The sequence below is a fragment of the Passer domesticus genome, chromosome 1, assembly GCF_036417665.1.
Source record: "Passer domesticus isolate bPasDom1 chromosome 1, bPasDom1.hap1, whole genome shotgun sequence".
Lineage (NCBI taxonomy): Eukaryota > Metazoa > Chordata > Aves > Passeriformes > Passeridae > Passer > Passer domesticus.
In genome coordinates, this window is record NC_087474.1 from 107075177 (window position 1) to 107219355 (window position 144179).

Below are 144179 nucleotides of genomic sequence, written 5' to 3' on the forward strand. Positions count from 1 at the left end.
GTATTTAACATTTTCCATAAATATCATCACAAGAGCAATTTTTTGCTGTGGCCCTTAAACTATGTCTATAGTATAAGTAACACCACAAGAAATCTTGTAACATCCCTATCTTTTATTTTAATCTAGATGGAAGAGAAGAAAATATCTTAACATACAATAAAAGAAACCTGCGATCTTTGTAAAGACTTTCCCAGATATCGCTTTATGATACAAATTTAGAGGCCATAGACTATTTCCATTTTTAGCCAATCTTGGCTTTTTTACTTGAATATGAGATACCTTTGAATTCTAAAGATTTTGGATACTTTCCAATAGATCATATTAATAGAATAATGCCTTTAAAGAAATAAAACCAAATTAAAAAAATTATAAATAGCACTCCAAAATTCATGAAAGCTAAATTAGGAAATTTTTCACCTCATTTGGGAAAGCACCTTATAGAAATTTTAACTAACCAAAGTTCATATGACAGAATATTTCAGCAGCCTTTAGATTTTCCAATTCAATTTTCTAGCAGACAATAAAAAAAAATTAACCTATATTGGACACAAATCTGCTATTTTGTCAAAAAAATATTGAGTATTATATCCGCATATAATATTATGGGTAAAATGCACATATTTTGTATTACATGTAATGCAAGATTGGAAAATTATTATAAGATTTGTTTGTACCATAATTATAGAATTAATGGTGCAGAATGGTGCTGTGTCATGTAATGGCAAATAGGATAAAATGTTTTTCAGTTACCAGCATTTGGAATGCATTAGTAACACATAAGTAAAAATAATTATCATTATTTTCTTCAAGAGGCTACTGCCTACTAGTGATAGCTATAAGTTTATTCTTCCCTCTTTCTTATATTATTTATTGTGTATATTGGTTCATTTTTCTGCCAATTTGACAATTTATAAAAAATCCAAAAGAAAAAAGGTCTAACATGAAAAATCTGTATGTCCAGCTCTTGTTTATTGTTTTAAATTTCATCTTTTCACTGCACCATCAGAAACAGAGAAAAATTTAAAGAAAAGCAAATAAACTAAAATAAATCCTTGATATCAAACAGTAGCATTTTAGAGTAATGTTTGCAAAATGTTTGGATTATTGAAACCATTGCTTCTTCTGTTATTGAAGTGCATTTTCCTATCAATGTTAAACACTCTCTGTCTGAATGCTGAACACATTTGTTTGAAAGTACTATGTTTGACTATGTTTAAGTTTTCTGGGAAAGAAATCAATATCACATTACAGCAAAGACAAGCCTGAAGTAAAAATTGGTTTTGCCTGGCCATAGGCTAGACAGCTCACTGGTGAACATTTAAAAACATAAAATACCTTTTAAAAGTATAATTCTGTGAAAAACTTATCAAGTCATAATAATGATTTTCTGAAACCATCTAAATTCCGACATTTAGAAGGAATAGTCATTTCTTCAAAAGATCCACCTTTTTACCTTTTTTTTTTTGTGAGCATAATTTAAAATATTTTTTGACATTATAGCTTAAAACTAATACAAAGACACTAAAATATCCAAGACTGTTTCCCAATGTAAATATCTACTATTTCCTTAATATCTAGTACAGTAAATCAAAAGGAATAAAAATTATCAGAGACATCAGCACTGAGAATACTTTAAAACCTAAAATAGAAGAAAGAATCTCAAGCAACCTTTAAAGGGAAATGGTCTCATACAAATAAAACCATAAATTTCTTCTTAAGGGGTGTAAAAGAATGCTTTGTCACTTTCAAACTTTCTAATTTTTCACTGCGTTTTAATCAAGGCAATATCTTTCTGGGAATTATTTCAGTTTTGAAAATTCATTTACTGTCAGAAACATTTCAGTAAAAAAATTCCAATCAATCATCTCCTAGGCTGTCTTCTAAATGCTAGCATCTAATTTCCCCATAATATGGTGTCCATCAAAAATGTAAATGTCATTTCTCTCCTTAAATAGAGAGCGCTTTTTTTTTCCTAATAAAACTTTCAAGATTAGATGAAGAATCCCTGAAAAAAGATGGTTTGCTCATTTTTCATGGAAGACTCCATCCAAGATTTGAATTGCTGTTTTCCTTGTGGCAAGATCCCTATGAAATTTCTTGGTAAAATAAATACTGCTTTCCTTGATCCTGCCTCTTGACATAATTTCTGGATGTATGGCGGCTTGATTTTCTTTCTGATGGTTTATGGGGTACTTATAGTAGCACTTTGTTTTCCTAGTCCCTGAGGCAGAAGTCCAGAAGTTCCCTCTTCAGAAAAACCTGATGACTTTATCCCGTCTCTCCTTCCTGTACAAGAAAGAGGGAAAAGAGAGCAAAAAGTGCAAGTCTTTGCAAGTCTTAGTTCTGTAATGATCTGAGTGACAGCTGATCTTTTTCTGAAACTGAATTCAGTGGAGATATTTCTATTTTCCTTAAAGCAGATGAAGAAGAAGGATCATAACTAGTGTGTAGCCTGGCTCCAACTGTCAGAGGAAGAAAAAAGAGATTTGTGAAAAGATGGGCAGCTTCTCTCTACCAGAAGTATTTTGCATACTCATGGAAGTATTAAATGCTTCTCCTCCTTTCCTCTTCACTCTTGAAAACATTCTGAGTAACTGTTAGGATTTTTTTACAACTTTTGCACTAGAGGAAAAGCACCACTGTCAAGGAAAGAGAAAAAAGAAAATATTTGTCAATAATATTTAGGAAGTAATTTGAATTTTGGGAATTGATCAGACCAGAACATTAAGGAAATGGACTGAGAACTACAAAATCATCAGTCTGAGTTCCTTTACTTATAGAATTCCAAAATCTGGATAGAAAATTGCCCATTTTTTAAGAAACAATTTCAAAAATACTTCTGAAAAGGACATTGGAGATTGACGTCTAAAAAAAGTGTAATTTTGAAAAATGTTGTCATAAAATTATATAGATTTATAAAATTTATATAAATAAATCTCTAGGGGGCTTGACTGTTTTTTGGTTTTTTCCTCATTGTTGTGCTGAGAGATACAGTTTATCTGGCCAATATTCTTTAGACTGCTTAGACATTATTTCAAGAAATGCATTATTCATTTTTTTCATGTTCTGCAAAAAGCAGAAGAAAATACATGTTGCCAAACACTTTTTTGTAATTAACAAAGTAGGTAATGTTAAGTCTTAAAGTGATGTTTTTGAAAACCAGCACCAAAATCAGCCTCCCATGGGCAAGATTCATGTTTATTGAATATGAGCCACCTACAGTATTAAGTGCAACTAATCCTTTAGTTACCTTTGAACATGCACCTTATTGCATTCATAACAATATTTTAGGTATTGCTTTAATATAAGTTTTATTTTTATGTATAAATATATATAATATAAATTTTTATGAGTGCATAAAGGAAAAGATTGCTGAATACTGCTGATTCTATGACAACTAATCTTTCTCTTAATTAAACTGTTTGTATTGTTAAATGTTAAATGTTAAAATGTTTTAAAAATACTCTTCGCAGAAAGAATATGAGAGACATGGATGGCATTTCTGCAGAGATACCATGTATAAAGGAATTTTACAAATGTAAAGGAGTATATAGGAACTTATTTTAAAGTCTCTTCTCTATTTCTCATAATTGGAATGAAAGTATTTGGCAATATTATGCTAACTAGTAGGTAATGAGCCACTATGAGATGCCTCTATGATATAATCTGTAGTTCATATTTTATAGCTTATCTTTCTATGAATATTCCCCGCAGTAAAACCATATGATTCTATTCATCATACAGTAAAATATTAATTTAAAAATACTTCTATTCTGCTGGTATCCCTCAGTGTAAAATACATTTCTTTTGATTGATTGCTACTGCAAGCCTAGAATTCAGGTTTTGTTGTCTCTGTCTGTGCTGATCTCCTTCCTTTTATACACAGGTGAAGTTCCAGCTATTAGCATGACACTGACAAAGATGCTGACATGAGGTTTTTAAAACAAAAGTTTTTGAATTATTAATGAAACTACAAGGACAAAATCAGATGATTCAGTGGAAGCTAAGATCTTAAAAAGACCAATAATGGGTACTAAATTTTAATGGAGTTCCTAAGAAACACTGAAATGCACCATTTCATTTGCCGTTAACCTTTTTGATATGCTGCTCTTTGGACTTTAAGATCTTTTATACAGGGTGTCTCTTAGTGATAAGGACAGGTGACTGTTCCATTTAAGTGAACATGCTTAACTCGGACATGGCAGAGGAATTAAAATCAGTGTGGGCTAAATATGAAGGGATATAGCAGCTTTAGAAGATACCACCAGAGACACAAAGAGGAAGAAGAAGCTGTGCAAAAATAGATAGGACTTGCTATATAAAAAGAAAAAAAAATTAAAAAATCATTCAGAAACAGAAGAAATGTAACTTTAGAGATAATATAGAGATCTGTATGTCTTCTCTGAAGAGATGCTAAGAGGATCATTCTTAGAGCTCATCATGCACAAATAGGTATAATCGTAGTGGAGGAAGAGACCACACAATCTAATGTCACTTGAAGCCTTGAGGAAGAGCACTTATCTTATGCTGCGATGCAGGACTTGGGTCTACAGAATCACTAAATCACAGAACATGCTGAGTTGCAAGGAACCTAAAAAATTTCCATGAGTCCAACCCCTGGCTCTGCACAGCACCACCTTCAAGAGTCACACCATGTCCCCAAGAATGTTGTCCAAACAACGCTTGAACTGTGCCAGGCTGATGCTGGGACCATTTCCATGGGGAGCCTGTTCCAGTGTCCAACCACCCTATGTGTGGAAAACCTTTTCTTGATATCCAACACAAACCTCCCCCGACATAGCATCAGGCCACTCCCTCCTGTCCTGTCACTGGCCACCACAGAGAAGAGATCAGTGTCTGCCCTTCCTCTTCCCCTCATGAGGAAGCTGTAGACTGCACTGAGGTCTCCCTTCAGTCTTTACTTCTTCCAGCTTAACAGAATAAGTGACCTCAACTGCTCCTCAAAAGGCTTCCCCTCCAGACCCTTCACCATCCTCTTGGGTCTCCTTTGGATATTCCCTAATAGTTTTATGTTCCTCTTGTATTTCAGGGCCAAAAACTGCGCACAATATTCAAGGCAAGGCTGCACTTGTGCAGAGCAGAAGTGAGACAATGCCTTCCTTATTGCTGAACTTCTCTCTTAATGTCTGAATCCAACTTGGTTAAGTTTTTAAAGCAAAACTGTAGGGATTTTAATGAATTTTTTTAAGTTAAATAATTTTATACATCAAATGATAGAGTATATTTCAACAATTGGCAGAAAAATGAAGAGTCTTCACTGCCTGACATTTTCCTGAACAAAAAAAAAATCTAAAGTTTCTTCTGCTCCCAAAGAGGCTGTTTTACAGTTCTCTGATTTCTACTGGGAAATTTATGGTCTGTGATTTTGGGAACTTTTGGGATGTTACATTTCTTTATGAGAAAGGCAAGAACTGAGTGATGAGAGACCACTAGGAGGAACTTTACCTGATACTAACCTTTAGCCTTCAAAAATGTACCCACTGCAGGAGTGTTGTTTCTGTTCTTTCAAACCATAAGCACATAACTGCAACCAGCAGTCACAGAAGCAGCTTATTTTCACTTCTAAATCACAGGCTTCAAAAATACTCCCTCATCATGTTGGGTTATCACGTTGTTCAAAGAATATTTTGTATTCATTCATTTTATATTTGGGTCACTAACTCCAAAATCTTTTTGTCTGTGGTCTTTGGGGAAAGCTTTTGAAACTTTTTTAAATCCATATTTTTTAACTCCCCTAAATCAGTTTATAAGAGTATGGTGTTAATAATGTCAAGGTTGTTGGTTCAATACATGTATGTGTTTCTCACTTAAGAGCTGGGCTCAGTGACCCTTGTAGGTCCCTTCCAAGTCAGAATATTCTGTGATTCTGTGTCCAGACAACAGTTACCTTTATTCACCGGGTGATTTTATAATGTTTTTTGTTGTTTTAGGTTTTTTTGGGAGTTTTTTTGAGTTTGTTTTTTTTTTTTTGGTTGGTGGTTTTGGGATTTTGTATGTGCCTGTGTACACATGTGTATATTCAATTTTTCCCTTTCCTTCATTTTGAAATACTTTAATGATACAGAAGAAAGCTAAATTGGAGTACTCTCTGACTCACATGTTAAAAAATTCTGTTCAATTTTTATTTTCGCTATTTCATTCAATAATTTCAGCCTTTCTGCCTTTGGAGAATCATAAACTCTTGACCTATATTGTTTATATACTTCATAGTCTTGTTGAATGGTTTGAAAAATGTGGTTACTCAAAAGAGGCAAATAAAATTAAATTTTCTACAGCGGATGTGATTAAGAAGAATCTCAGTTTTGACAAGTGTAAAATTTCTTACTCAATATGAATGAGGAGAAATAAAAAAACCAGGAAGAGATTCTCTGTAGCAGCTGTGTGGGGTGATTGAAAGAAAAATGACTATGGGATGCATTTGGAAACAGGAGTGATCAAAGTGTCTATTTTTTGAGGTCTCCTCTCCTCTGTGATTCCTTTTTTAACTGTAGATAGCATAGAGCACCTGGAGATGGGAAGCTCTCTGCTTTGTATTAGTATATGCATGGATTAGTTAAAATGTATAAAATCAAGTATGCATTTAACAATGAAATTATTTTTAAGCATTTTTTTATCTTTTTAGTAATAGTGAATTGAAGAGTTTAAAATTTATGACTAGACCTGTGCAACTGATACCAGAAAGGAATATGTTAAAAAGGGAGAGGTTATGAGTTCAGAGATTGAGTAGAGGAGGGATCCCATCAAAAATATAAACTTATCTTGGCTTAAAACCACTACCCACCCTATTCAAGATGTCTCTTGAAAATGCTTTTGTTTTTAAAAAATAATTCTGAACAGTTGTTAATTAGGAGATATTTGTTAGAAAATCTGTAAAACTTTCTGCTCCAGACCTACCACTGTTAATACTTAAGATAGGTGTTTTTAGCCAGTACTCATTTACATAAATATTCCTTGATGGAATTTTAATACATTTTAAAAAGCAATGCTAAACTGTGATTTTTAGGTTGGTCCCCAAAGAAGTAAGTAATGTTCTTTCAGTATCTCTAGAGCTTCTAAAGACATGCATTCAAGAGAGATTTGATTGCTTAGCAAAGATAATGATAGAAAGGACTTGAAAAACTTGCAGAAACATAAAGATCAAGGTATGAAAGAGGAAATTTGGTGCAAAACATATCTGCTGCATTTTCTTCCTAGTTACAGCACCTTCAAAAGTATGAAGTTTCTATATATGATGTGAAAAGAAATGAACAAAAAAAAATCAATAGCTTGTTAAGAAAATTGTTGGGATGACAGTTAGCTCACAAAAGGATATTTTTTGTGAAGGATTTTGTGAATGACAGCTGTTCCTCTCACCAGTAACTGATGAAATGGAGGTGACTGCTCACAGAATATGAGGGGCAAAGGAAGAAATGTGACAAAATGTCCAAGTAATATAATATTTGTCAATAATGATAAGAAAAGGGTGGTAAATATACTAATTTTTGTTCAGATTTCATATTCTTATGTTATTTTATTAGCAAAATAAAGCAAGGTATCGGATTAAATACCAAGTAGAATTCCATTGACTCATTTAAAACTTGAGATAAAAATAAATTTGAAATTATGAAGGGTCATGAGGATTTTAGAATTAATTCACTACTGCACAGAGGCCTGTTCTCATCAAGTGTAATTCATAGAAACACAGATAACTTTAGGTTCAAACAAAACTCTGAAGCTCACTGAGCCAAGCTTTTTACTGAAAGCAGGGTTAAATTCAAATTGAGATCAAATTGCTTATAGTCTTGTCCACCTGAATTTTGAATAGCTATCAATAATGATAGCTGAGGCACTGGGAGATTCCAAACCTATAAACATGAATTTCAACAGCTTGAGCTAAAAAGCCAATCTTTTGGCAAGTCTTATGTACTTATCTATATTCATATTTTTTTCTGAATTGAGGAAGGTTGAGTGCTTAGCCCATATTCACCAGTCTGCTATACCGTAAATCATCTTTAAAAGAGATTAGGTTAGCTCCAGCCTGTACTGTGAAATAAAAAGTCTTGTGCCATACAAGTTGGGCTTGTAATGCTGAGAGTTATGCTGACGAGGGCAACTTTAAGTGTGTCTGTACCTGACACAGTATACAAAAGAAATAAAAGCCCTGCAGCATACCAGATGATTGGAGGAAATGCTCTGACTCAGAAGGAAGTTTCAGAAATAAATTAAAGGAATCAAAGGAGAGCAGAAAGTAGTTTACATTTTAAAAGTGAGGAAGACTTGATGAGGCAGCAAATATCCACTAGAGAAAATTCATTGCTCAAACATCTCAAAAAAAGCAAGACTTAGAGGATAAGCTATTGCTAAGGAATGTTCCACATTCTGATTCCAACACAGGCATAACTTTAACATTAACAGCAGCTGGGGAAGATATTGTCTATAGAAAGAAAAAAAATCTATTATTATTATTATTGAAAGTATTATTAAAAATAAAAGGCTCAATATTCTAAAATGCTCCATGCATTTTGCCCCATTGTTCCCTAGGGCAATTCTTAACATTTCTTAGGTGAAAATCACTCGTCCCTGTTCTGCAGACTAATATACCTTTCTTACTTCTCCCATGCTTACCATTTTTTTTCTGCTTGAGAGAAATCAAGTCCAAATACCCTAAAATCAATAAACAGTAACAAAAGTTAAATTCAGGGTGCATTTTGATGTCAGTCTTTCCACATTTGTTAGTTCTCAAGGATTGTCATTATCACAGATCATTTGACTCATCGATGGCCTACAAGCATTTATTGTTACAGCTGAGGCCCCCAAAACTTGCATAAGGAACCATTCAGAAGAAAAAGCCAGGGATATAAGCTAGGGGAAGATGTATGAATGTTGGCAGCCACTACCAGCCTGGCTGTAGTTTGAATTCAGATGCAAAGAAGTGGTGTCAGATTCAAAAGTTTAGTTTGCACAAATACACTATTTTTTCTAGATAAGAATATTACTTGTTGCTATAGCCGTCTCTCAATTTTATCCACTAAGTGTTTTTTGTTCAAAAAGTGCTGGCTTCTCATCATATATTTTAATTTCAGGATAAATATTTCAATTTTCAGTTGCTAAAATCCTATCTGGGAAACAGAAGAAGTCAACAGTGGTTTCTGAAAGCAAGATTTTTTTTTTGTTTTTTGTTTTGTTTTTTTTTTTTTTTGTTTTGTTTTGTTTTGTTTTTTGCTTGTATTCTTGTAGTGAAATAAAAGTATATTTGCTATCAAAACTTCATTAAATATACCTTCCCAGAAAACTTCTGTTTTTCCACATGTGACTTTTCTAGAAGTGGGGATGGCCAGGCTGAGATGATCAGAAGCAGAGTTGTTGTTGTGTTGTCCTCAGAGCCCTGCCTTGGGCTCCAACAAGAGAGGTGCCCAATGCCAGGGGCTGGTGCTGCCCCAGTGCTCTCCTGGGTGCCTTCTCCTGGCTGGGGTGGTGGGTGGGCACTGGCTGACAGGCTCTGCTGTTTTATGACCCCAGCTGCCACAGAGCCCCATCGCCCTCCTGCCAAATAATCAAGAATGAAACTGCAGATCTTTTTCAACGTGTTCAGCCTGTGTATGAACTTAATATGGTAGTGTTATTAAAAAAACAAACAAACAAACAAAACACTGAATAGGAAGGAGAAAATGAAAGGGTCTTAATTATTTTCAGTTCATTTAAATTGCGGACATTTTAAGCAGCAATTTAGATTCCTTTTCTCTGGATGACATTGTGACTTCTGCTAGTTTTTTTTTCTTGCTTTGGGTTCCCTCAGAGCTCTGTAAAAAAGAAGAGCTTTAACAGGTGAAAAGTTTAAAATCCGTTTTGGTCAAGTGACTACATGGAGACAGGATAGCATTTGAAAGCTTAGCAGTTTATTTCAAGGAGGGAAAAGGGATGAAAGGAGGCAGCTCATCAGAAGTAGACTGAAGTCCACCTTGCCAGTTTTATGCATTTGTGTTATATATAGCCACTGCTGCCACACACACATCATGCACTATACAAAAACAACCTTTGGAACCATTTGGACTAATAAAAAGAGAGAGGTTTTTCTGACATAAAAATGGGGTTGGTTGTTTTTTCTTCACTTTGGCTGGTGCTCCTGTTGTTAAAATAGGACAAACATTTTAAGGTAAATCTTATTAAACAAGATGGAAGGAGAGCAGCAGCCCAAACTGACAATAAAAAGCATGTGGAGTTTTAGATACCATAATCCATTTATAAGTATAGTCATTTTTCAGATGAATATTTCTTAAGATGCCACTTGCAAACACTTGCAAAACTCCCTGCAGTTGTCAGCTAGATTTGTCCCTCGTACTTTCCAATCCTTCACTGTGTAAATGCTGACACCTTGCTCTTTTCTTAAATCCACAAGCCATTAATTACTGACAACTTGCCTTCTGCTTCTGAGGTACCTTAGCAGCTATAAGATCTATTCCAAGTTCAAAGTTAACCATTTTATGCTATGTCAGGGGTTTGCTGCTGCTGTGGTTGTTTGCAGATAAATAATTGAAGTGTTCCACCTATCTCATATGAATCAATGTCTCTGTCTTATTCTACCTTTGCAGCTCCACACCACCAACAGACTTCTTGGTGCCAGCGTTTCCAGCATTATAGCCTACATAGTCATTTTTTATGCACATTAGCCATGATCGAAAACTTTGATAATCTGCTTGTTTCCTGTCAAGACATACTGCCAAAAAAAATCATTCTGCAGCCTTCATGGTCAAAAATCATTAAATGATCAGTGATGTATTCAGTGAAAATGGGAATGAGTCAGATTGATTTTCCAGAAAGGCAGAATTTTTATGTATTATGAATAAATAATTAAAAATTCCTCAAACTTAATCCTTCATTTTCACAATTGAAATATGCTTCCACCAAATGTCCATATTTATGGAAAATGGTTACATATTGTACTTAGATAAAGGTGCAGCTGGATCTTTATGAGGTCCCAGTTTTCTATAAATAAAAAAATTTAGCATTTATCACTGTTGTGCAGCAGTAATAAGCTCAGCTGGGGAATGCTGCTGCAGTTGTTTCTTTGGCTTGAAATTTCAGGCTTACAGGTTCTCTCTAGTTTTCATCTGCTTTTCTATTCTACATGGAATAAAACAGCTTCAGCATATCAGACTTAAACCTGTGCCTGGTCTGTATGTCTGCTTGTCAATGGCATCTTCCAAGGCAGTGAAAATGGAGTTAGTATGGCTGGATCAAGTGGCAGACATCACTCAGAACTGAATCACTGATATGTCTAAGGAAAAGATGAAACTGAAACAACAGCACTTGACTCTCTCTCCACCCTCCTCCATTGTAAATTTCTTAGTTGTTAAAATAAAAAACTGGAATTGCCTCTTAACACTTTCATGTTTTTTCCTACCTTTGTCTCTTTCCTTTCCTCCTTCCCTATTTTTTATTGAGTAATCAAAGACTGGCTGTGTTTAAACTAATGACCAGTATGGAAGAATGCTACTTATGCAATGATAGCTAAACTGAACTAATATTCAGGAAGCCCTAAATATTTTGAAATTGTCTAGACACATAGGCATCTTGTTGCTAACATTCTAAACTGTCACTTGCTAATTAAATGTGAGACTTTCATGTACAGACTTCATTTATAGCTTGTGGAGCTTGAACTACCCGACTTGGTAGAAATTGCAGTTGTTTCTTGTTTTTTTTTTTTAAGAGAATAGGCATATAATTGAGGAATTTTTTTTTTCACTTACTCTCACTTTGTATTCCTGGAACCAATATGGTTATAAAATAAACTGTTTACTTCTAATATAAGAGGGTCAGGCAGCCCATTTTTGAGTGCATCCTTCATGACCTGATACAATTATTCTTACTGTAGAATTTACATTGTCTGTGCATCTGTCTTTGGAAACAAGACATCCCCAAAAGCTGATTAAAACACTGTCTTTTGTTGCCCCTTTGCACTGGCTTTCCAATCTGGCTGGCAATGCAGAGGACAACTGCATTTCAAACTGTGAAAACCATTGTAGATGTATTTAATTCCTCATCCTCTTCTGGTTTTGAAACCCAGAAGTAACTACTACTTCTTGAATCTGTGCCTTTGATACAGTTTTAATTTTTTGCAAATTACATTGATAGAGGAATTGTGTAACAGCCAAGTCAAACTATCCACTGAACCTTTACTGAATTCCATAGGATTTTCAAGAATTCAAGGTCTATGAAGCACAAAAAGACAGAGCAAATTGTGTACTCTTGACAGAAGGTATTTGTTCAATTTCTGTTAAAGGAGTAATTTTTGAAACTTGTTAAAGCAATCTAAAACTCTTGAGCTTCCCCATGGGAAACAGACACCCTCCTGAAGTGAGTACCAAACCAGAGCGGCCTCCAAGGAGGTTCCCCTCTCCCAAGGCAGAACCATGCAAGGAATGTTTTAGACACACAGGAAATTCTACAATAAACACAAATCCAGAGTTGGCTTAGGGCCGTTTACCTTAGATTTACTTAGTTCACATTTACCCCCATGCTCACATACTCATTTGCACCAAGACTTTTGTAGTTTTGCATCCTCTTCAGTGTGCAATGACCAAGGTTCACAAGATTCATGTACAATAGTAGTTGGCCCCAGGAAAATACAGGTTCCAAAGAACAACAAATCATCATGTCCTCAGTTTTTCTTAGGTGTGTGACTTACTTGCCCATTTTTCATGTTAGACTCCAGAGATTAATCTCTCCATCTTGTTCAACCTTTACAGTGCTTCAGAATTTACTTAATTTTTTGTCTATTGAATCAGATGTTTTGAAAATCAATGCTGCATGCTATCAGCACATGCTATTCTTATAGGCTTAGTGTTCTGCTTTTTCTTCCATTGCTTCTACAGCAGAAAAATCTTGTTAATTCTTCATTCACACCAATATTAATGATTTTAATGCAGTTGCATAGAAATGAAAGTTGCAGAACCAATTTCCTCCCAACTAATCACATCAACCAATGGATTAAAGTCATCTCTCAAAATGCAATAGCCTGGTTTTTGCACAGTTTGTAAGCAAACTGTGCCAACAAGTAAGCCTGGTCAGATGTGGCAGTTGAGGAATATGCATGAAGTCATAATGGTCCTTGGTTCTCTGATGAGTGAACTTATGATTACCAAAGAATATCATGTCTCTGAAGCTAAATATGTTTATACAGCAATGGTTTGTTTGTTTGGAGTAAAACAAAGTATGAATGGGATAAAAGTCAGGAAGCACATATATACTTAGAGATGTGAAAGCACTCTCCATTCTCATCTTTCAGCTGGGTAATACAGGGTAGGACATACCATCTGCCTTACGTCCTGGAAAAACAATTTCCATCTCAAGCCTAGGAAAGTTTTTTGAGAACACTTCAGCCTATCCTCTCCTTGCTAGGTTTCTTATAAACCAATTTTTCACTTTTGATTACAGGGCCTTTAGTCTGAACTAGAGCCATTCTTAACATATTTGTGCAACACTGTCTTATCTATGTCTTAAAATACCTCTCCAGATTTTCAAGGTTTCCTTTCATCTTGTTATCCAAAATGCTGATGTAGTACTAGAAATTATTCACATAAATATGTTGTCATTTCTCAAAATTATAGCAGAACCTGGATATTTCATATTTGCTGCAGTTCCATCTAAACTGCAGTTATTACCACATATGAGTAAGACTGTGTGAGAGGGAAGGAGAACATAAATGATGGATGATTACTCTCCATTATACAGCCAGTTACATCCTTCTTTGCTGTAGACTTCTACTTTCAATCTCTGAATAAAAATCCTAGTATGAATGAGAAACACAGAGTTGATAACATCTTGTAAAAGATTTTGTGGGACCATATGCAATAACGAGCACACAAACCCTCCTGAAATTGTAAACCTGCAGTCCTTCACCATAAACCTTCCTTTGAGTATGTGACAAATTGATTGGTGTTGCAGCAAGATGTACTCAGATTATAAAAGATTAACAGATCTTTGAATTAGATGTTGTTTAATCATTCCATGCTTTGTTAGATATTTTGGTCTCCTAGCACTCTGAGTAAAGTACTGACAGGTACATCACAGCACCACAAAATAATACAGAAGGAGTTTAGTTTCCTAAATATGTGTATAGGTTTTAAATAGGACTTCTGCAGAGATGAGTAAGTAGCATTTTATACAGGTATCCCACAAAAATGTCATTTTAAATGGATTTGAATGCATTGGTAATCTACTGGAAAATTTTATACAGATTGAATATTTTAACTCCTCTCTGAATTCATAATTAAAAATGCTTAATGCTTTTGCAAACACTACGAAAAAAGGTGAGCACTCATGAAAATGAATATGTTACTTCTTATTCTATATTTTCTCACTTAAATGTTGATCATAAGGAAAGAGTCCTCTTCCCTGTCTCATCCCTCTTTCTTGGTCTGATTCCACACTGCCTTAGGTAATCACAATCTTGTGTGCAAAGTGTGGGTATGATCAGAATAGTAGCATTTTACATGCAAACTGAAAAGCTATAAGAAATTACAGAGGCTTCAGGCAGTAAAAAATTTGGATTCCCTGCCTATGTTGGATTGTGCACTGCTGGCTAGTATCCAGTTTTGCAAAGGTAAAAGATGCACAGAAGATTTATAGACAGCTGTTCTGTCAGGCAGTGAAACTTTAAACCCATACTTCCTCTTGCTCCTTTTGGTTTCTTACCAACTTATTTTTGTTCTTGTTTTTACTAATATACAGAACCACAGATCACCCTACAGAAAGCATATATAGTTTGTCAGAACACTGAAATTATTTTCCTGGCAAAATTTTGCTAGTAATAATTAAAAAAGCCTATGTCAAGAAAAAAAAATCATCTAAAAATAACCAACTGCTGGTGTTAGAAAAGTTATGGTTCTGAATGTCTTTGTGCACTATTCATCCCTTGAAAGTTACACCTGCTTTGGGGAATTACTGTTCAGAAAGGCACATTGTGTTACCTCGGAAACAGCTGCGACTGCATGTGTATATTTAGATAGAAGGTATTTCACTTCCTTCACATTTCTGTCTGATATGCCATTTACTTTGCATTTAAGCTGTTAATGCAGTCAGTCCTTTGCTATCACATCTGCTTTCTTTTAGTCTTAAATCTACCCAGCTGTAAAATATGGTCTTGTAAGTATGTACCTCTGCTGACACTTCCACATTTCTGTTATTTCCAAAATTTCTACAGGAGAGTAGAAGAATGTTATTAACATATTTAGGACCAGAAAGATAAATTCTATGCACCATCTTTAGAGGATTCAATATTTCATTGAGACAGGTCATCTAATAAAATTACAGAAGGTGACTTAATTTCCTTTCATTTCACTCCACAATTGAGAACAAGAGTACTTGTCTGTAAGACAGACGCTTGGCAGGAATGAAGTATAGCTAGGTACAAAGGAGACAAGAATTATGGAATCTTATTTTTGTAACTGGAATTGAATTGTTGTGTGGCCTTGGGTAAGTCATTTAAATTGTCTGTGCCCTAACTCTTAACTTCCCATGTCAACAGAGTTTTAATAGTTGGCTAAATGCTACTGAGTGTCAAAAATACTTTGAATTCTTCACACACAGCATATAATATATATCGGAAATATTTTTGCGATCATTATTATTTTTATTCTACACTGACCTTTCCCTAATTAGGAGAAACAGATGCATTACTGATTTAAATGCAGCGTGATTCTGCTGTGAGTGAATCTAACACTTTAAGTCATATTGCTTTCTGTATATGAATGATATTTACTTCAAAAATATGTATTTCATAAAGCTGATATGTAAAAACTAGTGCTTTAAAACAGATAACAAATAAACTGAGAAAATACCTGCAGCAATTTCCTGCTACTGTCTTGTCATGATAGAAAATAAAAAGTAGTGAAGAGGAAAAATATTAAGAAAAAATTAATGTCATCATACAAGTCTGTTTCCAAACTGGTCTGCATTTATTTTTGCATATAAATATAGCAAAACTGTTGATTGAAATTATGTTTATTCTTTCAGTATTAAACATATGATTTTCTCCTTCCTTAATCTCAATTTACCTTTTTATTTTTATCCAACAAAACCTGTTTTTCTTTTTTCCTCATTTCTTTGTTAGAGTCCTGTAATGAAAAATGCTGCACATGTCTTCTGGATTTCTTGCTCTTTTTTGTTCAGTGATATACATGTAGAGCAACATCAGTCATGAAAACTTAGTGCTGAATACTCCTGTGTGCAAATATCATGAGGCTATTTCTGCCAGCCTGAGCTGTCTTTTCCCAATTAACTCCTGGGAAAGCAATCTTGAATGACATACAGTAGAGGAATGATAACAGGTAGTTTCAGATATTCAGCCAGAAATGAGATAAACTGGAAAAGGTGAGATAATTTTCAGTAAAGAGAAAGAAAAAAAAAAAAAAAAAAAAAAGAAAGAAAGAAAATTCAGGGCAGCTTAACTAAAACCAGTGATTTTAGAGATATATACATTTGCAGTGTTTAAGGCACTCTAGCCTCTAGAATTTTGTTCCTTGCAGTGTCAAAACTGTAAATTTCAGCATGTTGCTTTAAGACTCCAACAAACAAGGGTTACAAAAAAATGGGGTATTACTTCTGTAATCATGTAGGAAAAAAAGTCAATAACACAGCTTAAATGCATAAATAAATGCAAATGAATAAGGAAAGAGAGCTTGCAGGGCGAAAAAAACAGTTCTATAGCAATAGAGGTCAGTGCTCACCAGTTGTAGATTGAATGACATCTTCTTGGACAGGCACTGGGAAACCTAAACTTAAAAGTCATAATAGTGTTTTCTTTCAACTAACTGAAGATTTCAGTATTTTAACATCAGATCAAAAGCTACAAAAATGCACAGAAAAAAAAAGCTGAGAATGTCAAGGACATTGACACTGTCCTAGATTACAGGAAGAATATGAGCATTTGTCAGATGAAACTATCTAGGTAGGAAGACTAAAAACAAATTGAAACAAATTTCCAGTGTTTTCTGACAGCCAGTCTTTGATTACTTCCTGATTATTCCTCTAATGATATATGATGATCACCTCAGTATCTAAGTATGAAATACCATGTAGACACTTGAAAAATACTCAGTAATGCTAGAACTGCTTTAGAACCTGTACTGCAGTCAGTGATCAGTCTCTAAATGCATTTTTAGAAGAAGAATGAAAGATGGAGCAACAAAACAAGAGCAAACTTATTTGTCTAGGATGCAGTCTTGGTGCCATATAAATTGGGTGTAGTACCAAGAAGCAGCGTTGGCATTTTTGATCAATGAAGCCCTTATGTTTATTTTAACAACCTTTGAAAATTTAATTGAGTTGAATCTTTCATCATGAGAATTAGGATTTTTATGTAATCCTTCTTCCTCTAATCTTTTCAACTTCAGTGTTGGAGCCAAAATCATTAGAAATGCTATCCCAGGAACTTACTAAGAAACACCTTTCTGATTGCGATGACATTATTCATGACCACCTCATATCCCTCTGCTCGTGCATAGGCATTGTCTTCTAAGGCAGATAATTCTTGTCCTTCTTACATCTTTACACTTATAAAGAAGGTATTCTTCACTTCACATGTGGTTCACTATGTCTTCTATCATGAATTTGTAGGGATTTTTCCATTTTCACAGTCATCCTTACCATCTTTTTCTGTATCATATTCAGGTAAATTTTGTGCTTATCAGCTGAGTAATTTTGTTTACAATATTTTGAGTAAGATCATGACAATATGTTCCAAAATGGTAGTACTATTTTCCTATCTGTAATGAGAATTCATTGTTTGATGCACTCCGGGATATTATTATTATTTTCACAACCATGTCACAGTCATCCTGTTACTCACCAGTGTATTCAAGTTTTTCCTTTCCTTTCTTGCATACAATGAATGTAGTTTACATTTATAGGGTCAAATTATCATTAACCATAAAGCATTTGCCTTTAGAATCTGTATTATTTAATATAATTGCCATTGCTTTAGTTCCCAAGTCCATCCAAATCTTCCACTTACTGATCAGATCTGGATAGCACTTTTGCTTTCTGACACTTCCACATTTCAGAGTGCCCACTTAATTCCTGCATAAAAGTCTCGAATGAAAATGTTAAACATATCTACCACAGGAAGAATGACTGAGGGAAATCATTGTCTAACTTTTTCCTGGTCTGATCTGTTCAACTCAACTTTTGCCACATTCCTGTTCCCTGGCTGTTCATAATTTCTAATGATACAAGTCCAGTCCTCTGTAGGGAACTGTATGAAGTGCTTTGTAACTCTAGACAGATTGGGATTACTTGACTATGATGATCTAATAAGCTGTCAGAAAAATATGCAGATGTGTGTATTTCCAAACGATATATACAGAGTGTATCTACTGTGCTTTTATAACTTACTCAAGGGTCCACAGAGGTACATGGATTTGTCAATTGTTTCTCAAAAATAAGTTCTAGGCCATTATGTAGCACCGAGGCCTGCTATGTGCATATTTCTGATGTGTTTACAGTGCTGTGTTTCCTGCTCTTCATTCAGAGACCATTTCCATCATTCATTCATAGTACTGGACTATCAATTTCAAATGATGATTCTTTAAAAGACTGTATTCTTCAAGACACACACTAAGGAACTATGCTAATTTTTTTTTTTTATAATTTGAAATCTAAGTTTTTATTCCCTTTCAGATATCCTTACTTTTGCCACTTAATTCTTTTTTGTTGTTGTTTCTTTGGCATGGGGTTTTTAATTATAATTGGTTACTGGTTTGGTTTTTTTCTGTATAGCAGTTACATTGAAAAAAGAAAGTCTGAGGCAAAATTATTCCATTGGAAATTGGAATAGATTAACATTAATCTTTTCTCCTTTCTGAGCATGCATTAGTATCACTTTTCTTCTGTTTCCTTTTCCTGCTGACCCTTTTCTATTTTTATCTTTGTCAGTGACATGTAATTTTCTTAAAATACTCAGCTTAACTGTATTTTGACTATTTTTTTTTCTGTGTACTTCCTTACAATTTTGTCATAGGAAAATTTATTGGAGTATCTTTTTTCATAGTTTGTCATTGTTTTCTTAATAATTGTTTGGACATATGTTATGTTGTTTTGCATTGGTTTTCTGTTTATTCAGTAAGGCTTGCACTTCTTCCATACCAGTGCCCTCCTGCTTTGAATGAAAGTTCATGCTCAAATTTGCCTTTTTTACAGAAAATATTTCTTTGCTCATTCCATTCCAATATTTGTGTTCATCATTCAAGCCAATCAACATCATTAATTAGAAATAAAAAAGTCAGAGACTAATCATTCAAGCCAATCAACATCAACAATTAGAAATAAAAAAGTCAGAGACTAATTTTTGTCCTACATTTCAATATGTCAGATTACTTTCTGTGGCTGTTATAAATATGCTTTTTAATCTAAAAGAATTTATTCCTCTGCTTCATTTCAGCACTTGGTAGTGATATCTGCCCTCTCCATGTGCAAGAATATTTTGTCCCTAAAGTTATTATGATATCTATTTTTAAATATCTGGCTAGAAAATTAAAGTGTGTCAGACATGTTTTACTCGCTACTTCCTGAAGTTTACTGAGCTTATTGAATAGTGAGCTTTTGCAATTTCTTATATGTGAAAGAGAAAAAAAAAGTGAGGAAAAACTGAGATTTTGGAACTTTATCAAAACCTGGGTTTAAAATCTATCTAAACACATATCTCATTAAATTATTACTGTTTACATGATTTGGACAAAATTGATAGATGTGTTAAAAGTTGAGCATGGTAGGATATTAAATATCAGAAAGGTTTTATGACTGACATTAACTTGAATTATCTTTGCTTAATCAACAATCTTCTTTTGTTTCCAATGCTAAAAGAAAAATGCTGAATTATCAGTTCATTAACATCTAAAGCTTTGTTATTTTTGCCTTGTGATGGCTAATACAGCTGGTGTGACTTAAAAAAATGGCCTGAAGCAAACATTTGGTAATCAGATGGACAGAGAGAGGGTATTTTACTCAGTGTGTTGTTTTAGTTCTTTTTGTGTTTATTGAGATTGCTGAAAATGTTGTTAAATTAATTGTCAATTAATTAATTAATTGTTAATTAATTATGTGAGGACTTATACTCTATGACCTAGTTTCAAAACAAAAGTTATTTGACATAGGCTCCCTGATTGTCACATGAGTGTAATATAATATCTTTCAAATATTATTGACTAGCAACTCCTTCCTACTCAAAACTAAGTTCATACAGGTATGAGGTTTTCCTTCCTAACTCACTATTAGCTTCTTGAGGCACAGAGTTCACTGTCTTACTCCATCCTTATGCTATACAGTGTCACAGCTTCTTGAGAAGCTTTTCTTTTAGGATTCATAGAATATGAAAATATTATATTCATATATATGTATATTCATAGAATACACATGCAGAGGAAGAAAACATAAGGCAGTGTATTGGTTTTATGTCTTCTGCCTGCCTTTGTAAACAGAGGAAAATTCTGACCATACGTAAATAGTGGTAGAGAAATTTGTTGAAGGTCGATCTAGAAGGCAGCACTACCAGAAACACTGATTACAAAACCCATGCCTGAAATCTAATTTTGCAGCTCAAACAGTGAGAGTGCCTGGTATATCATATCCTTTTAGAGAGTGAGAGGTTGTATAACAAAACAGATTTCTTAAAGGAGAAAAGAAGTGAAGCAGAATAAGGAGACAAGAAATGACAGAAAAAAGTGGAGTATGGTTTTAAAAGAAGTTTGTAAAATCATGTGAAAAGTTATTTATTTTCAAGATCCCTACACGGCTAACCTCCATAAAACTGGTGTACTATCGCTGCTAATTAAACTTTAAATTGTATGCTAATATTGTATTTTATGTATATTTTGGAAATAAGAGAAGGTTAAATTTATTTTCTTGCAGACTATAATTTATATATTTATCTTCCATGTTCAATTACATTTTCTGAAGTGCTCTAAATTTAATAATTCATACTTAACAGCTCTCTGATGAATACACTCAGTTGTAAACAAGATGTGCTCTTTCTAAGCTGGTTAAAGTTGCATCCTTTTAACCTAACATCATGTCATCTTGTACACACCTAGTCTTCTGCCTGTTAGGTGTAAATAACACTTCTCTATGTCCTTGGACAATATCTATAAAACCCATTACGTTTGCTAGCTGTCTTGTAATGCAAAAGTCAGTAGGATCTCACTTAGAGAAAAAAAACATTTAAAAATAAAAATAACAAGTTGTTTCAGGAGCTATGACATTTTTATCCTAAGCCCAGGTGGTTTGCTAATCTTCTAAACACAAGATACTCTCATTCTTGCTTCTGTTCATATTAGTTTAATGCTGTCAGGATGCCAGGTGCCCACCAAAGCTGCTCTACCACTCACCTCCAAAATTGAACAGTGAAAATAACGGAAAAGGTCCATGAGTTAAGGACTGGGATTCACTCACTAGTAACAGTCATGGATGAAGCAGAATCAGCTTGGGGATATTAATGGAATTTTTTGCCTGCAAAATCCAAGCAGGATAATGACTACTAAAAAAAATCCTAAAAACACCTTTCCCCACCCGTCCCTCCTTCCCAGCTCTGCTTTCTCCCACCCGGCAGTGCAAGGAAACAAGCAATGGAGGTTATGGTCACACGTTGTTTCTGTTGATACTTGGGGAGAGGAATCTTTCTCCATAAACTTCCCCAGTGTAAGTCCTTCTCACAGGCTCTGGTTCCTCATGAACTGATCAAGTCTCCACAGTGTGCAGTCCTTCAGGCACACCCTTCTCCAGCATGGATTCCTCACAGATCACAAGTCCTACCAGGAAATCTCCTATTCTGTGGACTGCAGGGAGATAGGTGCTTCGCTATGGTCTTCACCACAGGCTGCAGGGGAAGCTCAGCTTCAGCACCTGGTGCAGCCTCTGTCCTTCCTTCTCCAGTGATCTTTGATGTCTACACCATTATTCCTCTCACATATTTTCGCCCCGCTCCTCTCTGGCCACAACTATATCTGCACAATAACTTTTTTCCCCTCTAAATATGTTATTGCAGAGGAGACATCACTGTTTCTGATTGGCTTGACCTTAGCCAGTGGCACATCCATCTTGGAGCCAGCTGGCATTGGCTTTGATAGACTTGGAGGAACCTTCTGTCAGCTTCTCACAGAAGCCAGCCCTGTAGGTGCCCTGCTACTAAAACCTGGCCAAGCAAACCCAATACATGGAGAAAGAAGGTATAGATAACTAGAACATTTAAAATATTTCCCTTTTAAATGCCAGAGATTCCGAAGAATAATTAAGGAGACTTTTTAAAGAATTTAGCTTAGAGAGTCCTAGTGTGAATTGTGATGATAAAGGTTAATGCAGTGCTTTGGTTATTTGTAGATAAAAGACTGGTAAGATCACTTTCAACACAATAAGAAAACTTCCCAAGATAAAGGACTTTTTTCTCCTATGACTAGATTTCCTAAGGTAGAGACTTTTGTTGCATTCTGCTGTCTAAAAAATACTGCACTCAGATGTCTGGTCTCTGAGGAATTTGGAAGATAAGGGTTCAGTTGTGATCATGGCCTTTAAGAGGTCTTTAGCTGCCCCACTGTTATTGGTCATGTGACTAAATACCTCTAAAATTCTGAGGTTGAATACCATATTGTTCTCTAGGTCAGTTCACTGCTGATCCAGTAGCAAGTATACCACCAAATAATTGCCAATATATTGGACAAAATCTGAGCTACCAGAAGGCAAATAAAACAACTACAATAGTTACAAAAAAATCCTCTTTGAGAACTTTGAACTCATGTCTTATGCTTCTCTGGGTATTGTTTTTGTTGGTTTTGTTTTTTTTTTCTTAAACATCTTGAAAGCAAACAGTAGAACACATGTTCTGTGAGATCCCATTTACTTCAGGAAATAATTTTGCTGTCAGAATATTGGCATCTTTTTTGATTCACTCAGAAAAAAACATAAGCAGTCCAGATTTATTGGCCTGAATCTTGATTAAATATTTCACACATTATTTTTGGACAACATGGTCACCTTTAAATCTAAGAACGTGTTAATTTCTTCTGTATCAATTGGCTTATATGATTTCCATTCACCAAAAAATTACAGAAGTAAAGTGATTGACCAAAACCTGTTTTTCTACTGAAGTTGATAAGAGATTACCTGAAATGCCTCTACTTTGGTTTTCTAACAGAGAATGATTTTGCTTTCCTAACCTAATGATTCCTTAGGCACATGGCAGGTTAATCCTACAGATACAATTTGGTGAGATATTCTGTTCAAGGCCATTAGTTTTTCTCACATATTGCTTTGCCAATAAAACTTGCTAGTGAGGGAGCCTTTAATTTGTTTAATTTCTGATTTCCAAAGAGAGGACTTATTTTCAAATGTACAAAGCCATTGGGTTTTCTTATGATTAAATGGCAAGCAAGATGGAATAATTATACCTCCTAGATCAGCTTCTATTTCAATAAAGTTTTTTTTATTTTTTAGTCTCATATTAGTTAAACCATAAGGTTTTAAAGATAGATGTTTTACTTTAGGATTGGGTATTAACAAGCTTCAGCTGTTGAAATAAGTTAGCTGAGGAGAAAATACATTCTCAAAACCCTTCTTGTTACTTGCAAATATGTCTTCTTTCATATTAAAACATCAATGAAGGATTTGCCTTTACCTCCTCGAATACTCAACAGAAGGCTACGTAGCTTCCTTTTACATCAATACAAAGTATACTACTCCTCCAAAATATTTGTATGCTTCTGTTTCATCACAGATTTGAGAGAATGCTTTCTTCAATGCCAGAATGACTAAGCAAATTAGTTTAATGTCTCTTTCTTTGAAACTCTGTGAATCATAAAATGTATGAAATTAAAGTATTGGAAGCCATTATGTGTGGGGTTTTTTTGTTTTTTTTGGTTTGGTTTTTTTTTTTTTTTTTTCCCTTACAGCATTCATTCCACTGGTATGACTATCACATTGCATTTGTATGGCATCTTAATGCCAAATAATTTTCAGGACTGCTTGTTGTTTTCTGAAGCTTCCTTGCCATCCTATATACAGCATTGAAATTACATTGCTGCTGACATTGGCTAGGGAATAGTTTACTCCAGACTTATGCCAGGAATGAAATAAACTGTTAAAAAAACGCCAAACAGTTACATGAATGTTGCCATATTATATTCATTCTCTAAATATTGAAAGTGCTCTGTTCCTCTTCAGGTCTTTTTGTCAACAAGTGACAAAGATGGATCAACCCGTGCCACAGATCAGATCACTGACAAAGATGGGCAGATATAACTAATACCTTATAATAATCTGATATTCTGATTCCAAGATTAACAATGTCTCTTTTTGACAGCGTCATTGTTATTAGTAGTAAGAGTAAAATCAGTATTGCTGTTCTGTTTTTATGGCTTAATCAACATCTGTGGTATGAAACATCATGCCTAGGAAATTCACAAAATTACAACTTTCCTCTAGGAAATACCAGCTAGAGAAAGAGATGAGCAGTGGAAGGATGAAGAGTGAGGCAGCAAGACATTGTCATTCACTGTAGGGAAAAGACTGAGGCAAAAATTACAGAAAACCAGGAAATTATAACAGTACGGAAAGAATAGGGGGGAAATGCAGTTGCCTTTCCTTGGATGGAATGTGGTCAACATGCCTGACTTCCCACACACAATATATGAGAAGGGAGGGATGAAGCTGACAGTGGAGCAGAGTGAGAAACAATGACTAAGCTCAGCTGAAATCCTTGCAGAATGAACTCAGTGATGTTTTTTAGCTGATAAGCCATATATTAGATGTTACCAAGGGAGATAAAAAGAGATCTCTTGCCATTGAGCCAGAAACCAGGGTGAAATCACCTTTGTCATGTGTAATACTGATGTCCATCTCCATCCCAAGGTTACCTCAGATATAATACTGATCCTCACCTCCATCCCAAAGTCACCTGTCTTCAGGGTATGAGCACCCGTCTCTGAGCATGATGCATGCCTAGAGTCTCTAAATCTTCACTTAGACACCAGGAAATATTGAAAATGTAAGTTAATAACTGGGAGAAGTTAAGGAAGACTCCATAACTGCCAGGATCAGGTGAAAAGCTGAACATGTCTTCTCTCCCATGGGGATGTGTATTGGGTAAGAATCATACTCTATTCACACTGAATAATTATCTCTAGCTAACATTTTTAGGGATTAGAGCTTATTCATATGTGGCTTTGAATAAGTTTTTGCAATCAAATATTATCACCAGCAAGCACTGGACCTTAACCTGGCAGAATTTTCTATTATACTAATAATATTGTTTTGTAAATTGTTCATGTGAGTCCTTCAAGGGTGCTGGCAGTCACTGGCAGTGGGCAACATTCTCGACTGCAGGGACTTGGGATGGGGTCTTTCTTACGCTGTTGGTGTGTGTCCTTGAACAAGTGGAGAGCCCCCATAATGGGATACTGAAAAACTGTTTGACACAAGGGTCTTGGCTCTCCTGACAAATAAATCAAGAACAAGGGGTTTGAAGAAAACTTTCCTTTCATTCAGCATGGCCTCCCCATACCATCAGTCTTATCTATATTGTAGGTGAGGCCAGACTTCCAGACTGCCAGTCAGCCACAGCTTTGCTCTGTATTTGCTTTATCTCTTGATAATTGACCAGAAGACAACATAAATCTTTTCAGTTTCTGAAGTTGTGTTTTTTGTAGTACACAAAGCCTAAACTAAAGTAGGACAACTCTTAATACAGATGACCCTAATTGGCTAAATTAGATTGATTAGAATAATTGCCATTGACAGATGTCTCCTGGGTTTCTATTTTGCTTTCAGTTACACTCAATTGGATTTTCATCTGTATTCACTAGAGGTGTTAAATTTGAAGAGCTTACCCTTTCTGACTTCTCTGCATATATCTACCTATTCCCAGAAAGACAAGGAGTATGGATTGTTAGTTACCTCTCTTTATTTCCAAGGAACAGCGGCTTCTGAATATTTAAATAACTCCACATTTTATAGTAGCTATTTGAATTAAAATCCCATTGTGGGGGTGTTTGTGGATGAGGCAAGTTGGTCGACATTAATCTCTGAGTCCCAATAAAGTATATTGACCTGTGCTAAGCTACAGTAAAAAAAAAAAAAAGTCATGCATAATATATTAACCTATTTTTCATTATCAGCTACTACTAAATATCTTTTTTTCATAATGTTTTATTTTGTTATCGCATACTAACTTCCACTGAAAGATAAATCAAGTCACAAACTACTAGAAATAGAATGGGGAAAATCATTAACAAATATCCAGACAGAATCAATAGCAGCATCAACAGATTGTATGTCCTATGAGAGCTTTATTTATGTGTTCCTGTCCTGGGTTGATAATGAAGTGAGTTTTTCAGGAATTTGTAGCCAAACCAATCAGTGGTCAGATAGGAAGATTAGCACTTAGTGTGGCTACTGAAGACATGGATACACCTCTGAGAACACAGGGGGTTAAAAGCAGAGAACTCCCAGGGAAACTTTCTCTTTGTTCTGGTCAGTGAAGATTTCAGACCTCCCAGTGCCAACCCATGACAGTTCCTCACAACTAGAACAGGAACTTAATGTCTTGACCAATTGAAAATTTTTGATTAGGCTTGTCACTTATGTTTTTAATCTTAAACTTAAGATTAAAAATAACTTTAATAACTTAATAACTCTTTTTTTTTTTTTTAATATTTGAATAAGAAGATGAGGCCAGGCCAGGCCAAGCACTGCAGACTGTTGGAAAACAGTGTTCCACAAGATGAAAATATTATTACCTGAAAGGAAATTGTATTCCAGTAGCACCTGGTAAAACATTATTTTTCACATCATTAGATCATCTATGAAACATTACAAACACCAGAAAAAGCTTGATACTTTTAACCTCTCTGACACTTTTTTCTTTTGCTACATCGCTTTTCTATGATTTAACAAAATCTGAAGTATCAGCAAAAAAAATATTTCCAAACAAGATTATGGTTAATTTGGATTGTTCCTGCAGTCACTGAAGTCAGTAAGGCTGCAGATGGTCACACAGTCTGAGGAAAATATGATAACTTAATTTTGATAGCCTGAAATTTTAGTGTGTAATTTATTTTAATGAGAAACTATTGCTTGTGTTTTGCTTTGGTTTGGTTTTGTTCTCCAGGCAGTATTTTACTATTGGTACATCATCAAATTTAAACCTTTCCTAACATTGTCTGTATTTAGCATGTGCACAGAAATGATCTTTATGAGCAAGGGTACTATTAAGTGCATGAAAGTTATGTGTACTATGCTGATAGTAAGCAGCTTATGCCATAAAAACATCCTATTAAGCTTCTTGTATTACCATTCTGAGATTGTGTCTTCCAAGATGGGAAGGTTAGTAGAAGAGTTTGTGTAAAAAGAAAAGGTATCCAACTCAAAGCAACAATCTTCCATCCTGATGACGTAAGTGATCATTTATCTGCCTCCTCTAACAATGGGCAAATTTTGACACCTCATGAAAGCCATAGGGAGATCTGCCAAGTACTTCAACGTGATCCAGATTTTGCCTAGCATTTCGTAAGTGAATCAGTAAACACTTTTTTCTCTATAAAATTTCAACAGTCTGATGACAATAATAAAGATTCTGATCATTAAGGAAATAGAAGAACATTAAAATTCAGACTGAATATTCGTATCAAACTCAAATGGTCTAATGTGGCTTGAATATCTAGCTCGATATCACACTGTCTTAATTTATTAGTAGTTAGTCTCAAAGAGAGGAAATGCTGTCAGTGTATGAGGAATACTAAGGCACAGCAGTAATTAAAACACTGCTTTAAATGTCAGTGCACATAGGGGTATTTTGTATTTGGGCTGTTTTACTTTGCAATTTTTCTTTCTTTTTCTGTGCATCAAGATCATGATATAAATATATATGATGAAACTGAGTTACAGGTAACAAACCTTGAACAATTCTAAAATATTATTTCATTAAATGTGTAAAAATTGCTGATAGCAGTGCCAGAATATTTTAAGGTTTTAAGATTAGGTCAATGTCATTATTTGAATGATGTTAATGGCAGCTTAACTATGGAATCTGTGAGTTTGTGTTTCAAGAAAATGACAGATTAGTTTCATTGCAGCCTGTTGATCCTCTGTTTATCTTTTTCTTCATAGCTTCTTGACGTCAAAGAGAGGGAACACCTCAAGACCTTTTTTGCTATTAACAGTACGGAAAAAGGTGGGTTTGAAGTCAAAATAGAAGAAATGTCAAGATATACACGGCCAGTATGATTTTGACCAAAGAAAAACAAACCCAAAAAACTCAATCAAAAAAGTCAGCTCATTCAATCATAAGCATTTCAGAAAGAATACCAATTTTAACATTAACAAAAACATAAACAGACAAACCTCACCGCCCCCAAAACCCCCAAACCACAACAACTTCACAGGTTTCAGGTAGAATGACCTAGGCAGTCAAGACATAATCAGAAAAAAATATGTGAATAGAATGATAGAATAAATAGAATAAATGTATCTTAGCCTTTGTGAGGAAGAGACAACATCTAATTACCTACTGTGTTCTAGATTTAACATGATTTTGCTTTGGTGGACACTGAAATTGTGACTTTGACCAGGATACTGGCGAATAGAAGAAGAAAATAAAATCTTTGATTTTTTCCCTAGTAGTGGTTCAGCATCCATCACAACAGGTTTCTGACTTTAGTTAATCATCCAAATATTAAACTCCATTTAAACTTACATTATTTCTAGGAACAGGAATTTCAATCTAATACCATCTTTAAAAAAAAATCACAGAAATCACAGTCCTTGCAACACTTCTAACAGCTTTTAAACTATTTTGGGTCAAAATATGACACCACTTTGCTTTCATTGTGTGGACATTATTAAAAGTTTTGCCTGAGTCTAAGCAATATTTTTCTACCTCATTCATTGATAGGGATAAACAAAGTTTTTGAGAGGAATATTACATTTTTCTAGATACTCTCTAATTGATAAAAATATTTTAAAATGAAGTATTTGGGAATTAAATGTTTAAACATACAAGTAATTTTAGAAAATATATGTTCACCTATGAGGAGTGTTTGCAACACACCACTGTAGTTTCAAATGAAAATTTCTTCTGATTTCCAGAAGATTCTTATGTTGATTTCTTCTTTCATTGTGTTTGATCAGATATATAAGGCTTCACATAAAGATTCCATTACAATCTCATTTCATATAAGGATGAGGAAAATCAAGTTTTTTCAAATAATGTATTTCTGTAAGCAATTGTATGGCATAAGGTTTCACAGATTTTATGTGAGGGAAAGATTTTTTTCTGTCTTTTCTGAGAAAAGGTAAATTATAGTAACAAATTAGAGCCTATGTTATGTAGATTTTTTTTTAATTCCCTTCATGTAGAAAATAGATTTTATTGCATACTGAGATTCCCCTAGTTCAAAGAACAAAAGTTAAGGAAGAAATGTATTTTAAAAATCAGTGAACAATAAAATACATTTTTAGCTGCAATAAAAATGAACTGAAGAAATATTTTTGGTGTGGAAGGAATCATTCTGGGGTGAAAATATATCTTAGGATGTATCTGAAAAATTTAAATGTAGATCTGTCAGACTTAAGGATGGCATAGTTAAGAAAGCAAATTTTAGAGCTCTTGTAGACTTTCCCGTTTATATCAAATAAATAAAGTGACATTTCTATCTTTAACAACTCAATTTTAGAGTCACAAACCAGTAAAAATATACTTGACCCCTTCTATCACTAATGAAGTGAAGACAACAATGACTCAAAGCAGTATTACTCTACAGATTCTAAAATAGACCAAAAAATCTATATTTAAAAAATTTAAATCAGTCACATAATGGACTGCAACCAATAATTTAATACTAGATTTGGTATAGGTAATTGTGTTCACTTTTCAACTCTTTAAGGATCTTAAAAACTGATATAATTGTATGTTTTATTTATATTTATTTACTTTTCAGAATGAGAAACTACAACTTTTCTTCATATCATACAAGAGTATTTGTCCATAAAAATTAAATGCTGCAATTTTATATTTCATAACATGCTTTCATACAAAACTTCTAAAAGAAAAAATGATAGGATTTTTTTTATTAATTATTGCTAACACCTGAAGTGTAAACAGGAAAAAAAAATAATTAGAAAATACCTTAACTGAAATGGGACATTGTGATGAATCCTCCCTCTCCCTTTCAAAACAACAAATAATCGATTAAAAAGGAACTTTTTTGTTTTTTTTATTTCTCCCTTAATTCTTTGAGAGTAGGAGAAATTTCAGTTGGTAACATCAAAGTTCATGTGTCCTACACTGATTATACTAAGCAGCCCTCAGGACTAGGAGGCTTAGGGAGGCCTGTGCTATTTCTTAGTGGGAATGTAACCTAGAGTAAATACATTAAGTTTATTCTTTTGAATAGGGAATATTAATCAGAATGTCCATTGTTTGACTCTGTTGAATCCAGTGGATTTCACATTGGTCAAAACAGAGTAAGAAGGCTTTAGTTTAAGTCTTCTTCAAACAGCTTAATTTTATGTAGAGGTATTTTAGTAGCACTCTTAAAACTGCACTTTTTAGCATTCCTGAAAATCTCAATTTAAAGTAAGCCTATTCCATTAGCATATGGCATAAAGAAAGACATGTTATTCCACTGTAAGATGGGAGTGATTGCAATGTTTGACCTGTTTTTACCTAGGATTTATGGCCCTCTAGTTAGGTACTGAAGCTCTTCAGAAAATTAAATAAATAAGTATGATTGGAAGTCTTTTTAAAGGTTTCTTCTAATTAATTTGCCCATATAATTTCATTACCTATCCAGGACAGAGAAAATATTTTTGTCGTTTTATACTATTTAGTCAGTAGAATATACTTTATGCCATGCAGCTATGCAACATAAATAAGACTCAACAAAAGAATTTGAATCAGATTACAAACTGTAAAAACCGATAGTTGTGGTAATTTTTAGTGAACATTATATAGTATGCATATTACACACACCCTTATGTGTATGCTATAGTATTATCTGTCACAAAACATGGGGATTTCCACCTTCCTTTCTTACTGCAACAATACAATCAGCAGGTAAGCATGTAGAATGTATCAGCAAACTTAATTAAATTAGAACTGTGCAACAGAAAACATGCATGTGCAAAAGATTTTTATAGTATCAGAATGAAGCTTTTTTTTGGGGGGGGGTGGCTTGTGTGTTTTGTTTTTTTGGGGTTTTTTTTGTTTGTTTGGTTTGGTTTGGGGTTTTTTTGGGGTTTTTTTTGGGGTTTTGTTTTTGGTTTTTTTTGTTGTAGAAAGCACATCAAAAAAACCCCACACTAACATAGTTACCTAATAGTGGAGGTTTTGAGGGGTTTTACAGATGCAGAAGGTAGAAAACCAAAGAAATTGGGCTGTTTACTCTAAACCACATTTAAATCTCCTGTGAATGTTATGTGCTAAAATCAGCATTTTTGACATCTTAATCCACATGCATGAATTATCTTCCCACAAAGAACAAGAAGATTAACAAAAAACTGTTCTTTCAGAACCTTTCTGATTTAATACCTGCTTATATTCTGCAGCATATCTTGCTCTCATTAAACTGTATACACATGGTTATTTTTTTCCTATTTTTTAATATTTTTATTGAAAATCTTACATGTATGACTAAAAGTCATGGACGATATCTTTCAGTTCCATTACAAAATCTGTCATATATATATATATATATATATGCCTATATATATATATTTCATACAACTAGAAGCAAATCTACTGAATTATGAAACAATGATTGTCTATTAACATGTAACTCAAATTAAGTATGTTGTAGATGATTAAAATTCTTTTTCTTTTCTGTTGGAGCTGAAGGCCACTTTCACATAATTAACTGATAATGCTGGGCTGCAAAAATTACAGAGCCTTAATGATAATTTCCCATCCCCCAGCCTCCCATCACTCATATATCAGGATTTCAGTACAAGGATCATTCTCTCAGAAAGAAGTACTTTTAGAGTGAGCATCATCCTCTGTGGGGCACCTTCTATTCACAAACACAGTTTTGTAAACAATTCAGTGTACCTCTCAATAATTGCAGGCAGATCAAGTAATTTCAAGTTAGGTACAAGCAAAAAATTTGCAGGAACAGACTCTAATTTAGGAACTCATCTACATTTTATCTAAAACAAAAAAAAAATCTGAAATAATACCTAAACCCACTATTTTACTTGAATATATGTCTTATTATCTAGTAATAAATCATGAAAGATGAAGTATAAATATTGTCAGAACCATTAAAAAAGTTGTCTTATTCTAAGAAAACCTACTTCAAAATCATACAGCATATTAGCCAACAATAGTTGTCCTTCCATTTTGGCACTCCTGAACCAGCATAGAAATTACTTGTAGTGAGTTAACACCTTGGGGAAATAATACTTATGTGCAGCAGGATCTAAAGATGACCTCTGAAGTTAATAGTATTACATTGCTTAACATAAGAAAGAAATAGAAAAATCTTTTACTGTGATTCATCAGCAGCAAAAGAGAAGGGAAGGAGAAGATCGAGGTGTTTACAGTCTTTGAAGCATATAGCATGTTTAACCTTGAAAATTAAATCTTGCATTAAAGACACTCCCAGCTACCTCTGTAGTCTCCTTTCAAAAAATTCAATGTACAAATATCTTCTTTAAATGTCTCAGACTTTGTAATGGCTCAGAAGAACAACTGCACATCCTTGGAGCTGCTCCCCTTTCTGTGAGATGAATGGTGGGTAGCCTTGTTTACTGTAATTTCTCCACTTCCATGCTTCATTTCCTACATTTATCTGAGACTGGAGAAAAATCAGCATGTTCTGAGAAGTCTAAAACCATGAGGCAGTAAAATGGACCTGAATTTAGTGGAGATTGGAGTTCCAAAATAAATATAACACTTTATGTCAAACAATAATAAAAAAGGATAAATTCTCCTGTACAAATCAGAAGAGAGAATAAAAAAATAGCAAATAGATAGCAACACCTTTTCTATACCTACATGGGCATCACAAAACTTCCCATCCATAAGACTACACCTCCATATTTATCATTTTATGTGGATTTTAATCTACTTTGTAAGTTGATGACATACTGTGGAATTTCTTAGTACAAACAATAATTTCTCAAATACTACCCAGACAATTACAGAGATTTCTAATTAAGTAGCTCAGAAGAAACTGATGAGAAACACAAAAAACATTTCCTGGACTTTTGTTTGTTTTCATCAGTCTTTCTGGTTTGGTTCTAGAAAGCTGTATGCACATAGTAAAGAAAATTTACTAAAAAAACCCTTGCTTGTGTAAATACAATGTAGTGTAATATTGTATTGAGTTATATAGTTGAAAATTTATTTCTTCTTAAAACACAGACTCTGTATTCCCAATACAGTAATATTATGAAGGCATCTACAGAGTATCACCAGCTCACTGAGGTGACTGCATAACATACTCTTGAAAGTGAGTTGCCTCTGCAGGTACTTGAGGGTTGCTATCTATTTGAACGTGGCTGAGCATTTCATTTTATCAAAAATGCCACCAAATGCTCATATTCTGTGTGGTCAGTGCAGTCCCTAGGACAAGTCCAATGAAGATATGTTCCACCAAGGCAGAAAAAAAAAACCAAACCAACAACCTAAAATTTTAAAAATGGGAAAATATTTACAACTTTCCTCAGTCTGTTAGGTTAAGTTTTCTGTTTTAATATTCTTCAGTGCATTTTCAGAGAGAGGTTCCAAGGCTAGGAATATAAGCATTCTGGTCCGGTCCCATACATATCTGCAAGCCTTTTAAAACGAGGGCCCCAGTCACTGAGGTAATCGTAGTTCTGGTCAGAGTTTGAGCTGATGGAATCTAAAGAACTGAGCGACTCCGCCACCGAGCCGTTCCCCTCAAATGCGTACGTCTGCAGGGAGTCGTAGGGCGGCGCACAGGGGTCCACGTCAGCTTCTTTTAGTCTTTCCCAAATAAATTCCCTAAAAATGACATTATCTGGGATACTTTTAAAGGTCGGTCTGCTCAAGAACTGAATCTCAGGTGTCACGTCCCTTCTGGTCTTGGTGTCTCGCATGATGTTGAGGTTCCTCAAGGCAGCCATATCAAAAGCCTCCGTGTCTTCTTCTCCCCCACCCTCATCATCGTACCTGACAATGTTTTCTCTGATATCTCTCTCTTCATCAAAAATGAGGGGCTCTTTTTTCCGTCGCCTCATGGTGACAATCAGCAAGACAAGAACTGGAACAAAGAAAAGCTAGAGTTTTAGCAGTGCTGAAGTTTTCTTGTATTTTTTCTAAAGTTGGAATTATCCATTAATTTATATGGCAAAAACCCAAGGAATTTATGCAGATAGATGCAAGAAATTTATGCAGTTAGACGTGAAACCCAGCAGATTATGAAATAACTTTTAAACCATAAGCTTTTTAGACCCTAAAGAATCTATTTCCCAAATCATTCAGGATTAGCATCTTCATCTCTAATTCTAATATCCTATATTGTCTGCTAAATATAATTTCAATACTGGTTCAGTCTGACTATGAAAATCTCACAGCCAAGAAATTATAATATTTTTTTTAAAAACCAAAAAACTTTTCCTGAACTCTTAAATGCCCAAGTGATAAAAGCACATCCATAAATTGATGGAATAGAATTTAAAAACCATGCTTTGGAAAGTGACAGCATTAAAGTGTATGATCAATATCTGGTGAATAAAAAGAAAGTTTAAAAATTTTATATTGGAGAACATCGATTAGACTTACTTCATGGAATAAAACCACTTCTATATAAGATCTCACTTTCCTGAAAAGCGCAAAGTACTGCACTTGAGACTTATGCCTTATATCTAATGAGAACTGCTATGGCTGGAGTTTACTGGATAAACCAGTACTAGAAATGTAATTGGTTATTTAATTTTAACTCTAAAGTTTCTTTCAGCTTGAAAGCTAATACTAAACTGCAGTGGCAGCCAAAAGCACTGAAAGAAACTAGCTCAAGGCTCCTCTAGTTCTAATACAGTTTTGGTAGAGAAACATTACTGATGGCACACAAAATATGGAACCAATACTGTGACTGTTGCATCCATCTGTGAGACATGATGGAGCGTGAATCATCCTCCTAGAAAATAATTAATACTATATTGTAGCATCTGGATAACATTTGCTGAGTTAATGACACTCCTAGGATATCACAGGCATCACTATGATTGAAAAAATAACTACGTTGAAAAGTGTCATTCCACATTTAATTTATCTCTTCTGATTTTATGACTATATTTAATGTTAAGATTATGTGATTACATGAATTGATAACATTTTCAATCTTTACTTACAATGCAAATTAAATGCTGTAGAAACATATGGAAAAGCAAAAGCTAAAAGGTGATAGAGATAAAATTAAGCTTAAGGTTCCCTAGGTAGTCTCAAAAATGGCCTCCACAAATTGCATGATATGGGACTACCATTCTTGAAAGCATTTTCATGGAGTGATCTTAAAATCAGTATCAATCTAATCATTGTAAGGAATGACTTAATATTTGTATCACATGGCTAAAATAAACCAGTAAAGTGTAAAATTGTATATGCAAGAAAGTGGTATATGTCTACAGATGTTATGGTACTATTTGGAACTGGCTAAAGCCAGAGATGCCTTTTTGCACTATTTATATTTTCCTTTGGAACCACACATGTCTAAAAATAAAGCTGCAACTACTTTTTTTTTCTCCTAAAATTTTTGACAAATATATTAGGCAACGATTCATTCCTCTTTTCTCAGTAGCTACCAAGCACATATCCAATAGTCCATCTGCTAATAGGAGTCTCATGACTATATTACGACGTAATCAACATCATCCTTTCACATTTTTTTGCCCCTGGCATCTACCTGATTCATCCTTTATGTATTGAATTCAGAAGCCAGTAGTTTGGGGCATTTTGCTTTAAACAATATTTACATAAGCAGTTTAATAATATGAAATATTGACCTTTAAAGTGACATTTGTGAAATTTCAAAACATTCTGATATTTGTATAATAAGCTGTAAATTATACGGCAGAGAACATAAAATTGTCATCAGATACAACTGCACTCCACTCTTAATGTTTTTTCTTATTATAAAAGATATTTTAAGGTGAAATTACCTTGCTGACAGTACAAATAGATATTTCAAACAAAATTTCTATTGGCATAACTTCTTAATTATTGTTTTTAGCATTTACTGCCACATTTTTATTGCCACATAAGTAAGCTAATTATTTACTTTACTCAATAAATGCATTTTTACTCGACTGTCCCTCTTAACATACTTCATGTTGAAAGTTAAAGACATGCTAATAAGTGTAAAATAAGAAACTTAGTAGGAAGGTCTGCCTAAAGGTACAATAAAAATCAAGATACAATGAACGTTTTATGTAGTGTTCCTTCTACCTCTCACACTTGCTTGAAGCCAAGAAAAATATGGAGTCTTTCTAAAGGTTAAATATTTTAGCATTTAGATAACTTTATAAGATTATTAATTTCTAGCCTTTCCAGCAGCCATGAACAATAAAGTTTAACCTCTAAATGAACAAAGCTTTAGCTGCATTGGAGGAGCTGCAGAAAAGAATACAAGCCTAAACAATTTTCACTGCTATTTAAATCAAATGCAAATGGTTTTAAAGTTTTTTTCATTTCTCATTAAGTAATGGTGGGCTTTTATTTCCTACATTTATGACAAAAGCAGACATTAAGTCAGTAATTAGGGACTGTCTGAACTTCTAAAAACCTAATTTCATGGTTCTTACAAAAGAAATAATACAGTGGAAAACCTTTAGGCACAAATGTATTGCATATTGAGGGCACTAGATTGGCTTCATACAGATGCACCCAACTCATATTAAGGAGATGAAATGACTATACAGGTTTCGTATGTGATGTAACAAATAAACAACTCAATTGATGTTTTAAGCTGCTAATTATAAAATTTTAATAACCAGAATTAAGAAAGACTGATTTAAACTAACCTTTTAATTCTTCTGATTTACCTAAATTTTTACAAATATTGATGTCCAGTATTAGGTACTGTAACCAAGCAAAAAAAATTGTCTTTATATTAGCTGTGGTAATACACAGTTTTATCCGTGTGCCTAGTATACATTTAATGTTTTTAGTTTCAGTACACCCATATCAGTCTATAAAAAAACACCTTCAAATGCAAGAGTGGATTTTTGCTTTGCCACTTTTCAGTGTGCTTTCTGGAATTACCATGAAATTTCCATTTTGGTATGATCTGGTAATAAGTCAGGCTTAGTTCACCCGAACATATTTTTCTGATTTAGTGTTAATTTTTCCTTTTGTACTCAAGGCAACTGCAACATAATTGTAAGGAAGCCATAAAGTCGTGAGACTCCCTGAGAGAGAAGACTACATGCAGAGCTATACAGAAAGGCACAGAGCTAAATCACAAGCATTACCATGATTTGTATACACTACACCCCTAAGCCAGGAATTTACTATAGCAATAAGCCACATCAGCTGCGAGCAGAACTGCACACTGGTTTATGCCTTAGGTGTGTCATGATTCATAAAGCTGATGATTGGAGATCCCCAGCCATCTAAGCAGCGTACTAATAACCTATTTAAGTTATACCTTGCAGTTGCCAGCACAGTCAGATAACGTTTGGGGATAACAGAGGCCAAGACTCAGGAAACTTGAATTTAATTCCCACTTAACAAACTGCACCTATACCTGTTGTTTAATAACTTTGGACTGATATTTGCAAAGTGACTGTGACCTTTAAATGCCCACACTGAGTGACCCTAATCAACTCCCTAACCTTCAGAAAACAGCTGCTGCATTTCATATTCAACCACTTTCTGGAAGTGTTGCTTTGGGTACCCCTAGTTAAATGTTTTCTCACAGTTACACATTTATAACTTTTAAAACTGCAAGGCTGAACCCTACACATATTACATAGCCACAATCTGTACAAATTATACCTATTTAGAAAATAGGGTTCTTACAGCTAGAACTGTTTCTTCTTGTTTACAAATCATGGTTACGTTCTCTGATTTAATTTCGGTTTGCAGGTATTTTGATAATGATAAAAAATTTGATGTCTTGCGACTGAAAAAAAAAAGATTCAAAGCTGTATTTTCAAGTTTATTAATGTATTATTCCTGTAAACTCTAATGCCACACCAATAGGAAGCTTTCTTCAGTCTTCCTAAGAAAATAGGTGACACTAATAGGTTACCTTTAGAAGTATGAAAGACAACAATTATGGAAAAGTATTGTGCCAATATAGCTTTTGGTACAAAGAAAATAGTTAACCTCTCAAAAGTGATTAGGTTATCTACAGGTGAATATTCTGTTTGTGTGATTTTATGTAAACATTTCATGCTAAACAGTTGTTACAAAAGCAATTACTGTTTCTGGAAGATGCTAACTGAAAAACAAATTGCCTTGAATTAAATTACCATATAATTTTCAGAAAAGTTAAAAAAATTCTACTTGCTTTCCTCAAATTTATGTGTAGTCCAAAATTAATCAATCTACCTTTTAATATGCTTTTTATGATGTTTTATATTTTTTCTTTCTGTAAAACTTAGCCTTACTGCATAATTTGAAAGCTGTTTTGAGTAATTAAAAAAGTACTGGAATTTTCTTGTAAAATAAAATTTACAATTTAAACCCCATCAGTCAATATGAAGATAGATATTTTGTTTTTAAATCTTGTTAACTTTTAAAAATTATTTTAGTTCGAAAAAATAGTCTGTAACAGGTTATATGCAATTATCAAAAGAAGATAATTTAATAACATTTTTCTTTCTTAGAGTTAGTGAAAACATTGTGCTTATCTAAAATTGGTTGGTTGCTTAAATAAAAGTAGTAACACTAAGAAATCCCACTGAGACAATCCCGGTCTTGATAAAGACAGATGGTTATATATTAGCTACAGGGATATATGGGGCAAGATCAAAAAGTATATCATACTAACTTCAAGTAAGACCTGGTTGAGAATTCAATACCCTCGTGCCAGAATGCATGTATTCATTCCATCTATGCAAATTTCATGCTTTCTCTACTTTACAACTGGCACCCACATTAAGATGACATTGATTAATGTGACTGGATTTGCACTGTGTGTTAATGTTGGGTTAGGAAAAGATATTGATCCAGTAGACTGTATCCTTGTTTCACTGATAAAGTCTTACACAAAAATGTTGATCCCTTGTTCCAGTCCTGGAACGATTTGCCAGCAGCTGAAGCCGGTTTTTTATGCTGTACTAGTAGATCTTCAACATTTTTCTTAGGAATTTTGCAAAGGGCAAAAGGACAAAAGGAAATTCCTAGCAATTCCTAGCAATTCCACCATACAGCTGGTCCCAGAAAACATATGTTAGGAGCAAATGAGAGAAGAAGAAACTCTCTGGGACCGGACAAACAGCTGGGTTTCATTGGGCATCAGGGATACTTAGGCACCTCTTCCTTGTGGACGCTGGCGTGTGGCTGAGACTAAAATGGGATACAATATCAAAATGCAGTACTCAAAGCCAGGGTTATCATACAAATACAGCCTAACCTTTTCCTGCAGCTTTGAACTGTACTCACAAGGAACAGTTTAGACTGGAAGTGAAGGCATCAACATTGTTTATCCAAAAACACAAAGGTGTGTTTTTGGATAAACAATGTTGATGCCTTCAGACAGATGACTTTGTAAAACCGAAGTCTTTGACAAATGAAATCACTGGTGAGGTGGTAATATGCAAGATTTTTTTACCAAACCCTTGTTCAGAATACTTTAAAAATAACTGGAATAAGAGCTCCTTTTTTGGTTGTATTTGACTCCCAGTGTACCTAGTAGAATAACCAAGTTATTTGGTGCCAACATGCTTTGTTTCCAGTCAATGGTCTTCTTGAAATCCTACTGCTTCTATTTAAGAAAGGTTTATTAACAGACCAAGTTGCACGGTACCTACAGTTTCCTATGTAATCTTCAGAAACTAGTTTTTCATGTATAACAAAAATTGTGAGATTTCCTTTTTGGATCAAATGAATTGCTATGGTTACAGGACTTTTATTCCTAAGTATATAAACTTAAAGTTTAAAGTGGCTGTTTTTTCACTGATACTAATGCCAGTTGATATAAGAGAATATTTTTATATCTTTTTGAACTCTAACATTTAGCTTCGTGTCCCAATAAAGTTCATTTGTGTATATAAATTGGCTAGAAATGCTACTAGAAAAATGATATTTAAAAATGTTCATTAAAACTTTTGGCAATAATTTCCTTCCATTTCTTAAACCTAGGCCTAACCATGTGTTGAGTGAGAATAAAGTCTTATGGTGTTAGATTTTTTCATGTTACAGAGATGGAAAACTTTAGAAATGCCATCTCATATAGATATATATATATATATATATACATGTAAGTTGGTTGCAGAGGTAGTGGTTTTTATTACTTTGTAAAAAAAGTATGCAACAGATTTTTTGTTTTGGAGTCCTTTAGAAATATTTTAGCAGAAGGAGCATCTCCTTCCAGTGGTTTCCAGTGACATGAATCAGAGTGTAAAGAAGACATATCTGTACATGCTGGAAATACTTCCATGGACATAAGTCTCTTGATTTGACGTATGGAAATTACTTTGATAACAGTGGCAGATAAAAGACTACTGGGATTATACCAACGTAAGAAGACTGTGATCTTCTCCCTTTCCTTAGACTGGTATGTACAGACAGGAAATAGAAAAATCTCTTAATTGATAGCAACAATGATGAAAATTCTTGTGTATTGAATCAGGTACCCTGGTAACATAAAAAATTTTAGGCAAAACCCAAAACTTCACTTTTGTTCACCTTAGCCTTCATCTTTATTTCTTGATTTGACCCTTTATTCTCCCTTTTACTTTTTAATGACTAGGTATTACATGAGAAATGCTAGGCAAACTAGGATGTTGACACTATTCTGCTCTTTTCCACTGCCTTTTGTCTAGCTGCAGTTTCACTGCTCAACATAAATTCCAGCTGTGCTAGCATTTGCAGAAGTAACAAAAGATCACTCTGCAAATGATGTCAATTAATTATGATTCTCATGAGTAAATTGCATCTGTTGTATTTTCTGAATATCTTTTGTTCTATGCAGATCAGTAAATGTTTAAAAACAGTTATGCCTGTGGGAAAGGTATACTAGCTATATGGTGAGGATGCTAAACCAAATGCTTCCATATTTAGCATGCTTCCATATATGCTAAACCAATGCATTGTCTAGCTCTTAAATATTGGATTTGATGCAAGTCAAACTTTTTTTTTTTTTACTGTAATTTCTGATATCTGTCTGAAGGCAGCTTGATATAGAAACAAAGAATCTAAACTGATAACCACAATCTAAAGTTTTTTTTGTGTTAATGTTACAAAATGCTGTTCTTTCTTGAGTACTATCTGTGCCTGTTCACAGAAATGAGGGCTGAGAAGAATGTTGAAGCTTATATTCATGTATATTTTGCCACAATGCATTGAATGGAAAATAAGGGTAACAGAAAGAAGACATACCTAGCAGTGTCAAGACACAAGCCAATATTGCTATCAGGGCTCCAGTGCTAAGTCCTGCAGGCAAGATATATGCTTCTGCATTGCATGTCTGAGCAATACCATCTGCATCGCAATCACAGACCCTGATGGTGAGAGTATTAGTGCTACTAAGTGAAGGTGATCCACTGTCCACTATGAATATTGGCAAGTAGAAAACAGACTGTTCCTGTCTTCGAAACCCATTTCTTTTGGTTAATACTGTTGCAGTATTATCTAGATAAAGGAATAAAAAGACAAATTATAACATCTGTGACTTTTCTGAAACACAAGCCTATAAATACTATAGCCTTCTACTTAAAGATTTTATAAAAACATTAGTATTATTTCAACAAGTTTACCTTTCCCAGTCATACACTTTTGAAACTGCAGAGGTAAGATAATTGAAAATCACACACAACTAAACAAGAAGATTTTTACTTTACAGAAAAGAATATTTCAAAAATGCAGAGATCCATTTGTTTTTAGCTAAGCTCACATTTTCACAGCCTGGATAGATAGCTGAAGATGAGATCATTGTAAAAATTATCTTCAGTGATCAGATTAGGTATCTCAGTACATGTTTCCAGTTAATTTACAAGCATCTATTTCAACTATTTACAGCTATAGATATCATATTAATGGAAGCAATGACCATACTAATAGGAGAATAGTTTCTAAAGATCAATGAAATATTTTTGAATGCAAAACAATTCCCATCCATGCACAAACAAAGTAATTGTGCATGCAGCAAAGAAATACTGTTGTTTCCAAACTCTTATGAGATTCAAGATGGCTATTATAATCAGTCTAAAATGTATAGATTTACAGTGGTCTGAGTTATGTGATTAAGCCTGTGTGTTCAAGAAGATATGTGCAAAACTCACTGTACAACACAGATTGAGAGCTCCTGAGAGGCAGGGAATTACATCCCCCAGCATGTATGTAAATATTCATTCAGTTGATCTATCTACCTAACCATTTTCCTCTCTATCCATAGACAGACATATTGGTAGTCAGTAAAGTTATCTTACTGTGTCATCTATTATGATATATCTGGCAAAATATGCAAACACCTTGACATAACATCAAACGAGACATGCATAAAATTAACTAATGTTGAATGAGGCAGCTGCTGCTGGGTCTTTTACCTCCACTGATTTTACAGGCATTACAAAAGTCTAGTATCACTTTTATTAAATTATAAATTCTCTGGAAGAGGGTCTCTTTTCATAACTTACAATTTTCATGATGTCAGATTTCTGAACAGACCTATTCTAATGCACTTTTATTATTTTGATCATTGTTACTATTAGAGTCTTCGGTTTTAAACTGCAAGCTGCTCATATAAAGAAAATTAAGCATTTCATTAAGTACATGTAAGGTAAGGCAAGGAAGACCTGCATGAAAGAACTTTATTAGGTCACACATTATACTTACAGAATATTATTCAAAGCCTGCCTCTAAAAACAGCGTCCTTAAGCGTCCATATGTTTGTTTTTCTTGTTTTACTAATAGGATGACTTTGTATCTCTGGCTAAGTACTGATCCATAAAAGATGACTTTGTATCTCTGGCTAAGTACTGATCCATAAAAGAGCAGTGGAAGAGCAATACCCTGTCTATTTAGTTCTGTTTGCTACAGCTAATAGCTAAACTGCCTGACACGTGCCCAGCTGCTGTACTGTGCAGTGCAACTAATGAGGGCAGTAATTAGAGTGTGTTCTCAGATATTTTAACTAACAGAAATGGGATGTCAGTGGGAGTCTTTGAGGAAACAGTCATAAGAAGTCTGTGCAAATATTACAGGCAGCTTTCATTATCAAAAGCATTCTTCAAAAAGGGATGTACTTAGTTACTGAAAAGATGTGTTTTTCTAAAAATCAAACAAAAACCCCACAAATCACAAAACATCGCCATCAGTCATGTACTCATTTTTATGCCCTGAGTTATATTAATAAGACATGAATTCCTGCACTTTTTTCAGTCACTGCTCCAAGGTAAAATATAATTTACATAGAAACCTATAAATACATGCAAAAAAATGTGAAGAATGACTGATGGAAAAAAAAAAAGTAAATATTTCAAGATTTGATGCTGCTCTGTTTGGCTCAAAGCTTTAAATGATTCAAGCAACAGCTTAATTCCTTTGACAAATAGACGAAAATATTTGTCAGGCTCATTGTAGTTTATGTCCCTACCAGAACAGAAGTTTATGTAAGTCATAATAAGCATGCTGCATTGAAAATGGAAGATGCTATTGGTGAATATTTACCAAATCAAAATTTTCTTACCTTTGTTGTCCTGCAGTGTAAAATTTTGGTTATTTGCTGCTTCTGCTGTTAAACTGAAGTAGAACTGATGGCCATTTGGTGGGTCATCCTTATCAATTGCACTAATTTTTTGGATCACCTGTTTTGAAATACATCAGGGTTGAAGATATGTACATGTACATTACATAACCCCTCTATTTTGGTTGATTCCTACCAAAATATCAACCCTCCCTCGAGTTCTAGTAATCTTGAATTTTAGTTTGCTAATCTCCTAAGCATGTAGAGACTGTTAATGTGTGACTCAGCTCTTCACCTGTACCAAATTTATTGGCCAAAGCAGTGATCTCCAGGCTCTGGGAGAAAGTTAGCTCCTGTCATTTGCCAGAGCTTGGAGTAATAAACTACATAGCAGTGGAAGAAGTGTGCCTTCTGGATGGTTCTTAGTGTAGTTATTAGTGGCTGCAATCAATGTTGGAAACCTTCACAAGGAAACTGTGATGTTTTTGAGCATTCAAATTAATGTACTTTTTTTTTTTTAATATAATGGAAAACAGAAAGGCATATTATATTATTATTGTTTTCTCTAATTTCATTACTACTTTTATTTCATTTTCTAAAATTCTGTCAAAATCTACCTCTAAAGAAATTGTCACCACTACTTAAAATCCACAAAAATTGGAAATTCCAATTCTCTGGTCCAGTTCTGATCAGAGTGCAGGGAAAACAGAAAGGTACAACAATAAGAGCATGCATGGTGTTTCTCATTAATACAAGCTAATAGTCATAGTGGTTTTTTTGTCAGAATTTAAATTATGAGGTGATTTTGAAATGTGCAATAAACATCTACCACAGGAAGGACAATACACTGGGAGAAGACACAAAAGCACAAAGTCTTCCAGGAAATATGCGGGATCTATGCAGGTGCAACATCTACAAGTTTTCTAAGAAAATAAATGTATTTTGTGAGGTCTTCCAAAGCAGAGGAAAAGGCCAAATATGAGGGACATCAAGGACAAACCACAAGTGATAGATTTAGTTAGTTCTAGGATTACTTGGAAGTTATTTGTGTAGTTGAAAATATGAGAATAAAAAATAAGAATACATTCCCAATGTGAAACTGTTTCCTTAAGGTCCATATTCCTAGGGGGATTAAAAGTGTGTACTCATTTTCAGAATGGTGGACTTTTAGTTTCAGAATGACCTTTGTGTTACTACTTCCCACTTCCCACAAAAATTAGAAGAAAGTATGCGTTCTCAGTATTATTCAAAATTAGGTGAGTTAAGTAAAATGTATCAGTTATACAAGAAAGAAAGCCAGAGATTTTAACATGACTTTCAACCAATATTTTTTATACCTGGATCCTTCCTACTGCTTTATGTTCATCAAAGCCTCATTCTTAATGTCATAAGAGGATTTTTCTTAAAGCTGGAAGCTTTCATAAGGAATGGCTGATTATCTAGTAAAAATAAACATAAAACCTATCAAGAAATACCTGACCAGGCTGAGCATTTTCACAGACAGTTGTCTCATACTCCATGGCAAACTCAGGGGCATTATCATTGATGTCAAGGATTGTGATGGCTACATAGCCTCTCCCAATCTGTGCTGGATTCTCTACAGGAAAAAGAGTCCAATAAAACAATTTAGAGGAGATCCTTGCAAGTTATTTTGAAGGTCATTATCTTTTTTATTTGCATTCTTCTTTGGGATATGCATGTCAAATCAATTATAATCCCTCCCTCAAATACAAAGGAAGCTCCTGTCTTGATCTTCTGGACCAACATTTGTGTGTTCCAGCTGCTTCAATTAATCTAAGATTTTATTCTCAGGATAAACTGGAAATCTTACTCAGTAATCACAGCATTGAATCAAATCACATGGAAGGATAAAAGCAAGATGATGTAAAATCATCACCAAGCTAGCCAGAACATCACTATTCGTACTGAGAATAGCATGATTACTATAGGTTAAACTTTTTTTTTTTTTTTTGGGTGAACTTTAGCTGGATCAGTATATTGAGAAGTCAAAACCGGAATTTTATCAGCTATGTATAAGAGAAAAGAAGAGAAGGCTGCATTCTGAAGCAAATCACAAAGTATTTAAAGTGCACACACAACTAAGTATTTCAATACTGTCATTAACATGTTGAACACCTTAAATATGAATCACATCCTAAACTGGTACACATCTCTAGCTAAACTATGAATATGTTTATTGTCCAATGTCATACTTTACCCATAAATGATAATTATATTTTGAACCAAGCATAGGGACATCAGTGAGTGCAATACTTATTTTGTTTCTCTTTCAGAGCAGGGGAAATAGTTGTTATAATTCTTTTTTACCAAAAATAATGATATAAATATTACATCAGGACAAAGTAAAAAACTTTACAAAACTTCAAACATGTATTTCTCTTTTTAGAGTGTATTGAAGCCATGTTTTAATAAATATTTTAAGCATCCAAATGTTAATTCACAAGGAGGGGTTTTTTTGGCTGTTTTTTGTATCACATGTGAAATGCCAGACAAGCAAGCCTTTTTGACACCAAATTTGTCCTCTGCTGAACTAAGGTTATTGAAAACCAATCAGACATAAATATAAATTAAAGCAGTACAAGTTTTTGCTTGTGCTCCTAGACTCTTATTTGTGTCAGGTATGCCCCTTGTCTACCTCATCAGTTTTGCTACCACCCAGGAAAATTTTTGTTTTCTATTTTGTGGTTTTAGACCAAAATTCTACTAGTGATAATAGAAGATAGATTCATAGAGACACTAAATGATAAATCTTAACTATCAGGTTGAATGTCAAATTAAGCTCACTGAAATTAAGAAGTGATGATTTTTACAATAGCAAGCAGAGAACTGATAACTTTTTATTGTCACAGCCCAACAGAGTAGTAATAAAGATGAAATTTGAAGATATAAATTCTTCAAATATAAAAGCACTTCACAAAATGTATTCAAAGCAGAACAAGTTTATGTTTGAACCTGCATTAGAAGAATTCTTGTATCGATTTGAAGCATTGCATTTTTTAGCACTTTTTATCTTACACTAGAAAAAGATACCAAATACAAAAAACTTCTATAGTGGTACCTTAGAGCCAGGAAAATGAAACTGCGTTAGCATTCACATTCCTTTTGCTTTATACCTTCTAAGAATGCTGTGGTTGACCAACAGCAATCAACTCTGAGTGCCCTCACTGAGGTGGGGTAACCACTCTCCCCTATCTTCCGTATCACCTTTCCTGTAATGACACTTAGTGTGAGACTGCTGACTTAACATATTTCATCTTCCTTTGTATTTGTTATTCAGAAAATAAAAGCATACATAAGGTGTGAAACAAATGAAGGAGCAAACACCTATACTGTTGTATTTTTATATTTTTATAATATAGATTTCTATTGCATTAAGCAATATGTTATTTTTATCTGTCACAGTTTGCCACTGCCAGAACTTCTCTAAGTGAAGCTCATCAAAACCAAGCCTGAAGCTTTACACACAAACTGTTGGTAAAAATCTTTCTATGGATACTTACGACTTTCCATGGCCAAAACTGTGATATTATGAACAGCATTAGTTTCCCTGTCCAAAGATTTGGCAGTTGTAATGACTCCACTGTTGGCATCAATATTGAAATACCGCTCCAGATCTGTGTTTCGATCTATTGAATATCTAGATAAAGGATGAAAGAAACTTTTAATTTATGCTCATTTACAGCTTGTAACAATATTTCACTGATTTCTTATTAGAGGGAAAGCACTTCCACTCTTTCCTCAGTTTGAGCATTGCTCAGTCCAGTTTTCCTGGGGCATCGAGAAAAGCAAAGGCACTTACAAAGGTGAGAGAATTACACAGTGACTTGTGCTGCCAGTGGCAGGCTACACTCCCACAGTGCCATCTTAAGCGAGGTATTCCTCTGTCTTTTCTTTCTTCCTCTGTGCTGTAAAACAAACTCAGGAATTAATCAAATAGCATCCTCCTGAGAGCCAGCTAAGGAGAAGGTGAGTTGGAATTTGCTACAAGTCTGTACCAGCCAGGCACTGATCCCATGGGGCTGGCAGTCTGAGCGCAGAACTTTCTATTATCTCCACAAGAGACCCTGAGTCACCCAGAGCTGCAGGGGAAGGGGGAAAAAGGAAAGATGATGCAGCCTAGGGTCAAGGGATTGCATGTCATCACTGTCAGCTCTCAGCACTTCACTGTCATTAAACAAACACAGGCTCATGCCCTGAAATCTTTGGCTTAACTCCTCCTTACCTCCCAATTTGTTTTAGGAAGGGGAACTCCTTAGGAGCTCCTTAGCAAACTGAAAATAGCATAAGAGAAAAGGTCAAAACAACTGTGGGTGATTTTCTTATATCCCTTTTTAGAGTAATGGACAGCTCATTAGGCAGATTTAGATTTAGAACTGGAGTATTTTTGACATTAGATTTATAACTGGGTCAAATTCTTGCACTCTCATTTAGGTCAAGTAGGTACTCCAGAGCACTTCCCTACACTCAGAATGAATTAAAATGTCTGAACCAGATCAAGTGTGATTGTTGCAATTACTGACACACATGATATATTAGATTATTGATATAACATAAACCAAATTCTTAGAACAACATGGAAAGAAAGAACAATGCAAGACAATTAAAAAATGCGACTTCCTAGACACAATGATCTTAAGAACCCATTTTTTGTGCTATGTTGTAATATACATCTTCTTTACTGTATTACTGTGTTTTTATCTTTACCTCCTACCTGTATAATCTAAGTGCAGAGCCTTGTTACATAATTATAATTGTTTACCTGTATTATGTCTCAGCGAGAGAGAGAATAACGAATTATAACAACAGTAAGAGCAGTTTTTGTGGATAACTGCTTTCCCTCTTTTTCTTTTCTTCTTTCATTTTGTCTTAACTGTAGGCCATTTTTCATTTTATTTCTTGCCAGCACTGTTGTTTATTTGGTCAGCCGTGTTCTACAGCTGCTTTGAGGCTGGCAAGTTTCCCCATGAGACCATACCTGTCACCTCTGCTATATAGTCAATCTTGGCAGGCCTCACAGCTGAGATTCAATCTCCTGCCAGATTTCCCTTAGAAATCCTTAGATTTCCCAGTTATTAAGACTATCATTATGCAACTTGAAGAGTCAGAGGAGAAGGAGGAGAAAGAGAAGGAGAAAAGCAGGAGATGATGGAGAGGTGAGAAGTACAAAAAGGAAGAAAGCAGTAAAGGAGAGAGACAAGGAGGGAGAGAGGGAAGGAGGGCAGAAAAGCAAACAAGTTATATAAATTAGATGATCTCCTTATGAAACAAGAAGAAAAATAATTCTATGCATAGGAAGCAAGCTTTATTTATAAGCATTGTATACATACTCAAATTCTAAAAAAAGTATTTCAAATATATTTAATCCTTTAATTCCTCACAGCCATAGTACTTGAAAATCTTTGAGCTGCAAGAGTTTTAATTCTTTATTTAAGCTAGTTCAAACATCAGTGGTCCTCTGGTCCTTATGAGGTGACCTCTTATTTTCAAAACATTTATTATTTTCCTTAGTCCTTGGTATTGTCAAGGTTCTGTGTCTGATCTTGTAATTTCAACATTTTCTGAATTGTAACAAATCTATATTTTAATCAGTATCAATATAATCCAATGTTTGGAAGTTGGAATACTTATTTATAGATTAATAGTTTACTTAAACAGATCATGAAAAGTTTTACGCATTAATCCTTCTTAGCACATTCCAATTTTAGGGGAATCTGTCTCTGATGTATCAGAGCATATGTAGAACAGCTTTAAATTATATTATCTTTCAGTAACTTTGACCATGTACATAGCAGGTTCACAAGCACATAAAAAAGTCCTCCTCACTACTTTTCGTTTTTCTTCTCCCTCAAATTCCAAGAAACTTTCAAGCAGAAGGAATCTCCAAGATGTTGGCAGGTGATAAAATTATTTTTTTATGCTGGAATTGTAAAAATTAACCAGATCAAGACAAATAAACTCATCTTTATGTTTACAAAGGAGTCAAAAGCATTCTGAGCATGGCCTGCATTAATAGAACTGTGTTTAAGCTTATTCTGAATGATTCTGGTAACCAGATATTATACACCAGATGCTAACATTAGTGCCAGAAAATACTGCCACAGCAAAGAAAAATTTCACAAGTAAATCCATGCCAAACATTCACCTAGGACTTGTTTATTCATTATAGGAATCAGCTACTTTGAATAAGTTGAAAATATATAACAAAAGAGATAGAACACTTGCATCACCTCTAGGAGTGAAACATGTTCTTTGCTTTTGCAAAAGATCTCTCCTTTAGAAATTTCACTTGATCCTCAAGTTCATTTTCAGTGCATGAGAGGAAAGACTTAACATTACCAAAACAAATACCCACAAAGATCTTTCCTATGTATGCCCTAAGTGAGCAATAAAACCAAATGTAACTAAGCACTAACTTTTAATTGCGTATGAGTTCCTCCCCCTGCAGGTGTTTAAATTCACAGAGTTCCTAAGTTATAACCATTACTCTCTAGATCCTTTGCACATTCCTTTGAGAATTAATATTACTACTCTGCAAAAGAAAATAACAAGTAGCTCATTACTGGCATAGCTAAGGTGGCGAGTCTTTGCCCTTGAGCTCTGACCTTAGATACAGGCAAACAGAAGATTGAGAATTTGTGTTCTTCTATGGTTTCTTAATGATCTTGGACATTATATTGTGGAAGGTTTGAAAGTTTTTCAGACACTGAAGACAAAGGAAGAGGGCCTTGACAGTTTATGAATCTCTAGTGATCACACCTCTTCCCATTCAAATATAAGACGTTTGGCTGCAGCAAAATTTACAAAACCAAAAGCATTTAACCATCCTGACTAGAACAGGATGCATCTCATCCTGTCCACTTATTTCATGTGAAGAGTTTTTATGAATGTTTCCTGCTGTGGGACCTCAGCTCCAGTTTCCATGTGGGAATTTATGTCCTATTACATTCTGATTCCTAGTGCACACAGACTATGAATCACTATTCAAGCATACATGTATATCATAGATACAATTTTTGATCCTGGTTGATTTAAGAGAACATAACTTGCTATAGATAATAATAGACTCTTCCTAAGCTTACAGAGTAATAAGTATGAGCAATATTTTTAGGTGATTTCTTTCATTTGAGATTCTGAAATCTTGAGAAGACATCTTCTGATATCTTCTCTTTGTTTCACAGAGATTTCAACTTTTTTTTTTTCAGAGATTCTGTAGTTCAGGTTATAAAAGTTAAACCATGCAAACTCATAGAACATCTGAATCTCCTTCTGCAAGGGAATAAAGCTTATTAATGACTACCACTGTTACCAAAGCCCCTCCCACCACAAGATGAACAAATTCAATGCAAAAGCTGAATAAATAATCAAGAACTCTTGGAATTACCTGACAGGACTATTTGAGGCATCAGGATCATGGGCTGCTACAGTTCCAATGATAGTGCCAACCTTTGCTGCTTCAGACACCACCATGGAGTACAGACGTGAGGTAAACACAGGTGGTTCATCAACGTCCTCTACAATTATCTTCACTGTTGTCATGTCACTGAAGGGCCCCAGACTCAGGAAACGAGGGTCAACATGCATATTGGCTGCTTCTATCCTCAAGGTATAGCTTGTCTTAGCTTCAAAATCCAGCTCCTATACAGGCAAAATTATTTGGAAATTTTATTATTCAGTGATGTTGATGTAAAACTGTTTTGATTAAAACTTTCAGTAAGTATAAAATGAAAATAATTTTTCCATTTGTATACAACTATCACTTTTGACTGACAAACCATAGTTAAGGATTAATTTTTTAGCTTTCTAAAATCACTATTTGCAGTGTCTCACTAGTGAATATTCTGCAACGACTTAAGCAATAAAGATAGTTCTACCTTATGAGTGAAACAAATTTATAAGATAATTGCAAAACTTTCTGTAACTTCTGGAGGACCAGATTCTCACTGATTATTTCACCATTGTGAATTAATACTTTTTTTTGTCTTATTAATATTTTATCTAAGCTCATGGCAAATACCCTGTGACATACTACCCAGATTAAAAACCCAATATAATCTTTACAAGTTACTTACATGTAAAAACATCTCATTCAGAAAATTGTGGGTGGGATTATTTTCTGTCTTGAATTTATTTTGAATTTATTGGGGTTTGTATAGTATTTGGATTGAATAAACAATCTTTTCTCCAAGGTCTTAATTTTCATATATAAATTTGTGTAGAAAATGAGACAATGATCTAAATTACACTGTTTATATCACAATATTTTGTACTGAGATGAAGTCTGGAGATTGTTTTGGCTTGTATTGTTTATTAAGCAAAATATATGTGGTTTTAATACCTTCTTTCAGCTTTAATTTCCTTCAATGGAAGTACAGTTTATTTTCAAATAAATACTGCATTAGAGTAAAAAACTATTTCCCACAACAATTGAGACATCTGTGATCTGAGGATATTCAGATTCTTCAGAAAGAAGAAAATTTTATTTGAGAAAAGAGTAATTTTAGCACAGAGGCCGTTACTGAAAGAAAACATGAAACAATTAAAACCTTTTACCCTGTATCTGTAGTCTTAGTTTGTCAGCTTGCACCAAACATCTGACTAACTATTCCTTTGTAATTCCAAGTTTAAACATTGAAAAACAATAGCAAAATACTGAAGCACTTCTTAAGCTGCAGTCTGGTTATTCAACTATGCCTTCAAACTATAATTCCAAGTGGATAAAACAGATTAAAAATGTTTTTCTGCAGTTCTGCTACTGAATACATCACAGGGATCTGAGATATGCTTGTAAATTAATCCTCCAACATCTTCAAAACATTGCAGTATTCACTTAACGGAGCAGCAGAGGTGAAACACACATCTGTTGACCTACAATGGCCTAAGTTCTCCATCTAGTTACAGTCGGATAAATCCCAAATGAGCATCTTAAAGTCAGCGATTATGTTGATGCGATAATACAGCTGCAAAGAGTCTAGATTTAAACATGAAAAATGAATTGCAGCACAACACACTCAGAAAGGCACTGAACTTTTATAAACTCTGTGTGGCAGCAAAAGGCTTCTCCAAATGGGAATACTTGTGATTCTCATATTGTGCAAGCACTTATTTGCATTGAATCAAAGCTGCAATATCCACAGCTCTTGGAAAACAGATATGCTGAAATAGAAAGTTTGTCTGGGTACTGCTCCCTGTATTGGATACAACTGGTCAGTATTCACCAGTAAAGCATGTTTAATAGGTTTTTTTATTTTCACTTTGGTTTTATATTTAAAGGACAGTACATGTGTTATGAAACAACCTCATAGCCATAATGCAAATGAGATGTGATGTTGGAATGATGAAAAATGCTCAGAAACTTCATTCTGTGGTGATAACAATTAGGCAAGTGATATAACCAGATGAGCAGCAAGGTTAGAGTGGACAAAGTCTTAAGACATCTTAAGACATTACAATATCTAATAAAAGCAAACTATTAATTTAAAAATTATAACCTAAAGAAACAGCGTAATAAATAATGAAATGATAACCTGAAAAATGTGACAGGCAAAAGGATAACATTTTTTGAACTAAATAACAAATATGAAAACAAAAACAAGCAAACAAAAAAACCCCACTAAAACCAAAACTCCCCCTCAATAAACAAAAACACTGACCCTTTTGCAAACAGTATGTTTTCAGCCAGAATGTACAAAAGTATGTAGTGGAGAAAGGAAAGTTAATTTATCGTCATGGTATCTGTTGAAATTGGGTGATTGAGATTACAGTGATACCTAATTAAACACATGGAAATTTATCATGAGACTGCAGAAGAGATAGCTTCTTCTGATACACTAATGTTAACAGCACAGTCCTTCCAAGTAAAAACAATTATGAAATTTCTGATTTAATACATAAAATTTATACCATATATGTAATTGAAAAAATTATATAAATTTAAATTTTGTTTTAACAGACTAGCACTACAAAAAAGAAATACTATTTAAATTAATTTTAAGACACTCCCATGTCTATATATTAATTAAAGAAGACTACTTTAGATCTTTATTAACTGAAATCATAATGAAGTGTTTTTTCATATGAATGTGTATCCTGAAGGAGTGTTACACTAATAGGGGATTCACCAAAAATACACATTCATGAGTAAAGTATTTCCTCACAGAAAAGGATGAAAAACTAACAGTGGTGTAGATATGTATTCTAAACAGTCTTACTTACTAAGTGCATGTTCAACCTTCTCTAACAGAGCTATATACATCTGACAAAGCCACCATATGGTCCTTAGTGTGATTGTAGCAAAATTCTTCCAGGAAAGCTATCAGCTGGTGAATGCCTGTTTTTCACCAGTCACTAGTAAGGGAATTTCAGTAACTGAAAGAAGTAAACATCTGCTCTTAGCAACATGAATCCTTCTGTAGGATTCCCTCAGATATATTCTGGTACTCAATGCTGCTGGCAGCATTCAAAATAGATAAGGATCCTTGTTAATGAAAAATAAATAAATAAATTTTAAAAACTGAATCTATATCCATATACAGTAGAGACGGTGTTTAGAAGAGGGTAATTATGGATGGACAAATGGATTTTACAATATCAAGTGATTTTACTGCTGTGGCAAAATGTTATTTTCAGTTCTTTCTAACAGACCCTGTCTTCTGTGGCGTGTGGCAATGTCTACAATAGCTACAGTCATCACCTTCAATCTGTTGCTCTGAGATATACAACCTCAGAGCCAGTGGGGAATACAGAGGTATCAATCAGAGTTTGAGGCAGAATATAATCTGGGAAAAGCAAACAAAATATCTAAGATATTATTAATGTGCAAGAGCTCTTGACTTGGCATAAATATTTCAACATTTCTTAGATAATATAATGAAGAAATGTCATGCTACACACACTAATGAAAGACAGAGAAAGTGACCTGAAAAGATTTTCTTTTTTTTTGTTTCTTCTTATTTAATTATCTTTGGTGTCTGTTCTACAGAGAGTATTATTTAAATGGCTTTTAGATCATGCCTTCATTATTTCCTGCTATAACAAAAGCACAGGATTTCAATGATGGAACACCAAGTTTATAGACTGCAAATCACTACATCAATGGTGAAGATTAAATGGACAACATATACTTCAGTCCTTTAGTACAATGAATAGAGCTTATCAGCTTCATTAATATCTGTGTATTAGAATTATCTGATTAGATCATGTGCAGGATCCATATCTTTCCTTTTGTGAGGTTTGTCTCTTTTTTTCTTTTTCTTTTAAGGGGTAAGAATTTTATCCTCTCTGAAGGAAATTGCAAAACAAGTCTTCTATTTTAGAGAAGCTGGATATAAAGTTATAACTCACTGAAAGTCCATTTTTATAATGTTCATTTTTATTGCATGGTAACTTTGTAATAATGTACTTTTCAGAGGTGAAAATCCCATTTTTAAGCCCAGTTGAGGTTTTATATTGAAAACTGCAGTACATCAAACAAATGCACATAATCTCTCAAAGGAACCAGGGAAGCTTCAAGTTCTTACATTGTAAACTCTGTTATAGAATTGAAAGGAAAATTTCTAGCTAAAAAAAAAAATGTTAACAATAATGGAAAGATAGCTATTCACTCAAAAGCTTATGCATAAACCCATTCCTTCCCATACCCCCATTTTATAATTGCCAATATTGCTTTTAGAATGAACTCAGGTTTTAAAATAATCTCTTAGCAGTCAATTTCTATGAGAAAGTACTTTAGAACATTATTTTTCCCTTTAACATGCATACCAGTTAGTGATATTGTGGTGGGGCTGTGTATTAAGAGTAAAAATGAAGGCAAAGTTAGCAAGAACTCTGCCATGGGAAATCTTAATGCTTGTCACTTTCTGCAGTAAGACTTTGCAACCCTCACTCTACAGAGTATTTAGGGGTCTTTGGTCTTTTTTTCTCCCTCCCTTTAATCCACTAAAATCTCTCCATAGACTTCCAAATGGCTTGAATCACATCTCACAACATTTCAAAAAGTCACATATGATACATAAAATAAAAATATACCTTACAGCCTTTTTTATTATTAAATTACCATAACTACTTTAAGTACCAAATATTTGATAAAAGTGTAGGTGGATACAGAGCATCATATTTTTATCTTTAGATATTTTGCTACTAAGCTATTAATATTACTGAAGTCTAACTTTAGCCTGCAACTTTGTGGATGAAGATCTGTACTTAAATGATGCTTTTTTTAGCACACTATTTCTAGGAATAGTGGCTTGGAAACCACAAGAAATAAGGGTTTGTGTATATACTTTGTTTGGAAAGCAAAGCCAAAACTCCATTCATATGTATTACAATTTGATTCTGTCAAAAATCAACATGAGTTCACTTCAAAATTGTACATAGCTTTGCATGGACACTTCAGAATCTGTTCTATTAAGTGACTGAATCATCATTTGCTTCCATAAATGTTTCTTCAATTCTAAGATTTCTACTGCAGAGGAAAATCTGACACATTTTTTAAAACTCCAATATATGCAGAAAAATTACGCTTTTTCTCCAAACACCCTCACCACTGTGAAATTGAGTTATGCAAATGATCTGAGTCCTTACTAACGGAGCATTGGTAGAAGTATGGAAATTACAAATGAAACCACAGGAAGGAATTGATCCTACTCTACAGATGGAGTACTGAGTCACAGTGTGAACGAAGAAAAAAATTTGAGATACTTCTAAGAAATATAAATGCCTCATTACTTTTCATAAACTCTACAACTCTTTTTTTTCTGAAAAGATCATATAAGAGGGATGTTTTCCTAAATCCCCCTTAAAGTCAACTTATACATCTAGTTTAGTTTTACTTTGGAATTGGCAACCCATGGCTTTGACCTGTGCACTCTTCACTGAGTTAAAAACTGGCCAGGCGCAGAAAGTTGGTAGTGAATGGAGTTACATTCAGTTGCCATCCAATCACCAATGTTCAGTCCAGTCCTGATTAATATGTATAAATAATTTAGATAGGGGGATTGAGTGCACTCAGTAAGTTTGCAGACAACACTAATTTGGGTGGGAACATTGATCTGCTGCAGGGCAGGAACGCTCTGCAGAGGCATTTGGACAGGCTGGATCAATGGGCTGAGGTCAGTTCAACAACAAAAGTGCAGGGTTCTGCACCTGAGTGACAACAACCCTGCAATGCTACAGGCTGGGGGCAGAGTGGCTGGAAAACTGCCCATCAGGAAAGAACCTGGGAATGCTGATCATGAGCCAGCATGTGCCCAAGGTGCCTCAGAAGGCCAACAGCTGCTATCAAAACCAGCATGTCTGGGGGACAAGGGCAGCAACTGATCCCCTCTACTTGGTACAGGTGAGACCACACCTTGAGTCTTGTGTCCAGTTTTAGGCCCCCATTCAGGAGGTGTTGGAGTGTAGGGAGAAGGGCAATGGAGTTGATGAGGGGTCTAGACAATAAATTGTGTAAGGAGTGGCTGAAGGAACTGGGGTTGTTTAGCCCTGAGAAAAGGAGGCTCAGAGGGAACATTATTTTCTACAATTGCCTAGAAAGAGATTGTCTTGAGATGGGGGTCAGCCTCTTCTCTCAGGTAACTAGGGATAGTACAAGACAACACAGCTACAAGATGTGACAGGTAAAGGTTCAGGCTGGACATCACAAAGACTGTTTTTCACTGAAAGGGTACTTAAGCATAGAAACAGACTGCCCAGGGGATCATCATCCCTGGAAGCATTCAAGAAATGACTGGATGTGCCACTATAGTCCAACTGACATGATGGTGTTTGATCAAAGCCTGGACTTGATGAATTTGGAGATCTCTTCCAACCTTAATGATGCTATCTTATGATTCTATTCTCTTCTATTCTGCTCTGTTTTTTGAATTACCACAGAGACTGTGCTACAGTGTAGAGATTAGCCAAACTCACATTATTTGCAACATCAGAATTGTTGCATAAACTGCTCCAAACAGGATAAAAATAAGAAAGATTTCTTTTGTTTCATTTGACAAGTGAGAATTTTTCATTTATTTTTTAGTATTATATAATAAAAGAGAAAGCAAGTAAATAAAGTAGGAAGATTTCCACAGAGACTTGAAACTGCTAGGCAGCAAATTGTATGAATATAGTAGGTTACAGCAAAAGACCCTAATTAGCTTTCCTACCACTTTCCCACCCTTTGTTTAAGCTGAGAATATTACTTATGGGTCTCATTCACTTGTTATTTATAACAACTTCTGAAGAAAGAGGAAAGACAAAGAAAAAGAAAGTCAAAGTTTGTCTTCTAGAATTTTTGATATCCTATTTCAGGTAATGAAATAGCTGAAAATAGCCTAAAATTGATTTACACATTTTCATATACTATTGCAGATACATCCTGGATACATGTTTTGCATATGAAATCAGTTAATGCATTGCAGAAGAGAGTAGATTATTTTCTTAGTGCCAATAACCAAGTAAATGGTTCAACACTGTTTTACTAGCTTCTGTCATTAGATGAAATTTTAGCTTCTCCAGTCTTACCAGAACCAATTCTACCCGAACATAACCTGCTGTCACTATGTAAGCCATAAATTAATGAAAAAAAATCAGTCCTTGTCCCAAATATTTTAAAAATGTTGTGTGTGAGGTTTTTTTGTTTATTTGTTTTTGTTTGATTAGTTTATTTGGGTTCAGATTTTATTTAGTAGAGGATTTTTGTTTCAAAGGAACTTAAGCAACTTCCTGAAATAAGTGAACTACTTGTCTCATTCATTTAATTTTGATTCAAGTATCCTAACTGGAATAAAATAAAATAAGGTGTGACAAATATGTGAAAATCCATACGGCTGCAAAAACACAACAGTGATAGAAGCAGACATACTTCTTAGTTGTGCTGCAAAAGTTGTAGTACTATCCTACTCTTTACTCTTGGAAAACACAAAGACCAAGTGGATAGAGACACAGAGAAAGCATTCTTCCCTTGTCTGCTTCCATATGATCAAGGGAGTAATTACAGGAGAGCCAGACTATTGCCAAAATGCTATTTTGAGCTGAAGTTTAGTCTAGTAGTTAATCTACACTCACATTAGGCACTAGGCAGGAACAGTACTAGCATGTTCAGGAACATGTAATCCCTAGTCCTGCCATGGCTGTAAGAACTATGAGCAGAACTACCACTACTATTCTGAAAAAAACACTGTTCTCAAAGAGTTAGGAGAAAAATCCAGCCTGAATAAACTGTGCAAGCCAGATATCTGGGTTTATGGCAAGGCAGAAGAATTATAAAGGAAGGAATAAAAGAATGCACTTCATATATTTCAAAGAAAATCACTATTAATAGTAAAAACACTTCCCCTCCCCTACACACACTGACTCGTGATGTTATGAAGTCTCTTTTTTGCAGGGTTCCACAGAGAAGAAATGTGTTCAAACAGGCATGGAAAACAATCCAAAACAAAAAATTAAACACACCCAAATCTGTTCACTAGTAATCTTGAAATGCACTTAACCATGTAACACTTTTCTCATTCTAATATCATGGTACTTGGTGTCTCTGTTTCAAACAAGATCATTTTCCTGCAATTTTTGCTCATCCCTGGGCATTTTTCTTTAATATTCCATAAAATGAATGTTGTGGAATAAAAATAAAAAGGAACATAAAAATCTATCTTTACATGGTGAATTCTTGAATCTCACTTTTCTTCCTGCAGTTTTCTTTTCTTTCTTACAAAAACTCTCTTTTTTTAAATTTAATGCTACTTATGTGTTAGAAAAAGTGTTAGTTTTGAGGAAGTCAACTTTCAAAGTTGTCTTGAAGTGGTTAGCCTTCTAAAAACAGAATGCAAAATCCTCAGCTTGTGTGCGGAACTCGGATAACCAGGTGCCAAACTTTCTCCAGCAACACCCAGCACAAAAATGAATGGAGAAGTGCCTTCAGCTGCTCAGTTACTGCTGGTGATTTTCATGCCCAGCCTGCTGAGCTTTATGTACAATTGCAGCAGAAGTACGCAAAACTAAAGCACCCATTTGCATTTAGAACCAAAGAGTGCCTTTTCATAAGTCTTTGCCTTGGCATTTTACTGCCTGATGTGTACACAAACATGATATCTGAGCATATCAATAATCAGAAGTTGAAAAGGATAAGCATGCATTTTGAGGCTGAGCTTTTTCTCAGTACCTCAGCTGATTTTAGGGCATGAAAAGGAGAAAGGCAATTGCACTCAGAGGAGTACAGAACATCATGTGCTGGACAGTAAGATTTTTAGGCAGATTTCAGGCTACAAACTTAATTTCTTCCCTGACTTCTTACTAACAAGCATACATTATCATGCAGGGATAACCTGACTCCAGTGATCTGGCAGGTAAGGTTTAGTAATTGAAACATACTTAACCTGTATATGCAGTTATTAATAATGCATATTATTAATGGTCTTTAATTCAATTTATTGTCCAGAAAACAGTGCAGCTGCCTGATAGGCTTTAGTTCCTCAATTCTGTCCTAGACAGTGCTCTCTAGAAGGCTGGCAGGGGTGGTCTTTCAGCACTGGGCAAAGCACAAGGCTCCCTGGAGTCAAAATGAAAAGTAAGGACATCCTGAGATTCAGGAGGTGGCCCTCAGTGTGGGAAATCACCTTTGGGTATGTCAGGGTTTAGGTGAAGGGCGGCCAATTTTCCCCACAGCAGAACAGCACTGTGCTTTGCATTGGTAGTTGAAAAGGTATTGACGACATGCCAGTTTTTGGCTACTGCCAAGCACTGCTGGCACAGCATCAGCGCTTCTCTCCAACATTTCCCACACAGATGGGCAAGATCTTGGGAGGAAGCACAGCCAGAACAATGGACCCAAATGGACCAAAGAGATACTCCATGCTGTAGGGCATCTGCTCAGACATAAAACCTAAGAGAAAGGCAGGGCTTAGAGTGGGGGAGTGGGCATTTCCTATTTACAACCTTTGCCTTCTGAAGCAACTGCTACTTGAACTGAAGGCCTGCTTCCCAGGAAGCAGCCAGACATTTCCATAAGGAATAAGATCTGGTTTTTTGCATTGCTTGGCATGCATGTGACCTTCAGTTTTACTTTCATAAACTGCTCTTATCTTGAACCACAAGGGTTTGTCCATCTTATTTTATCACACTGTCCTGCTGAAGAGGGGGTGATAGACTGGCTTGGTGGGCACCTTGCACTAGCCAAGGACTACCTACCACACAGAGGAAAAGTGAAAAATAGTAGGAAAATTAGAGAAAAGGTCTAACGCTGCAAAGAAAGAAGTCTGAATTCTTGTGTCAAAATATAGAAGCATGTAGGTATAAGAATTATTGGCAGATTAGACCATTTGATCGGGTCAAAAATTTATACCCTTTTGATGTAGTCTAACAGCTATTTCTTAGAGCATTTCTCTGGACAAATATTCAGTAGTGAAAAGTCCAGTTCAGCTCCCTAGCTAAAATGATTATAGAAATAAAAAATGTCAATTATTTGGCCCACTGTATAGCACTGAAATCAGGATACTCCAGGAACAAATACCATGACTACAAAACCATACTAAAAAAAAAGAAAATTAACTCACCAGTTCTCATATTAGATCACTGAAGATCCTGACTGATTCAGTGTTGCTCATTGTGGCACTGGTAAATGTTCTCCCTCTAGGATAGGCACATTTCTCCCAAATCCTTGCCCAAAAACTTTAAATGAGCAAACTGAAGAAGCCACACTGAATTTGGCTGTTGAACAAAAACACTACTAACTTTTCATCACTTGTATTTCAAATGTGCTAAGCAGAAGTACATTTTGTAAGAAGCCTAAGATGGATGTTTTTTCCTTGAAAAAAGATTCACATTACACATATTATGATCTTTCAAGGGTGAACATACTTCATTTGTTGTGACATCTATGGATGATTACTAGTCTCAACAAGTGTTAAGGGCATCAGAGAGTTAGCCCATTGCTCTGCAACACCTTGCACTCTTAATTCTTTCAAAGAGAAATATAACTGAAGATTCATATTGCTAGAAGAAGAAAGTGATACACCAGAGAAGGGAAAAAAACCCCAACACAACAAAACAAAAAAGCACCCCAGCCGATAGTGAAGTTTACAAAGATTAAAGACTACATAGAAAAATCTGTTATGGAATAATACTAAGTACAAACATAGGTCCTTGTTTGGAAACACAGGTACATGTATTCCAAAATGCCAAGTCATTCCTACACTTTAAGGATATTAAATTGTTGAGGAATCTATTCAGTGTAGGTAGCTGGGTAAGCAGCTGCAGTGGGAGCTGCAGGCTAAGCTCTGGGTGGGAAGACCAGGCCACCCTTTGCATAACAAAGGTCAGAGGGACCTTGCCAAGCAATCACACATTAAGAGTAGGAAATTAAAGGAGAGGTTCTTCTAAGGTGTTGTATTTCTTTTACTGTTCAAAAAATTTTAATTTTCTTGAAAAATATTTCAGCACATTTTTACTTTTTAAAAGGGTAGTCTAAAATGTGTTGCAGTAATGTGAGAAGCTTAGTTTTAATAATTTTATATCAACATGACTTTTCAATTTCATAGTGCTTTCTAACTGCACATGTAGAAAGCTATGAAGAAAAAATAGGTATTTAAATTTTTCAGGGTTTTTTAAAATAATAATTTTAATAATACATGATCTTGTAAACCTACTACATTTACTGTTATATAACTTTAAATTAAAAATGTGTGCTTTCTGAATAGTACCACCTCAACTAAAGACATCTAGATAATTATTTTTAAAGTTAATTTCAAGATCCATTTTTTATTTGGAGCTTCCATTTTTGCTGCAAGATATATTTTCACTCTTTCTACTATTTCATACAAAGACAAATGAGACTTAACGTTTTGATTTCCATTCAAATGTAGTGCTTTAAAACATACACCTCACAAAAATACAGGTCTTGTCAAAGAAAATTCAGAATATTTTTCAGCATAAGTAATTAAAAACCTCAAAATCACAGAGTCAAGTGAAGATGAAATACACCGATGGAAACATTTACAGTAAACAAGGCTCTTGGGAGCAAAAGCTCATACTCTCATTACCTGCCTCCATCTTGAAGAGTTCCAAACAGAATCAGTGGGTAAAATCTGACTCACCTTCTGAATAGTTATGACTCCCTCCTGGGTGTCTTTGTCAACAGAAACTTTGAACACTCCCAAACCATCGCCATCCACAATCTTGTACTCCATTTCAGCATTAGGTCCAACATCTGCATCTGCAGCTTTTATTCTGGCCACCACAGAAGCCACTGGCAACGACTCTGGAACATTATACTGATATGATCCTGCAAAATTTAAAAATTTAATGAATTCAGAGTCTTCTGTGACTGAAAGTCAAAAAAAATAATCTAACTTTCTTAAATCTATATTCCTTAAAATCATGTGCCTGAACATTTACTCAAGCTACAAGAAAAAATTCTTCAGTTTTGAAACCGAATTGCCCTTTTTTGCTAGGTTTTCTTTGTGATTGACTCTAAGTACAACAGGCATAACTTCTTCATATGACAAGAGAAGTACAAAGCAAAGATGCAAAAATAAAATTCAAAACTTAAATACAAATCATTATGTGAGTCCCTGATAATGCAGTTTTCCTTTCTTTACCAGAAAAGAGGAAAGAAATGCAAGTAAGTAAAATAATATCAATATTAAAAAACTTATTATTCTATAGTTTATATCTTGATTAGGCAGTTCACAATCTGAATATCACTAGAAACTAATATATATTAATTTCTTTAATGGTAAGTGCACCATCTTGAGAATTCTATCTTTTTTTATTTGAGCACAAAATGATATATATGCTGTCAAAAGGCTATCAGAGTGCATTCCATAGCCAATAACACCTTCACCTTCAAAAACAACTTCAGTTATTCTATTATTATTTCAAGCAGTTGGTGGCTTGAAATAACAGGAAATCTATTATGTACAGATCTATTTTTTCCATCGTTGGAGGTGAGGCTGGAGATGACATGAATATATCCTTCATATTACTTTCTATGTTACCACATTTTTTTGGGTTTTTTTATTAATAAAAAAAGCACCCCAGACAGAACATTATGAATAAACTGAGCTCTTGTGGTTTGAGCACACTATGAATAAACTGAGCTCTTCTGGTTTGAGCATACAGCTGTGTGCACGATTCTTTAGGTTAGGATGATAGGCACCTTGTTCAAAGAAATCAAATGGAGGGAAGGTGACTTCTCAGCTCTTTGGTATTTAACTCTTTAGGAAACACTGTAAGCACGTGACAATGCCAAAGGAGTACGAAGGATTAAAGAATTCTGAAGCTGAGGTAGAAAGACCTAAATATCTGTTAGGATCTATTTTTTTTTGTTTATTTATTCACATTATTACATTAATAAATGTCCCTGCTGCTGTACACCATTTTAACTGATCTGGTATGCATGAGACAAAGAAAAACAATGCTTGCTTAATACAATAATATTAATAATAGTAATAATAGTAATATAGTCTTGCAGTCAGTGTTTAACAAAGAACATGGAAAATAAGCACTTTTTGTTTAGAAATAGCTCTGTGTGTAAAGAAAGTAGCAGTGTTTAGGAATAATATTATGAGTCACATATTTACAAAGTAACTTACTGCGTGGGAAGCGGGGCGGGTTGTCGTTAACATCAGTCAGGGTGACAGTTACAGATGTAGTCCCTGACAATCCCCCATTCTGCCCAACCATGTCCTTTGCTTGGATAACTAACAGGTACTGGTCCTTGGCTTCTCTGTCCATATTCGGAAGGGCAGTCTTGATAACACCTGCAGAAAGACAAGATGTCAAGGATCACACAAGCAAAAAAATGCTACTTTAAAAGCTGAGTTTGCCTTTAAAAGGAACAGTGGATCAGTGATTGCAGCAAGAGTGGAATGAATTAATTCCAATACTAATACAACAGGGTATGACTAGGAGTGCACTGACGTACCATAAGCTTATTTTAAATAGTCACCAAACCTACCAATTTTTATTTACTGAGTAATACCATGCATGATTGTGCTTTTCAAGTATCTTCTCCCTGAACTAGTCTTCAAAACGTCTTGAGTAACACTTCCTTCCCTGGAAGATATAAACTTCTGTATTTGATTTCCCACTCTTTTAGAGCTAGGAAGAACAGAATATTCTGCATTCATTTTTTAAAGTCTAAGATCAAGATTCATTTCACTATCTTATGGATGACCATTCAAGACATTAACTTTTGCCAATACCCATAACATGCCACACTTTGTGGATATATGAAATTATCTTATTTTGCCCTACATTAGGTTTACCAATATCCACTTCTAAATCATTGGCATAATTAAGAGATTTTTTTATTTAGTAATGAAACACTTAAATATGTGAAATAGCTTTTGTTATATCCATTTGAGGATCTGCATAATTGATTAATTTGTAATTAATTGATATTAAATGAAAACTAGAAGAAAATTCCATGTTTCATTCTTTCAGCTCTGTTGATATGCATCAAAAAAATAAATATGCCTTCTCAAAATAGGATGATTTAATGAATATTTCAAGCCCAGTACATAATACAGCTGCTAACCCTGATTTCCAGAGAGGCAGCCGTTTGCTCCTCCAGCACTTAGTGTCAGCAATAAAAGAAATATAAACAAACTAAATAAAGAAGAGGCACATTGGGACACATATCTTTTCATATGCTATTTGTTGAATGTTTGCTTAGAGTTTTATTTCTTTTTTCCCTTATGAATGTTCGACTTGCCATTAATCACCTTTGGGTTGAAACATTTATTTCACCAACAGACTGCCTGGTACTATTTCACCCATTTTACAAGATGTGTAAAAATACAATTAATATACAATTTAATAGTGTTACTGTTTCTACCTTGCTTTTCCTGGCACGCTTGTTTTTCTGTCATAGTTAAATTACCAGGCAAAGTTACCCAATCATTTGGAAGCAAACTGTCATGCACACAGGAAATTTGAGTATTACATCAAAGTGATGAAAATGTGTGCAAACATTTCAGTCTGAATTCTTCAAGATTTTTATTTAGCAACAACTACCACATTATTGTTCAAGGGCTGCCTGCAGCCATCATGACAGCATACGTGGTGTGTAAGCACACATGGAGAGGGAGAAAGAGAAATAGAGAGAAAACCACTATGAATCATACTCATTGGGAGGAAAAGGACAGTGCTATATATCCCTGCTGAGCATGGATTTGTTGCAATATGGAGATCATTATATTAGTTATTTCTGAAAATGTAGATGTTGCTAAATAGAGTGTGACTTTTTGGTCACAATATTGGGACTCAGGTCTGATTCATATCACAGATTTTTCATTATTAAAATGGTGATATTTTTTCTATTTGGCTCAGCTTGGTTATATCCAGAATGAAGATTATAACTCTTTTCCTCGTAGGAGTAAGTGAAGGCTCAAGCTCTAAACTGAAATGAGCAGACCAAAAACCTATTTTCCTGCATTATGAAATGATCCAGCAGAATGTGCAATATTTATTAAAATAACAGAGGATTAAAAGTTGCATTTGGTTGTGGCTTTAAAATATTCACAAAATTTCAAGAAAATTGTAAAAACAAAGTTTCACCAGCAATATGCTTTGAAAGTGGCAGCAAAATATTGAAAAGTAGAATGGAGAGTAATTGAGCCTTAAATCTATTCTTATGGAACCTGGCTACGTGACATTTAGATATTTCTGAAATGTGAAAAAAATGTTCAATGAATTTTGAAATTTTCATTGATAAGAGAGATGAAAATGGGCAGCAGACCAAGTAGGTCGTAGATTAAAAAGACAATAAATTCTATTCCTGCAAAGTCTGTTTATTACATAGCTCAGACATGTGGCTTTACTAATCTATCCTTAACAATAAGAGTTTAAAATATCAACAAAACCTGAATGTATTCAATTAACAAAGAGGTCATATTAAGTTCCTATCAAGTCTTAATGCATATTTTTCTCTTTTTCTCAGAATTACTGCAACGGGTTTATGCAAATTTACCTGTTTTGGGCTCCACAGAGAAGTAAGGCTGTCCTTGCAATATGCTGTAAACAACTCGAGCACTGTTGCCATAAGTGGGATCATCTGCATCCGTGGCTGTCACTTGAACCACAGAGGTACCTGTAAAATGTTTGAAGGACTGTTGCACATGAAAGATAGAAAAATCTGAACTACACATACTCTATATGCTGTGCCAGTATATATCTGGAACAGGGTGAGGTGGCTTTTTCACAACTGTTCATCATTTCCATGCTGACTCTGTTTAGTGTATCTGGTTCTATTTGATAGTATCAGCTACTACAGAATTCCATCTTCCCAAATAGTCACAAGCACTGACTCACAGCAGTACAAACCGTCTCACTCATTAGCTCCTGCTCTCTATCTCTGCCTTTGCCTGGTGGAGGATATGTCAGCAAAATGTCAGTAATGATGGTGAAGCCTGAAGTCTGTTTGAGTATGAAATACAGTATTAGTGGTTTTCCTTTTAAGAGACATCTGCTTGCTGAAATTGTAATAACTCATTAGAAATTCAAACATATATACATATGTTGTTGCAAATTTTGATAAATGTACACTAAATTATTGTTAGCCTATAAAATTATTTACTGCTTCATAAAGAGATGGTTGAAGATTTTTTTTTCTCATCTCAGAGAAAACCTGGTGAAAGTGGTCTCAAAATTCCTTTAAAAAGCAGTAATTTCCCTCAATAATCTGCAATACTATTTTCCTTCAATATATCTGCAATATCAATTGCAGTAATCTATTGTATAAAGATTACTCGAGCAAAAAATGTCTCTTTTTGAACAGGAATAAGAAAGAAAAATTTATAACTGGCCAATAAAAATGTTATGTTTTGTGAGGACCTCATTCTGCATCCAGCTCCTCTTCATTATGTTCCCCATGTCAGTTCCCATTTGTTTTGTTCTAGACAGCAGCTTTCATGGTGTATGCTGAGATCAGAATAAAATAACACTTGGGATCCAAGGCCTTGGCCATGGTCACCACCCTTTGATAGACAGAAAAGATTATTTTTTCTCACTGGCAGATTGTTTGTAACTGTTCAACTTCCATCGAACAGCCCAGGGACCCATTTGGAGGTGAGATTGCAAATTAATATTGTAGTATTTTGGCAGATGCCCAGTAAAGGTCTTCAAGAGAGGATCAGATTGCTTCATAGACTTTAATTAGACACACAATTAGAGAAAAACATTTGCTAAACACAATGTTCATGTTCTGAAAGGACATGTTTTTGACATGTGAAAATGAGACCAGCAAGCCTTGAAATCACTTTTTAAGAACAAACTGCAATAGCAAGTGTCCAGGGTGAAGTTAAAGTAAATAGCATACTGGTCAGTTTTACTTGGAATTTTCAGGAAATGGGAGAAAGCTCTGAAGTTCTTTTTATCTTATATAGGACATCACCCATCCATTTTCCTCATATTTTCTATTTTCAGTTAAGTAGAACATCATAAATGGAGCCTGGGACTAGGCTGAAAGTTTGCAGAAAGGATTAAGTATGGCCCTCCATAAAATGGAACAGACTGCAAAGGATGGGTCCTGCTTGACAGAATTCTGACCAGAAATGATCATTTGTAAAATGAATTTATTGTGGTTATGGCCTAGTTTGCCCACATTCCTGATCTCTGTTCCTGAAGTATCCATGACAAAGTAGTATGGCTGCAATTCTATTTAAATGTATTTTTTCTGTCTTGTGACTGGTCTAATATTTTTGGACAGGGAAGAGGTTCTTCCCAACCTGAAATTTCACATGCAACTATTAAGTAGATGGGAAGTTTAAAAAGAAAATTGCTAGTTTATCCATCAAGTCATGTATCAGTTTTATGATTTAAAATACATCCATTTTCTGTACACCAGTAGCTAAGAGCTTTGATTACATATGTCAAACTGATTTTACAGATTGCTCTATAATGTAATTTCATACAGGGACCTATTTTAAACTTGCCAAAGTCTATCCAGCTTTTGAGAACAAGGGTATCTTAATGACTGTTTGACATCCCGTGTTCTTTGTGAAAGCCAGGCTTACCACATTTACAAAGTCACTAAGCCCTGCCAATGAAGCTTACAATGTCTGCAAATATTGGCAAAAGTGCTTATAAATCTCTCACACAGTTATGTCTTTTCCCCTGCTCTTGCTGCCTTCAAGGGCCCCAGACCAATACAAGATCAAAGAAATTACAAGCTCTGCAATCTCAGCAAAGACATTTTCAAAATGCTGCAAGTTTAGAAATGCTTGTTTGCTGTAAAAATCTATTGATGTAGCAAACAAACCCTCTACATTTCAGGAGATGAATAAAGTTGTTATCTGAGTTTGATTGTCTCTCTCCTAAAACATATGAATCCTTCAGAAAAGGTTGTTTTTTAAGCAGAAATTCTAACATCAAATCTTTCTGCGATAATTCCATTTAAATGTAATCAGTAACTAAAAAATAATTATACTTTTACAGTCCTTCTGTGATAATCAACTTCTTCAAAACATCACTAGGAGAAAGATCTAAAACTCATGATATTGTCATTATTTCTTTATTAATTGCACACACACACACAAAAAGAGCTTTTGACACCCCATGCTGAGAGGGAGATTTCTGCACAATATTTTTTTCAAGAATATGCAAGATAACAGAAGGTATTCTAATTATGTGAAAAGTCCTATGTGTAGGAAATCTGTTCCAAGGAAACAAAATGCACAGAAAGATCTGTATTTGAGGATTTCCAGAGATTTCTTCCAGAAGAAGCAGATTGCTTTTGAAGAACTGGAATTCCTTCAGAGTAGGATACTTGCCATGTACTGCTGTCCTAATCTTTCTGCAATGGATTGAGGTTAAATTACTTACTTCCCTTTTAAAAAGACCACAAATCATAAAGTTGTGTGGATACTTATGGATAGTAAATAAATCTAAAAGTGTGAGGAAAAATGGGTAGTTGCATTGTAGTTCCAAGTACATCACCTTAGAAGAGTTTGTGTTCCTGCACTGAAATTGTCATTCTTGTATCCGTGAACGCTTTGCCTTACCCTCTAGCAGAGACAGTCAGCTGCCATGTCTGCATTCAAGGTTAGGATTTACAGGCAACAGGGACAGTCAACAAATGATACCACACCTTTACTCCATCCAACAAAATGACTGTTCCAATAAATCTTGTTTAGTTGCCATTGTTCAGAGCCCTGGAGTGCAAGTGTAGACAGGACAGTGACCCTACCCCAAACTTTCATTAGTGTCTTAATATAAACTGCAGCTTTGCAACCGTAACTTAAAATATTACTTACAGTTTGTGTATTTTGTATGGGTTGAAAAAAGAAACATGCGTTATTTATTTTAATAATAGCTTTGTCATTTAAGTATGGATTCCTCTAAAATTATTTTTCTCTACAGTTGTGTCTTTTTAACAAAACTTGGATATCAGTTCATTAAAAGGAATTCTACATGTAGCAACAACGTAAACTTTTTCAGCAATTGTAGCAAGGACTGAGAAAAAATCTGTGCTGCTTATCAAAATGTTCCACATTATTTTTTTTTTGCTAGTAGTTTGTTACAGACTTAATTATGTGTGACTGGTACAGATTCCTGGTTTTATTTTGCAGAAATTTTAAAATAATTTGTAACATAATACCTATGAGATTTAATAGAAATTACTAAATTACAGTAATCTCAGCATTTGACCTATTAACTCTGATATTAAGGTAAAAGGATGGGAGGATATTTGCAGAGAGGACCTTGTATTTAGAATGCAATTTGTACTTAAATTTAGCCAAGTCAAGGCTCAACAATATTCCTGACACACCACAGAGATTAAACTTTTCCATTATAGGAAAAGAAAAAGGTAAACCGCTTGGTGAAAATTGAGATCCTTCAAAGGGATCCAATTTGAATCTCTAAGTGCATTATTTTAGAAGCCTCTACAGAGCTTTTTAGAAAGCTTGCTAGTAACTTGCATTGTATTTTATGCAAATTTTGAAATAATGTTTTATAAGAAATGATTCTGTGATTTCTGTTTTAATATTGGTGAGATCATTCAAAATAAAACTGGTTTCTAAAACTAGAATAATTTAACAAATGCATAATTTTTAAACTTCACATACTCTTATCAATTGAATTTTAGCCACATTAACAAATTAAAAATAGAACTTTAAGGCAGTCAGTTATTAAATTATTAATTTATATCAATTAACGATGTGTACTACGTCTAACACACAAAACCATTCCATGATGGCATCTTATCTTTACATGGTATTAGCTCCTACTAAAAACATTAAATACCTTTACTATCAAGTCATCCAGAATTCCTGCATGATCTTTATGTACAACAATCCAGACTGGTTCTGCTCAGTACCTGCTGGTATTTCTATGCTTCCACCACCAGGTCTCACCCACAGCTGATGCCACAAGGCTTCCACAGCCTTTCCCTTCCAGGAGTGGGAAAGGGGAGAGTCAGAACCCTCTTCAGCTCCTCCCTCCCCTGCCACAGCCTCATTATGTTGCCTTCACTTGGGGAAAAAACTCAAGAATGGTCCCAGCTAAGCAGCAAGGTCAGACAAAGGCAAGCAGAGGTGGCTTGTGCTTGGAGTGAGACACTTCATGCAGACTCTCAAAGCCCACTACACACTGTATCAAAGATGTAAGCCTGATACAGTGCTTTTGCTTTCTTTACATTGTTATATAATTCAGATATTTCTATCCATCTCAGTCAGGGGTAATAAATGGCAAGGGAGATATTTGTTGTGCTGGGTAACCAGCAAGGCTGTTGATATGGCTGGAGAGAAGAGAAGATTAAACAAACCAAAACTATGTTGGGCATTGGAATTCTTCTCCCTACTTCCCCTGGTTATAACTCAAACAGACCAGTATCCTTTTGTTTGAAATATAATGCTGCTCAGATTTAAGTACCAGACACACTTTAAAAAATAGGACAAAAACAAACCCTTATGTTTTTCAGATAAGCCATATCTTTGGGGGTTTGCCATGAATAGATTTATAAGCCATCAAGATATTTACTCAGTTCAGGATAATCAATATAATTGGGCCTGACCCAAATATAATTTAAACCTGACCTCAAGTCATTTCAAATAAAAGAAGAGATTGACTTCAATTAGCCTTAGATCAAGTCCAAAAATATTTGTCAAACAAAATACAGAACCATTATACTTGCATAACCAGTCTGTAGGTTAAAGGTTATAGTTTTCCTAGTTTCATAGTTAATTTGGGTTTATAATCCTGTGATCTCTTTCATTTCCTTTAATATCCAATTAAAAATCCTTGTCATGGATACAATTTTAAACAAAATAGGAGAGAGATACTTTGTATCTCCTTAATATTTCATGGATGCTCTAGGTGATTAATTAAAAATTATGTTATGTGAATAAAGTATGAATTGCTGTAACTATGTAAGACAAAATGTGACAAAGTGCGACAAAGTGTGACAAAGGAATTTCCTGTTAATCCTTAACTGTGTAACAGTGCAGTATTTGCTAGGTGTGTGATACTAACTGTGAAAATGTTTAAAATGTGCAGTTTCAGGAAGTTCATGAATCCGAAACCACCTTTAGTTGACACAAATTTCAGAGAGTGCACTAGTCTCAGTTAATCATTTTGCACAATACTTACCTGAATCAAAAATACATTTGGTGTTGCATAGTCCGTGTGGGAGAAAATATCTTTTACTCCTTTATAATGTAAAGATTCAACAAAATATGCAAAGAAGCTCATTTTGAAAAATAGCCCTTATATTCTCCACTGCACACAGTGCACTCCTCACAGATTGATTTCCAATATAGTTTTGGAACAAATGGAGCATAGGTAGGAGTAGGGCATGGGTTTGTACATGTAGGTAAACCTCATATATCTGTAATAGTTCTCTGTACATCAATATGCCAGTGCAAGAAAAGACAGAGGTGATAAATGCAAAAGTAAAATATGGAGATAATTTCTTTTCAGGTCATAAGACAAAAGTGGAAAAAAAACTAATAGTTTTTGCATGCTACATCTTACTTAAATAATCTTATTCTAAAGTAAAGGGGTAACTTAATTAAGAAAAAAAGCAGATGTATTTTAGCACAACATATTTTTGAAGTGTATTATTTAGGTTTTACAGTCTTAGATTATCTGTTGTCTTGATTTTTTCAAAATTCAGAAGTAAAAAGTTCCCAACAAAATATCAGAACTTCATCTCCTCCCTGTAACTCTGCAAAAGCTGTGGTGTGTCTTTCTTCCAAGCCAATATTGGCTCTTCAACCATCCACATAGTGCCCGAGTGACAACAAATGCCAAGTATAAATGAGAAATAGTGTCTATGTTCACTGCTTAGTAAAATAAATGTATAGAAAACTCATTAGCAATGTTTTACTTCTTTTCTATTGACTTCTAAGCTGATTTTCAAATATATAAGCAATGTTTGCTACTGATTGCTGCAGGGCACTTAGGTAGGGAAGATTCTTTTTCTCTCTAGCTCCAATTTAGATGCATTGTTTAACATTCAAAAACACAGGAGATCATACTGAGGAAACTATAGAAAATTTTATGCTCAGCCTTACTCTAAGAGTACCACATTTTAATATGGTTTAAAACCAGTTAAGCAAAGAAAATATTTCAGTAACCACAGAACTCGCTCAGGTTGAAGTGGGCCTTCCCATATACACATTTGTAGTAAAATAAGTTTTTATATTTTGTTTTGTTAGATTTTTTCCTTCTTGTTGTTGGTTGGTTGGTTGGGTTTTTTTGTGTTTGCATTTATAACTTCATCTTAAAGTAACATTTACCAAAAAAACTCTGGGCCAAGCCTTTATCTGGTCTGAGTCAGCTTTCAAAGGAACAGTGGCAACTGACAATGGATGAGCATTTGGTCACCTTATAACGAAGAGATAATGGATTTGATTTTTAAATTCTTCCCTAATTCAAATTCAGGAAAAATCAGAATTTTTTAGCTTCCAACAAAGGGTTTGAAGCATCTAAGACCCATTCTTCTCTGATTTCAGTAGAACTTCGAACTATCTCAAGTTGTACCCCAGTTACTGCTGCTTGCCTATATTCCCCAGATAATGGGATTTCAGTGTAAGAAAAAAATATCCAATAAACTATTACTAAAATGTGCAAAACTTACAAAAAAGATTATGCTATTCACCAGCAGGAACTTGAAGAGTTTGTTATGAACAGACCCTATCTAAATGAAATTATAAATTATAACCTTTGAGTACCATAACATAGGTGTGAAACTTATCACTGTTAATAGGGATTATAAAACAAAGCCTCTGGGCCCTGGAATGAGAAATGCACCATAAAATGGCTGAATCCTTGCATAGCTGTTTGAGTTTCACAACATTTTTGAAAGGGTAAATACTTAATGCAGCATGTTATTTCCAGTTTAATCTTGAAATATCTAACTGTTGCAGGTGCCTCATAGATAATTAAGTAGCTTATTGTGAAACAGTAAAAAATAATGAAACTTTTAAAAAGGCAATAGGAACAAATTTCCCACAACACCGACAGTATATTTTGCACTTACCCACAGGAGACATCTCAGGAACTCCAGCAGTGTAGGGACCATCCAGAAATTTTGGCTCATTGTCATTGATGTCCTGAATCTTAATGACGAACTCAGACTCTGGCTCCACAGGTTTATTAGTCAGCCTATCTAGAGCTTGTGCTCGGAGCGTGTAGTAGGCCTGCTCTTCTCGATCCAGCCTTTTTGTAGCATGAATATCCCCCGTGTTCTCATCAATAATGAAAATGGAACTTGCCCCTTCGCCTGACAAGATGTATTTGATGGAACCATCTCCTTTATCAACATCAGAGTGAAGCTGGTGAAAAATTGATGAGAGATGAGATTAACTTACAAGAGAGTCAGTGGCATGGAGATATGTAAAAAAAATAATTCCTGTGTTGAGCACTAGTACATGAAATTTTATTGTTCCTGGAAATATAAGCTCAATGTTCATCACACACAGCATGTATGTGACCATTAGAATCTGTAAAACTGCTCCTTTAAGCACAAAAACTTCATTCTTTCCTGCAAAAAATATCACTCCTCTCATGCCAGATTTTTACATAGGCAAACACATGCACACCTATGATCATAACCATGACATTATTCCTATCGGAATTTAATCACATTGCTCACTTCAGCCTAAAATCCTTCTGAAGGATGAGACTTCAAACAAATGGTAATATAAACTTCACGTCAGTGTGTGTTTGCTCTTGTGTGTATTTATGTATTTTCTCAGTGTTTACTGTGGAGACCAGTAAAATGTGTTAAATGTTCCTCATGAGGGAAAGCAGCAGGGAAGGTATTGATCTCTTCACTCTTGTGACCAGTGACAGAATTCAAGAGAATTTCATGAAGCTAAGTCAGGGGAGGTTTAGGTTGGATAGCAGGAAAGTTTTTCAACAAGAGGGTGGTTGGGCACTGCAGCAGGCTCCCCAGAGAAGTGGTCACAGCACCAAGCCTGGCAGAGTTCAAGAAGCATTTGGACAATGCTCTCAGGCACTTGGTGCGATTCTTGTGGTTTCCTGTTCAAAGCCGTGGGTTGGACTTCATTATCTTAATGGGTCCCTTCCAGCTCCACAAATTCTATGATCCTATAAAAGGAAGTAGAATGTACTGGTTGATCAGCTGCTCACTACTATCTGATGGGCCTGTAACTTCAATTCTTCACTTCTATATCTTCCTTTTCATTATCTAATTACAGAAAAATGCGGACTCAGAAAGACCAAGGTGTCCTGGCACTTTTGGAAGCACACAGCATTGAAGGCCAGGTGCAGTTCCCCTGAGACTAGTTGTGGCAGGCACACAAGAAATACACTGCAGTAGGCCAAAACGTATCTTCTACTAGAAATGCAAGATAGATTTACAGAAAGAAATTTTTTTCCTCATCACTCAAGGTATTTTAACTTACTGAGCAAGATTCCAAGGTTTTCTAGCTCTTTTATGTTCACCAAGTTTCATCTTCCTGTTACAGAACACAGACTCAAACACCTCTTACATACTTCTCAAACTTGCATCAAGACTGTAATTGATCTGGATATCATATTATAGTAACACACACATATGATATATTTAATACTGTACAAGTGAAAATAATATCAGTAAAATTTAAAGTATTTTCTTGCTTGTTGAAAGTGCATTAATTTGTAAAGCCCTGAAGACAGTGTTAAATACGCTTGGGTTTTTCTATCTCATATATTCTTTGTACCCATCCTAATTCTATGTTATCTTGAGTTTGGAGGTACGTTCACTGTCATCATCATCATCATCACAATTTCCATCCCTAATTTTTTTCTCTCTGTTAGGAGTATCACTGTGACAGTATTTGCTTCCCAAATACATGCAGAAAATTGTTATCTTGGGCATGACTTAGCACAGCTGCAAAATCTTTTCCTATTTCAGCAGGGAAGTATTCATGCTTAGTTTTGAATTTTTCAGCTGGATAAAAAGCTGCCTATTTCTTTCACATTATTTCACTTACACTGTTTGGATATCTCATACTTATGCAATTACAGTGCACTTCTCTCTTTTAAGACAGAAATGGAATCTGGAGCTTTGGACTGGATTAGAAAAACCGAATTATGGTATCTAAATCAGATTAGCTACATTATTCTGAAATATGGTTCATCCTTATTCTGCTGCTACCTAAATCCAGAGACACCTAAACAAGCCTAAGATTTCTTTGGTGGAGTTCCCCAAACAATTAAAGCCCTACTTCTCTGCACACTCAGGAATAAACAATGCTGACACTGTGAGCAGGCAGGTAAAATGTGTCTCACATTCAGGCTCTTTCGAGATCCACAGCACTGAGTATTCCTCAGTCCCAATGACTGGGGTTTATTGAACAAACCATACCTCTGTTCAATGCACACATCTGACAGCTGGGGCTTTCAATGCTTTTTCAAACTTGAGTGGAAGAAGTATCCATCTTCCCTACAGAGGAGCACTGGCCTGTGCAAGTAAGAATCTGTCTAACTTGTCTTTAATTTTATTTGACCTTTTTTTCCTTCCTCTTTTCTTTCTCTAATACCTGCTTCAGGGTGCATGTCTCCTGTGTGCTACAGAGGAACTGTGTGTGTTTCCCTTCACAGCCAGAATCCTACAGTCTAGACTGACATGCTGAACATCACATCACACAAGAACTGAGGTTATGGGATACAAGGATTTCATGCCTTTGTCTTTCTTAAGGGATACTGTTTTCTCCATACCCCATATTATAGCTGGTCTTTCTGTGGTGGCTGAGACTCTCACATTCTCCCTGTAAAGGCTGTTCCACCTTTTCTGGCATACTTTAGGATGGATACTGGATGAGAGAAAAGCAGAGGACACCAACATACCCAGCATTTCATCAGCAGAGCAGTTTTTGGAATGTTAGAGATGTACAAGCAAATCTCTTCAAGCAGAGAAAGGAAAGTTTCCACATCTCAGTTGCTGAGAGCAGCACAGCACTGTCCCCTGGGCATGGAGCTGAGCCCATCAGCACACTACAATGGTCTCAAACTGCAGGGCTGCACAGCCTACCTTTTACCTTGTATCTGCACCCAGCCCTATCCCAAATGACTAATCACCACTGCTTTGAAAAAAAATTAAAAAAAGACCTTCAGGGGAGAGGCCAGTAAATCCTTGAAGATGCACTGAGCAAGGCTTTCACATCCCAGGGAAAGGAGAAATTCTGTAGCTTCAGCATTTCCCATTTGCTCACTCAGTGGCTTACTGATTAACAACACATTGTTCTTTAAGGAGTTCCACTTTGAGGTCCATAAATCTCCTCATGGATTGCACTACAGTGGCTGGTGACCTGGAGTGAAATGCTGAGCAGAAGCCACTTTTTGGAACGATGCCTTGGTAAGAAAACTGCTACCACATGGATTAGTAAAGTGATTAGTGAGTACCTTTGTTATTCCAAGGTTAAGGCTCTGGAACTGCAGACTTCTTTGCATCTTTTATTAAAACTTTGTTCTACTAAGCATTTAAAAACTGTGCTGGCCCATGCTCAGATTAATAATGTACCATTCTCTACCTACTTAACCCCAGGAAGGTGATATAGCTCAAGATTTAGTTTATCTTTGGCACTATGGAACAATCAATTCAGTGTAAAGCACTCTAAAGAGATTTTTTTCAACACTTTTATATGCTTTTTAGAGGAGATCTGAGAAAGCTTAAAAGTACAGTACAAGAGAAGAATGAAAAAAAAAGAAAAAGAAGTGCTTTGCTGAAAATATTGAAAATTTTGATGCAGTTTTCATGTCACTTATATTCCAGTTTCATACAATGTAATTTTTCCATACAGTGATCTTCAAAGTCATTAATGCAGAGGCATTGAGGCTTTGCACCTATGAACAAAATTTTTTAATTTGAATGTCCCGTATCATATTCACAGCTCTGCTACTACCAAACATGACTGCAAACTACCTGTTTTTCCAGCTATTTAATTCCTACATTGTAGGAATTGAGAAGTACAATTTTCCGTATAATATTGGCTTTAGAAAATACTTTTTATATTTTTTGTTGTCAGGTTTTCTTGTTTGTTTTTGTTGTTGTTTTGGAGTATTCTTTGTCCCTTTTTAATGGAAGAAATATATTAAGTAATAAGACCTGGGATTTTCATTAGTTCTTGTTATTAATTTGGCAACAATATATAGAATGATATTAGTTCTCAGCACAGTAGTACTTTACAGGAAGGTTCCAGAAAGCATCTATGGCCATGCCATCTGCTAGCTTGTCTTTCAAACCTCCCACTTTCTACAGGGCCATTCTTGTAGGAGACAGAACTGCAGCTCAATCTGCAGCTGCACATGGGGACTATGACTTCAGAAGCAGAGAGGCTCAAGACAAAGTCACTTTCAAATTCTTGTTTCAAGAGACATGGAGGATTCACAGATTTACTGGGTAAACCTCATCTGGTTCCATTCTGGGTCATTCCAGACAATTCCTCTTTCAGAATCAGTTTACCATAGATATTGTAAATAAAACACCACATTTTCAGAAAGAGGAATGATAGAGACAGTTGTATGCTTCCAATTAATTTCATCCATTGCCACCTCCACACAATATCTATGACAGTGACTCTCCAGTTTGCCTTGCCTTTCAACTTGGCTTATTTTCAGCATAAGTTTCATGATCCAATTCTTGTGTGCTGATCCTGTAGCTTTTTCATTACATACTGCATACATTTAATATGAAGATTCTAAGAGTTATGGATTTGGGTGATCCATGCATATACAAGAGTACATGAGAACAGGAAAGGGAAGAAACAATCCTCTAGAGAGAGATTACATATTTTTTTTTTACCAGGAGGATAACTTTTGATGTGCTAGGAAAGTTAGCAGAGAGCAAACAGATCTAATAATAAAAGCCACATAAGCCTTATTGAGGCAGAGGGACAATGCACATAAAAAGTGAACTTTTGTCTTGTTCTTTAGAAGATAATTTATTGTTGACTCTGAACTCAAGCTAAAAAAGCACTTAATCTCTTTAGCCTCTCAGTTTTAGAAAATATTTGCTGGATATGTGTGAGAGAAGGAAGCAGTCAGCTTCACTAAAGAGCAAAGGTGTTATTACCTTAACTTTTGATAAACCCATTTTTTTTCTATTTTTTTTTTTTTTGGCTTACAGCAAGATAGCTTAGTCCAGGGTCTCCCCTTATGCATTTATGTTTATGTGGACTTTCAGGCTGATGATTACCAATACTCAACAATTTCTAGACATTGCCTTTGTTAACATCTGTACAATCAAAGGTGATCTCCTTTTGTATCACTTGCCATTAAAGTACTAAAGCACTATTTCCAACAGAGAAGGAGACTTATTATTCTCAGTAAGAAGAGATACTGCACTGCATTATTAAAAGCATTTAAAGTACTAAAAGCAGCTTATCTGGCCACTACTCATCTCTTGTATGTCTGAATGGGAGGTTTGCTGTTTTTCTGATTTTCAGTTCAGGCTCCTTTAACCCAGGCGCAATGTTCATATGCCTCTCTGATTTCTCTTCCCTAAAGATCTATCTTTGCTTTTGTTTCTCTCTGTACCAGCATGGTTAATGATTCATTACAGAGTCTATAGATTATTGGTGAAGAAGAAAATCGAAGGGAGAACATGAGTGATGAGCTGGTGGATTTTTGACACTAGGAGAATGACAGAGGCAATGGAGAGAAAGGTATGCTTCAATACAATCTAGCTGCATTCCTCTCTAAGACCATAGGAAATATGTTCTCCTTTGCAGAACTGAAAAGTTTTCTCAAGGAGGATTTGCCTTGTCTGCATCCCTTCCTTTCTCTCTATGAAATTAACTAGAAAGGGAGGAGAGGAATGAAAATTGCCTCCTCTGCCTCCTCCTCATGCCCTGTGCAACATCATTGTTATTTGTGATATGAAACTGGCACAACTGAAGCTTTATTTCTACTTCCTCACAAAATGAAAGGAAGCACTAAGAATCAAAAACAACCATGAAAAAGGAAAAAAAAAATTTAAAAAAAAGAACTCCAAGCCAGAAGCAATCTTCTTGTCCATTTTATAACCACAATTTACTATCACAAAACAACTGAGAATAGATTGTGGGAAGAATAAACTTTTTTCATGCCATCATCTTACCTTTGTCCTTTCTGGGAAGACTTAAAAAGGGTATATAAAGATTAAGCATGTTATTTCTAAACTGTTAAAGAAAGCTGGTGATTTGAAACAAAACCACAATTTTTCCATTTCTATTAATTTTGGTCATCACAACAGCCAGGTTCTTAAAACTGCTGTTCTTGGATTTTCTTGGAGTCCATATTTACTGTGGTTACACATACAAAATTTTCAAATTCCCTTTCCCCTTAGATTATCATTGTTAGTATGTATTTTGTGATGACTCATATAGTACTAGATGTTTATAGGGGATTTATCTATTTTTTTTTTTAATTTAATGTAACGCTATATTTCTCAACTATCAGGATAACTAAGGATTCATTGCTGGTGCTTTGGAACAATTTCAATGCAAATAGTAATATTTAAAATTCAACCTAGACAATGTAGTTAACATTTCAGTAAAATCTAATGTGCACACACACCACGTTTCTGCATTGTCTAAGGGCTTCACAAACACATTAGTTACTAATAGGATCGTTGTTTTCAGAGGGAGCCATGAAACTATCATTCTTGTAAACTGAAACCATATTTCAGTATCAACAGCCTAAGACATCTTTTTAAATTTATCTTTCAGTCTGATTACAGAAGTCATGAGGGAAAGAAAAAGATTCCTCAACATTTTATTGATGTCAGCAAAGGCCTGTGATTCATATAATTGACTTTATACCCAGGCACCAGTGAAAGTATTATTCAGTAGGTAATGATTTTCTTATAAAAGTCTATTCTCCAAGAAATGTTGAGAAAGTGATAAAGGAGCTCCTGGAGGGCTTTTGTTTGCTTTTGCTTTTATTAATTTATGTAAAACTATAGTATAGGCCTAGGCTGAGAAGGAAATATGCTAGTCTACATTCTGTGCTTTCAGCATAACAGATAATACTGAGGACAAGAGATCAAGTCAATATAAAGGGCTATACCCAAAACTCCAACACGTTTAATTAGAGTTTGAACAGAAGGAATATGCTTGTAATGCTGCCAGTTTCCTTGTCTCAGCAATGCTGTCAGCATAGTAGGGAACCAGCACAGACAACGGTGTCACTGTGGCACAATTTGCCATGTTGATGCACTGGCAATTTCATGCACTGTTTTGTTGCCTTCAGACTTGCTCTTTGTCAGGCAAGTGCAGAGACAGTCACGAGGGAATACAACAAGGTCTCATGCTGCAAACCAAAGTTTAACCATGTTATATTTATTTAACACAAGAAGCTGGTGACAATGTTGCTAAAACTCTGGTCAGCCCAGACAAGACATCTCTCCTGACTTGATTTAAAATATCCAAAAACAGTGTCTGGAGTGCTCAGAGCTGACCAAAGACCTAAGAACTTCTGAGATAATTGAGGTCCAGGACATTTCAGATATCTTTTCACATTCAGCACTGACCCTACAGGCTGCCTGAACTCAGACTGCCTCTGAATCATATTTTGTTTTGGCACAGGTAATACTAGAGTCCTATGACTGACCACAAGGCAGATATATATCTGCCCAAGATCACCACAAATGCAATGAGGTCATCAGAAATTACCTATCAAATGAACACACTTCAGATTCAAGGTAAAACCAAGGCACATCCTTTTGGGAGTTATCAGTTTTTCATCCCACAGATTGCCCTCATTAGTCCTCCTGCAGTCAAAATGTATGACATTTGGTGTAATTTGAACCTTCAAGACCTTCATATTCAACAGTATATAAAGCCAGTGAGAATAAAGCTTTGTCTACAATTAAGGTATTCAGTCGTTATTAAGAAAACAGAGGATGAGGCAAAATAAATACAAATGTTTAACAGGAAAGGGAGGAAAAAAAACCCCAGAAACCAAAAAACAAATATAAGGTAAAAATATTCACAAACCAAAGCCAAAGTGAATGAGAACATGGATACATCTGAAGTGCAAGAATAGTACTTCAGAGTAATAACTATCAGCATCTTCTTTTCATATACTGCTTAATGCAACAGCAATTTAAAAAGATGATTACCTAAATCTGGTCAAGTGTCATTTTACTAAGGATGTGCAATAGCACTGCTCCAAGTGTATGGGGAAAAAAAAAAAGGTAAAAAAAGAAAAAAAAAAAGAAGTTGAAATTTAAATTGCCATTGGTTTTCAAGTCCTGAAACCAGAGGATAAAATAAACATGATTAATGGGCTGGGAGAGTAGCATAACTGTCAGCTGACTTCGAATGACTAGGTATTTTTCTTTAAAAACCCCTCAAACAATCCTTATTTCTGCTGTTAATGCAGTTTTTGAACTCCTTCTTTTCTGTTACAGAATGCAAGTTTCTTTACCTAAGAAACTAAAATAGTAAGCGTTTGTGTTAATTTACTTATGTTCTTCCATCAGCAAACTTGGAATAAGCAGTTGGGTTTTACTATTCCCTCCTTCCTCTGTATTGTTGCCAAAAATAAAATTTCAGAGATACTGGTGTAAGAGTTTAGTTAAAGACCTTTTAATTTTAAGTAGTGGATCAGTGCTTCAGGAGGATAATAATCTTATCACCTCAGCCACATGAAGTGAAGTGAGTATTTAATTTTGCCAACCTTTGGAAAATGGGGGTTAAAGAGGAAAGGGAACAGTGAAACTTCATTTCCTTGATGGCTACTGTTCAAACAAAATTCAAATTAGAAGTACTAAAATTCTAAAACTCTCACTTCATAATATTCCAGTTAGCATCTAAGTAAGCCCTCAAGGCTTCTAGGTTGAAGACAAAGTTCAGAAGAATAGTTCCCCTAGGAATAACGGATACTGTCATCTAAAGGCTAGTGAGTTGAATAATTAATAGGAAATACTGAAAACTTGATGTGATACGAGCATCCATGTCACATTTCTATGATCTTTTTTCTCTTAATAATACTCAGTTGTGTCTGTAGTGTTCTCTCTTCTCATGTATACCCACATATAATGTAGCTCTTTATATACATAGAGATTGTATATCAATACATATATTTAAGTGCCTGTATGTACATGTACACATGTGCATACATACGCACACATGTACCCTTCCCTTTTCTGTCATTTTCCAGTCTCTGCAGCTGCTGTAGCCACAAATCTGTGCCTTTTCCACTCTCCAGTTTTAATAAGAACACAAAATGCCCTGTGGCGACAGGGAATTGTGCAGCCAGCCCATTAAGTTTACTGCAGCTACAGGAGGAACTCAGAAGCAGCTGCTGCTGTGGATGGAGCTGAGTGGGCATATGTAGCTGGCTGAGTATTCTTGAGGAGTTTTAATGGGCCATCGTCATGACATGTCACTCCCCAAAACGACTGTTTGTGATTCACTCTCTTAAAAAGACAGTTTGGCAGCTTTGGGAGGTAAAAACCATCTGCATACTGTGCATCATCATGTACTAATTGCATAATATTTATTGGGGGTGGGGGGACAGCAATACTGTATTGTAGCACCACCAAGAGCCTATAGATAACATAACATGTTCACAACAAGAACTGGAAAAAAAGGAGACTTGCTTTCCCCTCATGCACAGGCTCCAAACTTTTCAGAAATTGGCTTCCTACAATGGAAACAGACCACACTGTTTGCAGACAACATGCACATTGGAATCCTTAGGGAGCTTTTCAATATTCAGCATTGCGTGGGTTATTTGGTTCAGTTGGTTTTGGTTGTTCTTTTTTTGTTTTTTGGGTTTTTTTTGTTTTGGTTTGGTTTTTTTTTGGTTTTTTGTTTTTGGGTTTTTTTTTGTGATGGTGGTGGTGTTTGTTTTCTTCCCCACACTACACTCAGTCTATGAGCATTTATTCCTAGGAGTACTCATTCTAAACATCCCAGTAAAAAAACAGCATCATTGACAAACCAACATAGAATGGATTTGCCATCTGACTTATTTTTTATACAAAACCAGCTGTTTTTTACTCAAATAGATTTAATTTTTGCTTAAAGAAACCAAATTACTCAAACCTTATGAAATTGCCTAATACAATTATATCATGTGAAAATCCCACTGCAGTGAAATTCTATTTACAAATTCCTGAATGTTTACTCTTACTAGCTCTATTTTGGGTCCTACTTCTTCTCCAGGAAAGAGCCTAAGTTCACTTCTACACATGCCAATATTATTTCCACATGATCCATATCTATTCATGGTACACCAAACAACTTGCTGTTATATACTAAAGTGATGGATTTGCTGGTCCAGTGGTTTGATTTATTTTGTTGCCAAGAATCACTGAAGCTGTAAGACAAAATTCCCTTAAAGTCACTACACTCTATTTCAGCAGTATAATAAACTTGTTTCAAGGATGCTTCCTTCCTGCATTCCCCACATATGGCTTCTATGAATGTGTTCAGGCTTTAAAAATGTAGCATGGAAAACAAATACCAAAGTTCCCAGCATACTTCATAGAAGAATATCTCTGGGCTAGCAGATGTCCATGAGCTTGAAAAGTTTATGTATGTGCAGCAGCTTGCAGAAACAGAACCTTCAAGAAACTTTACTCATTCTTCTCAAATTACTTCTTCACTATACATGAAATAATTTCTGTTTGCGCAGTACTAACACACCTACAGTGAAATACTGATTCTTGAGCATGTATTTTTCTTTAATGAAACACATAAATAGGTGCAAATATATATATATTTATAGTAATATTAATATTACCTTCTTATACCACTGTACATACTTCTATTAATTAATTCAGTACAGTTTATTTATTTTTTTTTAGTTAGTTAGTTAGTTGTTATGACCAGACAATTCATGCATGTACAGAAAGAAAATAGGGTAAATGAAACAGGAAAAGCAGTAACAGAATTTATGTACCTTCAATAATGAAAAATTAATGCTTTTATTTTTTTATCTGCCCTTGAAAACAGAAATAAGACATTAGAATACAAACAAGGTAATTATAAAGTTGTTTCTCCCATAATGCTTTTTCTACTCAGCCATAATAATTTGGGACTAGGATTTCAACCATGGAAAATGAGAGCACATTAGGGGATCTATGTTTTCATCTCTGACTCTGTAATCTATAGAATTATCTGTAACAGCACTGCACAGGAAAAATAATAATACACGCTTCTTGTTTGACTACCATATCAGTAACACCAAATTTACAAACAAAAATTCATTTGGAATTAAAGTATTTTCTGAGATAAAATATGTACTTATACTGTACTCCCATATTGTCTCTTCTTCGTCAAACTACTGATCTATAGTTTAGAGTCATTATCCTCTTTCTGCTTCAACTATCCAAAATAGCTTGCAGCATTGCTTCATTGATAATGATTTTTCTCATAGGAACCTGCTTCCAAAGAACATTAGTACCAAGGAATAGACACCCAGAGGGTGTAGAGCTTTTTTCATTTGTTTTCGTTTTGGTTTTGTGTTGTATCAATTCCTCACATTTAATTTGCTTTTGAAAGTTTAATGCTACTAAAAATCAACTCATAATCTTACCTTGTGTGTTAGTGGGTAGTGCTGACACCCTGACAGACTGGAAGACAATGGTAAAACACCTAACTGTAAGGAGTGTAAGTAACTAGGGTTAAGTGTCTGGAGAAGTTTAAAAAGTACTGGACTACATAAGACACTATGATCTGATCATTTTAATGATTAAAGACTTGCAGTACAGTAAAAATGTAGTTAACTGGTTCCACAAACTCACTAATCTTTAATTTCCTGAAAACAACTATGGACTTGTTAATTAATATTTTAAAAAAACTGTCAGAACAAGACAGAATTTACATGTTGGTCTAAATACTAATTTTAATTTTTAACAAAAATGACAGTACAAATGTCAGGATAACAGTGCTTGTTATTGTGTTTTCTTCTTAAAAAACTAAATTCCTATTGTCTTTCTTTATAAAATGTTGCATGTTTTAAAAAAATTAAATACTTGATGCTGACTTTCATGAAAGCTATATAGTCAACTTTAAATTGACAGTTCTCCATATGAACAAATTGGTTATATGTTATAAAATATTTCACACCACCCAGGTATCTCCCAAAGCATTTTCACAAACTAATCCCATAGGTCTTCCCAATGGGGCTACTCTTAAAGTGCAAAATTAGGATTTTGACACAATGCCCACATAGATATAATTAGTACCTCGGAAGGCATGTTGTGGAGAAAGTCACAACTGCCCAGAGATTACAGTGTGTCAAGGGAAAAAAATCAGTAATGGAGAATTTAAACACAAAATTTTACTATAGCATTTTAAAATGAGTGAATTATTTCATATGAAAAAGGCAGGAATGCCTTTAGTAAAGCATTAGAGTTTCCTTGCTAATATGATAATGTAAGATGAAAAACCACTGCATAGCCAAATAAAGTGGAGAGTGTTAGATACCTTCATGTAGACACTTGTGTCGTAAACTGAGTTCAGGTAAAAAAGAGCAAAATAATCCCTTGGTTAATTTGTTATCATAAAACACAGGTTACTGTTGCTAGTGTGTTTACACTTCATTTAGAATCTCTTTTAGAGTCTGGCTTGATAAACACCCTAATATTTCTGTGAATGCTTTCCATTAACTACTGTGACCCATTTCTAGCTCTGCAGTAAATGTAAAAGTAAAGATAAAACACTGAATGACAAATAACATGCTCTTTTTTTCAGTAGACTATAGGACAATTTTTATTGTCTTTCCCCTACTATTATGTATTTCACTGAAGGTAGCTTATCATATTGAATTTCACCCAAAAATATTTCTCAAGTCTGTCCATCCACCCATATATATATTGGCTTGTAATTCACAGCCCATTGTTCAAAATTCACTTCAAAACCTAGGGAAATTTAACCTGGTGCTACATCAAATTAAAGCTGGTTTAGCATTTTCTAAGTTAGGAAATCATCCTTATCCATGTGGATCGTGTCAGGACTTGCTTAACAGTCATGAAAGCTGGTACTAAGCATATGTCTAAGTATCTTTCTGAAACAGCCCCTTAACCCCTGCTCTAAGAGGCAGGTTGCTTTAATGAACATGTGTGTCACATATGCCTAATTATAAGAAGCAGCATTGAAAGATTAAGAGATTTCCTTACACAAATTCACATGGTAGCTGTTCAGTATTCAGAACAAGCTGAAGCAGAGTATGCACAGTAAATATGGACACTTGAAATTCTGCTTGAAACTATTCAGATCATTTAAAGTGATCCTTTGTGAATAGATACTTTAAGAAGTTTGATTTCTCCCTAGCTTTTTTTTTTTTTTTTAACCATTCAAACTTGCAGGCCTGCAAGAATTTTCAGATATAACCAGGCTGATCTCAAGATAGTAATTCATATCTTGATAGGCATTTAAACTCTACAGGATTAAGGGCTGGGAAATATATGCTTTTAATGCCCAGGTTTTCTGCTTGTTTTTCAGAAAATATTTGAGGGGGAGGATAATGCCTCATTCAAACCCATAAAAAACTGCCTTAACATGAACAATACTAGGTTAATTGTAAATCCTCCCAGCTCAGAAGGATTTTAACAGTTCTATGTGAAAGGCAGTGCTCTCCTAGTGCCTTTTTTTATGCTGGTGTTTACAACAAGCATGTAACAAGAAAATCTTGTCAAATTCCTCTGCAGTCATTATACCTTGTTTCCTCAAATCATATTTTTCCATTTCAAATTATGTAAGAAGATATTTATGAGTTAAGATTGAACTTCACTTGTATTAAAAAACAAACAAACAAATGAGATATGAGATTTGCCATATAAAATGATGGTGCTGAGATTTTTTCATCTGTTTTCACCATAACATATTCTTACGGTATTTCTTACTTATTCCCATTAAATGCTGGTGATACAGTAAATGTGCCACTGATAAACAAATTTTGATAAAATAGTGAAATGACAAGTGTCATTTTACACTGCTCATGTATACTTGCTGAATCTATCTTAAAATTGTGCAGACCTGTTTCTAATTCTGTAAGCTGTCTGGATTCTACTGAAAATTTTAGTGTCTTCTTTCAAAACTGATTTCTGAGGCTTCTGGTATTTCACATATATTGAAAATTTTCAATTTCCGTAGAGACCCCTCTGATTATCTAAAACAACATGTCCTTTGGCACAATAAAAGACATTGAAAAGGGTACATAATTCAAATTCTTACGTAGTCTGTGATGAAATAACAGCACTCTTACCTAATGATCATTTTCTTGTTGACGCCCTTCTGAGAGAGCTTTGGTTCAATGAAAATAGTGCACACAGTGAGCTACTTATGAGAATACTCCCGGCTTCTGAAACATTGTGGCAAACATGAAGGTACAGGAGTTACTAGAATTGTGCATTTTGTTAGCTGCAAACAAGATCAGTCATCTGAATTTACTTGCCTCTACAAAAAATTATGCAACTCAAATGACTGCTACTGTTTTCTCTGTCATACTTCTGGTGTACCACCAAACAACTTTGTAAGAGATGTTTTATTATAATATCTGGTTGTCTCATTATAGTATTGGTTGGATCCATTTTATAACTAAATCTGAAAACAATGAATTATTCTCAGAGATTAGCGTTTAAATCACTATAATACTTGCCCCTAGCATCCAGGACTGATCTTTGCTAAGTTTTACTTGACACAGCATGTAAACTTCTCTACCAGATTGTCCGAGCACTCTCAAAGCCTAATTGATCCAATTTGCATGTCTCATCCTGGCAGAATTGTGCATCATTTCTATCCTCTTGGACTAAGTGATCACAATCTAATCACTTTGTATACAAAACAGATGCAAAGTTTCAGCTCCCTTGCATGCATCCATATTAAAGCAAGTCTAAATCGACAAACAATCTGATCTTTCCGTATTTTTATAGGATTACTGTCTCATTGATAGGCCTTCTGTCACCAATTGTAATGTTCAGAACTTTATACTCAAGGCATTTCCACTCTTGTCTCGTACCTTCTGTGTGGTCCATTAAAATGATCATTTCATTTAAGAAAGTCCCCTTAGGGAAGTTCTATAAAGCTTGGTGTAAATCAGCACAGCTCTGTGCACTGAAAAAAAAGTTACAATTTCTATTAACTGAGGATCCCATAGTTTTAAGGGAAAAAAATAACTAATTATATCCCTATTCATTGGCCTCTGAGCCTTGTACACTAATAAATAGTGCCAAACTTCTATATTTGTTAAAAGGAAAATGTTATTTTCAGTAAATATTTTTCAAATAATAATTGCTTCTGTACATGAAAATCTCTTACTTATGTTATTTTACTGTATATTTTCCCTTCAAAACTGTACAAGTCATATAAACACAATGGCATTTTAGTAAATAGTTATGTTGTTCACAAATAGTTGAAAGTTACCTTGTGAAAAAGGCACAAATAAGAGCTTCTGCAAAGAAAAGTAACAAGCAGATTAGTCAAATTAATGAAATATCTACACACTTCAATCACTAAAATCTAACTTTCTGAAGTGGACAGAAAGTTCTACTTTTTAATCTCACTAGTGATTCACTGACAAGAATTTATATTCTCTATCTGTCTCTAGTTTATATAAGAGTTCAAAGGTCGCTGTGTTTCTTCAGCCATACTCTTTCCACATCTTCCTACCTGTTGAATCCCTTGTCCAATAGTACCCCTGCTCTTTTGGGAGTTTGTAGCTGGCAAATTTTTTTCATACATACATCCTTTTCATCACTTCAAATTTTCTTCTTTCCATTTATCTCTATTTATATTTTCCAATAAAATTAATTAGAAGGCAAAGAGATTGTTCAGGGATTTTTAAAATTTGTTTTCAGTGATGAATATATGAGAAACTCTAATGCATGTTGTTCACAGAAATCAGTCACTGTTTGTCAGTATTCATGACAGCTCAAGATAAGAAATACCCTTCAGGTTTGCTCTGCAGCTACTTTTAAAACTTGTGGAAGACTGGAAGGTAAAACCAGTGCCTATATTAGAGAGTAGAGGAATTAGTATACACTATTTAATTCTGTAATAATTTTTGCCAAAGGTAAAGCATGCATTTGTGTCAATACATACACAAGAATAGTGGTACAAGTGGAATGATAGTAGTCCAACACCAAATCTAGTGAATTCAATGTTAACTGGTGAAAACCAAAATTAATTAACCAACCAAGCCAATTTAATCATTAAAAAAAATAGGATTAGGATAGTAAACAGACTTTCTATTAGTATGCACCATGATAAAAAGTAATAGCATAAAACCAGCAATTCCTTCCTTTGTCTTTCATTTCAGACTCAGTGGACAGACCATATGCAAGCTGTTCATATTGCAATATTGGTTGAGTCTTTTCCCTGGTTACAAAAGCAAGTAAAGCCCCTGCAATCTTCAGATTGTGTTCTAATTTTTAAAATGTAGGGCCCCATAGCTTACAATACGATTCTGCAGGTGTAAGTCAGTGGAACATAACAAATAAGTCTGTGGATGACACTCAGTTTGCTGTCTCTCACCTGTGTTAGCTCAGCAGGACTAATGGCAATAATAAGTAGGAAAAAAATTATCACTGGAACAGGCAGGTGTGACTCACACATAGAATTCATCTACTGAGTAACACAGTACAATTTTAAGCAGTCTCTTTTAAGAGCAAATTTTCTGCTAGTCTGTAAACCATCAGACATATTAAACCATCATATTGTGTGTATGAGTTTCCAAGCCAACGTGAGGACTCAGGGCCCTGAGTGGCCTTTGCCATGTCATAATCTACTGCTTCTTCTTACACTCCACCCTGAAGATATTTAAATACTGAGATACAAGATTTAAGGGTATTAAATGCTTTTGTTGAGCCCAAACTTACAGGAAAACATCAGGAAGGGTCTATTGATTACTGAGATGTACAACTTCAGGAATATATAAAGAAAAACTCTTACCTTGCCTTACAAGATTTCATTTATAAAGTGATGTTATCCTCTGCCAAACATTATTAAACAGTATCTTAATGTTTAAGAAAATATACCTTCTTTTATTGCACTAGTTCTGTTGCAAACCAAGGATCCACTTTGATTTTGAGCATATACTGAATGTATGGCTCATTCTCAGTTGTATCCCTATTTTCACCAGATTCAAGTTACTGTGGAAGAAAAAGCATCTGGTTTCACTCCATGACTCTCTACAATGCCACAGATACAATTTCTGCTGAAGTTCTCTTATCAGTAAAGGTTATTTACAGGTACAGGAATGTTTGATTATAGGAAAATTTGTGATATTGCAGATCATTTTGTTCACTCTAATAAATTTAACTCTTCGCACCTTGAAGGTGAATCTGCAGCATATCTCCCCTTTATCCTGCTAATTATTTTACAAAGTGATTTTCCAAAAAATATAATCTGAGACAAAAATTGTTAACACATCCTGCTAAAGCCTCAAACTGTGTTCCAAAATTATATTTTCATTTTAAGTATAATACAAAGCATGCCTCAAATAATCAGAACTGGAAGACTGGCCACTGTCTAAAACACATATGATAACATAATTTCAGAAGCAATGGTAAATATCTTCCCTTTTTAATATGGTATATAGATACAGACCCTTATATCTTTAAATCAGAAAGATCTGTCATCAGGGTGGACGTCTTAATCTTTCCATCTTCCTCACGGTCTCATTTTCTGCTTGGCAGGTATTTTGGAAGCCTGACAAAGCACCTGGGCCCTCAGTCTGTATCATCCCACACATAAAGCAGTCATTGACTTCACTTTGTGCTACTATAAGTAAAATTGCAAAAAAACCCAAAAATCCAGAAAGATTACTTTGTCATCAGACTAGCAGAATGGACCATCATTGTCTACCCATCTCTGTTTACTAAAATAAGAGATGAAAGAAAATTGTTGCATGTAATACTGTGACTTAGATAGTATGGAACAGCATCTAATTTTGACAGGACATTGAAATTAGTCTGCATGAAAAAATTCTCATGCAGCCTGCAAACAGATGGGAGAAAATATAGTTACATGAAATGATCAATGTCAAAATACCAGTCTAGAAGGAAAGGTGTCTATTAAAGTTCTGAAAGCCATGGATGTCATAATTTCATCCCTTTAGCACCCAAGAAAAAATTGCTTTGTAAGGTACAAGCTACCTTCTTACATGGCAGACCAGAGAACTCATCATTTTGATTTTGGATCTTAATTTGGAAACAGTCTGGGCATGGTCCAGTTACTTCCCTGGCAGCTGCACATATTTGCATCCTTCCATCCGTCTGCTGAGAGCTCAGACTTGCTTGGACTCCTGCAGATCTTCATGTTGTTTTTCACTTGTCCATGCTTTATCTTGACCCAGTAATTCTTGGAACCTCTATGTATAGAATTCTATTCTGTCTTGTCCTGTGCTGTTTGGCACTCTGCTGTTCATGTTTTAGGCTTTTTTTTAACAAATTCAAAATTCTCTAGCCCTCTCCAGTAATGCTTTATAAGAAATATTTACATCTTTCATTTCCTATTCATTGCTTAGTCTCATTAAAGAAGCATAAAAACTTGTTCTACTAGGTTTTGTCTTGATGATATTTGCCTTTGATGTCTTATATCACATATTACCTTGCTGCATATGGCATTTTCCTCTTTTGATTAAAAATGAACTTTACTTACCTTTTTTGTGTCTTTCAAATACATCTGCTAGTTAACAGACCTACTCCCCTGTATATTTCTAAAATCTGGATGTTACTGGATCTCTGGCTACCTGCCCTGATTTTCCATCTGTGTTAACATAACCAAGTCAGGTCTGCTTTCTAGAACCCATGGGGTGGATTGAGTTGACCTAAACCAATATGTGATCCTACAGATGCACATAGCTTCTTTAGCAAAGAGCACAGGGAATCAAGATCTACAGTTAAGGTGATCCTCACCTCAATCCCTGACCTCATCCAAAAGACCATCTCTATCCGTGTGGATGACAACAAGGTGATCAAGAGTAGTCAGCATAGGTTCATTAATGGTAAATCACACTGGACCAAACTGATTGCTTTCTGCAATGAAACTACTTGGAGGGATGCGGGCAGTACTATTTTCTACTTTGACTTCAGCAAGGTTTTCAGCACTGTCTCTCTCAACATCTTCATAGGCAAATTCAGGAAGTGTGGGTTGAATGAGTGTACAGTGAGGATGATTGAGAACTGGCTGAACCAGAGGGCTGCAGTCAGTGGCACAGGATGTAGTTGGAGGCCTGTTGCTAGTGATGTCTCCCAAGGTTCAAAACTATGCCCAGTATTTAACTTATTCATCAATGGCTTGGATGGAGGGGCAGATGTCTCCTCAGTAAGTTCCCTGATAATGCAAAGCTGGGAGAAGTGGCTGGGCAGCCCTTCTGAGGGACCTCAGCAGGTGGGAGAGATGAACAGAGAGGAACTGTCTGCAACTGAACAAAGGCAAGTGCAGGGTCCTGCCCCTGGGGAAGAATAACCCCATAAACCAGGACAGACAGGGGGTGACCTTCTGGAAGGCAGCTCTTTGGAGAAGGATGCAGGGGTCCTGGTAGAAAACAAAATGTCCATGGACCTGTGTGTTCGTGTGGCCAAGACAGCCAGTGGGTTCCTGGGGTGCATCAGGAACAGCACTGCCAGCAGGTTAAGGAAAGTGATCCTGCCCCTCTACTTAGCCCAAGTGAGGCACATCTGGAGTGCTGGGTCCAGTTCTGAACTCTGTACAAGAGAGAGCTCCTGGAGCTCCATGGACCTCCTGGAACAGTTCAAAGAGAAGGCCTAGGGGCCTGAGCTTCTTTCTTACAAGGACAGGCTGAGTGAGCTGGGCCTGTTCAGCCTCAAGAGAAAGATGTCCTCAACAATGTCTGTAAGATTCTGAAGCGAGGTGCCAGGAAGATGGAGCCAGACTCTTCACCAAGCAATAGAACAAGACGCAACAGGCAGAGACTGATGCACAGAAAGGTCCACTTGAGCACAAGGAAGAATATTTTTATTGTGCAGGTGATCACATACTGGAACAGGCTACCCACAGAAGTTGTGGAGCCTTCCTCACTGAAAATGTTCAAGAGCTGTCTGGACACAATCCTGTGCCATCTGCTCTGGGATGACTACTTGACCAGGGAGGTTGGACCAGACAACCTGTGTCCTCTCCTAACCTGAGCCGTTCTGTGATTAGATTGTTATACCTTAATTTAAATTTATTTTCTCACTGATTTCCATTTTACATCATGTTCCAGAGTGACAAAAAGTAAAATGCTTCGTCATGTTCCTTCCCACCTCACACTTAGTCTTTGGCATACTTTTTCTTCTCTTTAACTTTTTCAATCTCTATTTTCCCAAACTAAAACCAATATAGGCTAGAATTTTTACATTTTCTTTGAATCTTAAGATAAATCTGAATTAAATAAAAGTGTCAGTATAAGCCGGAACTATTCCTCAATGTGAGGTCCCTCTATTGCTTCCTAGATATACATACCCATTTCTGTATATGCTTCATCAGTGCTGTCATTCTAGTTCCTGCATGTTTGCTCCATAAAACCTTGTTTGACATGGCTTCACTTGGTTTCTCAATCAAACAAATGGAAACATTTTAAACAACTATTATTTCCATTGCTTTGGGACTGATACTCACTGAGAAGTGTGCTTGATTCAGCATAAAGATAAAAAACCAGAAAAGCAATAAGGCTTTAAGATTCTCAGCATGGTAGTGGACATGAATTTGCAAAGAAAGAAACAGACATGAATAGTGCAATTTGAATCTTACAATGAGAAAGGAAGTAACAGTTTCACTTGGCTTATTTCCTGTTTAGATGAAGCAACAATAGTGTGCTTTTGTTCACAGCTTTTCACTGTCAAGAAGATATTCAAAAAAAGAAGGGGATGAATGAAAGAGCAGTATGGATGAACACAAGACTACAGTGTTGACTCAAAAAGGAAAACCTTTTAAAAGAATTGCTTGGCTAAGCAACAGCTAAGTGGTAAAGGGTGAAATACAGTGAGAAGGATAACAATCCACATATACATGAAAATTATGAACATCCAGGAGCAAGTGGAATCATTTAAACAGTTTTTAATGTGTAGACTATGTAGAATTACAGCCCTGCCAGTTAAAAAAGAAACATAAAAAAATACCAAGCACTTTTCCAAATGCCTGCTCTGCCTGTAAAATGTGTATAGATTGTGCAAGAAAGACGAGTTAAGTATTTTGCTAATTTATGGCATTATGTTTATACCATGATTATGGAAACTTGAGAAATGACCATCTGCTTTTCCCAGCTGTGTCTGGAAACTTTTCATTGTTACAGGATAACAAGCTAAAATTCACGTAATACAGCACCTGCCTACCTTGTAAGGAAAATGAATTGCCTGACTGCCTAGTCAGCAGGGTAACAATTTGGTACCTCAGTATGAAGTGTTTAAGCCGCTTATCAACCTTACATATGTACAGTCCAACTACCAGATTTTCCATATTTTGGAAGCATTTCAAATGAAAAATAACTTTTTGGGTTAAATTCTTCTTACACATACTCCACAGCAACAGAATTGCATGTCTGGTTAATCCTTAAGGTAATTTCTCATGATGTACAGAAACAGGAAAACTAAATGAAACGGTATGACTCTGGCAATGTTTTGTGGAATTCATGCAGAAAAATCTTACATCACCTAGAAAATGACATTAAATTTCTTTCTTTCTACTCAGAGAGGGCCTAAGAATTTTCTGTGTTGTAAACAGAATATTATCTAAGATTGTCCTTAATTGTTCTTAGCATATACCTTTTCACCCACACACAATGAGATAATGCATCCCTTTGGTGCTTTAGGAACCTTAAAGTACTATAGGAATGGAAGCCACTATTTCTTCACTCTCAAAATGTGGAATGTGTTCATGTATGTTGCAAATCAATCCTCAGTATTCCTCTTTCACTAACCTACAGAATAAAATATCAGTTAAAAATTCAATTTTGAAATGACCAGATGTCTCAAATGGTCTCCAAGGGTGAATAAAATTGATCTGAAGTTTCTGGATTAAATCTTCAGTTACTCTATGAACAGCATAATTTAATAATCAAAACATATTAAAAAACTTTTTGTCTTCTTTAATGTTTAGAATTAGCTTCTTCTCCTAGGGGAGAACACTGAAAAAGACAGCTTGACACCATGTCAGTAAGGCATATTTTGTATTTCTTGGTACATGAGTAATGGTGCATGAACTTCTGTATGCAGAAGAGCTATATCTCTCTTGGCATTCCTATTTATCTGGGAGAAAAAATAAGGCTTATTCTTTACTATGTTTATGACTTGCAGTGTGCTACTAACATACTATGTGTCTTACACCTACATAAATAACAATATTATTTTTGCAACAGCACAGGGCTGTAACATCACCAAATATTTTTACAATGACAGAACTGTTAATGGTAGTATTTTTTTTCAAGAACATCTGCAAGAAATAGAATTAAATATATCCTTCAGTTTTATGAGCCTATTTACTGATGTTGTGGATCAGTATCTGTTGCCAATGAACTTCTTCATTGGCTAAGTTTGCACTTGCCTGGAACAGTTAAGAGCATTCCCATTTATACATTGAGTTCAAATGAATTATAGTTAGGTGTTCACAACATTTATTTGTATCAAGTAAACAACCCCCATGCCTATTTTTAACTGGCTAATCCTCCTTGTTATAACCTGGAAGTTATGAAAGACTAAGCATTATGACATCCTCAAACTTCTGATCTTGGTATAGGCTGGTACTCATACCATGAGCATGGTTTGAACAGCTGGGACAGAATTAGAGTTCTCCTAGGGTACACACTCCACTGCCTTTTCTAAGAGCTACTTGTCTCTAATTTACATGACAGTAAGTATCTCTTCCAGTGCAAAAGTGACAGAGAAGATGCTGGTAGCAGAAGGCAGCTAATAGTTATTCTAAAAGAACTGAACAACTTAGTGTATTAACATCTTTCTTCTCTCAGCAGCTCCACCGTTAGCACTTTGCTCAGCTATCTCTTCCATGGAAATGCACAGTGCTGAGATAATAAGATAATACTGAAGAGATTTCCAGTACTTATCATCAGTGTATTTATGTAAAAGCCAGCTTATTGCATGCAAAGGAACCATTCCCTGATTTTTTTCAGAATCTTTAAATATATTGCCCCAGGTTCTCCCATTAAGTGGTTAAATTTAGTGCTGAAACATTGATATATGTAGACAGGTGCTATTTTATTAAGTGATTACTGGGAAAAAAAAGAAAAGAGGGTGCAGGAAATTAAGAAATGCAGTGTAATATTTAAAACAAATGTGAAGCAAAGAAGAAATTCTGCAGTAGAATTATGACAATGCAGCAACAATCCTGGCATCATTTTTAGACAGTGACACATGGAAAATACTTAATTCATGAAATGAATGCCCAATGAGTCTGTAGACAGACATTTATGCCTAACAGAAGATGTATAAGTAAAAAAGGCAACATGAAAAAGGTAGTGTGACAGCAGGCTACAAGATGTAAAACTATAAAGCATATGCAGTCTGATATTTTGAAAGCAATTGGAAAAGATCCTTTACTGGTCTGAAAGAAGATGTAGCCTTGTACTAACATAGATATTAAACAGATCTGCACTTAAAAGTTTCAAAAAACTTGTCATCTATAAAGTGGGAAGTAAAGGCAGGAAAGAACTTTCAATTATATGGTCATAATGTTTTAAAATGTTACATGTGTCTCATTTTCAGAAAAATAAATATTCCATCTTCATAGAAAACAGCACTAGTGACCCACTGTTCTCAAACTATTTTCAGATGTTGATTAACACTACAGTTCTCTGAATTCTGTCATTGCTTCTCAGTCTGCTATTAGTTCTTGCTTTATAAGACCACTGCCTCAGAGCAGGGGTTGTGTTTGCTTGCATTTTAAATAGGAAAATAACTAATGAGTGGATTTCCTTTGTCTTAGAACAATGCAAATAGTCACAGTTCCTGATGGAGTTTTACAGTGCTGTATTTCTAATGCCATTAACACAGAACTGTGAGACAAAAGGATGGACATAAAACTGGATGTTGGATGACAGCCAGTAACAAGAACTAAGGGACCAAGTACAATCTCTGAAGACAAAAAGGAGAAGGAATGTCAGTTGAAGCAGCATCAGCTTGACTGACATCAGAGCTTTAAATCTCATTCTTTCCTGAAAATAAGGCATTTTCTGATAACCAACCAAGCATACAAGAGCCTCTCATCTACATATAATTGCAAAATTAGCTTTTACTGTTGCTGTTCTATTTTATCAGAGACTCATAAAATTTAGTTTTAAATAATGGTCAAAAGACATCCAGAGCAGAGCACTGCAGATAGAGCCTCTCATTCTGCTGAAATACAGAAATGGTATTACAGGATTACATAAATAGCATGGCTGTGCCATTGAACGAAAAATTGCCATGAGGGCTGCCTAATTTAGTGATCTTGTCATCACCTTCACTAACCTTCCTCTTCTGTAATGGCACATGTTAAGGATCAATGTTCTATATTATAGAAAAGAGATCAAAAAGCTACATGTTCTGGTTCAGTATCCAACCATAAGTCTCTCAACTCTATTATCACTTTTAATAATGAAATCACATACAAATTGTCTTTTAGTGCTTGGGCTTGTGAAATTGTCATCATTTTAAGTCCCTGGCATAAAAGCTTCTCTAGTATCCATTCAGCTATGAGAGAAGAGGACTTCCAGTAAAGAGAGAAAGAAGAAATTACATTGTAGCTGTTCAGGCTGATGAAATCAACCAGGAAAAGGCAGCAGATTTTAGATTATCCTTTTGGATAATTCTTCCTGTGTGCCTTAATCTCACCATTCTCCCCAGAGACACTTTAGCCCTGCACGCTAAGGAGAGAACATTTGGATTGCCAGTCATCTCTCAGATATTCAGGGTAATCCACATAAATTATAGCACGGAAATAGCACACAAAGTCCACAGTGACTATCCAGTGAAGAAAAGTGTATGATACTGGGACTGGACAGAACAGGTTGAGATAGTAAAGTCACACCTGTGCAGTACCATTGACGCATCACTTTCCCAAGACCTATTCAATACATTAAGCAAGTAATCAGGACTTGCTATTTTTTCTGATTCATTCCATTTGCAGCAGTTGTGGTAGGAAAATACTTGAAAAGAATGGCATGTCCCATTTTACTTAAAAGGTCAGCAGTTATCAATTTTCATAGCACGAGAAAGCAAAGAGTTCCTGAGATGGATAAATATCAGAAATACAGCAGATTTTCTTTTTGCCTTTCTTAAATGGCCTTCTGGGAGTATATAAAACAACAGTGCTTCAAAGATTATGATAAAAGTAAAGATAACACAAATAGAAAGTGAGGAAAAAATACAACAAAGGGGAAGTTTCTTTCTGAGTTATTATGCTGTCTGTTTTCCACACAGAGGCCACAAAGACAGATGAGAAATAGTTGGTCTGAGTTTGGTATGTTTGAATGCTTTTTTTCCAAAACTTCTTGGTGTGGAAAATAAACAAAAGTCTGCAGAGCTGTGGTACACTCAGCCAGGAGCTTACTTGCAGAACAGGCATGAACATTTACCTTGCACAGGATGTTTAGGGAAAAAAAAAGCAAAAGAACACAGACTGAAGCTGAGCAGAGAGCCTTAGTCCTTGTGGGTGCCTCTAGAAGCAGCATGAGGGTCAGATCCCTCCAGGGAATTGTGCCTGACTAACCTCCTTTTTCACTATGTGCAAGTGAGGCAGCCCAGTCCTTCTTCCTATATTTAGCCTGTGTAATATCACCTCATGTCCTCTCCATTTCCCTAAATGCTGGTAATATTCCCACAGTTCAGTCTGAGCTTGACTGAGTGGCCAGCACTTCCACAGTACTCACTGCCTACACAGTATTTTAGCAAAGACACTTATTATCCAACTCAATCAAAATTCATCAGCCACATCTGAAATGGTGAGGCTACGATTCTATGAAAAGAGCCCTACTGCTGACTGCATCTCTATGGCCTGAGACAAGGTCACACCACAGATAAATATAGTATGTGAGTAATTCTGTCACCTTACTGATATATTCACCAACACCTTTGAAAAACAAAGCATTAATCCAAAACCCCAGAATCCTCCCTTATCCAGCCTCCTTCCCTCCAAAATGAGTAGACTGGAAAAAAACTACCCACTCTCCGTGCTAATAATAACATAAACTTGTTATGAGTCTGCTTTAAAAACCCATCCTTCCTGTAAGTTCTCTTAAAACTTGTAGAACCTTCAAATTCTCTTAAATGACATAATTTTATAGGAAAAGCTTAAGTTCAGTTCTGTTTTTTTTCCCACATGCCCCTCATTCTGTACTAGTCCATGAAATAATAATGCAAATATTAGCTTTTATGCACTTTTGACAATGTTTGAAAATTTAATCCAACAGGCTTATTTACCTTAAAACAATCAGAAGAGGCAGGTAAAACTGTTGGAAGGCAGTGACTGTGAGATCTCGGAAACTATAGGCTCTTAGTTCACTCATTTAACCTTTTTTCTTGATTTGACAATCGAGAAAAAGCAGGTTAGGACTTATGCCTTACTTTCTCTTACATTATAAATAAAAAACAATACTCAGGGCATTTTATGAGTTCAAAGCATTATTTTTGAGAACTACCAGTGAGCCTCTCAAAGTTACATACTAATTTCTTGGGTTTGTACTCGGTCAAAAGTCTCTGGTGTTTATTTTCAGTCCTTCATATGTTAGTGAGAACTCAACGGAAGAGTTCAACTCAGCAAAAAGCTTGAAACTGCCCTGTAACTATACCTAAATTTAGAGCCATTGGAAAAGGAGAGTTGGCTTGGATCCTAAAGAAAAAAGTGAAGCCAGCTATCAATCAGCATCTCACATGGAATTCAAAGACCTGTATCACTTCAGGTTTGTTTGCGGTTTCTTTTGTTTATTTGGGTTTTTTTAACATTTAATAAGAAAAATGAAATTATTAATGGCAGAGATTTTGTGTCATAATAATGCTTTTGATGAGACTGATACTCTTGCAGCAGAAGACAAATTAAAACAAATAATAATAAAAAAACCCAACCCACCAGACCAAAAAAAACCCAGACCCTGGATGTCTGATAGTTATGTAACAAAACAAAAAAAAAAACCAACAAAATGTTCAAGTTCTACTTTTACTCTACCCCTTTTTGCCAATGTGTACCCATGGAAACTTTAATTACAATATCGTATGCAAGTTTCCAAATATTCAACATAATAGCATATTCAACAAAATTTTTCCTAATTTTAGGTGTTTATGTTTCAAATAACTTAAAACTGCTCTTTCTCTTTTTTCCCAAATAGATTCTATTACCATCATTTACAAGGAAGATACAGAGTAAGGCATTTCACAAAAACATATTACCAAGCAATAGTAAACATTTTCCAGAAAACAGAAGCCAGCTATGCTTCTAGCTCAATAAGCATCACAGTTAACTGCCTCACCTCCTACATGGCATGTCTGGAAGAGAACAGTGCCTATCCAAACAGTTTAATGCGTTAAACACTCAAATGCTTCAGCCCTTCAAGTGAACATAACATATGCTGTGCTGACCGACAGAAAAGAATTGTATATGGTTCAGTCCACAATCTGATTACATGTGAACCACCTCCCAAGAATTGCTCAAAATTACATCCAAGATGATTAAAATTCATATTGTAGAGAGGAAGGACCTAAATTTTAAAAGAAGATAATAAAAAAAGCAAAGACCAAACTTCTGTCACCTCTGACTCCTATTAGAGTGAAATTAATGGAACTCCTCCAGAGGTTTCTCCAGAGTCACGTGAGAAATAGAGCCTGCTGCCTTAATTAAAAAAAAAAAAGCCCCAAACAAAACCAAAAACAAACAAACAAAAAACCCAACAAAAACCCCCACACAAGAAAAAACAACAACAACAACAACAAAAAACCACAAAAACCAAAAAAAAAAAAAAAACCAAACAAAAAACCCATATATTCACATATTCATTTAGAAAAATGAAAAAAGGATGTCAAGAAGGAATGCTACAGTATACCTCAGGTATAGGTGTGAAGCCTTGTTAAACAAACATGAAAACACTGAAAAATTAAGAAAAGGACTTGTTTTACTGAGATGAATAGGAATCCTACTACATTATTTACGAGGAATATGATTTTACCCTGCATGATCATGTAATTAAAGTGTCAGCATGCAGACACCCAGGAGGACAGAGCTAGTGCTGAACATGGAATTAACATTGATATTTCACAACTATTGAATGATTTGCCATGTAACCCTAACATCTCCCAAATGCTGTCCTCCAACCAGAATTGCCTAGGGCTTTGTAAAATTGAATAGCGGCAAGGAGACAGTATTTCCTACTACAGCTCTATTTGCTTGAGTGTTTCTGAAGCCTTTTTATCTCACAGCCCTTAAAAGCTGGAAGAAGGTCCCTGCTTCCTGGATGTGCAGTTAGATTGACCCCTGCAAAGCATCCTGAACGTAAGGCAGCACAGGACTGGCCTCCCCAGAAGCAGAGCACTCTGCAGAGTCTGGTTGCTGCTTCCACTTTATTTGATGAAAAAAGTGAGTTATTAGAGCTTTTTGCTTGCTGCAGCTTCCTCACCAAGGGAAAAAAAAAAAAAAAAAAAAAAAAAAAAAAAAAAAAAAAAAAAAAAAAAAGGAAAAAACCCATCCTTCCCATCAAAATCTCAGTCTTCTCTGTCCCTACCTGCCTGCCAAGGATTTGAAACAAGAGCAGCAATGTTTTTAAGAGGAGAAGAGGGGGAGGAAGGTGACTGCTGCTCACTTCACCGGCACTTGGAGCGGTTCTACACATAATATGTTGAATATGTTGAGACACAGAAAGAAATTCACTTCTTCACCTTTTTGCTCCCCTGTGTGGGAATGCAGCTTCGGTCATGATTGCGCCTCAGGAGCCATACAGTGAAAAGCCTCTACAATGAGAAGGTTAGGAACTGGGCACATCTTATCTTACAAGATGCTCAGCAAGGACTGTGTTTCCAGGAAGAAGGGCTTCTTTTTGTAAATGAAAATTTTTATCTGCTTTTCCTACAAAATGGACTGCTGGTACAAATTCCTGAGCCAACAATCCATACTGCTGATACAAAAGCAGGCTGGGCACAGAATGTTTCAGGAGGAAAAAAAAAAAAAGGTTGCATTTTGGAAGATATCTGCTTGTGAATGCTAGGACTCTTGTAAAGGATGGGAAAGAGCAGACTGTGAAGCTAAAAATAAGCACATGCATGCAAATATCATGTACTACAGCACTACCACAGCATTTTTTGCCATAATATAGCAATTGACTGAATATGAGAATTACTACAGATCAAAACTAGTCTTCACTCAAGTATTTCAAGATGCTTCTTTTCCAGGAGAGAAATTCAAATTTGCAAGCCACACTTCTTTTTTTATCAATACGAAGGAATGCCAACTAGGCCATTTCCAGAGCCACAAGAGGAACTCCAACCTGGGGACAAATTTGCCTAAAAGACAAACTCACACAGGCAACCAGCAGCTGTGTGGCATCAGAATGGATACTGCTACATAATATAAAACTTTACCAAAACTTTCAAGACCACTGTAATGTCACCACAAGATGATATTTCTGATTCTAGCACACTTTTCTTAAGGGTTCAATTATGCAAAGTACCAGTCCCAATTCAGAAAAACACCTAAACACAACGATAGCTGCAATCATGAAAGTAGTTCCCTATTTAACTTGATTATTCAGTTGGCATGATTAAATTCTAAGTGCTTAACTGCATTAACACAAACATCAAGGTTTTGTCTCAGTAAGATGAATTAAGTAAGCTGAAATTCATTGCACTGGTATATTTGAAGCAGTGGATTTCAGATTACTTCATCTTTTTCTGTAAGCGTGCTGTTGTGCCAAAAGCTGTCACTCCCTTGTTTTCTATGCATTTGCTGTATTTTAATGAGAAACTCTATTTATTGATTCTGATATTACCGAGAAAATGGGTTTTCCTTTCAATAAGATGATTACACATAAATGTTACAGCGAAACACAAGAGGGGGTTTTGTTTTGTGGGCTTTTTTTTCCCCTGCATAATTGCTGAAGGCAGCGTATTACCCACTAGCACAAGGCAGTAAATGAGCTAAGTCCCGGATTCACAGCTGTGCTCAGTGTGCTCCATGTGCAGCGACGGGCACTCAGAAACAACCATTTGGGATGCCTTGATGTAAAAGGGCTGGCTCTCTACTGGACCCGTGCCCATCACAGGAGAGGTAAAGCCACAAAGCTGTGCTGTGTACAGAGGACAGCGAGGCCCCCAAGGTGACAATCTGCCAGCCAGGCAATGTCAAAGAAAAGCAGTAATGCAGACATGCCCTCCTTTTCACTCATCACACCCACAGACGCTTCATTCTTTCTCTCTTGCTTTCAGCAGTGCTGAGCTTTAGGCCGCAATCGACATAATACAGAACTTCTTTTCTGGGACTAGCTGTTAACACTTAAAAAAGAATACTCATTGTTATGTTCCTCTGTTTTAAAACCTTGTATAAGTAATAAATATTTTCTTCCTATCGGTGGTGGCAAAACACTTCCATTACTGCACTCTGTTAAACAAGCAGCGCTAATATGTAGAGCTCTTAAGGAAAATTGCAATAGGAACCTTGCATTCTTAGGAGAATGCAATGTGTTGCTGTTCTGGGCTGACAGAATTACAATTTTTTGATTGCATCATATAAACACATCAAAAAGCAAGCATCTGCACCCTCCAAAGTTTATTTAAATTCCCTACCTTTCCTACATAGAGTGGGTCTGTACCCATGTATTCTTCCAGCACAAAGAACTGATTCCACACCCAGCTCCGTTTGGTTCTCGTCCTCCCTGATTGAAAAGAGCGCTTTGACCTGGACCTTGTGATCTCTGCTTGATTCATCCCAGAAAGACACAGGAAAAGAGCTAGTATCTGAAGAAAACGGCAAAACTCCACTTTGCCCAACTTCATCTTTTTTTTTTTTTTTTTCCTCGGTGAATGAAAAAACCTTGACCACAGCAGGCACAATTCCAGTTGTCTCTGTAGCTCTAGCCTCCGGCAGGGTGTCAGCTGGGAGTCCAGAGATAATAATCTGCAGAGTGGCCGATTGGAAGATGTCACCACTGCTGAATAGCCTTCACCAAAGAAATGGTGTAATGGGTACCTATCCAGGAAAAAGACAAGAACTGTTGTCAGAATTTTAATTTTTTTTTTAGAGAATGCAAATTCTTTGCAGCTTTCACACCATGCATCAAAACTGTTTATTCATTACTTTTCTTCTCATCAACACCAATGAGTTTACATAAATCTCTCTGAGTTTATAGCAAGCTTCTTGGATGGCATTACTGATACAACTGTATTTATAGCCATAAAGTTTTCTCCTAAATGTTCTCTTAATACACTGGGTTGTTTTAATTTTCCAGTATAAATGCTAAAATTGTTCCTCTTTAAAATAAGCAGAGTAAGTGTAGTTATTTACAGTCTTTTCATTTGATATTTTCTCTTCTGTCTGCTACGGTGTGCTTTACTTGCCATTACTATGATATAATTACAAACCAGCTAAAGGCAGCAAATTGTAATAATGGCAGGGATAGATCCTAGATTAACTCTCTCCCATATAACTCAAAGTAAAATGAAGGAGCATAAGATGAATCAGAACAATTTGATTGATTCTTAGTCACAGTACACCAGATGCTATGGTTTGTTCTGAACTGAACCTGACCTGGTAAAAAGGTCTGAGTCTCCCCACTCAATTTCACTACATTCCTAAAGCAAATGTCAGGCACTGTAAGAAACATGTTAGACTACTTTATATATTTATACAGAAATATGCCCATAAAGATCAGAAGATAATGTCATTATTTATTTTCAATGAAACCTTGATTTAATTACAAATGATTTTCCAGAACTAACAAATGTAAATCAGTCTTTATTTTAAAATTTAATCATTTAATAACTCATAGGACTTACTAATTTTTTTTTAGAAAGACAAACTTCAATACTTGAACAAGACTCTTTTCTGCCTTTTATATCTGTGAGCCTTCTCTGCCCATATAAAAATGTATACTTAGTATAATGTTTTTAAAAGTATAAATTCTGTCAGTCAGAACCAAACATAGCTTTGCCATTTAGAAGACTCACCAGATAAGCAAAGCTGTCGCTTAAATAGACATCCTCCTTGTCCAAGTGAACAATAAGGGAGACAAGAAGCATTTACAAAGTGCCAAACATGAAGTGGAAATAAGGATGAAATTAAAATAGATAACGGCATTAATTTGGAGTGAACTTCTGCTACTTAGGAAGCCACAGAAGAAAGATTTCATCCTTTATACTTTTAATTAATCTAAAAAGGCTAGACATTAAATCACATACACATTAAACACTCTGGACTGATTATCATAGTCCTACCCATTACTACTAAAACTGAGTGAAATGTGATATCCACTATCTGTTTTCAGTATGTCAGGCTCTTTCAGCTGCAGAACGCCTATGCATTGTGCTGCCAAAGGTACCTAGAGGGCAGAAACATGAAACAAATAAAAAGCTCTTCTGATTACAGACTGTATTTAAAGCCTTTTTATTGTAATCCCTTCTGTGGTACTGCCCTGCACCAGAAAGGCTTTGCTTAGAGGCTGGTGGGATAAACCACAAACCCACTGAGCGTGTTTGCTAAGCAGCAGCAATTTGAAAGCTTCCAAATAGGAAAATCCAGTGTCTCCCTACAGGCAAAAATGAAAGGAATAGGCAAGCCTTACCTAAAGACCCTAATTTTGAAAACATGATGCTACAGTCATAAAAAACATCACTTCAACATGGACCAAAATTCTTGTCACAGCAGGATTAACAAGCAGGTGTCATCCTCGTTAGAAGAGCCTAGTTTGAAATGATTAAACCCAACTAGTCATAACTCAGTTTTGATCTGGCCCTTTGGGTAAATCATGACCATATGACAGTAATTACTGAGAGGCCTGCCAATGAGTGTTAAGGAAGTAGCTGTGCTTTCCCTGTGATACGTTCACTTCCTACTGCTCTGTTCAGCTACGGTAACTGTTGTTTGTAGTAGAGGCTGTTTATGCATCCTTGATTTCCCCTCTCTGTGTCTAAGTTACATCATGTTAAAGACATCTGATATTGATAAACTGTCAGTTTATTTCAAAGAGGCAGCAGATTGTTATTTAACAGAGATAAAAATACAAAATGGATTTTCTTAAGAAATGTCAGTAAAACATTTACAATATGTTAGAGTCTTTTCACTAAGCAGTTTGAAATGTCTTGTTCTTGCTCAGAACAGACATTTCAAACCTAGAATTGCTCTAACCTTTATCTCAAACAGTGTTCTCTTATATCCTTTCTTTTACACCTGCAGGAAAGTATGAAAGCCACCATATGGAGTGCCATGGTCCCCAGCCACACACCACAGCACAGAACTGAAAAACGCACCCAAAATACCAACTGAAAAACAGTCCATATGCTAGACAGCACAATCTGATGAAAAGCAGAATACTCGCACCTCCTGGAAAAAAAAAATGTTGTTGTGGTTTACTCATTCTCAAATAATTTCACCACACAGACTCCAAAATTTCAATTATTTTTATTCAGCTGTGTGGCAGCACTTTCTGCTCTGAAACACTCTTCTCTCTCTTTTTTCTCTTCTTCAGGATAAGTCCTCCTATTCCTCTTAAAGCTCTTTTTTAAAGATTTTTATTTATAGTTTTTCCAGCACACTGCCTTTTATATGTGATCCTTCCAAAAGCAGAAGTCTCTTGTATTTAAAAATAATTTCTGTTTTGGGAAGAATTCTTTATTAAATTGCATTTCATTACCTTTCTTACTGAGATATATGGCTGGATAGATAGATAGACAGATAGATAGATAGATAGATAGATAGATAGATAGATAGATAGATAGATAGATAGATAGATAGACAGACAGACATTTTATACAGATTTTTTTGATTAATTTTGTCCAAGCATAACTAGCACTTCAACATCACCTGTTCTATGATGTCCATAAGTATCAAGTCCACAAGACCACATAAGCAATGTCACAGTATTCATAAAACTGAAAACTAGGAGGTACTGTTGGTGGTTTTTTCTTCATTAAGTCACAGCTTGAGTGTTCAGGGTTGCACTTGCAGCAGTGGATAAAGCTAACACTGACAACGACAGAGGGTATTCAGTGCTCTGATTCCAGTGTCTTCACTGTCATCTGTGTTTACTGACTCGAGTGTGATGGCAAAACTGACCTGCAACCACTTTGTACAGTTTGTTTAAAGATGCTTTTTTATGAAATGCACAAACAAGCTTCAGAGTATACAAAACTGAGAAGCATTTACACTTTTGATTCCTTAACTATCCTAGAATAAAAGTGTACCTTTACATCTTGTTTCTGATCTTCCAAATGCTATTCCCCTCCCCAAATATGGGTAAATCAAATTGTGTCTCCTCATTCACACTTTTCAAACCTAAAAAGTAACTTAGGCCTTTAAAAATAAAATTGTCTGCTAGTGTACTTAAAGCATTAAGCTCTAGCTTTCACATCTAATCTTGTTTTCCCTATTTGCTTTACATCTAAGCTTGTTTTCCCTATTTGCTTTACATGTAGTCCTGGCAATCACAAATATAAAAACCAGAAAATAATAGAACTGGCGTGTAATTTGGAGAGTATGTTATGTGATCTGGACAGTGCAGGTAGCATGTCTCAACTAAGCAGTAACATGGTGTCCAACTGAACAGCTGTAAGAATCAAAAAAACCCCCACAAAACCCAAAAAACTAAACATAAAAAATATCCACAAGATATTCAAATGCTCATGTTTGTGTTCTTAAATAGCTGGCTGATATACAAAACATCAGACTGAAGAATACACTTTTGAAAAAATTAATAACTTTTTCATTCAATATACATCATAAACCTTACATTTTTTCCCATCTGCTGTACAAAAATTAAACTGTATTTAAGCCACAGTGTACTGGTATACACTGCTAATATGAAAAATGTTACTACTCTACTTTGCCAAAACAATCTGCTAATGTCAAAAAGACACTATTATGCACTGTCTCCAAGGGGCAATCTTGATTTGTTGAAAACATTCAGATCATGAATAAGATCCTCAACTTAAAGGAATAGTCCCCTTCACTGCAAGCAATTAAGAGTAATTTACACCCACTGAAAATCTCTCTGAATATTTTCCTTCACTTCGAAATTTCTAAAACAACTCATCAAGTCTAGTGTTCGTTGTTTGCGTGTCACAATGAGCACCAGTAGATAAGGACAAGTTTTCAGTCTCAGAGATATCATCTTGGAAGCCCTCCTTCCCCACATCTGAGATTTCCCCAGCCCTGTAGGGCAATTTGCTAAATGCTCTTGAGATCATCTTTGCACCACCTAACCTTTGCAGCCAAAATGCAAATTCCTGCAGACTTCTGCTCACACATTGCTACCAGTGTCACAGTGCCAGCTTAATCTATGAACCATATCATTTTCCTGTCAACCTCTTCAACCCAACAGAGGATTTTGTCCTTCAGTATATTTTGTCCTGAAGTGTTTCTAATGTGTAAAATGCTTCAGGAAGAAGTGGAAATCCAAACCCTTTTCCATTACTAAACTCTCCCAGTCTGGATTGCATTACTTTAGTTTGAAATCTCACTGTCAGCCACTCACTGAAGTTGTAACTGAAGAGTTTACCACTCCTATTTTATTGCCTTCTCTTCCCTCATCCTCCCCCCTGCCCCATTATTTTCCTTTCATCAAATTTCTTCAATTTTTTTATACCATTGCAAAATTTACTGCGCAAATATGGACCCCACTGTCTGAGCAGCCACCACCTGCTAGTAAATCCTGCATTACCTTGATCAACAATGCAGTTATCCCATGGGGATTTTTTTGGTTTTTTCTCTACTTTAGTCATTCAGTAAAATCAGAGCCAGGGTGTGAAATAATTCCAAGGGTGACTGTTGCCACTGGATCTTGAACTATGATCCCTTAAACAAAGTAGAACCAGCAGGTGAGCCCCCTGACAGCAGGACTGCCCTCACTGAAATATTTATGCTTTGACATTCAATTTTACAATGCCCATTGGACAGGGTGTTACATTTAGTGGCAGAGAAAATTCCCCTTTGTTAAAAGCCTGCAGCTCCTCCATGTCACACATCCTAAATATTACAGAAGACTCCTTCACAGGCACATGAACAGGAATGTGATCCTTGAGACAAAAAGGTTTTAAGAAGATAACATGTCTAATTATGGTGTCAATTGCAATGTCTGGTTATCACTTTTTTCAGAGAAAGAAAAAAAGAAAAGGAAGGTGCCTTGGAGCAAGTGAGGTGGGGACCTTGTGACGAAATGAAGCTCTGCAAGTCAAGGCAGTACCATGAAACCTATTAACTCCCTGTGCCAGATGACATTACAACTACAGACCACAACCTCCTGCCGCTAACTGGCCTAAATATTCACATGGGAGATCTGTAAATGTAGTGCACATCCTGCAGTCTGCATCTGGTTATCAAGCAAAAAACTATCACTGCTCCAAACATATGGCACTGTTACACTAAACTGGCTCCAATACCCTCTGACTCAGGTGAAAGGACCTGATGAGACAACAGAAAAACACTAGGCACTCTGCAATAAATTATATGGCTTTAAAAAATGTATAAAGAAAACCAGATAACAGCTTTTGGTCTTTTATACTGCTCTGCAGTTGATCATAAGATTGCACGTGTCTAGAGTGTTAAATTGTTTGGGTTCTTGGTAAGTTTGTTTTCTTCCCCATGCAAAATTATCAGAAGAAAGATTTATTTTTTTTTCTAATATCATTTTCTCCATGTGAAAGTGTTTTATTGGTTTTTCACCTTGCCATGGTGCATTTGAAAGATCTAAATAGCTGAGAAAGATTATGGTAATTTGATCAGTTATTGAAAAGAAACACCAGCAGTATTTGTGGATCTGGGACCAATCAAGGCAAATATTTAAATTTATTTTTCTACAAGCTCAGTTTTTGCAGTCTCATTTCAGCTGAAGAACGCCACATAATGCCTAGGGATGACTTTCTTGCAGAACTGCTGAATTCCCAGAGGAGGCACTCCTGCATTACTGCTTAGAGTTAAGCCTGGTTTGACAGGAAGAACTGAAGTAACCATCTATTTTATGCACCCTTCCTCAGATAGAATTTAATGATTTTTATTGCCACAAGAAAACAATACCCAGTAGTAGCATGAAAACGTACCTGAAAAAAAAAGTGATAATCGAAAGGAAAAAGCGATAAACTAAAGGAAAAGGAATGGCTCAAGAAAGGCCTTCATTGAAGAATTGCTGAACACATCAGATACTGAAGTCAATAGACTGAGAACACACACAAAAACTTACTAGACATCACTAGGACTGACTCCCAAGCAGTATATTCATCTGTAAACCACATGAAGTTTAAAATATTTTCTATTTTCATCACACATTGGAGTCAATTTGTGAGTTGAATCCCTTTGAGAAAAGGCTTAGCCAGGTTTATAGCAAAGTAGGAATTTAAGTTAGAGTATAACAATATAAGGTCTTGCATTAGTAATGATTTTCTTCAGTCAAGTCTCTGACTGCTGAAGAAACATAGAAAAATGTGGAAACATGTACGTACACACAGTCGTATGTGAAAAGGATAGGCGAAAATCTATGTGGATATTGTATCCATTCTTCTCATCAGAAAATTCACAGTTAATCTGCTGCTGTACAAATGCTTTACAATTACTTTTTTACATGAAAAAATAAGAATATTTTGCTGCTAAATCAATAGCAAATAATCAATAGTGCCTTGTTATTAAATCAATGAAAGTAGACTTAGGAGAGTTGTGAGGCTGTCATCTGACTTTTAACACTCTTCTAATGACCCACATCAGCCTTTAATTACAGTAAAGTCACCCATTATAAGACTGAAATGTTCCTTGATTAAAACTGCAATCTTTAATGGCTTTTTGCAAGAAAATAGGGTATATTACCGATGTTTATATTTTCACTCACATTAACTGACACACATTCCTAACATGCAGTGGTAGCTCAGATTATTACCTTTGATATATTCCTAATATTCCTGGTAGTTTTAAACCTTCATGGAGTATTCAAACCCTAGATGTTACACATACTTAATATTAGAAGCTGTCAGAGCTAGGCCCTCCCTTACTGTGGATTTTACTGCAATTGTTTTTTGAATTTTACTTAACCTTTTTTCATGACCCTGAAATAAATGTGTGTCTAGATGTCTAGGTTTGATCCCCTGGTAACTGCAGACTGAAAAGCTATGAAATTGTGTAAAAGGACTTAAAAATAATAGCACATTTGGTCCCTGGATAGTTCTTTTGGGTTTGTTAAGTGGGTTTTGTGTTCTTTTTTTCCTCCAAAGATGGTAACACACCCGTTACACTGAACTAGCTCTAATGAGGCACAATCGCACCATTTTCAAATACCCTCACTTCACTTCCGCATTGTTAAAACTGTTAGAATATTGCTGAGAAAAAAAAAATCAGCATCACTTTATAACTGTTCTTTATCTGTTGACCTGTTGTACCTTCAGAAGCTACATGGTAAGCAACTTAATTTAGTTATGCAACTTTCATGCTACTGCCCATCTGAACAGCACTGCACATGGGGTTATGTAGACCCACCTTTCTCAGAAACAAAGTACCTAGATTTCACCAGTAACAATTCCCTGCAAACTCAAATAATGCAACACAGAAACAATTAGTAGATATAATAAAGATAGGAAAGTGAAGCCACACATCAATGCCAAAGAGAGGCTGTCTCAGAAACTGGCATACTCAAGAGTTTTGTTCTTTTATGTATTTATTTATTTGTCCTGGAAAAGCAATTTATTTTCTGCAAAGCTGCACAATCACCTATGTTTTAGCTGAAAAATTGCAAGTCAGTCAGTATGTCTTGTTAGAGAGACTATGAAGTATACTCTGCCCTTTCAAGTCTCTGGTTTGGCTTGAACAAGTTATCTATCAGAACATAAGATTTTATCCTTGCAAGGGGAAAAGATTAAAGTATCAGCATTTCAGTTCCCAGAATCAGAGCACATAACAATTATCCATCTCCCATCTTTTCCCACATCCCAGGGAAGGCATCGTTTGTAGACTCTTGGCTCACCTGAACTACTTCACCTTTTGAAAGCAGTATAAAGGCTAAACTGTATCTCAAAAAGGGTTATTTTTGCCTCCATTAGCAACTAGAAGTCTGATGACAAACCTCTTGCTACTGTTGTACACAGCCTATTGTAGGAAAGCAGGACATGCCCGTGTGTGGATATGTGGATTGATTGGGGGACAGGGTGGAGGGGGAAGGGTCAGCATCAGCTAAGCACTGCAGAGCTAGCCTTACCAGCTGAATACTAATCAAAGAAACAGCTCCCATAATTTCAACATTTGCAAACTCTAGAACACCCTTGACATAGAAGGACAAAAGCTCTGGGAAATAACTCAGGAAATGTCATTGTCTCTATAATATTTTGCGCTGTAGCATCACTGCCAGACTTCGAGCCCAAGCAAGACAGCCGCTTTGGCTTGGCAGAAAGGACTGAGACAGTCAGGACTTTGGGCTGCCTATATTTTGCAGAAGTCTGTGGTCCTCCCTTCCCCCACCCCACTTCCCCGCTTGTCTGTGAGACTTCTCCAAAGAGTCAAGAGTGATGCTATTGTTCTCTTATTTCTCAGAAGGTGCACACGCGCCTACAGTCCCAGTGCTCTCACTTTCCACGGTTTCCCCACCACACCTGGTGTTGGCTGCTCCCGCGGCCGGTCCCAGCCGCGCTGGCCGGGCCGCCCCCAGCCCGCAGAACGCCAAACTTACGGCCGCGGCCGCGCCGCCCCCGGCGGCTCCGCAGAGCCGCGGCTCCGCTCCAGGCAGGAGCCGCTCCGGGGCGAGCGGGTGCGGAGGAACAGCACGCAGCCCGCTCCTGCAACTGCTCCGACCGCCCTCTGCCTACACGGGAGGGGAAGGGAAAGGGGAAGGAAGGCAAGGAAAGGCACAGGTGCAACCAGCACTTACCTGCTCCCCCTTCCCCTCGGCTGCCCAGCGTGGTGAGTATTTTAATTCCAAGGGCTGACGGCGCCTCCGCGGCGAAGTGCTGGCGGGATGCTCCCGAGCGGGGGGGGGCGGGCAGCGGGCGGCGGGGCGCCCACCGGGCATGGGGGCTGCGCGCCCGCCCGCGCACTCGCCCGCACCCGCGGAGATGGGAGCGCTGCCGCTGCTCCGCTCCTCCTCCTCCACGGCACGGCGCGGCACTGCACAGGCAGCCGCTGGGCACACGATGGGAGAAGTGGGTGCCGGTGCCAAGCCCAGCTCCGACTGGGTGCGGATCGTGGCTGCGGGAGGAGGAGGAAGAGGAGGGAGGGAAGGAGCGGGGAGGGAGGGAGAAAGCAGAGGAGGTGGGGATGCTGCTCTGGGCAGGGGATATCACGGCTGGGTGGCTGGAGCCGGCTGCCAGCTCCGTCCGAGGGCGCGCGGAGGCGGCACAGGGACTCTTTGTACCTTCCGAAGACCAGTGGTGGCTATTGAAGCGGGATCCAGGGAGCAAGCAGCCTGCCCGGCCCCACTACCTCCCCCCCCCCCCCCCCCCCCGCTTCTTCTCCTCCTCCTCCTTGACAGGATATACAGATGGAGTCCTTTGGATAAAAATCAGGAGCCGGGCTAGGGGGTGGGGCGGGAAACAATCTTTCTCCCTATTTGCATTTGAAACGTGGAGTTGAAGGAGAGACTTCAAGATTTTTTTAATTTTTTTTCTTTTTTTTTTTTCTTTTTTTTTTTACTTCTCCCCCCCACAACCCACCAAGCAATTTGTCCTACAAGCTTCGACTGAGCTTCCGAGGCGTGAAGACAAAGTCGCAAAACTAAACCGAACTTGCGGAGTCCCCGCTTTAAAGCTTTGCCCTTTCAGCCTGCCCAGCCTGCCACTTTGTGAAACCCACGCTCCCTGCCCTGGCCCGTCCTCCTGCCTGGCGTGGGGCAGCCGCGGGGCCGGGCCGGGGTCCCCTCTCCTGGTCCCCGGGCAGAGCACGGAGCCACCACCGACCTCCTCGGGGGACTTAAAACCTCGCAGCCCTGCTGCCCTCTGTCTCCCTAGAGCTGCTGTCACGCCTCCCCGGCTACTGTTTATACCGCAGGGTGCTGGTGAGCAGGGAGAGGAGGATTTTAAAAAGTAAAAAAATACGCTGAATAACTAAACCGGGCGCTTTCCCAGAATAAAAGGTGGAGAGAGCGGAGTGTGCGCGCCGGCAGCAGGAGAAGGCTCAGTGTCATGCTGGGGCTGGTGCCCGGCAGCACCCACCAGAGCCCCGCAACCCCGGAGCTGTTCGGGGCAGCCGATCTGGGAAAGGAGTACCTGCTTTGTTTGGACGTGGTCAGCGGCAGCACAAACTTTCTGCCTCCTTTCAGCACTGCTGAAGCCGTTTGGGTCTGCAGAACCAAACAGATCTACAACTGAAACGTGATCAGCCAGGAGTCAGCACGCCTCCTGACAAAAAAAAAAAAAAAAAAAAAACAAAAAAAAAGCTAAGGTTCCAAATGTTGGCAGAGCTGCTGAACTGACATTTTTCACGGACAAAAATATTTTTAACACATACTGTTTTTAGAACAATGGACTGTATCAAGGGCAACTGTAAGAGATGCACCTTGGCCAATGTCTTTTGATTCATATTTACCAGAAAAAGCATTTTCAACATGATATAAACAAACTAATAATGTGAATATATAATTACTTTTCATTACTACTATACATTATACTATGAAGTGTGCTGTCAACACTAATAAAGTAATGTGCGAATAAAGTCACTTGAATAAGAAAAAAACAGCAACAAAACAATTGATTTTGATTGCAAAGTTTTTTTAAAAATAATTTTAATTTCTGAATTGGTTTATAATCTTTGAATACACAAATGCATCATGCATAACTATTTCAGTGAATATAATATGTAACTGCTATGTGTTTCTTGTCTTTAAGCTGCACTTTCAGATGTGATTTCCAATGTCACCCTTCTAATCAGAGGGAAGCAATTCAACATGGCATTTGTGAACTGAAGTAGTCGTTTAAAGAGAGCAACTAGAAGCAATCTACATTCTCCAAGTTGTGGAGTGTCTGAGTGCATGGTTCCAACTTAATAAGATGTATTCAGGCAAGAAAATCCTGAAACATGATTGCACACAGTTGCTTAAGATTGTAATTAAGGATTCGCCTTTCCTTTGTTCTCCTTCCCCCAATCCCTAATTCATCTTTTACAAGTTAATCAAAATAAGACTCTCTGCACTGATCCTTAGAGGACAAGGTTCAAGGACAGATTACCTTTCTTTTTAATCATGAAATATCATAAATACCTCTCCTTTATCTTCTTTCAAACTCACTCAGAGATGTAACCATGAAAATTTATCTTTTTTACCATTTAATTCAGTAGCTATGACTTCAATGATGAAAACAACAGTCAAAAACAGAGAAAAAATCTTTGTTTGCAAATAGTATGATATAAACAAAGAATCTACAAGAGGTCATGAGCTTCATAAACTTCAGCAAATATCCTCAAACTTTTTATTTGCTCTTCAGGTTCAAAATAGGGACTAAGTAGTTTTACAGTCACTTGAAATCATTATAAAGGAAGGACTCTTTCTTATTAATTTTGATTCTGATCCAGATATTACTAATGGAAAAATAGAATAGTCAATTATCACCCAATTAAAAAGCTTTCATGTGTAGCTTCACGGAGTATTTCATGACTTTCTTTCTAACAGACCTCTCTCAAGGATGTGTTTTATGTTCCAAAAATCTAGTCCCTCAAGCAAAACCTCTCATTAAGCTTTGTGTCAGTGAAAACATTTGAACTTATTTTTACTCTGTTGAAAATAGGATAGATATTTTTGCCTTATTATTTTTCTAAATGCTTATGTTGTCATATCAAAATAAAATGTATGAAACCCTTTGACTTTCATGGGAGTAAAACAGTGACTCCAAGCAAAATATGTGACTAAGCAGACCAATTTAATTTCATTGCACAGGCAGAATAAAATATAAAGAAGCAATTATTCTTAGTCACTTTTGGCAATCTACCATTTTTAGTAACATAAGCAAATGTATGGTTTTTAATACAATTTGTTCTTGACTGTCTTGATTGTGGGTTTTTGCCAATGAGTCAGTCCATTCCAAAGCATTGACTGGATCATTTTGGCAGGAATCCACACCTACAGAGCTGTTGTACTTCTTTCTAATATGTTGTAGAGTGCATTTACCCATCCTGAGAGGTACAGGTGTAGCACTTCCAGAGGAAAGTCTACAGTTTGTATGAACAAACCTTGGACCATGCTGGACTGTGTCTTAGGTAGGTGCTGTAAAGAGTAACTGCAGGCATCAAAACACATTGGTACTGGCACCTTTCCCATCTTTTCACTTCTGGAACTATCAAGGATGCATCTTCACATTACAAGTCACATTGCTGCTTTGTAGAGTGGATCCATAGATTTAGGACCACTAAATATGAAACTGCATCTCCTGAAACATGCTCTTAAATGCTTCTTAGACAGTGAGAGTTTTGGTGGCCACTGCTTATGAAGGATTTTGACCAGAAACACAGAATAAATTTGTTTAATGTTTGTATTCAGTCCCCTGAGCCTCTGTCTTTCTATATAAACATTTCTATCTGTGCACTCATTATACACATTCTGAAAAAGAGCAGTGTCAGGTAACTGCTACCTGGGTCCTGGTAATTCACTGTGTGGGAAAAAGCAAGTTCCATTATGTGCTCAGAAATAGCTTGTGGAGTTCCTGCAATATGTCAATGTAGTACGTTAAGATGCAAAATATTAACTTTTCAAAAAAAAATTATGTGGGTATTGGTCTTTCATAAAGCAAGCAGGAGAGCTTGCAATTTAGTATTTTTTAAAGGAAAGCATTTCTTAACACTGTTAACACATGGTTTCCCTGTACAGGTACCAATGGGTTTGTACGTTTCTCTTAGCTAACCACTTCAGCTGTCCAGAAATAATACTTACAAGTGTCTATATATTTGATCTGAATATCTTACCTTCTGTATCACAGAGGAAGTCACTGTCCAGTGCTGAGGCTATGCTAGCTCAGATTCCAGTCTAGAAGTGAGCAATGATTTTTTTTCAGTCTTTTTTTTTTCATTTCTATAGATAGCAGAAGACAAAAAAATAAAGCCTATTGAAATTGAAGACACAGCTTTTGACAAGATATTTAACAGATGGATCTCTCTGTCTTTCTGTGTCCTCACAGTTATAGTTTATTCTGCTGTTTAAACTTTGACATTTTTGAGACAATTACAATGTTTTCTATATCTAAGAGTGTTTTCAACCCAGTGTAGAACCACAAGGGACCTGCCTAACAATAACAAGTTCAGCAACCTGTTCTTTAGAATATATTTTGCAGAATATCCTCTAAAAATATGTCAGTCAAAATCACATAGTAATATGAACTAAATTCTAGTAAATAGTAATGGTGATTCAATTGGGGAATTTATGAGGTCACTTTGTGTATGCACAACCACACATTCTGCTTAGGAAGTGTTACCTTATCAATTAAACATTACTGTCATGGCTCCATCTGTCCCTCTTTGGCTCCTCTCTATCCTCCCTTGAGTTTCCACAATCTTTTGATGACATATTTGGTCCAAGTATACTGGCAAATCTGAGTAACTGATACATTTGCAAGAGTGGTATTCTTCAAAAGTAAATCTAGTTAATTTAAGGCAACTGTACAAGTAATAAGAAGTCAAAGTTGCCAGAGGTAATAAAAGTGAATGCAATTAACAATGGAGCTGATGCTATCAGGAAGAACAGAGAATAGCAACAAAGGGAGTTGTAGGAAGGGAACTTGTAAAGTTAAAAAAGTCTAAACTGAAAATAAGTTTATTTAATCATAAGGAAGCTGCAAAACTAAAAGATTCTCCTATTGAGGGTAATTTATTAGCCACACACCAGTAAGAACAGCCCAAGAATAAACCAATTGAAAAACAAAAACATGGAAAGAATTTTGAAAATGTCACTGGACGATGGCAAATGGCAGGTAGGCTGTCAGAAAACTGAAAAGAGAAATGGAGAATTTCATTATGGCCACACAGGAATGGGCTATTTGTACAAGCAAGGATAGATGGCTTAAACAAGTGCTAAGACCAGAATGGAGGCAGTGTGGCCAGGCTCCAGATGCTATTCATCATATTATAAGTGGATGTACCAAGCTGGCCAGCACTGAGATACAATACAGAGTGACGAAGCTGGCAGTGTGGTGCAGTGAGTGCTCTGCAAGAAGTATGGATTACCACTAGAGGAATAAAAAAGAAATTAGCAGCAGACAAAGAAAGATGCTGATAATAAAAGGATTAATATTATTTTAAAATTTTAGACTTAAATAAAAAAAGGGGGGGGGGGGCTAAGAATAAGAGATAAGAAATGAGATGAGATTATAAAAAGGGAGGCAGAATAATTAAAAAACTATTTTATTCTGTTTCATTCAAGACTGTTGTCCAAATAAAAAATGATCAAAAATAAGTCAGGGCAAGAGTAGAAGACAATCCAGTTTCTGGATTGTCTGGATGGAGAAGAGCATGCAAAATGCCAATTACTTTTATATCCTTGGACCTGCACTAACATTGAAATGGTCCTAAGTTAAACAATAACTCTCTATCAGATGTCATGTAACTGCTTTTATGACCACCTCTTGATGAAAAAAATCATTCAAATTGTGTTCAAAAAAGCACATGAGTCTCAGATTGAAGTGCCATGGAGGGAAAGATCCTGCTGGTGGAGAAGAAGCATCACTATCCTTAGAATCATCACTCCTCTCTTTTTTTGATGTATGCTAAAAAAAAAAATAGGTTAGATGCATTTTTGCTGTATATTAAGATAAATTCTGCCCAGCATTCGTACTGTGGTACAACTGATGTAATTTTTTCAGTGGAATTGTGATAGAGAACCACAATTTGTCTGATTCTATGAAAAGCTATACATAGGAAGTCCAATTGACTTCAGGGAGTTTTGCATGCTTCAGGGAGATTGCTACTGTGTAGCATCCATCAGAAAATCTGCAGCTAAGTTACTTGTGAAAAATGCCAATATATACACAATTAAACCAGTAACTTCCCATACATAGAAGGATGTCTATCTTCAGGTCAGACCCTCTATTCTACATCAACTATACAAAATTAATATGGATAATTCCTCCACTGACCTCTAAACCCAAATCAGATTTCAGTGTTCCAGTGTGATTTGTCAAGACAAGTTTGAACATTTGCACAAACAAAATCAGTGATTACAGCTGCAATTTTAGAAGTAATTTCTGAATAAATGGCCTGAATTATGTATACTTCTGCATCATAACTGGTATTCAAGATGCTCATAACCTTCCCTGTGTGAAAACTTAAGCTAAGTAAGCAACTTTTTTATTATTATTTGTAGGTTTTTCCCCTGACCGCAGCAAAAATTGGACAAGCACTCTCTCTTTCAGAAAAACTCTCCCAAAACTGAAGACAAAAACAAGGCAAAAAGTCCCTAACAACCCCAAAACACATTTTCAAAATGTAGAGTATTATAAGCACAAGAAACACTAAAAGCAAGGAACATGCTGATGACCCTTCCTTTTTCCCTTCAAGCAATCCAATTTTTCAAGTCTGGATGTTAAACAAAATGCTAATCTCCTATACCTGAATATTTATGTAGAAAGAATTCTACACCAGCATGTAAGCAGTTGTATAGGAAGCAGATGGAAATGTCTTGTAAGCGAGTTAAAGAAAAAGAGTCACTATCTTCATCATCCTGAACTGCCCACTCTCAAAATTACTTGGTGTGAGTGCTGAAGGAGACATAATTTCATATGTCAATTTTCCACCCAGCTAATGTATCCATCAATTTTTTTATTCCTTAGGAATGACAACTTAGACATTACTTTTATACTTAAAAAGCTAAAGACCTTATAAATCCCTTAATCCTATCCAACTTCTACCTTTCCTTGGGATAGATTCTGCATTCATTAAAATCAGTGGGAAAACATTGTTTAGTCAATGAGACAAAAATAAGGTTTATGAAAAACCTGTTATTGTTGGTTTGAAAACTAGCTCAGAATATGAAGCACAACATTTTGTACCACTCCTGCAGAAAGTGGTGGAAATCTTTACAAGTCCCAAATGGTGGAGATGAAGATGCAAGTCCCAAACCATTACACCAATGGTTGTGCTGCAAGAACAAAACCAGAGCCTGATGAATCCTTATTTCCTTCTACTTCTATGCACAGCTATATGTGTAAAGGAAGAAAAAAAATTGCAAAGGACAGATGAAAGAAAATAGCAGTTCTTTGGAACTTGCTTCCTCCCACACTTAGCAGGTTAGTGATGCCCTGGCACCACAAGTAATTCATTCAATCCCCTTGACTCTTTTATCATATTTCCTCCAATCTGCCCTTTGGAGACATCAGTGCTGGTCACTGGGATGCTGTGCCTAGTCATTCAGCAACACTGACCTTGGTGTTCCCAGCCCTGCAAGCCTTGCTTTTTCAAAGTACTGCTTTTGTTTTCCTCTGAGTCACTGAAGTTTGTCACATATATTTTTGTTGGAAACTTTCTGGGACAAAGGGTTTTTTAGGTCAGTCAAGGGACATAGAGCACAAGCGCCTTTTTCTCAGTGTGAAGTACTACCTTACAGACATATACTAATAATTTACTAAACACATGAGTATAATACACATGAGTCAGCTACTCTAAGACATCCCATGTCAAGAAGCTTGTGCTCATCCATAGATATTAATCTTGCTTTAAATTTAATGAGCATGGCCTGATCAAAGCAAAATTCAGTAAAACTGGAAGCTCCACAGTATTTCTCCTTGAGGATTCTAGCAACATCTTTTGTGTCTACAGACATGTGCTTACATCAAGCTTCATTGCAAATATATGTAATTGAATAACTCTTCTAGACTTCCTCTGAGTAGCTTTTATTTAATTTACTGTGATTATCGTCAAAATAGGAGAAGGCTGATAAGAATGACTTCATGTATGGGATGCAATATAAATCCTCTGTCTCAAGGCAAACAAAAGAATAGGTGCCTTTTGAGCAGCAGATGCCTGCAGGAGGATAATATACCCACCAGTTACTCAGCTGCTTCATCTGTCATTTTTATGAAGGCATGTCATGGATGGACAGAGCAAAATTGCCTGTGAAAAGCTATGTGAGGAAAAAAGGGAGAGAGAAACAGGTAACTGCCTCTTCCTAAGTGCTGGATGAAATTAATGTTTATGGAGGAGGGGGTGAGAGCACACAGGAAAACAAACATAAGAAATAACTTGGTAAAATATGTCTTCATACAATATTAGTCATCTCAATAAAGCTAAAATGCTGCAGTTGCTCCACTGCTATTAGTAGTTACTCTAGAAGATAAATTGATGTGGAAATTAGAAAGTAACAGATGTGAAACAATCTTAAGCATAAATTCCTTCACACATCTTATTAACTGTGGTTAAGATTTTAGTCATCAGAAACCCTTTAGTTCAGACAATAAAAGCAAAGAAAGGAAAATTTAACTCAGGTCAGTTCTTTGGTGTTGTAGGCCCACTGAACTCTGTAATTTGCTGAAGATTTGTTTTCTGACACTTTAATCCAAAAAGGGGGGAGTGGGGGAGGCAGTGGAAAAGTATTTCCCCAAAGCATTCTGACCCACAAAAAGACCCAACTGTATGTGTTGGGAAACATGTCCAAACACTTCTCTATTTAAGCCTTTCTTCTCTTTCAGTAAAGTGTCAGTAGCTCTTTGAATAGCTATTGGCCTTGGCCAAGACCCTAGTGAAAGGCAACAGATGTTGCTAAGATTGTACCCAGGCTATCCTCTATCCTGTTTCATTTCTGAAAAGGAAAAAGAGAGAAAGGGAGAAGAGAACTTGCATTAAATCACTGGACCATTTTGTACTTCAGCAAATCTGTTTGCACATGCTCGACTGGCCTCACCGAAAAGGCTGAGTCTTTTGCATTCATCCTGAGGTCAGTCCTAATGCTCTGTTCAGTGGTCCACACTCCTTTCAGTAGGAGCAGCTGCCTCTGATTGCTAGAACAAATTGAGGTGATTCAGGCCACCAGCAGGGCCACGGTACAACTGCTTTTCACCAGAAAGGGAGGGAAAGCCTTAGAACAGGACCAACTGGGGCTGCCCACAATAAACCGTAGGATTAATTTGATACAGTCAATATTAAGACATGCTCTTGCTGAAAAGTGGGCCATCGTGACATAAACTACAAGAGAGTAGGACTGAAAGAAGGGGGAACAAAGTGGTGTTCAAACATTTATTAAGTTACACCTAATTATTTAATTGGGGAACATTTGAAATGGTAATACTGGCAGTTTGGGCTTGGGAATGACTTGTTGTTTAACCCTTAGCAGAATATGCTTGAAATAAGTGGGATTCAAGATCAGTTGCATTATCATCCCCCTCACAAATTATTTGAAAACTCTAAACTATTTCTGTGATCAGTTCAAAGAGAAGAATAATCAGCAGCACTATTTAAAACTATATTTATAAACCTGTTTCAGTGACTAGGAAGTGGCTACATAGTTATCAAAAGTGAAAAGAGAAAGGGAAAAAAAAGAACCAAAAACACAGAGAAAAAAAAAGATTTGGTATTTACCTCTTTTAAAATTCTTTCCCATCTATTAAAAGAGATAATAGCACAGAGCAGGCACTAACAGGGAAAGGTGAAGGCAAAACCCTCTCCCCATCCTTGGTGCAGGCAAGCTCCTGCATTACTTGCTTCAGTCCCACCTATCAGATCACAATATTTTCTGCTGTGTGAAGGATCAGGCCAGCAGCTTTTCGAGTCTGAGACTGAGCAAAACAATAAAGTACTGCATTAAGGCACGACACCAAGCACTTACCACTTCAAAAGGAAGCATGCTTTGATGCCTCTGAAAGGAAAGCAAAATCTCTACAGATAGGTAATTTTACCAGATGGGTCAAAAAAAAAAGTGCTAATGTTAATTCATAAAACTGTGGATTTAAGATCAGGGGAAATTAGGAATTACAGCATTTAGTCTGGCTCTGCATTTATATGGAATGGCTGGTATAGCACATGGCCTTTGAAGTAGAGTTATCCAAGAGGTAGCTTAGCAAGCTGAAGAAGAAGGATCTTACTATTTACTTAATTAGCAGATATAGAAACAGAATTTAAGGGCAAATGTATGCAAAACCCTGCCTTTTAACTCAGAAAAATTGAGATGTAGAAAAATGTCCAAATAGTGTACTAGAATCTGTGATACAGGACTGCATAAAAACAAAAATAAAATTTAAAATATCTTTTAACTACTTGATTTATGGTCAAAAGCTGTGGTACATCTCAATCTTCCTTTATTAGCATTTCATCCTATTACTTGCCATTGTTGTCACATAGAAAAATAGAAAATGCATGTTCAAAGAAAATTTTGAAAGAAGATCAGGAAGAGTTGTATCTTCAACAGAAAATTCACTTCTTTTATTCTCCTTAAAAACATTAAGTAAGTAAATATATATATAATGAAATCTTCATACCACTTCTTAAAACTTTCTTTCTTTAAGGCATTGCATATAATGAGTGTATGAGCTTTGAATAGCTGCATCTGAAAACTCATTCCAAATTGTAATACATGGTTTTCATCTAGGCAAGGGGTGGAATTGTGTGTTTCAGTGCTACTGAAAACAAAGCCAGCTGAGGCATTTGAGACATTCCTCTTCTCCTTCCTTCTTACCCCCAGCGCTGGCATTCACACATGTGAGGTCACCCCAGGTGAACAGAGAGTAAGCCTACAAAACAGATCAGTTCAATTATTCGAGTTAAATCAAGCTCTAAAAAAAGAGAATTTTTCAATTAATTTTCTTTAACATGTATTGCTTCCCTGATCAACTTCACAGCATGTAACAGCATATGTAACTGCAGAACAAAGAGTAGGGACAAGAAGGAAGGAGCAAGCAAATTAAACTTATACTTCCAGTTTCCTTCAGAAGATTTCCAAAGATTCCTTCTTTGTGAAACATAATGTAAAAGGTATTTAGGCATATCAGCTGTTTTATTGTCTGGATTTATCTCATTCTTCTAGCTGGGTATATGCCCTTCTGGTTTTCCATTCTGGTCTGTTTCCAAGACTCTGCCAAGTCATAGTTTCCTGATGTACAGATATCAAATGAGAATGGGGAAGGAATTGAACCTTACCAGTGCCAAGTTCTGGAGATGGAAATGGAGCCTTCTGGGATTAATCTGACAAGAAAGATCAGAGTCACTTTAGCATGCTTCTGCCTACACTTGCCAGATTTATACAGCATGTAAGCAGGAATGTATGACTGACAGTGTCAAACACTGCTGAGGAGAGCAGTAGAAAGGGCATGGGCATTTCCCAGTTGTCAGTCTGATGAGATACTGGCTTTTATAAGATAGGCACCAGGGTAAAGCAATGGACTAGATTCATGTTTGATAGAAGCAAATTCTCATTTGGGCTTCTACACCATTTCTTCTTGTGCATAAATGAAAATAATAGTGAGTGTGCAATAAATTGTGCCTGCACTTTCTGGACAGTACATACTATTTAAAAAAATAATATCAGTTCATTCATTTTGAGGGTACAGGCCTCAGTATTCGGGTGTGCACATTGTTTTGGTGACATACACAAGGAGAGTTATGTATACACGTGTGTGTGTGTATATATGCTTCAGCAGAATGTAGCCTAAACCTAAAATACTAAAGCCCTCAGAATTTAAGCAGATAAGCTACTAGAGAAAAGAAATTTTAAAGACCTCCTCATTAGACAGAATTCATGGATGTCTATGGCTACACCATGTTTTAATAAAGTTACCATCCTTATCATATTAGTTGTGCTCCAGGCACTTTCAATACTGAAGGGAACTGGCAAGAACCATGCAGATCTAAGTCTGAGTTCCTCTGTGTGTGTGCCTCCTAATTGGTAGCACTGACCAAAAGTCTATAAGAGTCTCTGATAAGTGCAACATGAAAGGGAAAATAAAACTACAAAGCGTATTGTTACAGAGATTTTTACATTCTTAAAGGGTTATTACTACTTGGGATAGTTAACAAAATACATAATAGAAGCAGGCAATATAACTGATTTAGAATTTCAAGAGCCTTTTGAAAGATTTCTTCTTCTGAGGATATTAAGCAATGAGAGGGGATGATGCACAGTCATGTCATGGATTAAAAAACTAATTAGGAGACAGAACACAGAGTAGGAATGTATTCCAGCTCACAACCCAGAAGTGAGTGATTGTTTTCACACGGCAGTGCCAGAGCAAGCCTTATTTGCACAAAACTGCACTCATTGTTCTCCAGTATCCTTATAAATTAAAGAAAAAATAAAACACTATTTCAAAACTTTTTTCCTTTTTCACTATAACTGGCATAGAGTGAGTGATCTTCAACATCCAAAGGATACCATGAATTTTAGTTTTGTTCTTAAATAGTTACCTGGAAGAAAGAAATAAAAATGAAATCTCAAGATTGGCACAGTGTTTCTTTTTCTACCTGAAGAAAACTGATGAAAACTGAAGGGAAGTGTTCAGCTCTGAAGTGGATTCTTTCTCTGCAGAGAATGACACTGGTGGTAGTTGGTATGCAAGATGATGACTGACTAATTTCTTGTTTACATGTGGTACCTACATTTGGCATGTTGGCAATTCCACGGCTGTCAAAAAGACTAGACAGCAGTTCAGAGATTTCGCCCACTATGGATCCACAGGAAGATTTCAGGGCAAATTATGCCCATTTTATCCCTTTCTAGTCCTTCATGGTGCTCCTTCAGTAATGATTGTTTGCTAACCAGGACCTCCGGCACCCATTAGCATATGGCCATGCTGAAGGGATGATCCTTATAATGCCGCACTGGCTGCTGAGAATACCCAAGCGAGAACTCATTACCACAGTTTAGTTCACAAGCCTCAGTCTGTTTGGTCCTTGAGGCCACAAACTGCAGGTAGGTACCTAATGAAGTTAGGAGCCTAAGGTAAGGAACTCCTCTACAAAGTAAGAAGCTTTTTACTACACAGGGATGTGTTATCCTCCTTCTTTTTAAAACTGAACAGAACCTGATAAGAGATACAGTGAATATAGACTGAAATGTTAACAAATTAGGAACATAATCAGGAATTTAGTATCAACTTCAGTCTCGTTTTTACTCATTCTGGTTTGTGCAGTATTATTTTAGTCTCTTGCCAGTATCTTAAAAGTCTATCAAAAATTATTCAAATGAAAGACAAAACAAAAGATTTTGAAGAGTTTTGATCTTGATTTAGTTTTAAACCCAGAATAAAAAATGATTTATGGGTGAGAGGATTATCATAAACACAAAGTTACGCTGAACTGCAATCCCTTGGTAGAGAAATAAAACATCAGAGAAATAGAGTCAGAACATGGATGCAAAATATTGACTGATAATGAGATCATGAATATCAGAGGTAATGAAGGTTTTAGGAGATGAAAAGGAGCTAAGGGTTGGAGTTTGTTTGCACACAGCGTTTTTATTTGAGAAACCCTTGCACAATTGTAAAAGTTAGGGCAGTCCACTGGTTCATTCAATTGCTTCCTTGTACAATTGCCAATTTTTTTTTCTTCACCCACATCTTCTTAGAGAACTTAGCTTTTTTTGCACACAATACATAAAGTAATATATTTTTGTACATAGAGACATATTGAAGAGCTTCGTGATTCAGGGTTGAATCTCTGGTTGCAATCAAAAAAATATCAAAAGTGGAGACAGACTATGATATGAAGCGCCCGTGGAGAGGGCTCCAGGACTTCAAAGAATCTGACACTGGCCACTTTCTCAGATAATGATTCTGCCCAAGAAAGGCCTTGGATCTGAATCAATATCACAATTCCGGTGTAATAATAGCATAATGTGGTCACAGAACTAGTCACAGTCTAAGTGTGTATAGTGCAAACATAGAGTTCCCATCTTTACCTTTCTAGAGCAATTCAATGATGTGCTCTTTCACACAAGTTTACCCTAGATGGAAGGCTGTATCTATTACTGAACAGTTTTAAATGATGTATTGTGAAATTGGGAAACAGCTAATGGAGTTGCATGATATGGTAAAAATAAGTCTGGTATTATGTAATGCCATGCTTTCTCAAAGCACTTTGTAAGCATGAACTAATTAATACTTATGCACATTAATATATACATTAATATATTGTATACAATAATATTTTTTAAAAATTTGTAATTACCCTTAACTATTTTACTTGAACAGACAAGAAAAAACAATGCTAATAATTTCCTATAAAACCCTTTTAACGTCTTCATCTTCCTTTTTGATGGGATTCAATCACTAACATCTTAAAATAAAAGCATTTCACTGTTGTTGAATTTAAATATAGTTCTTACTTGGCAGCCAAAATGTTACTCTCATCAGTTCTAAAATCTGATAGCCATGTTATTTTTAATTTTTTTCATTATTCTTCTTCTTTTTTATTTATCATATTTTGAGATTTGCCTAACCCATACTTAGGGTTTCATATGTATGGTGCGTACGTGCACGTGTATGTGTATATATATATATATATATATATAAATATGGATAGTTCCTTCATTACTTAATCAAAGCTCTCACTGAAGTAAAAAAATAATTTTATTAGCCATAGAGTGAAGATTTAGTATGCAGATTTCTCCCCAAGATGAAGCATTTCATAAAGTAATATTCCTCAACTTCCCCAGGCTACGTAGGCTTGAAAATGTCACTGAGTTGAATATCACAAAAAAACCAATAATACAAATAACCAAGAAAAAGCTCCCTTCCATAACAGAAGTTTTCATTATTATACTAATTTACATTCAGTATATCTTGACTTCTCTCCATGCCTTATGAAGTACCTTATGATACATTATTTGGTGTTGTTCAAGAAAAAAAAGACAAAAAAACCCAAAAAAAGGCATAAAAACCCAACAACAAGCTGTACAATAATGTGAGACTAAGTCAGCCTGAGTGAACACACTTCTTAAAATACTTGAACTGTGGTTTTGGACCTCTTTTTGCTATTTTCAGTTCAGAGTAAAACACTGTTCTCAGTTTGACTAGATTGAAGGTACAATTTGGATACTTTTCTATTAGGAGGCAATTACAAAGGGGATGTAGCTACTAACCAGCTTAGAGACCTCCAAACAATTTTGTGCTCTTATCTAGAGTATACAAAAGTGTTTGAATATGGTTTCAAAAAACAAACTCATAGAGAAATTCCACTTTAAAAGGTAACTCCCATAAAAACCCCGACAGTACAAGGTATATGAAATGTTAGTTAATTTAGTATATCAGTACTCTGATGTAATAAAATAAAATTTTGATGTAACAAGATAAAATTTGTCACTTTAGAATTTTGCCACTGTAGAATAGCTGAGGTTTACACAGGTTAACTGACCTTCTCATCAGACACAGTGCACTCACAGAATAACTGTAGAAGCAATTTTCTATAGATTTCCCCCCAAATATATTTAGCCCTTAGCAGTTAATTTATTTGATCCAACAGCAGTCCTTATATTTTGAAAAAAAATGCATAGGAAATTAAGTGAAAAGAGCTTTATAACTTAACCGAATGAATCTATAAAAGAAGAACAGGAATAAGTCATAGTTCAGTTATGCTGCAGTCTGTTAAAAGTCTTAACATATAAAGCATAAGCCATGAAAACTTGCATATCCAATTAAATGCATTTAAAGTGAGTTTTGGATTTCTCTTCATGAAACTAAATTCTGAATTTAGCTTTGGCCACCCAAGTAATATTTATGACATCCTGAAATCTTTGTATAGAGAGAGATTAAGAAAACTTCCACTTTGTATGAAGTGGAAGAAGATAAAATATTTTTAGAGTTTTTTAAATTCAACTCTTATTTTCAATTAATAAAAATATCCCCCTTGAAAAACCTAACCAGTATTTTTTTAGTTGCTTTATGTTCAGTACATACAGCAGTAAATACATAGAAAATGACCCAAAGAGTACACAAACTAAATTTATTCTTAAGAAATATCATGGCTACACAGAGCTACTTTGTCCCAAGCATGATCTGTAATTAGATTATGACAGAGGGCATTCCACTACTGCTTGTTACAATGATTTTCAAAAGAAAATATATTTTAAAAAAGCATTTATTCTAAAGTGAAGAGAAGAATGATGCAAAAAAACTGATGTCTGGTGAGGTTAGTACTTTCTTAGAAGCATGAAGGAATTGAACTGGATATCAAATGTCCTCTATACTTTCAAAAATGATAGTAATCTATCAGACTCTGAAATGTATAAAAAACAATTAAAGCACTTCTCTATTTTACTGTAATGTGGAATGAAGAAACATTGAGTAAAAATACATAGTACTATCTTGAAAAATAAAAGAATATTTTAATGCAGTATACAAGCAGCCAAAAGAAATCTATGTTTATAAGTATTGATAAAAGAAAGAAAGAAAGAAAGAAAGAAAGAAAGAAAGAAAGAAAGAAAGAAAGAAAGAAAGAAAGAAAGAAAGAAAGAAAGAAAGAAAGAAAGAAAGAGAAACAAATAAGGATCTGAAGGAAGAATTCTCGATTTATTATGTAGCAATAAAGTCCTTTAATATCGACATTGAATTTTTAATTCCCTGGGTATTGAGTGATAATCATTGTAAACTGTGAATACTTAGACCTCTCAGCCTTGTGGCTGGCTGGAATGAGCATTACATCATTACAGCTGCAAATGTGTGCTACAGTCATGATTTCCAAAACTAATTTTAACTATGTGAAGCACTGGACTGATTTGTTAAATCTGAACCTAACTCTGTCCCTAGTAAAGCTGTTTATACTTAGATGAGCTTGTTGACAGTAAGAATGTCAATACTGTAAAATTTACAGATTCATGAAGATGTAGTTGACACTTCATTTCTTAAAATAAAAATACTTAATTCATTCCACCTTTAGTTCTTACAAGAGATTCTATACATTTGGAGAATACATTGTACGCTTTGCTATCAAATTTTGGAATGTAAATACACATTGAAAATTAGGAGAGTAAGAAAATGAAAAATTCAATTAGTTGCTTGTTTCATCACCAGTAGTTCTGAGATGTAATCAGAAACCAAAATGCAGAGTCACTTTTAAGTTAATTTACTTAGTTTAGAAGAAAAAATGCATCAAACTGATATGCTTGGATGTTACAAGTTAAATTAATAACCCTACACTTCAGAATTAATGTAGATGCTGAATCAACACAAGGCCTTTTACACTCATTAAAATGAGTGTAAAAGGGTTAAATTGCAATACATTATAGATATCTAAATGCATTAACTAGTCTGCACATATAGCTTCTCTAATGGTTGAATGGTATGCAATTTGTATGTTGAAATAATTCTGCAAATAATGCAAGTCTTCTGAAATCATACTATTTTTAATTGCAGAGAATCTAAATTTAGACATTCAATGCTTAAATTTTTTTCATATCTATTGAAATTAGCCTCTCTTTCTTATCTAGATAGACCCTGTACTTCACTCTGGGTAGTTGTTGGTATAACTAATGAACAATCTCTCAAAACATAAAATGTTCTTCTGGGCAGGGATCCCAGGTAAGGAATCACAGGAACTGAAGGATCCAATGACTAATAGAACTGTGTTTCAAGTCATCCATGGGGTCAGTTGTCTGTGGCACAGCACTGAAGACTGATACCAATAAAATATATTCTCTGCTCAGCTCTCATTTGCTTGAGCCTGAGAATCTGGATTTCAGCTCCATAAATTTATTGAATCTCCTCTTTGAAAAGAATTACATAAACTGCATTTAACCTGGCCTTGGTTTTCTTTAGAGATTGCTCAATAACTGATTTGCCCTTCACTTTTGTTTTGACCTCTATTTCATGTTGATTTGGGGGCATTCTGCTGACAAATTTGCAGCAACACTCTTTGCAGCAGCTTGCCCTGTAGCTGAACTCGGTGGAGAGAAAGCACAAGGTACAGAGTGGATATTCTTGCCCTTTTAAAGTGCATCTAAACAACTTTGAAATAGTTTTAATGCCCATGCCACAATTTCTTGGGCACATTAACCAGGACCACCCTTGCTTATGTGAAATATAAATGGCAAAAAAAAAGAAGTGGCAAGAAAGGGGAACACTCCCCCCCCCCCCCCAAAAAAAAAAAATTAACCAAAAAAAACCACCAAAAAACAAAAAAAAACCCCAAAACAACAACAACATTAGCTTGCATAGATTACTTACCTTAATTTTCACTATACCATTAAAAGAGACATTGCATCACTGGGCACAAGGCAGGTGTATTGTGTTTGCATGGCCAGGTTTCGATAGTAGGTGGGGGGGGGGGGGGGGGGGCGGTGACTGGGCAGCATCTGTGAGAAGCTGAGAAACTGCCAGAAGCTTCCTCTATCTCCAGAAGGGACAGTGCCAGCTGGCTCCAAGATGGAAGTGCCACTGGCCAAGACTGGGACAATTAGAAATGGTGGTAATGTCTCCATGATAACATATTTAAGAAAAAGAAAATAAAAAAGTTATTTATCCTGCTCTGATTCTGTTAGTAATAAATTCAATCATTGTCTCTAATTCAAGTTTGTTTTGCCCATGATGGTGTTTGGTGAGTGATTTCTCCTAGTTCTTATCTCAATCTATAAACCCTCAGTTAATTTTTTTCCCCTTGCTCTACTTAGAAAGGGAGTGATAGATAAGCTTTGGTGGATGCCCAGCAATCATCCAGGATGAACCCTCTGCAGCAGGGAAAGCCCAACTGTGTTTCAATAGTTATTTCAGAAGTTCATGATCTTCCTCTGGTTTATGATGCCTTTAGAGCAGTTTGGCTACCATTTAGGTCTCATCTTTTTGAAAGTTTTACCAAAGAAAAGTTTTAGGAAATAATATCTGAAGAAGACTGAATAACTTTCTTCACATCATCAAAATCAAATCAGTTTAACTCTGTGGGTCTAGGAGTGAGGTATGGATATAATCCTTTATTCCAGAGAAAGAATTTAAACGTAGAATATGTCCTCCATCAAAAGTTTGTATTTTAGCAAATTTGTTTTAACTCAAGAGTGTACCTGAGAGTTTGTCATTTCTGGGCTGTCAAACATGTTGTTACATTTCACCCTTAAAACATTTTCTGTTGAATTTGTGATTAACCCTAGAACTTTCATGCAGTGACTCTCTAAGTCATCTAAATAGTGAAAGGATGACTATCCTTTTTCCCACAAGTGTTCTTTTTGAGATAGAGTGGCCACAGGCTTGTCAGAGGGGACTCTCTTTAATAATGATCTTTAGTCATTTAACAAGACACTTGAAAATCAGTACTGCTTTAAAAACCCCAACAAGTCGTGTTTAATATTAATGATGACTATTAATATGATTTCTTTCAGTAATTCCTCCCACATAAAAATTTCTAGAATTCAATTAGCTGTACTTGAAGAACACAACTTTCTCAACAGAACTTGCTTGTCTTATGTAGGACAATGTGAACTATTTTGCCACAAAGAATTACTTTTCACAAGCCTGCTCTGAGCTGCAAAATCATTTATAGACTTCAGAAAATAAAAAAAACATGTTTTCCACTTGTGTGAAACTTTCTACCTGAGGCTCAGAAAGTGCTTCCTGACACTTTTATTTCACAATCTTTGCAATACAGAATGACACTGTTATGATCTTACAGATGGAGAAATTTAGGGAAAAAATTGTTGATAATTTATATGCTAGAAGTCCTTAGCAGAAATATGCACTGGACAATGGAGTAGATTATTAATATACGTATAAACTAGGACTGTGCAAGTAGATTTCTATGTAGTTACAGGTTTTTAATGTTTGTCAGGAAAATTTAGACATGTCTTTGAACATACAAAAAAATACTTATCCTGGACCCAGTGTTACAGCTAATACTGCACAACATTTCTCTCTTCATCTTCCCAGCAGTGAGAGCAGGGTCCTAGGAGGGCCACTGGGCATCTACTGGGAGTCCCCACTGACTTTAGATCCAAGAAATCTCTGTCTAGTGCGTTGGTTGCTGGGTTGCTGTATGTTGTCAAACAGCAGTAACCTTGTTGTTTAGAGCATGTTTTTCGTCAAGTTGTGCTGGACCTCAGTAAGAAACCAGAAAAGGAAAAGATATCTCAGCCTACATTTTCACTTGTAGTCAAATGATTGCATGATGAGCCAGAGTAGATCAGAGCAGGCTAACACATGTGACATAATCCAGACAACTTATCTAGTTGCTTAGCTTTAAGTGTAAGTTTGGACATTATTATGAAACACATGTGTCCTAGATCTATGGATCAACAGATTGTGAAATTTTTTTTTATTTTGCCTCAAGAAAGAAAAATATTGCCGTGAAGGCATGCCAAAGGATGGAACTTTGTGCTAATGTAAGTGTTCAAACATGTTGGTGTCTATTCCAGGAAAATTCCAGTGAAGTCAATAATATTATTCTGCTTTTGTACTATCTAATTGAGTCTAATGTTATTCTTGAATTTCTCTGGTATCACCCCAAAAAAAGAAAACTTAAAATATTTGGCAGTGTTCTTTAAGAATAGTATACTACAATGTATTTTCCCTAATACAGAAAGGACTCATTCACATGCAATGCACCAGCACGCTATATTTCACATTCCCACTCAGAAATATACACATGTACTCACTCTCACAAGAGTATACAGTAGCTGCAGTCAGATTTATGTCTCTGTGGAGCAATTTGAAAGAGTGTGATCCAGAAACTAAGCCGAACATTAAGCCTGGAGGAGCTGTTAAGCAACAAGGGTTTGCTGATTAAAACATGAACTTTATTTTAGTTTATTTAATTCATTTTGCATTCGGGTGTTTTATGTTAATTAACTCTTATGCAATTTTTATTAAATTTACTTTAGGCCCTAAATGAATATTTCAAGTTGCTATTGATAATTGTTTATTGACTATGGAAACCACATTGAATGTATTGCCACATTTAATTCTTGACACAATTATGAAAAAGAGCAGTTTCTCTGTGGTCAAAGACAAGGATAGAAATTCAGGAAGTGTAACTATAAATGGAAATTGCAGAGTACTCTCAGTATAGGCTGGAAAGCTACAACTACTTTAGACTGGGATGATGACTGATTTTTGGAAGAGTAGCAAACTATAACCTTTCAATGCTTGGAAGAAGATACTTTGGAAGACCTCGTTAGAGGATGCTCAAGCCAATAGTAGTCCCTCAAAATGAAATAATTTAAAAGATTCTGCTTTGTACTGTAGGGGAGGATAGGGAGAGTTACCTGGAGAAAAACCCAAAACTTTTATTTCAATCTCCTCATTTGTATTTGGTCAGGGTTTCCTGAGTGTTTGAAGTGCTTCAAATTCTCTAACGTCTTGCAAAACAGATTCAGTTCTGGTATAAGCAGATACAGTTTGACTGGCAGTTGTGCTACAACACTGGGTAATCTTTTAAGTAATAAGTACTATCAGTAATGACATTATTAAAAAGCATTACTATCTTAGCTTTGCAGTGCAAGGCAGAGTGGAAAGATGATCTTGTTGTTACAGGACAGAAGTTATGATTTCAATATTCAACATCCAGGTTTAGTATACACTTACTTAGCAAGCCAGGGGTAGTGTCTTCATATTTCAGTAAATTCCCTTTCTGCAAAACGACATAAATTGTTGAGATTAATTTTTCTGTTTCTATGTTTAGCATAACCACAACATATTAATTAAATGGTATTCTGAGACATTAGCAGAGGTTTTATGTTTGCCCTGTTGATATCCTCTGAAACAGTCTAAGCAGTTAGAGTACTATTATCTGTTACTATGCTTGCTTTCCCCCAAGTTATTTTTTAAAATATTTTTAAAATGCAAAGCTGGCAACAGTGGACAATAAAACTCATTTATACACAGGCCAGGAACCACAAGAAAGTGATGTGCATTAGACCCTTTCACATCTGGAAATTTCTGCAAGTTAGTTCTGCTCTTCAGTGTCTTCTCTCTTCAAGCACTTAAAGATAGTAACATCTGTTCTAATGGTTTTTGTTGATTGGTATGCCTGATGAACAGGAAATGGGCTGAAATCAGCAGTTTGTTTGTAGGCCAAGCACTGCAAGTAGAAATAAGTCCAGGCAGTCAGCTACTCTAAAAAATCAGGTGAAACAGACCTCTCCAGGGGCAAAAGGACTTGCAGCCCCAGCAGATGGCTGCTTTACTCACAGGAAGTAGCTCTAAGCAGGATGTTTGTAGAAAGATGTGAGGTCAATGAAAAATGGTGCCAGCCACTCTGTTAAATGACTGAGGAAGTATAATGGCTTTTACCACATTGCTTCAGTCTTTTTGCTAAAAAAGAGATGGTGCGCTTTTCTTCCTGCAGAAGTTGGTACTGTCCTGTCCACTGATCCTATGACACAAGTGATAACAATTACCGAGTTCATAAATGTGAGAGGTCTTCTGGAGTTATAGATGGATACAGCCATGAAAATGTGGGAAGATGAACAGGGGAAAAAATTTATTTTTTATGGTCTTCTCTAAACAGAAAGGGCAGTATTCTATCTTGGAGCTGGTTCTTCAACATCTACATGCAGTAAAGTTTTTTTGGCTAATTTAGAAAATGGCAGTAGTGTTACAAAGATGAGGGGGATTCTTTTGTTATTCATTTTCTGATCACTCTTCAGGAACAAGTCTGGGGAAAAAAAAATCTTAGAAAAGCCTGTAATACTCCTCCATTCTTCCTTATGTCTTCCATTTTAGGGGCTTGCTGAAGTCAAGCCAACAGTTTTTCTTCCCTACAGAAAAATATGAAAAGGATAGCAGTGCTATGGGAAGAAACCTCTTCAAGGACCTTCAGCAGAGCAATTACATTATGGCAGATCTGAGTACTGGTAAAAACAGATGGCAGATCTGAGTACTGGTAAAAGGATGTACAAGAAGTTAATCTCATTCACACTGTGATTTTTATCTTTTTATTTTTTTTCATTCAGCTATTGGCTTCTCTCTGTTTCTAGTACACTGTCTGAACATAGATGACTGATGACATGGATAACCTGAGTTCCATTCCCTCATTAGTGTTACTAACTGCAAGAGGAAAAAATGCTGGTTTGTGCTAAAATCATGTTAATCATTAAAAATTTGTAATTTTTAAAAATTATCTCAAGCTACTAAACTGAGAGATTAGGAAAATGCAATTTGGTGAAATACTACATTCAGAGAAAAATAGTGCTAAAGTTAAATTGCTAGTTAATATTATTATCTGATAAGACTTTCTTCATCTGACTATTCTGAACAAAGGCAAAAGATAAACAGCATGTACTTTAGATGGTTTTAGTCTCCTGAACAAAAGGCCTTTGCCATTCTACAGTAGGGGTTTAAATGTTTATTTTATGTCTGAGTGTAAATCCCCCCTGGAAAAAGCACTGGTTATGACAGAAAATTATAGGGTGCAATTTATTCACATCCATATCCTGAGAGGCAAAATGCCTTGAAATGGCCCTCTGTGTAATCTGATGTAAATTATCATGGAAGTAATAAAAGTAATGAAGGATGTGTGCTGTTTCATAAGTAGAAACTGATATTTCACATATCTGAGAATCTACTGGCAAAAAAATTCATGTTTTGATTGCACTGCTATTTCCAACAAATCACCCAAGCGTGTTTTGGTTGGTTTTTTTTTTGTTCTGTTTTTAATGATGTGCACTTTTGCCCCACCCAGTGGCCTTTACCTAAATTGCCAGCTCTGCTTGTTTTTTGGAGGTGTTTTCTCCCCTCCGCCCCAGTCTACAGGGTGGATCTGCCACTGAAAATGGAACAAAAGCAGCATCTGTCCCCTGTTGCTACCCTGAGTATATTAGGCTATCATTATCTGCAATGACACTACCATCTGTAATGTGCTCTGGGGCAAACGCAGGCACTGCCAGTAGCTTCAGCACCACAGGCAGATGCTTCATCATGCAAGAAGATACATGAAGCCAAAATATGCTGTACATGAATTCAAGTACTTGAGAAGAGAGAGAGAAGGAGAGGGAAACAAGGAAATAAATGTTGTTCATGTGTCTCATCAACAAAGACAGAAACAAGGAAGCATAGGCTAGGTCAGGCACATTACTCAGTCTACATAAATAACAGGTATAAAAAAAGAGACTGATTTTATTGCACTAGGAAATCTGAGAGTCTATAAACTTTTATGGACTTTTATTTCTTCCCTCTTTTCACAAAGAACTTACAAAAAATTGGTTTCAGATTTAAGTATTAAATGGAAATTGGGTTTTTTTTCCTCAAAATTCCTGCACTCATCTGTAACAGAAAGCAAAACACACACACATTGAGACAGAAAATAGAGGCAGAAAGTAGTTTGCTTTTTCTTCTGTTGTATATTTGTGATTTTCTTCTATCTAAATCTCAGAACTTTTATGTCAAACGCCATCTTCTTTCTGAACCAATGTCTCTGTCATCAACTTCTCAAGGAAACAGCTCTCTCCCTGGACCTCATTGCCACATGCAAAGGTACAAGTCCAAGACAGAAAAATAAATATTTTCAGAAGCCACAAGCTTTCCGACCAATCCTCTTTTATACTTCTTTAAAGTTTGGAATGCAAAATCCTGTATTTGAACCAATCTCCTAATTTGTCTACCTGCAAGACATGCATTCAAAGAACACAGTTCTCTTTTTGTTCCAAACTAGATAAGCAGTGAATATGTGCATAGGATGTCTATTACAACACTTGCTGGGTCTCTTGGCCAAGACTTGACCTTCAGCATTATCAATCTTGTATTCATACAGCAAAAGAGGCCCACTATCAATAAAAAATGCACTTTCCTTCCAGAATGAAATGCCTCTACAACAGCTACTTCAGTACTCTGTAAAGATGTTAACAACATCGATTTCCAGAAGTCCCCTAATACATGGGGAGCATCAGATCTGCATTTTAGTATCATTTTGTTCCTGCCTCTCTGTATCCCTTCCCCCACATGTGATCTCAGGAATTTACTCTGGACATTCCAGAAATGGACTGCATTGCTGCAGGCAAAAATCTATCTCCTGAAATATGCAAAATGCACATGCTCTTACATGACCATGTACAGCACATACATAAATCAGCAATGTTTTCCCCTCTATTTCATCTGCGCCATTAAAAAATAAATAAATAAATAAAAATTAGTCATTAAGGCCTGCACTATTTTCACAGAAGTAGAAAAAAAACCTTGCTATTAATATGTTGAATTAAGTAGCTTTAATGACAGGTACAGGAGAGAGGACTGTAATAATTCAGTGTTGAACAGAAAAAAACCCTGAAGTGATTCTGGCTTCCTAATGCACAAATTGTTGTACGTCACCCTCCAGTCACTCCTTTATTGAACCACAAGGACACCGTCTCGTTGCAGGAGGGAAGGTATGAAATGTTACCTTTGTATGAGGTGGTCCAGTGCTGCCTCTATCAAGATTAAGTAGGTCATTTATAAGAGCCCAAGCACACACACCATATTTTGCAGTAGGAGTCTGGAGTTTAACAGACAAGCAGCCATCCAGGCAGCAGAAGTGATCAAATTGTATATGAGACAATATTTTTCCCAGAGACTCTGCTTCCAAATAAGAACAAAGTATCTTTAACATGTCTAGAGGGAAAATGGTGCTTTCACTATGTTTTTTCATATGGTAAAGGTTCTGTAGGTACTCTACACATCATCACAAGAAATCTATTTTCTGGGCATTTTTACAGGCTTGTTGTACTATTCCATATATTGTTGCTTCTTTTCTAAAAGGACTCTAAGTAAAAATACAGTCCCAAAGAATTAAACCCATTGAAGCTATTCTAAACTTGCCACATTTTTCAAGGGGAAGTTTCAGGAGGGTTGTCAATTTTAATTAGAAATGGTAAATGATTGTGCACAATGCAGCAGATTATCAGGGCTACTTGTTAAATTATAAAAGGCTGGCTAAACTTCAGAGTGAAGCTAGTGTCCAAATTAGCAAATCTGATAGTTTATGCTCACAAAAATAATTGCTTTTTCTTTCTTTCTTTTGCAGATTGTGTTCTTTGTATGAGAAAAAACAAAAAAGCTTATCAATCTCTAGCTCATTTCTGTGAATTAAACCTGTGTTCACAATAATAAAACCAAGTAAAATGCCATGCCCTTTCATAAGCCTTATCTGTTTTTAACATTTCTAATTTTTTATTTTAAATCCATAATATACCCCTTGCTGGAGTATAGTATTTTTCACCTCAGAAGGTAATTTATTGTGAATTCTGAAAACAAGTTGAACAGAAGAAAAAAAAAATAAAAATCTATGCCTAAGAGGTGCTGTGCATGGATGGAAAGAGAGTCCATACCTTTTCTATTAGGATTGCCTGTCATGAAAGACAACTCCTGCTCCAGCACTGAGGCAGAAACCATGTCTTCCTCTACCAATGTGGTCTGAAGAAAGCTAAGCTGGCACTGGACACACACAAAGTGGAAACTTGGGCTTCTGCATCCTCCCCTATCATCCTTGCATGATTTTCAGTAGTGTTTAGACTTGACTTGTGAGACAATTCCGATTTCATGGTAACTTGCTGATTTTCTTTCCTGTAGAGCTAATGCTGGAGACAATACAAAGTCTTAATGAAAGTTAAGCCAAAGAAAGATAGGGATGAAATTCTCGAATTATAAAGGTCTCAAATGCTAATCCATGACACACCAGCCATTTATTAACAGTACTGGTGGTCACAGGAAGGTAGTCCTTCTTTTAATCTTCATGCATTACCTTATGCTCAAACACAGTTAGGAAAACATTGAGTAGGATGCAAACTATATTTTCAAGTAAAGCAAGATAGATTTAAGGAAAATCTATCAGAAATGTATGATCTGAAGTTTGACTAGAAGTAGTTCTTAAGCTGTTGTAAGCAGTTATAACTATCCAAAATCTTGGATTTATTAACTAATTTGTGTTGTTTATGAAACAAAGGTTTTCCAAGCTGCATAATTGCATGTAGCCTCAAGCTCTATAGATAGTGTTATCTATAGAAAAAAAAAATAAAAGAAGTTACCATGTTAACATCCTGCACTCTGAAAAGACTAGGGAACCAATGACAGTCTGATTCTAAAAAAAAAAATTCCCAAGGATAAAATGTGAACAGAAGCTAAAATCCAATTTCTGTGTATCAAGTCCAGCCTCTGTACTGATTATCTGAGTTGCATTGGCACCTGAAAGGCACAATAAGCTCAAAAATGTACCAAGCATACATCTTCCCTTTCTGCAGTCATGTAGTCATCTTCTATCTATCACACGATCAACAAGCAGGTGGTCTGCTGAGGTGAAATGATTCCCAGTACATGCCAAGGGGGCCAGAGAAAGGTAAGGTGAAGAGCTATTTTTAATTTTCTCCCTGTTTTCCACCTTCCCTCCCTCCTGCCTTCCCTTCTTCTTTTCTCCTACTCTCTCTCTCTTTCTTATATAGTGTATTGACTGTCAAAACAGCATATCTGCACTAATATATTCCATCAAGAAATAATCTCTTACAAAGTACCTTATTAAAGAGTAAACCCATATAATGATTAATTTCATTAAGCAACATTCTTCCCTGAAGGCTCCTGTTTGTAATGAAATCTTCAGACAATCACTACCTAGGGAAGCAATATGTCTGCTAAGAGCATTGCAAAATAATTATCAAATGACAAAATATGACATACCAACCTTTTTAGATGATTGAGTAATAATACTCTAAAGAACACCACCCCACCTCCTCACCCTCCTTTTTTTTTTCATCTACATCCAAGCCTTGCCTACATGCAAGTTTACACTGCATAGTGCAAAATGACCACTAACTTAACTAAAACTTTATTATACCAAAACTCTCTCACTAGAGCACACTGACAACATGCAGAACAAACACAGTGAACATTACAGAATTTTAAAATACTGCCACACACTCTATATTCCAGAACTGAGTATATTCAGTGGGGATACTTACTTACTGTATCTCTATATGTCACAGCAATTTAATGAAATCCTGAATGTTTTGTTCACAGATTTTACCAAATGAACGAAATAAGAAAATTGCCCAACACATACAAGAAATAGGATTTTCTTAAAACCATAATTTAGAGACCTGATTAAAGCTCTTTGTGGAAACTGTAATAAGGAGCATGTTTATACACATTTATTGAATGAAAACATTTTGGTGCCAGGACTCAAAAAAGACTTATTTCAAATTAGAATAAGCTTAATTTAGGAGCAAGAGATTAAGTTTACAGTGGACAAAGTGTTTTTTCTTTTCTCTACACAGACAGCTAACTTGTATTGACAATAAGCTATAGTGAAGAGGCCTTGCTCTGAAGGAATAAATATCTGCATTGTGCATACATTCTTGTGCTGAATATTTACATTTGCCTGTAAGAATTTAGACTCCGGTAAATAAGGATTATGTGGTGGATCTGCCCTTACAAAGGTTTGCTTACTGTGTGAAAAAGCTAGCTTCCTCTATTGCTCCCTTTATTGCTGATTTTCTTTTCATTTCTCAAGAACTTGGAGATAAAACATGTTTTGAACCCTTTTTCGATAAAGTTGCCTCATGTGCACAATTCACCCTGTATCTCAACCTCTGCATTTTGCTAGTTTGCTCTAATTTATTTAAATGTAAGCATCTTTCAGTACAGCTTTGTTCTGTTCTATATTAAAATGATTGCAAAGATATTAAATTTTCAGGACAGTGTATTAGCTCAAACTACAGAATGGGCATTCTAGTAGAAAAAATCTGATTATTCAGCAATGCAACTAATACTTCTAGAGTTCTGCGCAGAACAGATGATGTAATCCCAATTCCCCTACTGTTGCAACTATCTGAGCTGTTAGGAGTTGAAGAAAAGCAAGAAGATAAGCAGGAGGGAAGTGTATCTATAGCAATTTTTTTTCCAATTATCTTGTTTCATGTTTCAAATAAAATTATCAACTTCAGGAAAGTACTGGTTTTCATTATTTTTTTCATGGTTTTGAGAAAACGGGATTTTGTTTTAGTAGATAGCAGTTTTTTAGCATTTAAAAAAGTTACAAAATGTTGGCAATTTACTGTCTATTGTATGCAACATAATTTATTCAGTAATTAAAATGCAGTAATTGCCATTATGAGTTCAATATTTGCTCACAATTGTTGCATGTTGATATCAGGGACAATTTGAAATTACACTTTCCCTACCATGGGAAGGTATGGCCTCATTCATATCCCATGCAGAGCACTGCATTAACCACCAGTGACACTCTCATTAACTCCTGGATCTTTAGAGCTATATTTGGTGTGCTGTGGAGGATCATCTTTCATGCGTACTCTCACCATTCTGTGTAGATACATTCATCTTTTACCTTTCATTTCCCCTTTTTCATAATTTCCAAATGATGGGGCTAAAAGGAAGCCATTTCAATGAAGGATACAGTTATCACTCCTTAGCACTGCCTCAAGTACCTGAGATTTTCACATGATTTCTGTAATCCTTGGATGGATACAGAACAGATTTGTTTCCAGGTTCACACTCCTGCCATTACAGCAGAGAGAGTTCTTAATTGCTGTGGTAATTTACTTCCTCACTTTTAACATATAACAGAGTATTCCCAGCAAAAGTTACAATCAAAACTAAAACTCTTCTCTAGTCTGTTTCAAGCACTAGTTTCTGCTTTGAAATTTGTCTTGCATATGTCCTGCCCAGGGATTCAGAGGTCTGTCTGGTGATGACCACACTCCAGCCCAAGCCAGACCCCTGAGGTGGGAAGACCCTGGAATAGGCTGGACTTGCAGCCCCACAGCAGCCCCAGGCTCTCTAGCACAGTGGGGCTCTAGGCTTGCTTGGGCTTCTGATCAAAACTGCAGCATGGGGAAGAAGAAAATGTGGCTTTACAAGCAGGTCTTTTTCCTAGCTTTCTAAGGAAAGAGGTAGTTAAACTGACTTTTGTTAAAAGTATGTGTACTGAGTTTGCATGGCAAGGTTTTAGTAATGGCAGTGGGGCGTTACTACAGCGGCGGCTTCCATGGAAGTTTGTTAGAAGCTTCCCTCAT

At 35.8% G+C, this 144179-nt stretch overlaps 1 protein-coding gene and 1 long non-coding RNA gene across 2 annotated transcripts; one reads left to right on the plus strand and one right to left on the minus strand.

Annotated features, from left to right (window-relative positions):
- Window positions 1–31287: 31287 nt before the first annotated feature.
- On the minus strand, window positions 31288–114948 carry LOC135308064 (cadherin-7). The gene is made up of 12 exons (XM_064432795.1): window positions 114252–114948; window positions 104989–105391; window positions 74332–74626; window positions 66820–66939; window positions 64439–64606; window positions 62939–63126; window positions 51256–51509; window positions 47375–47511; window positions 45329–45450; window positions 43857–43974; window positions 41549–41800; window positions 31288–34262 (listed from the first exon to the last, which is right to left on the minus strand). The coding sequence occupies exons 2-12, from the start codon at window positions 105196–105198 to the stop codon at window positions 33769–33771; spliced, it is 2358 nt and encodes a 785-aa protein (XP_064288865.1). The 5' UTR covers window positions 105199–105391; window positions 114252–114948; the 3' UTR covers window positions 31288–33768.
- On the plus strand, window positions 113591–117840 carry LOC135308070 (uncharacterized). The gene is made up of 2 exons (XR_010368611.1): window positions 113591–114283; window positions 115037–117840. It is a non-coding gene; the product is annotated as an uncharacterized LOC135308070 (long non-coding RNA).
- The last annotated feature ends 26339 nt before the right edge of the window (window positions 117841–144179 follow it).

Coding starts and splice junctions, on each gene's coding strand:
- LOC135308064 (XM_064432795.1), bottom strand. CDS start 105,198: ATGAAGTTGGGCAAAGTGGAGTTTTGCCGTTTTCTTCAGATACTAGCT. Junction 51,510..62,938: donor GAGTCATAACTATTCAGAAG/GTGAGTCAGATT, acceptor TTGCCTGTATAG/GAGCTGGATTTTGAAGCTAA. Junction 43,975..45,328: donor AAAATGCTCAGCCTGGTCAG/GTATTTCTTGAT, acceptor ATTTCAAAACAG/GTGATCCAAAAAATTAGTGC.